Source organism: Hippopotamus amphibius, chromosome 13, assembly GCF_030028045.1.
Source record: "Hippopotamus amphibius kiboko isolate mHipAmp2 chromosome 13, mHipAmp2.hap2, whole genome shotgun sequence".
NCBI lineage: Eukaryota > Metazoa > Chordata > Mammalia > Artiodactyla > Hippopotamidae > Hippopotamus > Hippopotamus amphibius.
The window spans coordinates 50,958,573-51,073,932 of NC_080198.1; the positions used below are offsets into that span (position 1 = coordinate 50,958,573).

The 115,360-nt window shown below is 47.0% G+C and overlaps 2 protein-coding genes, 1 long non-coding RNA gene and 1 pseudogene across 3 annotated transcripts; 1 reads left to right on the top strand and 3 right to left on the bottom strand.

Annotated features, from left to right (window-relative positions):
- Positions 1 to 368: 368 nt before the first annotated feature.
- CCR4 (C-C motif chemokine receptor 4) lies at positions 369 to 4,403 on the bottom strand. The gene is made up of 2 exons (XM_057706555.1): positions 4,361 to 4,403; positions 369 to 1,526 (listed from the first exon to the last, which is right to left on the bottom strand). Exon 2 carries the CDS (start codon positions 1,446 to 1,448, stop codon positions 369 to 371), a length of 1,080 nt encoding a protein of 359 aa, XP_057562538.1. The 5' UTR covers positions 1,449 to 1,526; positions 4,361 to 4,403.
- Positions 4,404 to 14,392: 9,989 nt separating this feature from the next.
- LOC130834623 (uncharacterized) lies at positions 14,393 to 24,192 on the bottom strand. Its single transcript, XR_009048714.1, has 3 exons — positions 24,162 to 24,192; positions 14,897 to 14,967; positions 14,393 to 14,479 (listed from the first exon to the last, which is right to left on the bottom strand). It is a non-coding gene; the product is annotated as an uncharacterized LOC130834623 (long non-coding RNA).
- A 17,129-nt stretch (positions 24,193 to 41,321) lies between these two features.
- TRIM71 (tripartite motif containing 71) lies at positions 41,322 to 100,759 on the bottom strand. Its single transcript, XM_057706571.1, has 4 exons — positions 99,908 to 100,759; positions 51,380 to 51,547; positions 46,518 to 46,652; positions 41,322 to 42,773 (listed from the first exon to the last, which is right to left on the bottom strand). Exons 1-4 carry the CDS (start codon positions 100,757 to 100,759, stop codon positions 41,322 to 41,324), a joined length of 2,607 nt encoding a protein of 868 aa, XP_057562554.1.
- Positions 100,760 to 101,350: 591 nt separating this feature from the next.
- Positions 101,351 to 102,274, top strand: LOC130834455 (N-acetyl-beta-glucosaminyl-glycoprotein 4-beta-N-acetylgalactosaminyltransferase 1-like; annotated as a pseudogene).
- Positions 102,275 to 115,360: the final 13,086 nt, after the last annotated feature.

Here is a 115,360-nt window from a genome sequence, read left to right on the forward strand (position 1 = left end):
ACTCCCCCCGTCAGTTCTGTACAATCCCCTCTGGAGAACCCCATGAGTTCAGGTTAGAAGGGAATGGTCTTCCCTTTCCGAAACCATCTATCTCCTCATTGCAACACTGCTCAGAATCCTCCTCAGGTTTATGTATCCCTGCAGGGAAGCCTGGGGCGAGGAAGGACACCTCGGTCCAGGTAAACTCTGGTCACGCTGAACTTGTACTTGTCAGGAAGAAAAACTGACTGCAGGGTGAGAAGCCCTACTTTTTGCAGTGGATGTACTTCTTCCCAGTACTTGTTCAGGAAACTCTTACTACAATACAATTTTAAATAAGCTCTTAATTTGGGAAGCTTATCAACTCTGCTTTTTTGCTTTTTCATTTCTTACAGAGCATCATGGAGATCGTGGTCCACCGTGGACTGTGTGTAAGATGAGCTGGGGGTGTCCGAGTAAATTGGGAGGAGTCTGCAGTACTGGCAGAGCACCAAAGTGCCCCGGCAGGTTTTGAAGAGCTGTACAATGTACTTGCGAAATTTCTGCCCCAGGAAGAAGTAGATGACCGGATTAAGGCAGCAGTGAACAAAAGCCAGGGTCTCCGTGGCCTGAATAGCATAGTCCAGGTGTCTCTCGAAGGTGCAGTCCTGAAGGACCTCTAGCTCCACCAGGGTCTCCAGGAAGAGCACCACGTTGTAAGGGGTCCAGAAGCCCAGGAAGAGGACCACCACAGCAAAGATCATCTTCACCGCCTTGTTCTTCTTCTCGTTTTTGCAGTGCTGCAAGGTCCTGATGATCATGGAGTAGCAGAACAGCATGATCCCCAAGGGGACCACCAGCCCTAGAATGTTGATCTCCAGGGAGCTCAGAACCTTCCACCTCATGGAGTTGAAAGTGTGCTTGGTTTTGCAGTAGGTGTGGTTGCGCTCAGTATAACACGTGCTGAACACAAGGCCTGGGAGGGAGGCGAGCACAGCCACTGACCACGTGGCCAGGCTGGTGATGACCCCGTACGTCAAGGTCCTTGCTCTCAGGGAGAAGACCGCGTGCACGATGGCCAGGTACCTATCGATGCTCATGAGTGTGATGAAGAATATGCCGCTGTAGAAGCCCACCAGGTACATCCAGGAAACTAGCTTACAGAGGCCGAGCCCGAACACCCACTGGTCTGCAGCATAATAGCCCCAGAAAGGCAGCGAGAGCACAAAGAGCAGGTCCGAGATGGCGAGGTTGAGCAGGTACACGTCGGTCATGGACTTGAGCCGCTTGTACTTGAACAGGACCAGAACCACCACAGAATTTCCAAGCAGACCAAACAGAAAGACCAAGGAGTAGAGGGGGGGCAGGAAGAGCTCCCCAAATGCTTTGATGCCTTCCTTGGTGCAAGGTTTGGGGAGGTTTTCATAGAGGTAGTAATTGTTATAGATGCTTTCGTCCAGAGTGGTGTCTGCTGTATCCGTGGGGTTCATTTTCAGATTTACAGGCTCTTCACGGCAGGTCTGAGCCCAACCAGAAGAACCTAACGAGGGGAAGAGCCAACAAGGTTTCTATCAGAACAAAAGCAAAATGGTGCTGCGTGCAGAGCATGGCTCCTTTGTGTTTTGCCCAGATCATCGTACACTCTTCCCAACCTTCTTAGAGGGAAGGGCCCAACCCAGGTCCTTGAACGGAAGGGCAGTGCAGCCAAACTGAAATAATCCTGCCCCTTGGAGGAAGACAGATTCCAGATTCCAGCTCTGCCACTTTTCCTACCCCTCTGCTGGGAGCTCTGCTTCTCCCATTTGTAAGCAGGGGTAGTAAAACCTTTTCAACAAGGTGTTTTTCAAGGATGTATTTCTGAAAACCAGTCTGGCGTTACTGAAATCTCTCACAGGAATGACAAGACTAGCCGACGTGCCCAACAGAACTGCACCCAGGGCCTTTCTGACATGAAAGCCAAAAACCAAAAAAAATTTTTTTAAATCTACACATGTTTCCCTTTCAGACAGTAACATCAAAAATTCAGTGATGACACACTCTCAAATCAGGGCAAATATTTAGAACACCCAGGAAAAGGAATCTTTCGGGATACACATTTTATGAAAAGAGAACGGAAATCCTGACACAGAAATTACCAAATTTCTCATACATAATTCTCGTAATGTTTTGCTTTTTTAAAGCTTTCAATAATTTTTTAAAAGAACACCCTCACCTAAACTGGCTTAATTTGGCACATAGAGGTATTTGTTGCTAAAGATCCGCATTATAGTAAATTATTATATTTATTACGTTAAAATGCTTATAAAGGTGTCACTTTCTAGAACTTGGTGAAAGACTCTTGAATTGTCCACCTTTTATCTTTAACTTCTTCAAACTTGCAGAATCCACACCGATCCTAACACTTATGTCTGTTTTCATAGTTTTACTTCTAAAACACTCCTTTGCTTCTCTCTCTTTAACCTTAAGTGTTCTCTGAAGTAACAGTAGCTCTAACTGTCCTTGTTTTATGGGTAGAAAGTCCGCAGCAGCCAGAGGTAAAATAATTGGGGTGAGTCACTCTGCCTGCCAGCGAAGGTGAACAGAGACCCAGGGCAGAACCCTGTAGACAGACCAGGCAAGTGGCAAAAAGGGAAAAGTCATGAAAAAAAAAAAAAAATTCAGTGATGACAGGTAAGTCATCAGGCTAGAAGGGAACCAGGTTGGCCTCTTGCCTTTGTATAAAAATTCTAATCCCTCCTGCATGCTTTACGCGTTATAGATTTCAGAGCACGTCCACGCATATCTTTCATTCAATCCCAGTCCTGGGCTCCTGTTCCCACATCCCATCCAACAAAAACCTGGTACTCTTAAGCCAAATAAGTATAGTGAGCCATGGTGTAGATGACTCATGAAAGACCCAGAGAAGTTAGATGCCTTCCGAAGACCATACAGCCATGTAAAGAACTTGTTTCTCGAGCCCCAAGTCCCAGTGATGTGCTGATGAACCAGGTCTGGGAGGGTGGGGCTCTGATTTATGGCTCTTGCTGGTTTCCATGGTGTCAAGCCACCAGCTGTGTCACAAAATTCCTGAAGATCTAACAGTCAGCTCCCGAGAGCTGGTGCAGGTTGGGCCCCGGCACGCCACACCCAAGCTCCACGTTCGCTCCAAAGCGCGAAACACCATCTTAGCTGGAACACACCTGGCCTCCCAGGCGGGGTGGCTGGCGGCTCCTGGGCCCATTTGACACTAAGGGGCCAGTGTTTCAGGCCCTTTAGTTTTCCAGGGGCCTGGAAAATGCATTTTTCAGGCCCGATAGAAGGTTGCGGTATTCAGTTGGGTAAGTTGAGGGCAATTTTTGGTCTTTTCATCAAAACTGCATATGAAAATCAATCTGATGCACTGAATCCTATCAGAGTGGGAATTAGCAGGACACAGCTACAAAAGGCACATCATAGCCAGAAATAAAATCTCTACCTCCGCAGCCACCCTCACTACTTATCTAAATTGGCAGATGAGGTTAAAACCTTCTTAACCTTACACACACGCTCACAACCACTCTCATTTCCTATCTAAACTGACAGATGAAGAAGTTAAAACCTTCTTAAAGTTACACACATGTCCACATGTGAATCAGAGCAATGCAGGAGGCTTTCTGACTCAAGGCCACCTCCTCTTGCATCCTTCTTAGTGGCTCCCGGATATTCCTTATGAAAACACTCACATTGTTAGCTAATTCACATCTAGTCCCCATCCCCCACCCTGACCACCATACACCCAAAAACACCCAAACTATGTGTTTCTCAAGAGACAGGTTTTGATTTATTCCTGCAAACAGATGCTGAAGACCTGGGGCATCGCAGGGTCTCAAAAAACAACAACGAAAAAAACTATGTTAAGTGATTACCAATCCTAATTAAATGAATAACAATTGTAGCCTTCCTCCATCATCTTACCAGTGAAAATGAAAGGAATAAGAGAGCCTGTGGTGTTAGGAAATCATCAGGAGAAGAAACGAAAGTCAACACAGCTAGTAAGTGTCTGGAATTATTCTGCAGGCCTTATTTGGCTGGTGTTTCTTGACCTGGGAGTCTTGATAGAAGCCAGAAGTGGAAAAGTGTGTATGTTGAATGAAAGTTCGGCGTGTGTTCTGAGCATGTGGCTTAGGCTAGATGTGTGCAGGAGCAGAGCCCTGCACGTATGTGAGAGCCAGTCGGGTGAGGGCTGGGAGGGTAGGCTGTGTGTGAATTCCGGGACAGGTGCCAACAGAATGGCCAGCAGGATGACCAGGATGCCCGAGTGATGGGTTGGCTGCGTGGCTGGGCAGCTTTCAGCACTTCCAAAGTCCACACAGCTGTGGACAAAGTGGCGCAGGGCCTGAGGCCCTGGGAACATTCCCCACCCCCCAGCCCCCGGATCCCTTACCTCACTTTACTGAAAGTGGCTCCAAGGCAGGTCTGCAAGGCAGTGGCCAGCTTGCTCAAGAAGCGCGGCGCTAAGAAAGACAGGTGCCTTTGAAGGGCGCGTGGCTTCCTGTGAGCACCAGCTCTGCTCCTCACCCTGAGTTCAAGTGGGGTTTTTTGATAGAAGTAAGAAGCAGAAAATGAGTGACTCTTAGCTTGGTTTCAGATTATAACTCTTAGTCACTCATTTCCCCAAACTAAAAGTTGGGAAGGTTTGCACTCTGCTAGATGAGGGAAGTAAGTTTTTCAGCAGAGAAATGTTTAAATGTTTTAAAATGTATTTGTTGGATTTGTAATTTAAACTTTTTTCATTTTAGCTGGCTATGGGCAGTGGAAGTGGTCTTTACAGTGGCTTCCCCGTCATGGCTGTACAGAGGCCAGCAATCAAGATATTCAGTGTTCTCTCCACAGTGGGATCTGAGGAGGTCAGAGTGAGAGGCCAGATTTATTCAAGAATAAGATAGGAGAAGAGAAAAATGTGTGTGTCTGCAGAGTGATGTGGAGGCCCTAGTCAACCGCATTCAATGTGTCCTCCATCTGGTGTAAAGTGACATGACAGCCTAGCTCTAAGCCCCTTTCACAACAGGAAGACCCCGCCCCCAAGCCCCTTCCACTGAGAAACAGAGGAGCTTCCCCGACAGGGATCCTGGCTGAGAGTTTCTTTGGGTTCCTGTACCCATCATAGCCGAAGAGCTGACAGCAGTCCTGAGTCTTTTCTATATGGTATCCTCAGCTTCTGTCAGCTCCCAGTCGTTTCCTTCTATGTGTCCACAGTTGCTTGGCTCTTTGGTTCAGCCTAAAAGAGCCAGGAATGTCATTTTTCCCAAGGAATTTGCATAAATAACTGAAAAATTGAACTAGAGCGGTGTTTATCAACCCTTTTTTTTTTCATTCTCACTCCTCTCAAGGAGTCTTTTCAGATTTTTTTTCTTAATCACCTCCCCATGATATATTTTAAATATTTTTATTTATTTATTTATTTATATTTTTGGCTGCATCAGGTCTTAGTTGCAGCATGAGGGATCTTTCGTTGTGGCATAAGGTCTTCTCTCTAGTTGTGGCACACAGGTTTTCTTCTCTAGTTGTGGTGCAAGGGCTGCAGGGCATGTGGGCTCTGCAGTTTGCAGCATGCAGGCTCTCTAGTTGAAGTGCTTGGGCTCAGTAGTTGTGGCACACAGGCTTAGTTGCCCAGGAGCATGTGGGATTTTAGTTCCCCGACCAGGGATGGAACCCACGTGCCCTGCATTGAAGGACGGATTCTTTACCACTGGACCACCAGGGAAGTCCCCCCATTATACATTTTAATACCACAGATAAATAGGGGAGTTCCCTGGTGGTCTAGTGGTTAGGATTCAATGCTTTCACTGCTGTGGCCTGGGTTTGATCCCTGGTCAGGGAACTGAAATCCCACAAGCTGCTTAGTGCAGCCAAAATAGTAATAATAATAATAATACCACCACAAATAAATAGTAAATCTGCTTATGTTTTATACATGAAACATAAGTTTTATGCGTATATATATACTTTATATGTATGCATAAGATTTATTTAAGGTGGGGTGAGTTGCTTTTGGCTTCTAATGGAAAGAGGCCAGAAGTGCCACTTAAAATCCTACCACGCACAGGCCAGCCCTCCACAGTAGAGTCATCCAGCCCAGAAGGCCAGCAGTGGTGAGGTTGAGGACACCTAAGCTAGAGCAGTGTTCCCACATGTGAACTGTGGAGCAGATTCGTAGAGATGGTATAAAAAGGAACTGGACAAATAAGCTTGAGGAACGCTGGGTTCAGGTTAAACACAGTTCCTTACTGTAGTGCTTTCCAGTACTAATATTAGCATGAACTCTGGAAGCAGATATGGAGTAAAAATGTCCCAGATACATTTTGTTGCCAGAGCTGACACCAGATCCTTGCTCAAAACCTGCCCACTGCTCCCTTGGACAGGAACTAACGTATATCTTTTAAGTCACAGGGTCTGGAGACAAAAAAGAGAAGCTATAGGAAGAGAAAAACAGAAACCCAGATAGAACCAGCTGGACAAAGATGAATCTGGCCTCCAGCAGCTCCTGAGCCTCATTCTATGCTGATTTTACTACCTCAGCTACCAAATGACACCCCTGCCTGCAGCCATGACCCAAAGTTTTGCCATGTAGGTGAGAAGCTCATCTGTGAACAAAGTTCCCACTTCTCCATGCTCAGGCATTAAATAAAGCTTACGCTGCATCAAGCTCAGCTTCAGTTTTGCTTCTGGCTGTACGAACCTGAACGGAATAAGCAACTTCCCAGCTGAGGCAGGGGGCTTTGGCCAGGCTTGTACCCGAGCAGGGGTCCATGCAACCTGATTCGGTAACAATTTGACCAGTAAATCTATGCCCATTATACGGAGTAACTTATAAAATGGACATATTTTTAGAAATGTAGGGCCTGGGGAAGCTTCCACCATGGAGTCAGAGGCCTTGAGGGACCAATTACCCCAGGCAAGGCCATCTGAGCGTGTTGCCTGAGTCTCCGTGGACCCCTCCATGGAGGGGGAAGTGGTAAGGTTCTTAGCTGATGTCTGGATGTCCAAATCGTCATCAGCGGTAGTTGGTCATGGCGGGTCTGGAGGTGGCCCCTTAAAGCCAGCTGGTTCTCCCTTGACTGGCTAGTCATGTGACAGGCACCTGCCCCAAGAGTGGGGGTCAGCCCCAGCTCCAGGCTGCATGTTGGCTGAGGGCACTTGCTCTGAGGCCTGCTCAGTCTGGGTTTGGATCTCAGGGCCACCACGTACTAGCTATATGAACCTCAGTTTTCTCATCTGTAAAAAAAAAAGTGTGGTAATGCATGAGGATTGTGGGTGGATTAGTGTCTGTAAAACACTTAGCATGGTGCCTAGTACAGAGAGGTGCTCAAAATGGCTCCAGCTGTGAAAATTATTAGGATGAATTAAACATACAAGAACAGCTTCCTCTCTTGAAATGGCTGAGCCTGGCATGTTGCCCTTAGCCATAACTAGGAATCCAGGAAATATTTTGATTTAGACTTAGTGGGCCACAATCAATTTCTGAGTCAGTGTTCAGGTTAAAAGCAGGTTTCAGTTTTCCAAGTTGCAAAGTTTACTACCCTGGAGAAAGTTGGTCTTCGGGTTTGCAAAGTAATAATGATACTGTCTTGGAGAAACACTAAATAGGTTTTCCCTCCAGTAAGGGTTTCAAAACTAAACAATATCCCCACCCACAAAAAAAAAAAAAAGAGGCTTCCTAGGTGGCGCAGCGGTTAAGAATCTGCCTGCCAATGCAGAGGTCATAGGTTCGATCCCAGCTCCAGGAAGATCCCACATGCCGCGGAGCAACTAAGCCCGTGTGCCAAAAAAAAAAAACAAAACAAAACAAAACACAAAGCTCAGATAATATTTGGAGGGGCTTCCTAGGTGGCGCAGTGGTTAAGAATCCGCCTGCCAATGCAGAGGTCATGGGTTCGATCCCAGCTCCAGGAAGATCCCACATGCCACGGAGCAACTAAGCCCGTGTGCCAAAAAATAAAAAATAAAAGAAAAGAAAAGAGAAAAGAAAAAAAAAAGGGTCAAATTTTAAGAACCCAGAGAGGGGAGGTGGTGCACTCAAGGCAACACAGCCAGAGACACAGTCAGGGCTAACACCTACACTCCCAACATTTTCATGGACAACATCTTATTGAGCTAAGTCTCTGAAACCTGAGCAGAGAGATGGTGACCAACAAAGAAATACCCAGAGCAGGGCCTTTCCTGGTGGTCCAGTGGTTAAGACTCTGCACTCCCAATGCAAGGGGCCTGGGGTCAATCCCTGTTCAGGGAACTAGATCCCACATGTGGCAGCGAAGATCCCACATGCCACAACTAAGACCCAGAGCAGCCAAATAAATTTAAAAACAAACAAACAAACAAAAAACCCAGAGCAAACCCTCCCCAAAGCAAGATGGTATGCCACACAGCACAGACCTTCAAGAAGAAGAAAAGTAATAGCATGAGACTACAGCGCCCCCTTGTGGACTAAGCCTTACTTCAAGACCAAAGACATTAAAGTACAATCCCCAGGCCACGGGTACCATAATAGCCACTCAGCATGTCTGATACTGGAAGACAAAAACTCCCAAGGTCTTCAGGAGGAGCTTCATAGACCTCCACTGCAGAGCAGTGGTGATAAAGCATCCAGGATCTGGTGTCAGACCTGTTATTCACAGCTTAAAGACAAAGCTGCCAGGCAGGCCACCCAGGGGATTGGACCCAAGGACAGAGTAACAGCAAGCCAGAGCTGTAGGGGGCAGCTTATGTATGGCAAGCAGAGTGGGGTTAGTTAGTTTCCAGGAGTTCTCAGTTGACTGGCTTCATTGAAAAACTTTGTAGGCTTGGGGTGGAGGGGTTGTCCCTAGTCATCTAGTTCCCAGGCCCCAGCACAATTAGGGCTGTTTCCTTGTGATCCCAGCATACACACAAGAGGATGATAGGGGAAGTGACTGAGGTATGGACCTAACTCCTCAAAAAGGGGAACTGACAGGGCCTCAAAACTGGGTCAAGAGAGCATTTGAACAAACTGTATTACAGGGGAGTTCTGAAGAAACAGACTAAACTTTGGAAAAGAAATAAAAGATTGCAAACAAATTACAGATGGGTTGTTTTGTTTTGCTTTTTGACGATAACTAAAAATTCCTGCACATATGAAAACTAGAAAACACATTTTCATGTAACCTGGATGTCAAAGAAAATATTATAGATAATAGGAAACACGTATAACTGAATGATAATAAAGTATCATTTATCCAAAATTGTAGTCAGGGACTTCCCTGGTGGTCCAGTGGTTAAGACTCTGAGCTTCCACTATAGGAGGCGTGGGTTCAATCCCTGGCAGGAGAGCTAAGATCCCACATGCTGCATGGAACGGCCCAAAAAAACCAAACAACAAAATTGTGGTCGGCAGCTAAAGAGGCCCTGAGAGGATAATTTCGACCTTAAATGTTTATACCAAAAAAGAAGAAAGGCAACAGATTGGTGAGAAGTATTTAACTAGAGAAAAAAACAGTAGAAAAAGGAATAGTAGAAGAAATTCAAAAAGGGTATAAGGAGGGACTTCTTTGGTGGCCAAGTGGTTAGGATTCCAGGCTTTTGCCGAGGTGGCCCAGGTTTAATCCCTGGTTGGGGAAGATCCCACAAGTGTGGCAAAAAAAGAAGAAAAAAAAATTATAAGGAAAAAATAATAAACATAAGAGAGAAATTAAACAGAAATTAAAACTAAAATAGACCCATAAAAGTGTTTGAAAACATTAACAAAATTGACAAATCTCTAGGAAGATAAGTAAAAAAATAGGAAAAAATCTTGGGAATGTAAAAGGAGAAATAAACAGAGAGCAGAGAATTAAAAGAGAATAGAGCTTCCTAGGTGGCGCAGTGGTTAAGAATCCACCTGCCAATGCAGAGGTCATGGGTTTGATCCCAGCTCTAGGAAGATCCCACATGCCGCGGAGCAACTAAGCCCATGTGCCAAAAAAAAATAAAATAAAGATAATAAATATTATGAATGATTTTATTGCAATGATTTTATTACAGTGATTTTATCTTTATTTAAAAGATACTAAATATTATGAAAGATTTTATTATGAAAACTTAAATGGATAAATTCCTAGAAAATATATCTGTCAAAATTGTCTCAAAAAGAAGTATAAAACGTGACATAATCTTTCAAAAATTGAATCAGTAGTTTACATGCTTTGCACAAAAACAAAGGAAAAAAAACTTTAGGACAGATGGTTTTACAGGAAAATTCTACCAAACGTGCAAGGATTCTTTATAATTAGTGTATAGCTGCTTTACAATGTTGTTTTAGTTTCTGCTGTACAGAAAGATGAATCAGTTACATATATACATATATCCCCTCCTTTTTGGATTTCCTTCCCATTTAGGTCACCACAGAGCATTGAGCTGAGTTCCCTGTGCTATACAGTAGGTTCTCACTAGTTATCTATTTTATACATAGTAGTGTATATATGTCAGTCCCAATCTCCCAATTCACCCCATCCCCCTCTTCCCCATTGGTGTTCATACATTTACTCTCCACATCTGTGTTTCTATTTCTGCTTTGCAAGTAGATTCATCTGTACCATTTTTCTAGATTCCACATATATGTGTTAATATACGATATTTGTTTTTCTCTGACCTACTTCACTTAGTATGGTAACCTCTAGGTCCATCCATGTTGCTGAAAATGACATTATTTCATTCTTTTTTATGGCTAATATTCCATTGTATATATGTGCCACATCTTCTTTAACCTTTCCTCTGTTGATGGACATTTAAGTTGCCATGCAAGGATTTTTGTTTCTTTGTTAACTACACATCTCTAGTACCTAAAACAATGTTACACATAGGATATGCTCAAAATTATTTGCTGAATAAATATCTTACACAAATACCTTTATATGAAATAACCAAGAAACTTTAGACTTCAATAATGGGCAAAAGGTATAAAAGTAACAATTCACCAAATAGAAAATATAATTAGTAATAAATGATAATGGAATAATGCACAATCTTCCTAGCAAACAACAACAACAACAACAAAAGAGATTTTTTTCCCTAAGAATTTAAGTTATGACCAATTCTCCTGGGTGAAAATTCATTCACTGTTTCAACAAGATTTCCTGAACATCTCCTACATACTGGACCATGGTGATTTCAAGAGGAAGTGTTCATGTTTCAGGGCACCAGTTCACAGTCCAGTGGAGGAGATGATCATGTAAGAAAATAGCTATGATAGAGTATTATGTAAAATAAGATTTGAACAGAATTGTATAATAAAGAGATAATTTTATAAAGTATAATATTGAATGAGTGAGATTTCAACACGATTCTACAGTAGAACAGAAATCATACCTGCCTCTGCTTGTTGGAATGAAGGATGGCTCCTAAGAATAGTGGCCAACCATACTTGCTAAATGAAGGCATGATGGAAGGACTGACTGGCAAAGCTAAGGAAACAGTGGGGTCAGAGGCAAGGAATGGAGAATGTGCACGAAAACTGTTTCAGGTGGCAAGGCTCAGTGTAGTAGTTGGGGATGGACACTAATGATAACTGAGATCAGACACAGGCTGAAGTCATCACTGGCATCATCATTCTTTGAAATAAGAGAAACCATAACCTCATCAATGCTCTTCTTTCGAAGTGAACATTAGCTCTGCCTCTGAGCGCAGTGATGCAGGTGTGTCTAAGGCTCCATTTAGTAGATACCCCATGGGATAGTTAACGTCCACTTCCTCGTTTTCCTTTGAGCTCCTGGTGGTTTTCTTCTGTCCCAAAGCACACCAGGGCTAGCTTAGCTGGTCTGCAGCTCCCCTTCTTTGGATTTAACCCTGACAATTCTTCCTTCCGTCAGGTGAGGATAGGAGACAACAGCTAATTTCCTTTTTGCATCCAAGGAACTAAATATAACACACAAGTACTGCCAAATTCTGAAGAATAAAAGATGCATTATTCTATTTTTATGAGCAAATGTATCAGTGTGAAGTCCAGAGGAAACCAGTGTTCGTCAAGGAACAAATCTAATCATCTCAAAGAGATCACTGATTGATTAAATACCTTTCCTCCAACGCCAGAAGGAACATGGAGCCCAGAGTCCAACGCCCTCACTCCCACCCAGCCAGCCCCCATGTTACAATTAGCGACTCACTGAGGGGAAAAAACTGCCCAAGGTCGGTGGCCGGATGGTGTTTCCATCCCCTGAGGTGGATGTTTTTTTCTGGATGAGGCTCCGACACCCCACAGCCTGTCCCCCAGTGCAGATCCTGGTGCTCTGAGGCGAGTGGGGCCCAGCCCTCCCACCAACCCCTGAGCTTCTGAACTCTAACTTCCGACACCCCTACCCCTGTACAAAAACCACCAGTGGCCCCGAGAGGAGAAAGTAAGAGAAATATGGCGGGCAGTGGATAAAGTCTGAAAGGCTTCACTCCAGCCTGGCTCGGGCTCACAAGGTTCTTGTCTGAAGGGCACGGGGAAGGGTGGTGCCTCAGAGCCTACCGGCCAAGGGAGCACCAGGGCTTCAGGGGAGTTGGCCGTGGCTACCTGCCCCCTTACTGCTCCATACTGACCAGCAGGAGACGCCAAACACCTACGGCCACTCCCAGTAGCCGCTTGGGCAGCACAGCTCCTCGAGCCATTCTCCTAGGAGAAGCCGTACGCGTGATCTAAGAACACCGCTCATCCCTTTCCTCAAATTCGCACAATAAAGAATGCCAAACACTGGAGCAGGCTGGGGAAACACTCCTGTCTTTTCATCTTTGCTGTACCTAATCAACAGAAACATATATGTAACCCCTGGATTTATGGGTTTATTTGTTGAATCATTCCTCAGTTATGGAGGCCAACTTCAATGACTTTCTTCCATAGATAGACTTTTTACATGATTAGGAAGCTCCCCAAATATTGTCTGCCATCCCCCACCCCATCCCAGCCCCTGGCGCCTATACCCCACTGGTGGTGAAACTGCAGCTATTGGAGCCTGGGAAATAGTATAAAAAAAACAAATGAGGACGTCCCTGGTGGCGCAGTGGTTAAGAATCCGCCTGCCAATGCGGGGGACACAGGTTCGATCCCTGGTCCAGGAAGATTCCACATGCCACGAAGCAACTAAGCCCATGTGCCACAACTACTGAGCCTGTGCTCTAGAGCCCGTGAGCCGCAACTACTGAAGCCCGCGAGCCTAGAGCCTGTGCTTCGAAACAAGAGAAGCCACCACAGTGAGAAGCCCACATACCACAAGGAAGAGTAGCCCCCAATCGCCACAACTAGAGAAAGCCTGTATGCAGCAATGAGGACCCAATGCAGCCAATTAATTGGTTCATTAATTAATTTTAAAAAATAAACAATGAGAGGGACTTCCCTGGTGGCACAATGGATAAGACTCCACACTCCCAATGCAGGGGGCCCATGTTTGATCCCTGTTTACCTGGTCAGGGAACTAGATCCCACATACATGCCACAACTAAGGAGCCCTCAAGCCGCAACTAAGGAGCCCACCTGTTGCAACTAAGACCTGGTGCAACCAAATAAATAAATAATTGTTTTAAAAATGGGAGACTGTTGGGCTTCCTAGGTGGCGCAGTGGTTAAGAATTCGCCTGCCAATGCAGGGGACATGGGTTCGATCCCTGCTCCGGGAAGATCCCACATGCCGTGGAGCAACTAAGTCTGTGTGCCACAACTACTGAGCCTGTGCTTTAGAGCCCATGAGCCACAACTGTTGAGCCCATGTGCTGCAACTACTGAAGCCCATGCACCTGGAGCCCATGCTCCGCAGCAAGAGAAGCCACGGCAATGAGGAGCCCGCACACTACAAAGAAGAGTAGCCCCCACTTACCACAACTAAAACAAGGCCCATGCACAGCAAAAAAGACCCAACACAGCCAATTAAATAAATAAATAAATTTATTTTAAAAAAAAAAGGGAGACTGTTGATGGGCAGCAGAGTCTCCACGGAACAGCACCTAGACTCTAGAGAGGTCCCTTCCATACTGCTAGATACCAACACATTCCATCAATTCTTTAGGGCATATACTCCACACAGAACAATTAGCACCTTTCCTCCTCCAGAGCAACTACCACCACCAAATCCTGTCTCTGCAATAACCAATTGCCTCCAACTGTGACTTTCTACCTGCAAGTCAGCCCTGTGAGGTTCTTCTTCCTTAATCCAAGGTCTGTCCCTTCCTTATTAAACATAATTGGGGATACAAAACATAAAATACAGGTTTGCACATTCAAAGAGTATATTTTTATTTCACCATGTAAATACTTTTGGAAATATGACAGTACATTCAATATAAGCAATTTTAATACTGCCATCTTATATGTGAGTGAGGCAGTAGAGAAGAGTATTACGGGTATTACTACAGATAAATAGTTTACCACAGCCCTCAAGAAGGCACGTGGGGAGTCATCATGAGGAAAGAAACTGGAAAAAAATCTCATTCCTGCAACTCTGAGAATCCTTAGGTGGGACCTGTGGAGGCAAGAGGTGGCTGTGGAGACTGGAAAACAGACTGCAGAGGTGCACCGTGGTCTGTTGCTGCCATCTTTTTTTGGTCTAGGATAAAAAGAGGAGAAAAACCTGTCAGAAAATAATGGTTCCATGATACGCTAAATAATGAAGTCTTGAACTGCAAAACCCAGGGCTTTCCCCAAAGAAAAATAAAACTGTTTAGAAGCAGTTAGGAGAAACCCTGGGCCATATTCCCTTAGGGTTTACTCTCTCCTCAGTGTTCCCAGGTGTCAGACACTGTCTCTCCCATCTCTTAGGAACAGATATCCCTATCCTCCCTCTTCTCTTTCCTCTGGCCTCCTCCAGCCCTGCCATTTCCCTGACACTCCCACGTCAACACTCTGTCCCAGAATCTGCTTACATATTAGCACCACAGGGCTAAGAGCTGAGATGTACCAAGCCTTCCTAAGTGCCAGAAGTCAATGTGAAGAGGGAGATAAATAGGAAAGACTGAGTATTTACCTTATATCCACACTGCCACCGTGATTCTCTCATGCTATATTTGAGAACATTTCCAAGAAAAGAAGTGATACCTAATATAAAATAAAATGTACTTTTAATCAGAAAACATTTTCCATATATTATCTATGGTACTTAAAAATGTCATGTAGCAAAAATTAACTTTTGCTCTTTTTTTTTAACTTTTGCTCTTTTCTGAAAATATTTAAAGTTTATATAATAAAACACAAAATGATACTGTGAATATGTTATCAAACAAGAATGCGTGTGCATGTTAGCTTATATGTGTGTGTCCCTGTATACATACACTTTTAGGTGCAAATATTATGTAAGCAGTACTCACACCTATACAATGACATGATATAATAAAAAGCTCGTGTAATAAAATGTATCCACGGTACAACAGTATATCTGCATCATAAAAGCCCTCCTCCCTCATATTTTTTTTGAAACAGGGCTCATTTTACTTTACAGGGCATACACACGTTGTTAGCAATTCCTAGACATATTTACTTGAATGTCTTGGTTTATTTAAGGAAAAAAGGAGGAGATGTTGTGATCAGTAACTGAGGGCTGGAAAAGGATCACTCCTGCACATAATTGAGGAGTGGGACTGATTTGGTCAAAAGTGTCAGTCAAGCTACATTAAACATATTTTAGCACACAAAACTGATTTTAGAATTATGAGAGTGTAACAAAGAAATGCATTTTCCATGTTGAGAATAACTTACATCATTTATTCATGAGCCAAATCTTCTGATCAACTAAGTTTTGCAAATAAGGGAACAACTATAGTATTTAAACTCACCCATTTAACAAGTTTTTAAATGCTTTAGCTTCTTTCAGCCTCTCTAAGAATTTCTGCTTGATGCTTCTATTACCTCCAGAGTTGAATGCCACTCCAAACTCACTGTCACATCCTCATCTGCATACTAGGGCCTCTCGTGGGTCATGTGCTATGAAGTAATATAATCCGCTTTTCAGTTCAATCTTATTTTATATCTAACATTTAAATTCAGTTCAGAATCAATTTGGAGGATCCAAAGAATATTACCATTCTTAAATATGTGGAAAATTTACATGTTAAAAAATATTCCTTCTCACGAAACTGAGAGTTAAGCTTCAGAATTCGTCCCTATGGAATGTGCTCAAGACAATCATCACCAACATCACTGCCACCCCCTTACGGCTTAGCAATCATAGTTTCTTACTACTGAGCTTGGAGTATTAGGGGAGAAATATCACTGTAGGCTAAAACCTAGAAAAATTCACATAGTTAGTTTAATGATAAAGATACTACCCCAGCTGTTACATCATATGACAGATCTTGACTATTGTTCTCGCACCCAAACTAGAATTCAGTGCTTCATTTTGGCAATTATTTTAAAGGCCACACTCTGATTATATATATATGTGCAGCTTTTTCATCACAGACTTTAGGAGAAAAAGTTAAAAACAGATATAATGTACTAATTTGAAATATACTGAAAGTCATATATGAAAACTAAATTAAATATCAATATTTAGCCTCTCGCCTTCTGAGATGGCCCACATTCTGTGGAGTGTGTTTCTCCCACGGCCGCTCTCACCTTTTGAGATGGACCGCATTCTGTCTATGGAATGAGTACGTCTCTAAAGTCACTTCTTACTTACCACTTTGTCTCTCACTGGATTCTTTCCGTGACAAGGCATAAGGAATCTGAGGTTCAGTAAGTCCTGACACCAGTTCTGAAGGAACTAAGGCCCCCACCCAGGTGGAGGATGGAATGATGATGTTGACCTTCCTGACTTCAACCAACTAAAGCTGGGACTCTGTTAGCCTTTTCCCCAGTTCTATGCTGGATTCTCCTCTGCTCAAGCTCCCTCTTAAATATGCACATACCCTTACTTTAAAACTTTCCCAATTTTGTAGTTCAGGGAGACACTGCTTTGGGAAAAGTTCTCCTTACTTGCTGCAAGTAGTAAATCCTTCCTTCTCCCCACCCCACCAAAAAAATTTAATATTTAATTAGATCAAAGATTCCTCAATATATAAGTGATACTGGTAGAAATTTAAAGGTGCATTTAGAATAAGTCTTCCATCAAAGGATCTATCATGGCAGCACACAGTGGTTCTTGGAATGTGATCCCTGGGCCCCTAAAGGGGCTCCAGGATTGTTTCAGGTGATCCATGAGGTCAAAACTATTTTTGTAATACTACTAATAATAGCAAGTTAAATAATTTTGACTTCTAAATTCTAAAGAAGGGTCAATTACAATTGACCCTTGAACAACTTCGAGGTTAGAGACACCCAACCCTCCATGCAGTCAAAAATCTGACCATAAATTAAGTTGGCCCTCCAAGTATGCAGTTCCATGTCCATAGATTCAACCAACCTTGGATCAGATTGTGTAGTAATGTAGTATTTACTATTGAAAAAAATCCACCTATAAGTGGACCCACACAGTTCAAAACCATGTTGTTCAAGGGTCAATTGTAATGTATATCTGTATCTCTGTTTTTAACTTTTCTTCTATACCCTAAAGAATGTACAATGAAACTTCTCAGAGGCTACAATGTGATGATGCTGCCAGTGGTTTTACCTGCCAATGCTTTTGCACCATTAGTGCAAATATCAACATAGTGAAAGAAGCCAATAACATCTTATCATTATCATGAAAATAGTTTTGGACTTGCAAACATTCTAAAAGAATCTCTGGTTCCCACTAGAGGGCTCCACATTCCACACTTTGAAAACTGCAGTATTAGGGTAATGAATCCTACCAGCAGGTGAGAGAAGGTATAGTGTAGCATCTTCAAATTAATCCTAGCCACAATTTAAGATATTGTGAGTTATCAAATGTAATCCAGGATTAGGCAAAGCTGTCTTAGATATATTACAAAAGCACAAGCAACAACAACAAAAGGTAAACTGGACTTACAAAAACTTTTATGCTTCAAAGGATAACATCAAGTAAAAAGACAACCCACAGAATGGGAATATACGAGGGTGAGTTGGAAATTATCTGTACTCTGGCTGTGGAATTTACTTTAATTAACTTTTAGAAAAGACAAATACATCATTTTTCAACATAATCTTGATTTTCAATACACTTTGTGCATCTGTCAACAAGCTTTCGTATTCCCTCATTAAAAAATGTTTTAGGCTGAGCTGCAAGCCACGAATGCACCGCTGTCTTCACTTCTTCATCAGAAGTGAATCTTCATCCTCGTAGGGCTGCTTTCGGGGGACCAAACAGCTGAAAGTCTGATGGAGCAAGATCAGGACTATAGATCAGGACTATAGGAAGGATGCTTTAACACCTCAAAATGAAGTTTTTGCAGAGTGTCGACAGAAGTGTGGGCAGAACTGTGCGGACGTGCACTGTCATGCAAGATCACAATGCCCTTGGATACCAGTCCTCTGCATTTAATCCAAAGTTTGGGCTTCAGCTCTTCAATAAGCATCTCACTGTAATGAGCACTGTTGACTGTTGAACCCTTTTTCCTGATAATGTTCCGATACTGGCCCTTGAGAATTCCAGAAAACTGTAAGCATCAAATTTCCAACTGATGGTTGACTTTTGAACTTTTTCTTGGTTGGCAATTGAGGATGTTTCCATTCCATACTCTGCCATTTATTCTCAGGCTTGTAGTGATGAATCCATGTCTTGTCACCGGTACACTAATGATTCTCTTGAAGAAACTTTAACCTTCCTTAAGAGTATTTATCGATCCAAATTTTGTTTGCAGATATCCAAATGCTTCTGTTTATGCTCTTCATGAGTTGTTTCAGTACCTATCTCACACAAACTTTTCAAAACCTAAGTCTGTTGTGGATTACTTCGTTTTGAGGTGTTAAAGCATCCTTCGTATAGTATGTACATGTATGTGTGTGTATATATATATATATATATATATATATATATATATATATGATAAGGGGCTTGTATCCAGAATATATAAAAACTCTTACAACTTAATAAGAAGGCAAATAACCAAATTTAAAATGAGAAAGGTGCTGAATAGACATTTCTTCAAAGAGGAGATAAAAATGCTAATAAATAATAAGCACACGAAAAAATGGTGAACATCATTAACCATCAGGGAAGTGTAAATCAAAACCCCAATGATATACAACTTCACATCCACTAGGATGGCTATAACCCAAAAGACAGATAATACAAGTGCTGACAAGGACATGAAGAATCTGGAAACCTCACACATTACTGTGGGAATGTAAAATGGTGCAGCCACTTTGGAAAACAGTGTGGCAATTTCCAAAACAAAAGGAGTTGCCATATGACCCAGCAATTCCACTGCTAGGTATACACCCAAGAGAAATAAAAACATACATCCACACAAAGACTTGTACATGAAGGCTCACAGAAGCATTATTCATAATAGTTAAAAGAAGATAGAAACAGGGACTTCCCTTGTGGTCCAGTGGTGAAGAATCTGCCTTCTAAAGCAGGGGATGCAGGATCAATCCCTGGTTGGAGAACTAAGATCCCACATGCCGGGGGGCAACTAAGCCCAAGCCACAACTACTGAGCCTTTGTGCCACAACTACAGAGCCCATGTGCTCTGGAGACCACATGCCACAACAAAGAGCACACATGCCACAACGAAAGATCCCACGTGCCAAAACTAAAACCTGATGTAGCCAAAAATAAATAAATAAATATATTTTTAAAAAGGTTCTTTTTTTAAAAATGGAAACAATCCAAAAGTCTATTAATTGATGACTGGATAAATAAAATGCAATATAGCCATACAATGGACTATTATTCAGTTTTAAAAAGAAATGAAGTACTAGTACATGCTACATTATGGATAAACCCTCAAAACTTTATGGTAAGTGAAAGAAACCAGTCACAAAAGACTAGATATTACTTCATTTATATGAGATGCTCTGAATAGGCAAATCTATAAAGATAGAAAGTAGATTAATGGTTACATAGGGCTGGTGAGAGAATGGTGAGTGACTACTAATGAGTATGGGGTTTCTTTTTGGAGTGGTGAAAATGTTCTAAAATTGATTATGATAATGGTTGCAAAAACTCTGCGAATGTACAAAAGCCACTGGATTGTGCACTTTAAAAAGGTGAATTTTATGGTATGTGAATTATATCTAAATGAAACTGTTACATGTATACATAAGTCAGTGCCCTTATTATGACTTTAAGACATAATCTACTCAATATTTTAACTCCATTTCCTACTATCTCCTCCTCTCTCTCTCAACACCACCCTTTGCCTGAAAGATGCCACCAGGCATGTTGCCACCTCAGGTCATTTACATTTGGTTTTCCCTCTGTTTCAAATATTCTTCTTTCAGATATGCACAGTGAATTCTCCCATTCAAGTTTTCACCAAAAAATTACCTTCTGAATGAGGTCTTCAACTGTTATCCACAAATGAAAATTTCAACACTCTCTGACATATTCTATCAATCCCCATTCTGCTTTTCTTTTTCTCCCTACCATTTCCTATTATCTAAAATACCAAATATTCTGTTTTCTTATTTCTTTTTTTATATGTTTATTATTTTATCGAAAAAGTTGCTTTACAATATTATATTAGTTTCAGGTGCACAGCACAGTGATTCAGTATTTTTCAAGATTATATTCCACTATAAGTTATTACAAGATAATGGCTATAATTCCCTTGGTATATCTTTGTTGTTTATTTTATACATAGCAGTTTGTGTCTGTTTATCCTATACCCCTAATTTGTCCCGTCTCCCTCTCCTCTCCCCTTTGGTAACTATAAGTTTGTTTTCTCAGACTCTGTTTCTGTTTTGCATATACATTCATTTGTATTACTTTTTAGATTTCACATGTAAGTGATATCACATGGTATTTGTCTTTCTCTTTCTGACTTACTTCACCAAGCATAATATTCTCTAGGTCCAATCACATTGCTGCAAATGGCGGAATTTCATTCTTTTTTATGGCTGAATGATATTCCATTGTATATATATGCCACATTTTACTAATCCAATTATCTGTTAATGGGCACTTGGATGGCTTCCATGTCTTGGCTATTATAAACAGTGCAGCTATGAACATTGGGGTGCATGTATCTTCTTGATTTAGCCTTTTCGTTTTTTCTGGATACATACCCAGGACTGCAATTTTTCATTTTTTGGGAACCTCCATACTGTTTTCCAGTGACTGCACCAATTTACATTCCTACCAGCAGTGTACAAGCATTCTCTTTTCTCCACATCCTCTCCAACATTTCTTATTTGTAGACTTTTTGATGATCAGCATTCTGACAGATGTGAGGTGATATCTCATTGTGGTTTTGATTTGCATTTCTCTGATTATTAGCAAAGTTGAGTATCTTTTCATGTGCTTGTTAGCCATCTGTATGTCTTCTTTGGAAAAATATCTATTTAGGTTTTCTGTTCATTTTTTATTGGGTTGTTTTTTGCTATTGAGTTGTATGAGCTGTTTATATATTCTGAATATTAACCCTTTGTCACATCGTTTGCGAATATTTTCTCCCATTCTGTAGGTTTTTTCTGTCAATGGTTTCCTTTTTTGTGTGCAAAAGCTTTTAAGTTTAATTAGGTCTCATTCATTAACTTTTTAAAATTAATTAATTTATTTTTACTTATTGGCTACATCAAGTCTTCATTGCTGCACACGGGTTTTCTCTAGTTGCAGCGAGCGGGGGCTACTTCATTGTGGTGTGTGGGCTCCTCATTGTGGTGGCTTCTCTTGTTGCAGAGCACAGGCTCTAGGCGTGTGGGCTTCAACAGTTGCAGCACATGAGCTCAATAGTTGTGGCTCACAGGCTCTAGAGCGCTGGCTCAATAGTTGTGGCACATGGGTTTAGCTGCTCCTTAGCATGTGGTATCTTCTTGGGGCAGGGATCAAACCCAAGTCCTCTGCATTGGCAGGAGGATTCTTAACCACTGCACTACCTAGGAAATCCCTATTAACTTTTGCTTTTATTTCTTTTGCCTTAGGAGGCTGATCTAAAAAAATATTGCTATGATTTATGTCAAAGAGTGTTCCATGTTTTCTTCTAGGAGTTTTATGGTTTCTCGTCTTACATGTAGGTCTTTAAAGCACTTTGAGTTTATTTTTGTAAATGGTATGTGCGAATATTCTAATCTCATTGTTTTACATGTAGCTGTCCAGTTTTCCGAGCATGATTTGTTGAAGAGACTGTCTTTTCTCCATTGTATATTCTTTTTTTTTTTCTTTCCTTTTTTTCTCCATTGTATATTCTTGGTTCCTTTGTCACAGATAATTGAACACAGGTGTATGGGTTCATTTCTGAGCTTTCTATTCTGTTCCATTGACCTATGAGTCTGTTTTTGTGCCAGTACCATACTGTTTTGATTACTGTAGCTTAGTGGTATAGTCTGAAGTCTAGGAGGATTAAACCACCGGCTGTTTGAAGATGGTAAAAGGCTTAGTGTGGTAGATCCTAATAATAATCGTAATGGATATTAGACATAGGCTAAAGTAATCACTGGCCTTTTCAAACATGAAAAGCCACAATTTAATCAATCTTATTTTCTCACATGGACTTGAGTAAAATGGATAAAAAGAGAACTCTAAAAGATGAACTACTGAATGTTTACTTTGTAATATACACTCTACTAAGTATATATCTACTACCCATTTAAATCCTTACAATAACTCTATGAAATAGGTTTTTTCATTATCTTCCATATATTGATGGGGAAATTGAGATACAAAGATTAGTAGCCATGCCAACATGATAAAGTTGGTAAGCGATGGAGCCTAGATTAATATCCAGTGCTTGAGCTCTGAGCTTTTTTTTTTTAATTTATTTTTGGCTGTGTTGGGTCTTCATTGCTGTGTGCAGGCTTTCTCTAGCTGTGGTGAGCAGGGGCTACTCTTTGTTACAATGCATGGGCTTCTCAGTGCGGTGGCTTCTCTTGTTGCACAGCACGGGCTCTAAGGTGCACAGGCTTCAGTAGTTGTGGCTTGTGGGCTCTAGAGCATAGGTTTAGTAGTTGTGGTGCCCAGGCTTAGCTGCTCCACGGCATGTGGGATCTTCCTGGACCAGAGATTGAGCCCATGTCCCCTGTGTTGGCAGCCAGATTCTTAACCACTGCACCACCAGGGAAGTCCCCAAGCTATCTTTTTTGACATTAGATCTGACTAAATGGAGTCAGTCCACATCACTTCATGGGTCCACAAAGAACATCAGCCTCTCCTAAAAACAAGTGTCAAGCTACACACAAGAACTTGGATGGGGACTTCCCTGGTGGTGAAGACTCCAAGCTCCCAATGCAGGGGGCCCAGGTTCGATCTCTGGTCAGGGAACTAGATCCACATGCATGCCACAACTAAGAGTCCACATGCCACAACTAAAGGCCCCACAAGGGGCAACGAAGATGCCACATGTGGCAACAAAGGTCCCATGTGCAGCAACTAAGACCTGGAGCAGCCAAATAAATATATAAGTATTGAAGAAGAAAAAAAGAATTTGGATGGATTGCAAAGTAATTATGCTAAATGAAAAATACAATCTCAAAAGGTTACAAACTGTATGATTCCATTTTTATAACACTCCCAACAAAATTATGGAGAGTGAGACCATATTTGTGGTTGCCAGGTACTGGGTGCAAGGCTTTCTCTCACAGGTAAACTTTAGGAATACACCCAGGAGGTGGTCAACTCCCAACTCCTTGCTTTCTTTTGAGCCTCAAAGACCAGCCATCCTTTTCTTCCAAGCTCACTGCTACAACTGCTACAGCTCCTTCCTGAGGCTTCGCCTGATAGTTCTTCCTTCTAATCGAGTGAGGAGTGGAGCCACCAGCTAGTTTTCTCTTTGCTCAATTTTTCGCTAACTCCGAAGACAGAAATGTGCATTACTTCCTAATTATGAACCAATGTATCAGTGTGAAGTCAAGAAGAGGCCAACATGTCCATCAAAGAGCAAATCCAATCATCTTCGCCCTGCTTGCCCCTCCTTGCCCCTTTGACGCCAAGTGAGACCCTGGCCCCAACGGACTGTCCTCACCCCCACCCCACCCCCCGTCCGTCCCCATGTCGCAGGTGGAGACGCACCGAGGGGAGGAAACGCCCAGCCTCGCTGCCCAGAGGGGCCGCTACGTCCTGAGGCAGGTTTGGGGTGAGGTGGGGCCCAGTCCCCCCACAGCCTGGCCCTTACGGGCATCTCCCCTGCCTTCCAGTGCTCCGAGGTGGGTGGAAGGCGCTGCCTGGGTCCCACAGCCTCCCCTTCCCCACTTCCTGGCACCCGGTCCTTCCTCCTGCCCCCCAGTCGAGTTACCTGTCACGGACCAACGAGTCTGTAAAGAAACAACATGGCGTCCCCCGGAGGCTAACGGCCGCCCCAGCTCTGAAGTCGTGGCTCGGGGCGTGTCTGAGCATGCTTTTCTCTCAGCCAATCAGAGGTAAGGGGGAACTGGCGGGCGCCTCTGAGTGGCTAGCCTGGAGGTGCGAGTCTCGCAGCCAATCAGAGCCGGTGGGGCGGGTCCTTGCATTCGAGGCTGGAAGTCTATTGGCGCCCAGGCGGCTTACAGAGCCGCATAGGAGTGACCCGTCTAGGGGCAGCCGCCTGCCGGCCAGTCAAGGCCAACAAAGGGAAGCGTGTCTTGGGGGTTCGTATGGGGCGAGCTCCACAGGAACATGTAGACGTCTCGCCGTTGCGCTGTCAGGGCTCAGCGCTGTGAGTAATAGGAGGCTGAGAACCACTAAATATCCGAGCCTGAACTCACACTGGTTCCTCTGCCATAAGCCCGTCTCGCTTTCCTTCCCGGCTGCCTCCGCTTCTTCCTGCAGAGGCCGATGCAATGCCATCCTCTCCTCTAAGCCGCCTCCAACCTGGGAGAGTCTGATCTCAGGCGGACGGCGCTGGTCATCCTGCCCTGAGACTGCCCTGCTTTTGTGCCAGCCGCCCCCACCCCGTCAGATTAGGAGCTTGTCGCACAGCCAGGAAGTGGAGGCAGATTGCAAAATAACACCTTGCAAGGGCTTTGGAGTCCGAGGCCAAGTCTCTCACAGCCAGGTTTCACAGCCTCCAAGTTTTGCGGCCTCAGGGAAGGCAATTAAAAAATTAACCCCTCTGAGATCAGTTTTCTCATCTGCCAAAGGTAGGAAGATGGAAACGCCTCCATTTGAATTGTTGGACAACTTGAACTGTAAGTAAAGGGACAGATAAACCCAGCGCAGGCTCTTGTCATTTCCATGTCTGAAGAATGGGAAGAGTTCAGGGGCTGAGGAGTGGGAGAGGGAATGGTAGCACCTTCTGGTACCTAAAGTCTTCTTTAGGAACAGGCATGTCGAGATTGGAGGCAGCTCAGGATAACATTGGCAGAACTGGGGCCCAGCAGATGGAAGCCCCAGGAAAATGGCTTGGCTAGGGGATAAGGTCCCCAGGAGGGTTCCAGTAGGAAGAGGCTGTGTCTGGAGCTGGACAAGAAGACCCCTCGGACTTTGTCCCAGACTCGGAACCTGTGACTGAGAAGGGAAGAAGTTCTGCAGCATTTCCCCCTCTGAACCCCAAGCCTGCTTGCCTCTAAAATGAGAGGACTGGGCTGGACATCACTAGGGTTAGGGAGGGCAGCTCAACCTTGGGAAAAAGCCCACCACCCCCAAACTGTACATCCTTGACAGCATGGCTTTTCATCAGAAACGCTTCTCCTACCCCACCCCAATATCCTCTAGCATCTCTCTCAGTGTGTCCTCCACGTTCAACATACTAAGTACTAAGTGCTAAAATCTGGCTGTCCGCTGAGGACACTGATTTTTCTCTAACCTTCTCTAGAGCAGCTGTTCTTTCTCAAACACTCCTGGTTCTAAAAGGATTTCGAGGAGAAAAAGATCAGGAAGGTGCAGTGTCCTAGCACGGAGGAGATGAGAGATGTGAGCCCAAAGGTAAGACAGCTTCGTTTGTGAGGAGGCAGCAGTGTCTGAATTAGGGGCCTCTGAAAGCTGGGATTTCTGGTCTGGCACACACAGAGGTCTTTCCCCAGGGCTGGATGACAAAATCTGGGGGAGGAGAGAGAGGCTCTCCCTTGACTCACCAGAACCAAAACATAGAAAGGTCTTGAGCCCGGGGTTGGAACCACGCCGGGGTTGGCACGACACCCTGGGTTTGGGCTCCTGTCTGACACAGGACAAGCCACTGACCCTCTGAATGAAACACCGGTTCCAGCTGTCGCCAGGCCTGCCAGGTCTCTACTACCATGTTTTCCCTCAGGTTTTCTCAGCTTCCGCTCTTGCCATCTATTCCCAGTCTCCCCTCTGGGCCTGTCTCCTGCTTTTCATCCCTCCCCTGGCCTCCTGCACCTACCACAGAACCAGTCCCCCAAGACTCAGCCACCCTTACACCCTTATCATCCCACCCACCAAAGCCAAACCACTGAGCTGAACGCCAAGGCCCCTCTCCCTTCTGGGCAGCATGGAGATAGGACACAGGAAGAAATGGGCACCGGGACCGTGAGGCCAGGAGAGCAGAGACATCAGGGAGCAAAGAAGCTTGGTTCTACATGTAAAGGGAGAAGCACAGTGAGAAACAAAATAAAGAGGAATGGGATCATTTCCGGAGAAATGACAGGATCTAGTGAGAGACTGGAAGCAGAGCACACAGTGTGTGAGCCGCACGAGGGCAGAATTTGGTCCACGTTGTTCACTGCAGTAGCCCCAGCACCTGGAAGAGTGCCTGGGTCATAGAGGCGTTCAAGAAATACGTGTTTCAGAGCACACAATGCATAGAGTGAAATGATGACTGATGAGACGAAAACCATAATTAGTTGGAATTAATACTGCTTGCAAAATTCTAAATACTCTACAAAGATCTGTCATTCTTTTTTTTTTTTCGGTCGCACTGTGCGGCTTGTGGGATCTTGGTCCCTCGACCACAGATGGAACCCGGGCCTCCAGCAGTGGGAGCACAGAGTCCTAACCACTGGACCGCCTGGGAATTCACTATTCATTTTTCAAATATGTATTGAGTGTTTATTTCACACTGGACACTATCTAGGCACTGGGAATACAGCAGTGAGTGAGCTCAAGAGAGAGGGAGGGGATAAAAATGACAAATCAGTAAACAAAGTAACATAAGCTAGTCATAAGTGCTAGTAGAAAATGAGAAAGAAAACAAAGAGACTTGAAATATTTGAATATCTGACTATGGGATGTACTAGTGATTAAAGGGCATTGCCGAAACTCGAGTCTGAGGGTGTGACAACGGAGGTCCTCCTGGCAGGTGTGAGGCGGTTGCTAAAGGAAGCCTGCTGGCGGGGAAGAGGCAAGATGGGCTCAGTTTCACAGCTTGTTATGGGTGGTGTTGGCAGAGATTTCTGGAGAATTGACAAATATGAAAATGAACTCTTTGGTTCATAGTCATACCTACACACACACACACACACACACACACACACACACACACACACACACCCCTGCATATCTGGCATGATCAAGAATAGAAATATTTAAGAAAAAAATATAGAAAAAAAAGAAAGAATAAAAGAATAAAAATATTTTAAGAAAAAAATATACAAAGAAAAAAGAAAAAAATATAAAGAAAAAACTATTTAAAGCAGAAAGGAACCCACATGAGTAAGGAGTAGCTCTTTAACACCGGAGAGTGCTACCCGGCCTGTGTCACTACTGAGCCAAGGGCCTCACCCACAAAAGGCCACTCCTCCCTCTCCAACAGTTTCCTACTCCTCCGAGGTGGGCTTCCGCCTGTATCTCGGTCCCCCTTGCTTTGGGAAAAGTGTCCTGGAGGGAGATGTTGTTGGGAGAGAGTATGTTGCTATGTGGAAGGTGCAGCAGTGCTAGTGGTGCTGGAGTCACGACAGAGCCTGTTTCTCAGGGATTCTGCTGGAATTGCCCGGGAACCTCGACGTGCTGGCACCTGCCCAGCCCTCCCTGCACGGGGGCCCTGGGACCATGTGCTCTGGGTGGATCCCTCCCCCTTTCCCATCCCAGACCTTCCTGTTACAGGCACATTCCTAAACTGAGTTCCCAAACCTGATGAGATCTCTGAACCCAGATTAGAGCCACCCCACCCATTCTTACTAAGCTTGTGTCCTGGTGCCAGCCCCACGCTGATAACCTTGCCTCATCTGGGAGAAGGTGGTCCAGGCTGCTGCTGGACTCTTCTCAGGCAGTACGGTCTCTCCCTGCCCAGAACACAGTGTGAAAAGTTAAAAGTTTTGGGAACTCCCGGGCGGTCCAATGTTTAGGACTCCGCTCTTCCACTGTAAGGGGCACGGGTTCGATCCCTGGTCGGGGAACTAAGATCCCACGTGCCACCTGGCGCAGCCAAAAAAAAAAAAGTTAAAAGTTTCTGATTCAATGATAGTTAGCTCGGTCCAGTCTGTCTTTAGCCTTTTGTAGCAAGAATAGCACATATTACTAGAAATAAGGTTTCGAGTGTCATATATGATAGCCATTTTAAAACATGTTATCAACTACAACTCAATAAAATTTTTTTAAAATGTTGAGAATGCTTGACTGTAAAAGTTGCCAAGATAAACCTCCAATCACCGAAATCAAAGTTGACATCTTTTGAGCAAAACACTAGGAAATTACCCCACCCAAGAAAACAAAGCTGTTGTCAGGCCACCTGTCCCAACAGGCCCTGGAAGGGCTTGGTTGAGCAGAAAGTATATTCACATCACAGAACCCACCAGGCAAAAGTGAGGTAAAAGTAGGTGAATACCCAGCCAAAACCATGCATCTATATGACTGGACTAACAAGGTCATGTTCACGTTTGTCAATGTTGCAGGAATATTAGCCTCCAAACCCAGCTCCAAAACTCACACATCTTCTTCCCCACCAAAGGGCTACCTTCCTCACCTCCTCATTTCTTCTAGGAATGCTTTCATTCTGGCACTAGGCTAGGCTTGGGGGTTCAAGAGTAAGTGTAAGTCATAACCCAACCTTTAAAAAAAAACCAATCAGTCTTGTTGGGGAAAAAAAAAAAGGTTAACACTGGAAATGGTGAGCTAACTGAGAAGACTGTAATTTTTTTTTAAGACAACACATTTAAAAAATTTACTTATTATCCCACACAGCTTGCAGGATCTTAGTTCCCCGACCTGGGATCAAACCTGTGTCCCCTGCAGTAGAAGTGAAGTCCTAACCACTGGACCGCCAGGAGATTCCCTGTAATTGGTTTTAATCATCCTAGACAATGCCCAAACTAAATGACCACTCCTCGGATATGGAGAATTAGAAGAAATGAGGCCACACACTCCCAAATCCTTTTGCAGATGGGAACATGGTCCTCATTTGTAAGGCTAAAGATAAAAAGAACTGTACACAAATATGGTATTTTAGGTAGCAAATTGGTTTTACATAAGAGTATGGGTGAAGCACTTCTGAAACTGCTGTGTATGTACTCTAGGACTGGGCAAATAAGTAAGTATATTTTGGGAAATGAGTCCCAGGTTTCTCTCTGAGAAGAAACTGTTACAAATAATGAAAGGAAGGAGACTGGAACAAAGCCTGTGGTGTTGAGTTGAAATCAGAAGTATCAGTATGAACTCAAGGTTTTTAGTATATTACAGATAGACACTCGCGTAGGTGCATCTATATACATACATATATTTCCCAGTGCTGTCTGCCAAGAGGGCCTAAGAGCAATGACATTCCAGGAGAGACGCGTCTACTCTGCACCCAGATTTTTGTTTCTAAACCCCAGTTTTCAATACAAGGAATGGGGCTTCTTAGAGAAATGGCTGCCTCCACCATAATGAGTCATATTCTGGGACTTCCCTGGTGGTCCATTGGGTAAGACCACACTCCCAATGCAGGGGTTCCGGGTTCCATCCTTTGTCAGGGAACTGGATCCCTCATGCTGCAATGAAAAGATCCTGCACGCTGCAATGAAGATCTTGCACGCGGCAATGAAGACCCAGCACAGCCAAATAAATAAATGAATAAATAAATAAATAAATCTTTAAAAAAAATGAGCCGTATTCTTATGGCTGCTTCAGCCCACATCCTAGCTCCCTTCCCCCAGTCCTGCAAACAGCCATGCCTTGGCCAGGTCTGGTTCCCTCTGCCCTAGGAAGGCAGTTCCAGGAAGGGGTGTGTGCAGGCCTTAGAAGCAGCATTAAGGTACTTCGAGCTGAGGCCCCAGGTGTTGCAGGATGGTCTAGAAGGGACAGCCCTCGGCCACTGGGACTCCTTGCCCAGCAGTGTGGGACATGAGGAGAGCCAGAGTGGAGACCGCTAACGTGTGGGACCCAGGACAGAGGCACCTTTTAAGAGAAGAAGTGAATTTAGTATTTCAAAGGATTTGAATTGTATTTTCGTTCATTTTTAGGCCCGAAGGGTCATGTGACTTAAATTTGACTTACCATTATTTACTATCGAGTAGGCCCAAGCTCTGGCTCTCAAGTTAGACGTTAACTTGGGGAAGAGTGCGAACGATTTCTGTCCAATAGGAAAGAGAACTCCCAAGATCGCACCGCCCGGAGGACATTAAGTGGATTTGTAGCTCGCTTTGCAGTCCTGTGCCAGCATTCCTCTTCCTGCTAACAGCCCTCTCCCCACCCTCTTCTGAACCAGCTTTAACACCGCCATTGCCTCACTGATGAGCTGAACAAAGCTTTGACGCGTGCGCGCTCTCTACTGTGTGCTTCACTTCACTCTTTGAAATTCACGCCCGTCAGGTTCATCCTCAGAGAATATGAAAACAGTGTATGTCATTATCGCCTAAACTATTATTTCTCTTGTGGGCCTACCATTACTTCAGAAGTGCTAGTCCTGAATCAAGTGACTCTATTTAGGTGACATTTTGGAAGAGGCAAAAAAATAAAAAAATAAAAAAAACCTACTCAGGAAGAAAACAGAGCAGTGACTGGCTGGGCTAAGGGTGGTGTAGGCGTTGACTGCAGAGACACTGGAAGAGTTTGGGGACTGGTGCTGGCCTCAAGATAGTGATTGTGATGTTGGGTACATGACTACGTATGTTTGTCAAAATTCACAGAAATGTAAACCGAAAAGAGTGAAATTTATTATATGTAAATTACATATACCTCAATTTTTGAAATTAAAAAAAACTAGTCTCTAAAAGTTGATTTCTGTCTAAATATCCCACCAGATGATATGCTTACCATGATTCACTCTGATACTCATTATTAAATTTTAATAACTAGCACGTTGCCTAGGAGACACAAAACTCATGTTTATTTTTATTTTATTTTTAAATAAATTTATTTATTTATTTATTTTTTATTTACTTATTTTTATTGGCTGCATTGGGTCTTCACTGCTGTGAGTGGTCTTTCTCTGCTTGTGGCAAGCGGGGGCTAGTCTTCGTTTCCATGCGCGGGCTTCTCAGTGCGGTGGCTTCTCTTGTTGTGGAGCACGGACTCTAGGCACATGGGCTTCAGTAGTTGTGGCACACAGGCTCAGTAGTTGTGGCTCACCAGCTCTAGCGCACAGGCTCACTAGTTGTGGCGCACAGGCTTAGTTGCTCCGAGGCATGTGGGGTCTTCCCAGAACAGGGATCGAACCCGTGTCCCCTGTATTGGCAGGTGGATTCTTAACCACTGAGCCACCGGGGGAGTCCCTAAAACTCATTTTTAAGCAAGAGTAAGTCTAGCACTATACACTTAGGCAGAAAGAATAGATGTCAAAGGTAGAGAAAAAACTTCCAACATGTCTGAGAACGGAGGGGTGGTAGGGAGTCACATATCACTCATGGAAAGGAAGTTTCTTAATGGCGATGTACCCCATTTACTATCCCATTCTGTTCTTTCTAGAAATGCAGAGTTCTGCCATCATTTACCTCATATTTCTGCCTCCTAGTGTCATGTGTTATGAGCACGTCAGGACCTTTACTGGAGGAAAGGAAAAACAGAAGTTCTGAGGTTTGCTTCCTCTGCTTGGTCGCCCCCCATTTTTAGTAACCATAAGGGGATTTAGTTGCTTTCAGTTTTACAGCTCCCTCATCCAGCAAGAAATTCATCTTTAATCCACCAAACCACAATGCTCCCTGAACAAAAACCAGATCTGTAACAATATGTAGTTTTGTTTTGAGCTTTTTTCAAACATGTAAAAGGTGTACTGTAAAGTCACCCTGGAACTAGCTCCTTTGACTTTTAAACGTACCCGGTTAGCTCCTGGTCATTCATTTTAGCATCAGTTGAATAAAGAGTCACATGTACTCTTCTCCGTCTTGTGCTAAAACCTCTCCACAGCACACTCTTGGAGGTGAAAGTACTGGGTCTCAGGGCACACCCACATCTCCTGTTTTACTAGATATTGACAAATTCCCCTACTGAGGGTTGTAGGCTCCCACCAGCTTTGCAGTTCTTATTTCTCACCAACACTTGCTATGACTTTTACATTTTTATCAAACTTATCTGTTTTTTTTTTTTAATTCGGCTGTATTTTCCTTATTGCAGTTCTTTAAATATTCTGGATATTATTTGTTGTTACTTATGCCTTTATAGATATCTTCTCCCAGACCAAGACGTACACTTTCAATTTTTCATGTTGTTCATTGGACTTTTTTTTTTTTTTTTTTTTGGCCACACCACGCAGCATGCAGGATCTTTAGTTCCACGACCAGGGATCAATCTGGAGAGATTTTTTTTTCAAGAATTTTTTTTATTTGGTTGCGCCAGGTGTTAGGTGCGGCACATGTGCTCCTTAGTTGTGACATGCATGTGGGATCTGGTTGCCTGGCCAGGGATCAAAACCGGGGCCCCTGCATTGGGAGCACAGAGTCTTAACCACTGTGCAACCAGGGGAGTCCCTGGACAGATTTTGTAAAACAGATTTAAAAAATAACAGCTGTACGTATTTCAATCACATGTGCACCCATGGCTGACTGGGTGTGTCTGCCTCACTCCCAGATCTGGCCTAGTGATGCTGCCATCCTTAGAATCTTGCCTGTGGCCCTGGGAGAGGGGCCGGCGCTCAGCAAGGGCTCACCCTGCCGATGAAACACTCCTGCTAGGAAGTGGCACCGAATCACTGCCACACACAGCCTTTGGGACAGGCTAGTCACATGGCCCTCCCAATCAAGTACAGAAAAGGCAATCAGACATTTTCATTTAATCAAAAGGGCTTTTTGGTTTTGTCTTTTTGGGTGTTTTTGGTTTTTGGTGTTTTTTTTGGCCTTGCTGCACCGCTTGTGGGATCTTAGTTCCCAGAGCAGGGGTCGAACCCGGGCCCCGGGCAGTGAAAGCGTTGAGTCCTAACCACTGGACCACCAGGAAATTCCCTAAACAGGTTTTTAGTATAGTCAGATGTATTGATTCGTTTGTTTCCTGTGCCTTTTCATATTGAGATTATTCATATACCATAAAATTCACCCACTTAGTTGTAAAACCACTACCACTGCCTAATTCTAGAACATTTCCATCATCCCAAACAGAAATCCCAGGAGGATGTGGATCACCTGGTAAGGTTATGCGTGTGTGTGGGGGCAGGAGGGCTATGGGAAATCTCTGTACCTTCCTCTCAATTTTGCTATGAACCTAAAACAGCTCTTAAAAAAAAAAAGTCTTGCTGATTCCCTGGAGGTCCAGTGGTTAGGACACAGTGCTCTCATTGCTGCAGCCCAGTTTCGATACCTGGCCGAGGAACTAAGATCCTGCAAGCCACAAAGTGTGGCCAAAAAAACCAAAAAAATAAAAACAAGGCCTTACCCAAAAAAATAAACTTAATATCAGTCATTTCCAATTTCCTCCAACCTCCCAGACCCTGGCAACCACTTTCTGTCTCTATGTATTTGTCTGCTCTGTGTATTTCATGTCTATGAAATCATGTATGTACCTGGCTTCTTTCACTTACATTTTCAAGGTTCACATTTATCAGTATTCCTTTCCTTTCTGTGGCTGAATAATATTCCATCGTAAGGACAGACATCTAGTCATCAGTAGGGACGTTTGGGTTGTTTCCACTTTTTGGCTATTATTGTTACTGTGAACCTTTCACGTACTAGTTTTTGTGAGAACACGTCTGCAGTTTTTGTGGATGTATACCTTGAAGTGGTACTGCTGGGTCCTTTGGGACCATGAAGAACTGCCAGATTGGGTTTCAAAGTGTGTGTAGCACCCAGCAATGTACGAGGGCTCCCATTACTCCATATATTCCGATTACCGGCAGCCCTACGGCCGGCTGCAGAGGGCTGTAGTCACCCTTAGAAGGTTTGGGTCCTTCGAAGCTCTCACCTCAATCTCCTGGAAGAGGCTGAAGGAACCAGGGAGGGCTGGAGATCAGACATTGGTTCTTTCTATAAAGTTTTCCTTCTCTGCACTTTCCCCCAGAAGTAGGTCCTGACTCACTTTATCAGCAGCTTCTCCTGGGGCTTTCGATTAAGGAAGATTCCTTCCTTTAAATAAAATAAAAAGAAAAGTCCATCCATCCAACTTTATACGTTCAAAAGTCTCTCCTTGTGTTCAGCTAGGAGTAAAAGGGAAATAAAAGTGAGAGGCCTGAAAAAGGAAATGGGGAACGGAGTCCAGAGTCCATTATGTCATACACCCTCATCTTGTCTTTGAGGAACCTTTACTCAGGATGGGTCACAATTTGCAAGCTGAAACGACCAGTGGGCAAAAAAGCACTTTAAATGCTCGATGCCAATATGGGCTGAAGTGGAGAGGTTCCCTGTGCCAGCTGCTGAGGCCTGGCACTTTAGGAAGGAGGGTCTTGTACAGTAGAGGTAGCTAGGACCGACCACCACTGGAAATTCTGCACACGTTATCACAGCTGGGCAGGGGCATACAACAGGGGAAAACGTGGTGAGGGGTGTGGAATCCAGCGTGCTGGTTTGCCAGACCCTCCATTCAGAGGTTAAACCTAAGACTGATTACAGAAAGCAGGTGAGCAAAGCTGGGGGAAATTTAGTTCCAGCAAAAAATGAGGTCTCCCAGTAAGTTGGGAACACACAGAGCACAAGAGAAGAGTCTCCTTCATCCCCCTGGCATCTATGGTACCCTGCCAGCAAGGCACTTGGGCATCTTGCTCACGCCCCCTGGCTGGAGCTTACATCCAAGTAGTTCCTCCCACCCCAGGCAGAGGTTATAACATCAGTGCCCACTAAGGTGGTGGCATCTGTGAGAAAATGGGGTGGGGGGCTGTGGTGATGGGGAAACCACATCCTTTCTCTCTACAGGGACATCTGCTACTCAGCTTCTTGGGAGAAGATAGCCCTGAGGCTGCCAGATCTGAAATTTCCCAAGAATCCAAAAGTCCAGATTTTAAAGCATTTAAGCTCTTTAACACTTTGTTTAAAATGCTGGTACCCACCTGTCTTAACACTGCACGGACCCAACCTGACCCACCGACCAGAGTACAACCTCTGGGACATGCTTCAGAGACTCCCTTTCGTGACGGGCAGGGTACACACCATTTATTCTCGATTAAAGGACCACAAAGACACTCTTTCCATGGAAAAACCCTCTTGTTTATTTGATTAAACAAAAATAAAATAAGCTGCATAGGAACAATTTTAAAGTCCAAAGAGACACCAACTTTGTTTTAAGGCTGCAGTAGCTGATACAGCATCTCCTTGCTACCTTCTCCAGCCTTCTCTATGGACCACAGCGATACATTCAGGAGCCTGTTAGCGGACACAGGAGGTTTTGAACACTTTTCCATTGGTTCTTCACCTGCTCATTGCCTGTCATGCCTGAGGCCTGCAGTATATCATTTAAGATTTAAAAGTAAAAATCCAGTGGGTGGGAGAAAAAAAATCCCACCCCAAACAAAAACCCACCTTAAAGGTTTGGGGAAAAACCTTTGCTTCCCCGTTCTCCACTTAACTGATGGGATCTGCACCACCGCCGCAACGCCCATTTTTAAAAGTGTCAAGAGGCAGTCAGCACCCAAGCGGGCTTGCAGCATGGTTTCTGTGGCCCAGGCAGTTTGTCTGGTGGTGCATATCCCTTACATCATGTCTGCCTTGGACAAAAAAAAAAAAAAAAAAAAAAAGGCTTACCTTAGTCATTCTAACATCAGGCAACGTGCCCATGTTAATGTCTCCAATTTTGCATTTATTTTTCTCACAAAAACAAAAAAACCCTCACCCAAAACATGTGTTCTACACTTTAAAATTAAAGCATTTTGCTGACCGGGCATGACAGCTAATGGACAGTATTAAGCAAGATTCATTTAAAAAAATACTAACAACCCTCCCACCCACCCGAATATTCCTAACATGCTAGTTAAAAACAACATCCCTAACCCACCCACCCTCTCACCTGCACTGAATTTAGGGGAAACGAAGGAAAAAAAAAAGAAAATCTTACCGCCCTAAAAAACAAGAACACCCCAGAAACGTGAAAAATCTTCCTCTGAAAAGACAACTACACAGACTGCTAGAAACACAAAGAACTATTCCGGAGCTGGTTATTTAAAGAAAGTAAACACTTTGCTACACACAGTAACATTCAGTCAGTGTGCTCTGAGATAGAGCCTTAAGAAAAATACTACCTGAGCTTGTAAGTTAATACAATCATTAAAAGGAGGTCTACGACCATGTGGATACACAAAACTTTTAGAACCATTACTGGTTAAATGATGATGGAAAACATCCCACCAGGCTGGCTTGTTAACCCGTAAGATCAGTTTTTAAAATAGGCATCATTGAGGTATTTATTCACCATGACATTTTTAAACCAAATTCACAATGACAGTGGTCTTAGGGACGCTCTCTTCCAACCAAACCAAAAATTAAGCGAGGGGAGGAAGAGAGGTAGAGAGGCAATACAGCATATCATGGTAATGTGCTTCTCAACTTTATCAAGTATTTAATAAACAAGCAAAGGAAAAGAACCCGTCAAAGAACATGTTACCTTTGGTAGGAAAGAAAAAAAATAATCAAACACAAAAAAGCAGCACACACACGCTTCACCATCACTGCTCAGTGAGACAGTGACTGTTAACAATGACATGGTGAGGCACGTCCTGCTGGGTCCAGATACAATCATGAGGTCTAAAGGATGCTCATTCCCTTCCAACAGGTGATGTTCTCAACAACTAGACCCTTAGAATTGCTCCTAAAAGGGTGTATTTGTAGACATTCAAAATACAGATAAAATATTTTTTCTCTTGAAGAGGAAAAACAAAAACAAAAACAAAAAACACAAAAGACCTAAAGGTCTTCATTTGCAGTCCTCAAACAGGTCAGATGAACCCATGGTTTCAGAACACTGAACAATGTGGTACCGGTGTGCGTAACTCCTGGTGGGGGGAAAAAATGCCAGATTGGTAAGAAATATGTGGATTTATGACTACGTTTGCCTGAGTATAGGACTGTTTGGTTTCAAGGTTTCTTTTCCAAGGCCAATCAAATGCATCCCCTGGGAGAAGTCAGTCTGGATGTATGAACACATTTTCTTCTCGAGGTAGCTCCTCACTCCCACCCACTCCCCAGGGCAGGAACACTATTCAGGGACCCGTCAGATGCCAACATGAGGTAGATGACTTTCGCCAACAGTGAGGTAGAAACTGAACGAAAGCAGACGGTGTGGAGTGGAGTGGAGGGGTTGGGGGGTGTGTCCTGTGCCCCAGCCCGCAGGCAGCCCCGAGGAAGCCAGAGAGCCTGGGGAGGGCGGGGGGTGTTGGGGGGCGGCGGCAGGCTCTCCGATTCCATCACATGCAAGTATAAGACTCTGACTTTTATACAGCCCCAGACTGTTGGAAACTCAGTAAGAGTGATGTTTTAAATAAATACTTTTTGGCACCATTGGATTTTTTTTTTTTTTAAACAGAAAAACAAGCCCATAACGTTGGCATATCTTTTACTATCTACCAGAACACAGCAACCTTAGAATCTTCCAAAGAGGAAGACAACACACAGACGACAGTATCCTGCTGCTTCAAGACGAGAAGACTTCCCGCCTCCAACCATCAAGCTTTGGCTTAACTAGAATAAAGCGGACTGAGCCAATCTCATGCTATTCTCTTACAACCCTATTACAAAGTGCCTCCTATCTGGCAACTGTTTTTGGCCCAGCATGTAATTTAGATTCTGTTTATGGTACCCTTGTATGTGTTTCCCTGATTCCCCAAATAAGTTAAACTTAAAACGACATCCATCAATCAAAGAGTTAGTGCACTTGGGTGTACTGTCTGGGCTCCTGGGCTCCAGCCAACTTGCGCGCCACCTGCCAGCCACCATACAGCACAGGTTCTCAGACAGCATTGCGTCTTGTGACCAAGTTCAGAGAGGAATTATTTAAAAACCAAAAAACCCAGTAACACTTCCGAAATGCTAAGTCAGTGTCAACCAAAAGTGGTTTGTCTCTGTGGGTTATTTAGATTTCCTTTACCCATAGTGATTTTCAAACCTATACATCCAAATCCAATTGGCACCTCAAACCATATACTGACCTTACACCACACCCCACCCCCGACCAGATCAGACATCCCTGGGGATTAGTGTCTCAATATCACATTTCCTCAAGAGAAACATTTTATCCTCCTCCCTTACAGCACCCAGGACCCTATCTTTTCACCAGGTTACTCCCTCTTTGACCCAATTCCTGCTAACCTAGCATCATCTCTTAATAGGCAGGAGATATGCACTGATAAACATTTACTTCAAACAGCCTCTCTGTTTTCCCATCTCTCCTCTATTTGGAGCATTCCACATTGTACAGGAAGCACAGTCCGAAGAAGTGCTTTGCACGAATCCCTGGGGGTCAGGAGTCTGTCGGGGCAGCCACAGATGGGCAATGTTTTCAAAGCAATAGCTTCCCAAGTGTGACCATGTTTCTCAAATGGCAGTGATGCACAATTCTGGGTGCAGAAAAGGTAAGGAGATCTACCTTTTATGGAGAGTAAAGAAGCAGAATTACCCACCAATATGCTCATTTCAGGGAGGGGACCTGCTTGCTTTAAGCCTGCAAGTTGGACAGTCTATTAATTAAGACCTGATCATTTTAGCCACGTGTGGAACCCCTGGCTTTACAACCAGATCCACAGAAAAATGTTAAATAAGCAGCTTTAGTTACTGCTACTTACCAAGAAAATTTCTCACCCAGGTTCCAATATTTCCCCACATACAGGGAAACTGGGAAGGAAAGGTAAGAGTGAAGGTGCTGAAAATGAAGACAGCATAATCAAAGGCAGTAACTACCTGAAATAACTTAGCCTAGCCATAATCACAACCTGAGTTTCCGAGAATATTTTAAAGAATTTACGATCCTTTTCTTTTTTTTCCCAATTAAAAAAAAATTAAGCATTGAAAACCAGTTGTCTTTGGTGTTTAAAGGCTGATTATTTGGGGGGTGGGGGACTGAGAGGAGGAGGATCAGCACCGAGTCATTCCAAGATTAAAAAGACAATAAAAATGTTTCACTACACGAGCTCTTTACCAGTCAAAACAACTTGGAACTTAGAGGGGGACTCATTATTAGAGAGGGACTCACTATTAAATTCTTCAATAAAAGAAGAGGCGCTTTTACAAAACAAGATCTCCTGCCACCTCCCCATGCTGAAACATAGCAGCTGGGAGGCAGCAGCGGGAAGCCACTTTCCAGTTTTCAGATCCTTGACTGCATGTGGTTCTCCTTTATGGGACGAGGTTTCCCCCATTTTGGTCACTCAGAAACCCAGGACTAAAGCAGTGGGAAGACACAGGCGACTGTGAGGTGGGAAAAGCAATCCGACTGGCTCGCCACACTGTTCCCCATCAACTCCTTTTCTCTGGGGATGTCAAAAAACAACTGTTCCATTTGTTATTTATTCTGTTTGTTGCAAACTCTACCCATATTGCAAGAGGAATTTCTCTTAAATACAGGAATAGAAACTGATCTGTCAGTCTCCCTGTTTAAACAAGAGGAGTCCTAGAAGCCAGGGCCGTCCCAGAGCCCCTCTTTCTCCTGGCTGCTCTGGAATTTGGTTCTCATTCAGTATTTGAAAGACAGCTAATGCCCAGAAGCACAAGGTTCTGCACCCAAGTCCAGCTTACGACAAGCCCACCCTGTAAAGTGACAGATGCCTTCCCATGTTTCTGCAGCAGGAGCCTGGCTTCATAAATTGTCATTCTTTGGTACCGAGATACAGGTTGAACAAGAGGTATCACGTCCTATGCATTTTTTCAGGTTGGGGCAATTTGGTTTACAAATCCTTTACATTCAAAGGCCTTTGGGGGGTAAATTCACGTTTACCATGCTCATGGCGCGGGAGCAGAACACTCTGTACAAGTGACCCGAGCAGAGGGTGTGGGGGTGGGCTGTTCCTATAAACTTGACTTTCACACATTCTATTTCCCTGAACGTCCAAAGCAGGAAAAAATTGTGCTTTTAAAACAAAAGTTCATTCCTTTGCCTACTCGTCTTAGGAAAAGAAACACCTAGCATTAAGAGAACAACATTCAGCCGCAGTCTGGGGGTCCCTTGCCTGTGTCTCACGCTCTTCGCTGACCGACTCAGCACGTGCACATCCACACGCCAGCCCATGCCTGAAAACCCTCTTTCTGAGAAGGAGGTTAATTTTCTTCTTCCTTCTACTTAATTCTTTGTAACCAACGGCAAACTAAAAACACGTAACTTTTGAGAATACTCAAAGATCCTGAACTACATCTATTTTTCAGAAACCAAAGTGTGAAAAGAAGTTCTTTGGGAGGTGGTACAGCATTTTAAGCTTTACTATTTTGGTGTAAGGTGGCTTCACACCCACACATACATACACCCCCACCCCCAACACACACCCTCCCTTAGAAGAAACAAAGATTGCATACCCTAAAACAGTAATGGTCTGCTTTTCTTGGCTAGCAAGCCACAGCCACATCTTCTAGGAATAAGAAAAGATGCTGACATTGAGTGGGATAAGAAAAACACTGAGGAATAAAAAGGGAACACAGGAAAGTTCTCTGTTGCAGCATTGAAAAAAAAAAAGATTTTTCCCAAAAAGGTCAAGATCACACAATACAACCTAACCCCATAAACAAACACAGTATTCGCAGGAACACAAATACTCTACAATTAAGCATCTTAAATCCTATGTTTCCATGTTTTATAGTTTTTTTTGTCTGCTTTTTTATACTTAGTAGTTTCCTCGTGTTTCCTTGGCTCAATCTACAGAATGCCCCCCACCGCACACATCCAGCGCCCTCCCAGCCACAGAGATGCTAGGCTTGTGCATGTCACGCTCCACGGAGGGGAGAGGGAAACGTGAACTCCACTGAGTGAGGGTGGGAGGAGGGCAGAGGGCCTGCTGGAGAAGGAAATGTAAAGGTTTCTGAGGTAGATAGAGATCATCACTTCACAGGCTCAATCCCTGCACAAAAGATATGTACATTCATCTGTAAAAAAATAAAGATGAGGTAGGACGTAAGCAATGTTGTACTTTTCTTGTTGTCTTTAAACAAAGAAAAAGAAGAAAAAAAAAAAAAAAAAAAAAGAAATTTCCCTGAGACGGTTTCTTCTTTGAAATTCAAAAGGAGGAGAGAGAGAGAGACACGTACACACGCACCCCAAACACAGAAGCCCAGGAATGTGATTAGAAGATGAGGATTCGATTGTTGCCAAAGTCCACCACGACAATCATGCCGTCCGGCGTGACGGCGATACCAGAGGGCCGGTCCATCTGCCCAAAGCCACTGCCCTGGGCACCAAACTTGCACAGGAAGCTGCCGTTGGACTCGAACATCTGCACCCGGTGGTTCCTGGAATCAGCCACGACGATGCGCCCCTCCTGGTCCACGGCCACGCCCTGCGGGCGCAGGAACTGCCCGTTGGCGGTGCCCTCGGAGCCCAGGAAGCGGGCCGACTGGCAGTCTGGATGAATGACCAGGAGCCGGTGGTTGTTGAAGTCGGTGACCACCAGGTGGCCCTCGTGGTTGAAGGCCACCCCCCGCGGGGAGTCAAAGTGCTTCCAGAGAGCCCCCTCGAAGCCGTACTTATTCAGGAAGACCCCGTCAGGCCCAAACAGCTGGATCCGGTGGTTCCGCGTGTCGGAGACCAGGATCTTGCCCTCGGAATTCACCGCCACGTCCCAGGGGTAGTTGAACTGCCCGTTTTTGGTGCCTTTCTCGCCGAACTTGAGGAGGAACTGGCCCTCGAAGGTGAAGACCTGGATGCGATGATTGTCCTTGTCGGCCACCACGATCCTGCGGGAGGCGTCGCAGGCCACGCCGGCCGGCCGGTCGAACTGCCCGGGCCGGGAGCCCAGCGTGCCGAACTTGTGGTGGAAGGCGCCGCAGGGCTTGAACACCTGGATGCGGTTGTTGCTGCGGTCGGCGACCACGATGTAGCCCTCCTTGTCCACGCTCACGCCCCAGGGCCGGCACAGCTTGCCGTCGCCGTCGCCCTCGCTGCCGAAGCTCAGGCCCGGGAGCCCGATGCCCACGTAGCTGCGGCCGGACTTGACCACCACCTTGAAAGGGCTGTTCTCGATGTGCTGGTTGCACAGGGTGACCGACACCAGGTGCTCGCCCTCCAGCTGCGGCCGGTAGCTCACCACGTACGTCCCGTTCTGCTGGTCGCTCACCTCCGCGCCAAACAGGTTGCCGTCGGGGCCCAGGACCACGGCCGACATGAGGTCGCCTCCCGAGAGGCGGGGCTCCCCGTCGTGGTCGTAGCCTATGACCGTGAAGGAGGCCACCTTGCCCTGGAGGGCCCTCTTGAGGCCGTCTCCCGTGGCCTTGGTGAGTGGCGCGAAGGCCCCGCTGCTGACGAAGCCGAAGGACTTGAGGGCGAGGTACAGGGCCTGGTCGGGGGGCGTGAACATGAGCCGGTCGTCCTCCTGAGGCTGCAGGAGGCTGCGCACCGTCTTGAGCTCCTGCACCTGCGCCAGCATGCGGTCTCGGGCCAGCAGGACATCCAGCGCGCGCCCCTCCTCCAGGACCTGCTGCACAGCGCTGATGGTGCTCTCCAGCTTGGTGAGGTTTTGCCGCAGCTTCTCCACCTGCAGGTACAGGGACTTGGCTTTCACCTGGCGGATCTTCTCTACCTGGAGGGAGAGGTGAGAGCGGAAGAGAGAACACAGAGGCTTAGAGAACCGCGACAGAAAACAACACTGATGTGCTCAAACCGAGGGAAACTTCACACTGAGGGAGGGTTTGCAGAAACACGTGGTCTGCGTTCCCCCCAAAGTGGCAAAATCCAAAGACAGAGGAAGGGTGGGCAACGGTCCTCGATCACAGGAGACGACTACAGAGACCCGACAACTAGACGCCAACAACGGATCCTGGGAGGATGCTGCTATTAAACACACTATTGGTGGGACTTCCCTGGTGCTCCAGTGATCAGGACTCTGTGCTGCCACTGCAGGGGGGGCATGGGTTCGATCCCTGGTCAGGGAACTAAGATCCTGCATGCTATGCAGAGCGGCCAAAAAAACAAAACAAAACAAACACGCCCACACTATTGGTGAAATGTGACTATAGACTCCGGATTAGATACTGGTCTTGTATCAAGATTCGACTTCTTGGTTATGATTAACTGTGATTAAAAGAATACCCTTGGTCAGAGGAAATAAACTGAAACATTTAGGTGTAAAGGCACAGTGTCTCCAACACTCCAACTTTCTCTCATATCACACACACACATGCAGAGAGTGAATGATGAAAATGGGGCAAGATGTAAATAACTGGTGAATCTGGGTAAAGGATACATGGGGTTCTTTTATTATTCCTGCAACTTTTCTCTCAGTTCGAAATTAAGCAGAAGTTAGAAACAGCCATGTAACCAACGTTTATGAGCACATACTCTTGTGCTAGGTGCTGCTGGAGGTACACGTGGCCGATAGAAAACATGGGCCCCACTCCACCGAACTTATAAAGTGACAGATACTAAGCAAGCACAGAAGTACTGTAAGACAGGACCTCCTTGGTGGTCCAGTGGTTAAGAACCCACCTTCCAATGCAGGGGATGCGAGTTTGATCCCTAGTTGGGGAACTAAGATCCCACATGCCTGTGCGCCACAACTAGCGAAGCCCATGCGCCACAACTAGAGAGAGAAGCCCACGCACTGCAATGAAGATCCCGCATGCTGCAACTAAGACTAGAGGTAGCCAAATAAAGAAAGAAAGAAATAAAAGAAATTAAGAAATACTGAAAGACAATTTCAGGTAGTGCTAGGGATTAGAGGGTAGAAAAAGAGTATGGCAGATAGTGACGAGGGAGGCCTGATTATTTAGACAGAGGGGTGTCAGGGACAGGTGGCCTTGAAGGTGGAGACAAAAGTGGCAGAAAGGGGACCAAAGGCAGGACTGCCCATCGGACGGAAGTACAAGGCTGGTCCTGCACTCCCAACACACTGCATTTTCAATGCTCCTATGTACAGAGGGCCTGAAGTCTCCTAAAGGATATTTTTCTCTCAGTCTCTCTTCTTGGTACGCGTGCATGCACACACACACACAATCAGACACAGAAAGCCTGTATGTGGAGAGAGTAAAATGAAGGGTTTGGTGATGACCTAATCCAAGATTACCACCCCCCTCTTTCCTAGCCGTTTTCTCTCTTCACAGATTTTGGAAATCTTCAACAGGGATCCTGAGAGGCCCCGCACCCCAAATTTGGAGACATCGTCTTTTTAGCAATTGTTGGCCTGTATGATTTCCAAAGGGTCCTCTAAACCTAAAACGCTGTAATTGATCAACATGGATTCTGACCTGCTTCTGACCTGAACCACTCTATGAGGGAATGTGGGGTTTTCGTCTGCCTGAGGAAACAGCCATTTCTCCATTCTTCCACACGAAATAACTCAGAGTCCTCCAAGTTTAAGTGGTTTCCTCCGAAGAGAACAGATCAGTCACCCAGTTAGTTCGTGCTGTTTTGCAGAAAGGATCGTGACTTCCGAGTGCTTGCTTAATCTGAAAGCCACACAATGTCTACTTCAGAATAAGGGTCCACCGTTGGAAGGGCTGGATTTTAATGTGATTTTCTCTTGGGGGGATGGATCACATGACTGTAGACCAGACTCATGCGTACTCATCTGTGCGCTCTGCAAGGACGTGTGTGGTGTGCAGAGAGGCCCATGTGGGGACAGATCAAAGAGAAGCATGTCCTTTGGTTTTGCACTGGGGCCAAACTTCTGGGCCTCCGTTCTGATCGCTCAACTGGGTGGCTGCAGTCATCCCCCAAGAGCCAGCCACGTCCACTGGAAATGCACAAACCACAGAAAGGATGTGCATACAGATATCTAACACTGGGTCACCCAGCACACGAGTATCTCCCACACCCAGGATGCAAGAATGCAAAGCATTGTATGACAAGGAGGTGCCTAGGCAGAGCCAGGCAAGAGGGAGCAGAAAAACCAGTGATTCGTGGGGGAGAAGGGGGGACTCCCACAGGATCTGGGGCACAGGACCCCAGCAAAAAGCAAGGACGAATGGGACTGAAGTGTGTCCAGAATGAGCAAGCTTATTTTGGAGTTGTCCGAGAAAGAGTTTTCCGGCAAGTAAAAATGAAGTTGATCACAGGGAGAAGAGACTCTCCTCCCCAATCTGCTTCTCCTACAGTAAAAGCATGCTCTCTATTCCTCCTGAAAGAGAACTGCCTTGAGAGAGTCAACCCCACCGGAGGGAGGGTAACTAAGGTGAGATCTGCAGAAACCCCTGCACACAAAGGCCTTTTCATCAGCAAATCCAGAAGAGCAAGTCTGTGGCGGAGTTCACCACAGAGCTCTCAGGTTGCAAGAAGGAGGCCCCTTTCAGCTATAATTAACATTCGTGGGTGGCATGGGACTGGCAGACCATGGGGACTTTGGGAGGGTCTGAAAACGGTGTCAGGCCCACAAAGGTGCCTGAATAAATCACATGAATTAAATCCTGGACTGTTTCCACCCAAGGACTCTTCTCTCCTGTCAAACGGCAGTAGGGCCATATTCCTGGAGAGTCAGAAGAGGGAGAAAGCTGCTAGGTACACAGCTAACTCAGAGGAATAGGCAACGCAAAAGCCAACACAGCCTTCCCAAAGCAAAGGCCAGCACAATTTACTCTTTTAGGGCATAGGAAATAGGCGAGGATCACATTCAGAAGTTGACATGCCGTCTCCACCATCATATAGTTTGCAAGGAGCCAAACAAGCACCACACACCCAAGCACACCCGTTTCCATCAGCTCTGCATGGTCTTATTCCTGTGCTCAGAGAAGGTGATCCCAGCTAACTGCGTGAGGTACTGGCCTCTCTCAGCCATGCTGCCCTCTTCTTCCTGAGCGAGGGCGGAAGATCAGAGAAGAAAATGCCACAGGGGACGTGGGTAGGGCGAGTCACCTCTCCAGCTGATTTCATCTAAACAGCACACCAGCTTGCACAGCACTCTTTCCTGCTCCAGCAGGAAGAAAGGGCACACACTCACTGCCCTGTGGGAAACTCGTTCTCCACAGGGCTCAGGAAGTCCAACCAGCCGGACACCAAATCTAAGGCTGTGTCTCAGCAGCCTGCTTTTCTAACAGCAGCCTCCTTTGTACTCCCGTCTTTCTGCTTCCATCTGAGTGTCCGCAACAGAAAACCTGTGACTCAGTGCAGTCTTGGGGACCTGCCTGCTTCTGAAAGGCTCCTTCTCATCTTACTGCTCAGAGGACATCTGCAATGTCCAAGGACCCCTGTGTCTTCCTGCAGACAAACTCTGGGGAAAAAAACAAGTGTTCTAAACTCAGAGCCGGGGTCCAGGGTATGACATCAGAAGGCTAGTCATCCTGCTGTGGTTCACAGAGGAGACCCAGGATGGGGTGCCCTCCCCCCCCTTTACCTTCCACAGCAGCTCACACTCCCGCTCTTCCAGGGCCTTCTTGTGTCTCGCGGTCACAGCTTTGACCTCCGATTGCACCACCTTTGCCTTCATCTCCACCTGCTCTGCCACCGTCTGGGCCTGCTCGATGCTCAGCTGGAAAACCAAAAACAATCTCAGAGCACGAGATCTTCATGCCTCACACGCAGCACTTCCGGCTGCTTTCTTCAGCCCCCTCAAAGCCCCAGGCCCCCACCCAGACCTCGTGGTCCACGTCCTTGGAAAGAAAGCGGGCACTGGGGGAGAGGAGGACATCTGTTTGACATGTAACTGAAGGAGCTGCTTGGCAAGGGCTGGACTTCTTTGTATGAGAAATGGCACCTACACAGTGAATGTCAGGACTATTAAGAGATAGTCTGACACACTGAAACCAGTGTAGCTGGGTCACAGCCCAAAACTGGGACTGGGGATCAGATGTGAAATGCACTGCTCCAGGCACACGAGCGACTTCCCACAGACTTTCCAGCCTGGCTCCCCACCTAGGGGAAACCTCGCAGGCTGGGCACATCCCTCGGCGGAAAGGATGCAACAGGCTGCAGCACAGCTCAGAACCAATGTCAAGTGCAAACTGGGAACAACAGTGTCTGATCCACCTAAGAGGCCCATGCCTGTGGCCAGAGACCACCTACACACCGCCACACCCTGTACCACCAGCCCCCGTAAATCAGCCCGTTTAATCAGACGTATTATTGTTCATAAAAAATTAATCCGGACAGAAGGCCTGGTGTTTTCATGAATATTACATGATGTGCCTTGAAAAGCCACAAGGATTGGAGACACTGAGGTATTAAATCAGGGAGTTCAACCTGACTGCTAACGCTGCAACAGGCTGTGGACCAGGTGTCCCAGATCAGGAAGCACCCAGGGAAGCCTCAAGGGTTTGGAACCTGCCTGAGCTCAGGAATCAGCTACGGTGACCAGTCATCTGTGGGCCCTGCAGAGGAGGGTTTCTGGGATGTGAACACATCTAAAGCTGGCACAGTCCTGGGCAAGCTGGGCTGCATGGTCATCCCAGGAATCAGAAAACCCAGGTTCAAATCCTAGCTCCCCCTTCTACTAGTTCTAAGGCCTCCAACAAGTTCCTGGCCTTCTCTGACTTCCGGGTGAAAGTGAGAAAAATACAGGACAATATATGGGAAGAGTCCAGCCCCTGGCCCAGAGTCAAATACGGCTATTATTAATAGCGCTCAGCTGATAAACCCCCTGCAACAAAGGCTCAACCATCCTCCCCACTTAGCTCCCATCACACAAGTAGGCCTATTCACACTTCTTTTTGTTTTTAAATTGTAGTAAAATACATGCAACATTATATTTTCATGAATATGCTCCCAGCTAATCAGCTATGACTTGTTCGGTCACTTACAACTGGGACCCCTAATTGACCACCTTTCATGCTCTCAGTCTGGATGACACAATAATGGCACGACTGACACAGGGTAACCGCTCACTGCACTCTCTGACCCCAACCCTGTGAGACCTAAGGATGCACTGAGCGGATGGGAGCTGGCACCTGGCTGACCTGGGCGGCTCACAGGCTATCCATGGCCTGGGACACCTTTCTCTTCCAACGTCACCCTAAAATGTCAAAACCCAGATCAGATGCCACTTCCTTCCCTAAACCTGGAAGTGGAAACTTCAGGACATGGTTAAGATGAGGTCATACTGGACGAGGGTGAGTCCTAAATGCAATGACTGATATCCACACAGGGCCAAGTGAGGATGGAGGCAGAAACTGGAAGTGATGCGGGTACAAGCCAAGGCAGGAAGAAGCAAGGGAAGGTTCTTCCCTAGAGCCTTCACGTGGAGCAGAGCGCTGCCGACACCTTGATTTCCGACTTCTATCTTTCCGAACCATGAGAATAAATTCCTGTTTGTCTGACGTCACCTGGTTTATAACAGCCCTAGGAGTAGCCAACGCGTTGCAATAAATGGCCGTATCCAAATCACCCAAAAGAGAAAACGTTAGACTGACGGATCAAATAAGTGTGTGTGTAAGCAGACACCCTAACAGGGTATGGTCTCTCAGGACTGATTCAGAAGAAGAGAAACCTCACTAGACATTTAAGCAGAGACGATTTAACATGGGGAATCTGGTTAAGTGGGCAGTGGAGAACGGCTGGGCTAAAGGGCGCGCTGAGGATGACGACGGCACCACCCCTTGCGCTCAGAGAACAAAGAGCTCAGGGGTTACCGGGACCCAGAGACGCGGGGGAGGGTCGCCCCGGGCCCGGCTCACACTGGGAGGGACAGACGCTGGGCCCTGGAACCCACGTCTGCTGCCAGGGTGAAGACGTGCTGCTGCTAAGAACAGGACGTCACAAGGAAGAAGCAAGTCCCTCCTCCCCGCTTCCAGATCCGCGGCTAGAAAGGAGCGCCGCAGCCCCAGCAGCCCCAGCCTCCCACGGCACGACGGGGAGGGCGGCGCGGTAGGCTGAAAACCAGCAGGCTGCTTTCAGGTGTGCTGGGTACTCATGAACACAGAGCTGGCATCCACATCAGTGTCTGACTGAGGCGGCCAAGCCCGTGTCTCTAACATCTCCCTGACGCTTTCTCCACGGAAAGCCAAGGCGGCAAACTGCCTTCCGTTTACATTTTAATGTGACACTACTTAACCGAAGTGATTTTCAGAAGATGTAGCAATAACAGGCCCACATTCCTACAGTGCAAGGACTGGCCGGGGAGCACTGACCACCCCCTGTGCACGGACCGCGGAGTGTCTGCTCGCCAGCCTCCCTCCCGTCTCCTGGCCGGGCTGCCTCTCCCAGTGTTTCCTCCGAGGTCCTCAGCAGGCCCTTGGGTTGAGAGCGGCCATCCTATGACAGCAACTATATTTCTTCCGTTTTCCAAACAGGTCAAAGGGGAGCAAGGCTCTGGCTGTAATCTGGGTCACCCCCATTCCTAGAGTCATAAAAAGCTCTATGTGAAGAGACCAAATGGATCTTTCCTCTCCAGATCCTACACAACACCCAGGCAAGCACTGCATTCCAAGACGCCCTGTGCAGCCCAGGACCTGCTTAACTAGTTCCCATTATCTAAGCAGGGCGTTTGAAGGACACAAGCGGCGAGTGGGTTGGGGGAAATGGCAGTGGGTAAAAGGGCTGGGGAAACTCTGAAAACAGAAACACACACTTGATGTAAGAAAGAAGGAAGGAAGGAAAGGAGGGAAGGCGGGGCGGGGGGACACCTGACAAGCACGAGGCTTGAGAAAAAATGTTAACCTCAAATGTTAACCGATTCAATCACTCAACGTCAAGGCCAGGCAGTGATGCCAGCGGACTGCCACGTGGTGGCCACTTAGCACTGAGGAGGAGTCTGGGGCCAAATCTGGGTTTCACAGGGAGGAGTGCAGACAGTGATTAGTGATGTCTGCCACACAGAACAGTGGTGGCCTGATGACAGGTATGTAAAGTGTCCTGATAGTCAGAAGATAATCAAGAACACAAGTGTCACCTGTAAACTCAAAGGCCACCACACCGGATGTGGGGATTTCTGCAGTTCACTCTAAAACGTAATTTTTATCACATTTAATATCTTTGAAACTATGATTCATCTTAACGTGGTCAGTGGGTTTCTTACCTTTGTTAGCTATATATAAAATAAGTGTGCATCTTGCAGTTAACAGCATCGTAAATGTGATGAAAGAAAGAAAGGAATCAAGGTTGTCTTACATGGAGAGCCACTAGATTCCTGACCCAAACTCTGGGTGTCCCTGAGGAATCCGTGCACCTTTATGAAATCATCTAATTATGTAAGTGATCAAAATGTTTTACTTTCATAAAGAGTCAAAGTGACTTGGATATCCTATTACCTGACGCATCAGAAAGATTACTTCAGTATCACACGTAGGAATCTGATAGCTGCTGAGAAACTTATTAAAATATCCTAGACCATCCTCCCCCACCCTAGAACACATGATTGATTCTTCACCACTTCCAAAAAGGTCTTATGTTAAAAATACTTCACGCAGTCAAATACTCATTCTAAACAGTTTCCTATTCAATTTCTGCTTGAGGCTTAGCAATGTTTCTTAACTTTCAAGCTTATCCTACCAGATGAGGAAAACAACCCATGATTTTTTGTTTTCCTAAAACCTTGCCCCCTGGATCGGGCAAGAAGATGCAAAACTCAAAGCACACTATTACCTGCTTATGTACGGGAACTTGGCTACGTCCCAAAGCTACGTGTCCCTTCCTAACCCCAAAGGATGGGACTTGAAAAGAAACAAGGGTCTAAATTACCAGGGGGTCTAATGCTTCGAACAGAATAGAACAGAACAGAATAGCAATAGCTAATGCTTCCAATAAAATAAAATTTAAAATAAATAAATAAATTCCAGGGCGTGACCTTTACTTATCACCCAGGAAAGAGTCTGAGACTCTGAACCTTACATAAAATTTCCCATGCTCACTTACTTCTTACCTAGAAACAAATCTGAGTAGCAAGGTGAGCGCCCAGTCTCTCTATAGTCCTGACTGAGCACGCTAATGTCTGCTCGGATCTGGGGAGAGGGTTGGGTGGGAAACAGGCCCCTGATGGGAAGGGGTCCAGCCCAGGTGTCTGGAAGAAGCCCTGACCAGCCAGTAACTCCGGCCACATCACTGCCATCCTCACAAGACTCTGAGGTCTCCGTGCACTTCCCCACCCCCACCCCCTCGTGACAGCTGCTGCACGGTGTCACGTGGGCTCCTCTGGGTCCTTGTCCCATGGCCTCCAGACACTGGAGTCTGCCCGATAATCTGCACTTGCCATCTCAAAGGGAGTGGGCAAGGTTTTACGTGCAACAAAGAACCAGGGAAGCAGGTGAAGGGTGGGGAGGGACTGACCTGGATGGCCTGGCGGCCCTGCTGGGCATCAGCCAGCAGCTGGATGGTGAGTGCGCGAGAGTCCTGCAGCGCCTCCTGGAGGTAGATGAAGTTGTGGCCGCCGTGCCGGCCCACCGTACACTCGCGGCAAATGGGCACCGAACACGTGTCACAGTATAGGTGCAGCACCTGGGACCAGGGAGAAGCAGGCATTAATGACATGGGACATTTGGGGGGTGGGGTGGGGGCCTCTGGATCCCAGAATCCCACAGTAAACAAGCACACCCCGCTGGGAGGCGTAGCCCTGCAGTCAACTAACTGTGAGGACAACTTGCCCCACCTCCCAAAGAAAAAACCACCAACACCCTCATTCTACTTCAGTTTCATTCACAATCATAACCAAGATGCTTCAAAGGCAAAGAGGAAACAAAACGATCCTCCTGGGACTTCCCTGGTGGTCCAGTGGTTAAGACTCTGTGCTTCCACTGCAGGGGGCAAGGGTTCGATCCCTGCTTGGGGAACTAAGATTCCACAAGCCAAAGGGTGCGGCCAAAAAAAAAAAAAAACGTGGTCCTCATCCATCGACCTTAGTAATTTACAATAATTATACAGTCATATGAATAAAACAAAAACAAAACACTCGTCATCCGTAATAGATTTCTCTGTATCTTACCCAGGAAAGTTCCAAGATTATGTCTCCCTGGTCTGAGATGGGTGGCCGGAATGAAAGGTTAAATCGACAAGTTTCTCTTGCCACCCCAGGCTCTGGAAGTCAGGCTAGGGCCAGGACCAATCCCCCCTTCACACCACAGCTGGCTGCCACCCACCCCATCGAGGACACAGGCACACCCAAGGCACTCGAGCAAGGTGCACACTTAAGCTTCTGGAACGGAGGCCAAAGGCTAATCGTAAAGTCAGCCAGCTTCTTGTCTTTCTTCTTCCTGCCAAGCTGTTCCAAGCAGCTGACCCTGGGAGGCAGCCGGTGCTGATGGGGCTGCTTTATGCGATGTTCTGTGCCTCCCTGGGGCCCCCACGTGCTGGGAGGGGGAGAAGGCTTGCCACCACCTCCACCTGCTGATAAACCTGCGGAGACCCGAGCTCTCTGGAGAGAAAGCTCCTTGGCACAGAAACGGGGCCAGTCCCGTCACATCCCTCCCCAGAGCCGGCACTAGAGTGCCCCTGTCTGCAGATGTTTGCTGGCTTGCTTTCAAGAGCAAAGCTTCAATTTGCATCTGGTACACCTGGGGTGAGGGAAAGCCAGAGGACACAGGACAGGCAGGGAAGTGGGGTGTGTGCATGTGTGTGTGTCTGTGTTGGGGGGCTCTTTCACATACACAAGCACTCAATCCCCAGGAGGCCACAAAGGGAGCAAGGGTTGGTCCCAACGCAGAGAGACTGGCTCCCCAGTCCAGGGAACAAAGCACCTGGCAAGGTGTCACAGAGGAGGTGAGGCTCAGGACCAGATGATTCTGGGAGCACAGTGTTGTGAGAGGGAGGAAGAGATGGAGGTGGCCCTGAGACCCAGCAAGTTCCTATTAGGCTGAAAGTCCCACACCAGGGCAGAGTGAGGACGTGGATTCTCTCATTCTCCAGCTAATTTATATTTTCTTCCAACCAAAGTCTCAGTATGGAGCATGTCCATGAGGAAATGATGTCCCAAGTGACTGTCAGCCAAACAGGCTGCTCCACACAGCGGGTGTGTGGTCCAGCAGGGGTTAGGCTGCTTCTCCGGGATTCTGGGATCCAGGAATGGACGAAGGAGAGACTTAGGATATCATATTCCTACTCTGAAGAAACGGCTGTGATACAGCATCTGCCTTTGTGAAGGCCAATCACTTTTTGAAGAAGGTCCACCATTTGGAGACGATGTAATCTTTCTCATTTGATAAACCTAAAATTCTCAAGCCAACCTTCGAGAAAAATGCCAACTGAAACACTAACAGAAAAATGCTAAACTGGATAAATGTGGGGAAATTCCCAGACGCTCTCTTTTGAGACCGTGGTGCTAAAGCAGTTCTTCAACCAGTCTCCACGGCTGGAACACATCCCTCCCCTCTGCTCCCTCCACGTGTCATGGGAATAAAGGCATCACGCCTGCTAACAGGAAGTGTGAAAATCTCCTGGCAGAAGACTCCCCACTCTTACCAAACAGCTAGGCAATCTTCTCTTACTTCTGCTCAGAATTTACCTTTTCTTGGGACAACTGCGTGGACTGACTAGTGTTCCCCTGCTTTCTTCAATCTGTGGGCTCCTGAGGGTGGGAAAGAACCTTAGGTTGTTATAGCCCAAGCCTGGCACTGCCACCCGCCAGGAGGACCAGTGACCCGGTCACCTATCTGGGCTTCAGTCCCCTGTGTGGAGCACATGGGGTCTGACCAGGTACCCCAGGAAACCCCTTCCACTCCAGAAATCCCAGGAACCCTATCTCTGCGGACTCAGCGTCACAAACCAAAGAATTCTGGACTGAGCCAGAAGCCAAGCTCCAGATGCCAACTGTGCGACTGCAAGGATTTTTTTCTGGGCGTTAAGTTTGCAGACTCGAGAGCATGCATGAATAATGCCGTGCATAGGAGAGACCCCAAAAACGGTGGGTTTTAAAGGACCCTGCAGATGAAGGGGCCAGAAGAGAAATCCTGGTCAGGACGGGCGGTAGCAGGATTCCCAAGGCCCATGGCACCAGGCCGCCCTGTATCCAGCCTTGAGAGCCCAGGTACCTCTAAAATGGGCAAATGGGGGTCCTGGGATGTGACCCCACTTGACAGTGTTTCACATGGGATCGACGCAGCTCTAAGCACCTAGAACACCCTGTGGTTTGGACGTGCCAGTGCTCCTGCAGTTCCAGGCTGACTACAGGACCATGGGGTCGAGGCTGGGGGTGATATTAAAAGTGGGTAAAAGCAGAGCCTCAGTGGCGCTTTTATTTAACTGCTGATTTTTTTTCTTTTTAAGAACACAGTGTCTAAAACCTGAAAATGCATCCATATAAATAGGCCGCACCACTCAACAAGCAGGATCTTAGTTCCCTGACCAGGGATCGAACCCGGGCCCCTCGCAGTGGAAGTGTGGCATCTAAACCACTGGACCACCAGGGAAGTCCCCCATTTTGTAAACTTCCTAGTGAAATACTGGAGTAAAACTTTGGGACGATGTCACACTCCATTTAGAAGCTCCATGTCTCACCTGCCCGGCAATTTCTAAGGTCGAAAACCTACGATTTTAAAGCTTGTGAAACTTGGTGAACGGGCGAGAGTACCCAAAGCTGCGCGTGGATGGGTGCCACCCTCTCTGAGCCAGCTTATTCAAGCTTCTTTTTAAAGAATAAGTGAGATGGCTGTTCAGAGGGTCCATAGACAGAAAGAAATGTGGCAGAGGCCATGAAATGTGGCAGAGGCCATGAACTGTGGCTCCGGGAAGGGGGGGAAGGAGCAGTCCTCTGGCGGCAGGAATTCCAAGGCCTGAGCTGCCTGTTGGGGCTTCCCGGGCAGATGCGCGGCCACGCCCCCTCCGCCCCACATGGCGACAATCTGGCTGCCCCAGCTGAATGGGGCAGGCCTGACCTCTGACCTCACAAGTGACCACCCTCTTCCCTGCCCCCAGCTTCCAGAACACGCCCCACCCACTGCCTTCCTCTCCCAAAATTTCTAAAATACCAGGCGGAGACAAAGACCTAGGAATGTGAGCCCAGAAAGAGAGGAAAGGGGGAAGGTTAGAGGAAAAAATAAATAAACAAAAATACCAAGCAGGCAGGGTTACCTTAGCCCGGGCTTGAATACAGTGCTCAGTTAACAGGCAAGACTGTATTCTCTTTTATACTACTGATGTGTGTGATCCAACAAGAAACTCTCTCTCTCTCTCTCTCTCTCCCCCCTGTTGGAGCACCAGGTTAAAATACAACTACCCACACATCAGTGAGAAATGTAAATGGAAAGTACAGAGGGGGCTTCTCATTGTCAAGATGCCCCAATTGAAATAATAAATATTAACTGCTAGAAACTTATTTTTTGAGATTTCTTTGGCTTCTCTTAAAATAAGTAGGGGCATGTGGCCTCCCACCAACTCAGGCCTAGACAGAAGGAGGTCTCCACCCACCACTACAGACACGAAGCGGAGGAGGGCTGGTGACAAGTAGAAGCCTTATCTGTATGTGACACTCAGCAGGCTCTCCTACTAAAAAATGGTAAACCAAGTTCAAGGAGTAAAGTCTGGCCACGAAACAAAATCTATTCAACAATACCAAAACCAAGCTTTACTTGATTTAGGGAAAATACACTGAATGCCGGTGCATCTCTGGCCACGTGCTGCCACAGAGTTGTGGCCTGGGGGCACCTGAGAAGTGGGGAAAGAAAGGAATCTGCACCCTCCTTACGTGGTTACCACCAGCTCAAGACAGCAGCGTCCATCTGAGGACAACTTACCTCTTTCTGGGGGAGAGGAATCTTTTAAAAACAAGTTAGACAGGGAACACACGTGCATTTTTAATTCAAAAAGATACACAGGACTTCCTAGGTGGCGCAGTGGTTGAGAATCCGCCTGCCAGTGCAGGGGACATGGATTCGAGCCCTGCTCTGGGAAGATTCCACATGCCACGGTGCAACTAAGCCTATGCGCCACAACTATTGAGCCTGTGCTCTAGAGCCCGTGAGCCACAACTACTGAGCCCATGTGCCGCAACTACTGAAGCCCACGCACCTGGGGCCCATGCTGCACAACAAGAGAAGCCACTACAATGAGGAGCCTGCACACCATAATGAAGAGTAGCCCCCACTCACAGCAACTAGAGAAAACCCATGTGCAGCAACGAAGACCCAATGCAGGCAATAAATAAAATTAATTAATTAATTTAAAAAATACACAGGTGCAAATCGTTCTTTAAAAATCTGCCCCAGGGACTTCCCTGGTGAAGCAGTGATTAAGAATCCGCCTGCCAATGCAGGGGACATGGGTTCGACCCCCTGGTCCTCGATCGAGCAACTAAGCCCGTGCGCCTCAACTACTAAGCTTGTGCTCTAGAGCCCGTGAGTCAAAGCTAGTGACTTCAGTGCTGCAAGTACTGAAGCCCGTGCACCACAACAACAGAAGCCACCGCACCGCAAGGAAGATAGCCCCTGCTCACGACTAAAGAAAGCTTTCACGCAGCAACAAAGACCCAACGCAGCCGATAAATAAATAAAATGTACACACTTAAAAAAAAAAATCTGCCAATTTCTCAGTTGTTTCTACTTCTTTACATACTCATCCAAAAACATGCTATCATCTATGCATAGGTGAACTTTTTAAAGACACAAACAGGAGAGCATTGTACTAGACTTTTTCACCTAATTCTATTAACTTGGAGAATGTTTTGGGTCTGGCTGCCTGTTTTTATGAATGGCTGCATGGTATGTCGCCTGGGGATGATAGGATTTTAATGCTGTTTCCTGAGTTTTGAAAAATTGCAAGCAATGCCGCAGTGAATATCCTTTATGTTGTTCTTTACAAAGCCCAGAATTTTCAATTTGATAATATATTCAATTGCTACATCACTTAACAAATCAGAAGAAAAAGATCTACTTGCAAGTGTGGACTACTAGGCTTCTTGAATTTAATAACTTGACATCAGGTCAACCTCCATCCGTGCGAAGAACAAAGGTTGTCAAGTGCCAATTTCTGTTCCCAACGAGATCAGCCCTATACGAAAGGCCAGCGTGGGGACACTAGGGAACCGGGTGATGTGGGTCTGGGAAGCCAGGTCCACTCTGCTTGGCTGGAAGGTGGAAGCTGAGACGGAAAAGAAGCCCCAGAGCAGCAGCAAGAAAGCAAGGCTTGTGTCTTGCGTGCTCAGGAGTGGCTGCTAGATTTTCCAAAACACAAGGGTGGAGGGGAGTGGGGCCGCTTGTTGGGACTCCGGGGCGGGGGTCGGCCGCGGGCGCGGCTCAGGGAGTGTAAAGGAAGAGGGGAGTTCCCAGAGGGTACCATTCAAACACGCGGTGAAACGAACATGGGGAGCCCCATTCAAGCCCTGAACCCCCTTCTGCAATCCTCAAATCCAACAGATCTGGAGATCAAAAGTTTTTAGGTAAGTTATTTGGCAGCACAACCTGAACTGGTGTGACAATGATTTCAAATTTTTATCTATACCATTTAGTGCGAGTCTTCATATATTTCACTGAAGAACTGCTGATATTGTGTGGTGCTGTTTCACAGTATAAACATTCCCAATTCAGAATCGCTGAATGCCAAGGCACAGCAAATCCCAAGGGCGAGGGTAAAAGAGCTGCCAGGCCAGCTACACGGGCTAGAGGAGGAGTTAAGACCACCTGATGGTGGAGTGGGGGTGGGGTGTGCAAGTGGGGTGAGAACAGCTCTAGGCCAAATTTTTTGGCTCCCGTGGACAAGGCGAATTTGGGAAGGAAGGGTTGGAAACAGGAATGCCATCAGCTCTAAAAATTTTTTTAAATTGTTACTTTAAAAATTTTTTAAATTATTATTGATATTGTTATTATTGTTGTCATTATTATTATTGGGGGGGGGGGGTGCCCACACCGTGTGGCTCGCGGGATTTCAGTTCCCAGGATGAAACCCAGGCCACAGCAGCACCAGGGCTGAATCCCAACCACTGGACCACCAGGGGACTCCCAGCTTTAAACTCAATGTGGTTGCTGGTGCCCCGAGAAAGCATAGTTCAGTGACAGCTAAGCATCCCACGCTGTTCCCCTGAGGTTTCGGTGCCACTCCAAAAGCCACACCATGATCCCTTTCCTATGTCTCAGAAGAACGTTTTCACACTCCCAATGACCACGGCTTCCCAACACGGACCAACCAGCACCTACCACCCAGCCAGATCCAGCTCCCCCAGTGCCCCAACCCACCAGGCTCCTGCAGGTTCCTTTTCTTCCCTACCACCTGCTGCCGGGCTGGTGGGACCAGGTCCCAACACCGCAGAGCCAGGCACAAGGGATCCCCCACTTCATACTCCAGCAGTGTTTATAGTCTATACATTATACTCCCTGTCTCACAGCCCTCCTCCAGGAAGAACCCTCCCTGGGCACACAGCTTCTAATATGAACACATGCAAAAGCAGAAGCATCGCCTTTTTATAGAAAGCCACAGATACGTAAGTTCTGTTTCTACAGTTAAATGACTGAATTTGGCTGAGCTTACGTGCAGATTTGGCAAAACAGACAGAAAAAAACTCAATTTTTGGCTCATAAAACCGTCAGGATTATTAAAAAGCATGAAAATGAGTTCATCCTGCAAAGGAAACCACTTCCTCTCTAGCACTGGAAGCCCCAGAGAACAATGACACACACCACCTTCCTCCAGTGTTGCCACAGTTATAGACAAGACAGCTTTACAAATATTTCTTACCACAGCCTGCTCCTAAAACTAAGGTTGCAGCAGTAAGCCTGACTCAAATAGGACCTTTAGGAGGCAAGGAGGGACATATAACCAAGGTGTGTGTTTTTCTGGGATCCTGACAATACTTGGGGACTCTAGCTAGGTTTTCAGGGCAGGAGAACCCTCCAGGTGAGCTCTCAGGGCAGAGGTAGAGGTGACCAGGAGGGTAGGAAAAAAAGAAAAAAAGCATGCAGAAGACTACAGTCAGCGTTTCTCAGAGCCTTCGTGAAGTCCCCAAAAGAAACATTTTATAAAGGGATAAACAGGATGTCACAAAATACTCAGTGTGGGACAAAACACATGGGAACTCCAGAGACAAATTATGCCTTTGGATGTTCACTTCGGGTACCCGGAGTACCCTCCCTATGCCAGCTCAGCCGGCAGCAGTGCTGGCATCACTGAGGACCTCCTCGTGGGCCTGTATCCATCCTGCTTCCTCCCCACATGCTGATAAACAAGTTCTCCATCCAAACCTCTGGGGGGCCCAACCTGCAACAGCCCCTTCAGTCTTTGGACTATTCATTTGCCTCCTTGTCGGATTCTGGTTTTCAGACTGGCGTTTTGTTATCTTTGCCCAATCCACACAGCTTGAGGCACAGTCATGTCTGGCCACCACCACCAAGGCCAGCAGGGTTGACTGCCTGCAGTCTCTCTCACTCCCGGAAGGCTTTAACACTGGCCCATGCAGAAGAGCAGGTGACACCCCTGTGCTGGGGGTTTCCTCCAACAGATCCAAGTTACAAGACATTCAGATTTTAGCAAATAAACTACCAAAGATTTTAGCAAATAAACTCGTTTACTTAAATAAAACATGAGTGTTTAAAAATTCTTCCAGGGACTTCCCCAGTGGCGCCGGGGTTAAGAATCCTCCTGCCAATGCAAGGGACACGGGTTCAAGCCCTGCTCTGGGAAGATCCCACATGCTGTGGAGCAACTAAGTCCATGTGCCACAACTACTGAGCCTGTGCTCTAGAGCCTACAAGCCACAGCTACTGAGCCCATGTGCCACAACTACTGAAGCCCATGCGCCTGGAGCCGGTGCTCCCCAACAAGAAAAGCCACCACAATGAGAAGCCCACGCACCACAACGAAGAGTAGTCCCCCACTCACCTTAACTAGAGAAAGCCTGAGTGCAGCAATGAAGACCCAATGCAGCCAAATAATTAATTAATTTAAAAAAATTCTTCCAGTTCAAAAAAACACACAAAACTTCCCATCAACAGAGAAAGACAGGTATATGTCCACACAGTAGCACACTTTTAGCAATGAGAACAAATTACTGATTTGTGCTATCACACAGATGCTTGGTGGAAAAATGAGAATCAAAAAAGCATATACTGCAGGACTTTCGAGGTGGCGCAGTGGTTAAGAATCTGCCTGCCAATGCAGGGGACACAGGTTCGAGCCTGACCTGGGAAGATACCACACAACGGGGAGCAGCTAAGCGCGTGCGCCACAACTGTTGAGCCTATGTGCTGCAACAACTATTGAAGCCCAAGCGCCTAGAGCCCGTGCTCCACAAGAGAAGCCGCCACAATGAAGAGTAGCCACTGCTCGCTACAACTAGAGAAGGCCCGTGTGCAGCAGCAAGGACCCAGCGCAGCCAATAATAAATAAATAAAGGAATAGAAATTTCTTTAAAAAAAAAAAAGCATATACTGCATAATTCTATCTCTATGAAGCTAAAACCAAGGTTAAAAAAAAAAAAAAAACTCAAAGAAGTTGCAGGTGAACAGGTGTGAGTGGAGAGAACTCAAGAGAGATGCTGTGGAACCCTGGATGTGTGCTCTTATCTTGGTGGAAGGAGTGGGTACACAGGTGTATAAACTTGTCAACATGGGGACTTCCCTGGCGGTCCAGTGGTTAACACTCCGGGCTCCCACTGCAGGGGGCGCGGGTTCCACCCCCCGGTCGGGGAACGAAGATCCCACACGCTGCGCAGCACGACCAAAAAATTAAAAGTAACTGTCAAAACGTATACTTTTTATTTATGTAAATTATACCCTGAAAAATAATAGGTGAGGGGGAAACCCTCCCACCAACCACCTCACAGTGGTGGGGTGAAGCTTCGAGCCCTGCCTCAGCATGGGCTTCTCGTAGCTCAAGACCTAATAAATACTGAGTCCATAAAGGAGTTAGTTACTCCCATGGCCCCACATAACTTAATTCTAATAGGTCGCTACCGTTCTTCCCACGATGTTCCCCTTCGGTATTACTTTTCCTTTGCCCTCCACTATACATATGAGCTTAAGTTCAATCTCACGGGAGGCAAGTCGGACTACCTCCCTGGAGGTTTTGATAAAATTAGCACCCAGAGTGCTATTTACGGCCCCGCAGGCGCCGGCAGTCACACAAAGCCCTCCGAAATCATGAGCGTCCCTGCGGCCTGCCCCAGCTTGCACCTGACCTCGGACATACTAATGAGTGGTCCAGGCAGCTTCCAGCAGCAAATAAATGATTTTTGTTGCAACACGGAGATCACCGCCCACGTCAATTACAGATTTTCAAACGGGGCACGCAAAGATAGATTTTGACACAGATACACGGTATTCCTGTTTCCTGTCTCAGAAGCAACGCCGAGTGTTACTCTGTTGTGTTCTGGACCAGAATCGATGGTGCTGAGAGGCTGACTGTAAAAAACGGGCAGACTCTGTAGGTGGCCACGTAACTCAGTCCTCACCCCTTAAACAGTGGGCAACGGGACTCCCCTGGTGGCACAGTGGATAAGACTCCGTGCTTGCCATGCAGGGGGCCGGGGTTCAATCCCTGGTCAGGGAACTAGATCCCACATGCATGCCGCAACTAAGTTTACACGCCACAACTAAGGAGCCCACGTGCCACAACTAAGGCCCAGTACAACCATATGAATAAATACTTTTAAAAAACAAACAAAAGCAAAAACAGTGGACGATGCCACACGCCTGAAACTTTCCACCCCCATGAAGTAGCAAAAAGGGGGTCTCAGTGGCCTGTGTGGCTGAGATCACATGGATAGGTGGGTGTAAAGCAAGGGATGGCAGTCATCTTGAGAAGGGAAGCAGAAAGGCTCAGGGAAGAAAAAAGAAATCATAACAAAAAAGGTTTTAAAATATTATTAGCCATGGGACTTCCCTGGTGGTGCAATGGGTAAGAATTCGCCTGTCAATGCAGGGGACACAGGTTTGAGCCCTGGATCCCACATGCCACGGAGCAACTAAGCCCATGCACCACAACTACTGAGCCTGTGCTCTAGAGCCTGCGAGCCACAACGACTGAGCCCATGTGCTGCAACTCCTGAAGCCCACACACCCAGAGCCTGTGCTCTGCAACGAGAAGCCTGCACGCCGCAGTGAAGAGTAGCCCCCACTCGCCGTGACTAGAGAAGGTCCACGCTCAGCTACAAAGAGCCAATGCAGCCAATAAATTAATTAATTAAAAAAAATATTACTAGCCATATCTTATCCCTCCAACACAACCCAATAAAAATGTTCCTTTCTCTCTCTCCCCAACTGGGCAAGTTCTACTATCTTGAGTAGCTGGACACCTTTGTTACTCAAGTTGTCCACTGCCTTGGGCAAGCCAGGTGCAATGCTGGCCTTCCCGATGGCCTCGTGTGACACCGTCACACTCGGTGACAATTTTAAGAGCCAGCTAAGCTCACCAAGCACTGCCTCCACATCAGGAGGTGAACCGAGTATTTAATGCTACAGGGATCCTGTTCACAGACAGGAATGATTTCAAATGGGGAGGGGTCCAGCAAGGAAGCAGTAGCTGGCCTCTGTGCATTCTCTCCATGCCAGTGCCGCCGCCCCTCGGCAGGGGGCTGGGAGCCCCAAGCCTAGGCTCTTCAGTGGCGCTCCTCAAAATTGCGCCCATCGAGGAAAGCATCAAATAGAGAGTGGACACACATACTCCTCTGTCCCCCGTGACACCTCCGGAATCACCAGAGCCTTTCTCAACAGTTTCCTCTGTGACCAAGAGCAGGGGGGCCTCAAACCACAGCTCCAGTGCAGCAGCTGGGGGTGAAAGGAAAGGCCTGTCTTATCAACAAATGGATTTCTTTTCAAAACCCTTTTCAAGTTGGCACCTTGTTAGGCAATTCATTTAAATCACACCCTCCTTCAAATCCAACAGCAGCAAACTTAATCCCACGGACACCCCCACAAATGCAACAGAGCCAGGCCAGGCTAGGAGACCAATTTTATTTAAAGAGTCATCTGTCACCCATGCTGGGCTGGGAGACACGGAGGAATAGGAGCCCCGGGGCTGGTTCTGCGGTCCAGGCAGTTTACAGCGTGGGTCTTACCCTGTCCCAAGGGAAAAAATCCAAACTGCGGTGAGCAGTGGAGACCCCAGGCCAGCAATGGAGCCCTGAACCCTTGGAGCTCACCCATCTCTTCCCACCAGTGTGCACAGATCCTGACAGCTGCGGTCCTAAAGAAGCCCTAATCACAGCAGGATTTGGCAAGGTGTCGGGGAACCCGGACACCAGGCCTGCAGGCTCTCGGGCAGGGAAATGCCAACTAACTAGTAACAAGACAGAATCTGAAAAAAGATCAATGTTTGGGGACACTGCAGGTAAAACCACTAGAATCAAATTCCTGTTTAGAAGCTGAATTCCCAGAACCCCTCATCATGCATGAATCAAGGCGTCATGAGAAAATAATGGTAATGAGAGAAAATTCAGGTCTCAGATATAGATGGAGCTTCCTCAAAAACCCCACTTCATTCCAACAAAGGAAGCCTGTGCTCTACCTCTTGGCACTGCACCTGCGTGCTGTTCGACAGAACTTAATGGGACCCTGCCCCAGCGGGTGAGGCAACCAGGAGACACAGGAGGGCAGGGGTAGAACCTCCCCAGCAGCAACCCCCCACCCCGCCCTGAGCAGATACTAAAGGACAAACTCCACTTCAAAGGCCAGACCTGACAGGGTGGGGAAAGAAGAAAATGCACAAGCTCTGAGCTGGGAAACAATCAGGTGGAGCGTTATAGAATCTAAAGTTCAAGGCAGACAGTAAAGAGCCCTTACACTGGTCTGTACGTGGGTTTTTTACCTCCTGACTTGCTTGTGTGGCTCTGTGCTGAGGGAGCAGGGAGTCGTGCTTGCTTTGGCGGGCACCTGACCAGGAAGGGTGATACGCAACGCCAGGGAACCGTGGCCGTTTGTCTGTGATGGGTCCTCAAACTGGTCTGTTTGGAAGTTCTGGCCCCAGGTGGCTTTTCCTCAGTCCTTCTACACTGCGAACCCACTGCACCTCAAACTCCAAGAGCCTTTCCCAAGCAAGAGGCCCCGTGGGAGTCTCGGCTGGCCTGTCCACTTCTGGGTCAGCCATGGGGAGCCTCCTGGCTCTCCCAAACCTTTGCCTCCTGGACGTTAACGCCATGGGTGTAGAGACAGCTCTAATATAGCCTGTAGTCTCTGTGGCCATGACGTCCTTATCAAGTACACTGTGTTTGCTGATTTTTTTTTAAACTGTTTACACTGGACTCAAGGCTCTGGGCTAAGAGTCTTGGTAAGTTTAAAAAACAACTCAAGAAGCTTCCAGGGACTTCCATGGTGGCGTAGTGGGTTAAGAATCCACCTGCCAAAGCAGGGGACATGGGTTCGAGCCCTGGGCCAGGAGGATCCCACATGCCATGGAGTAACTGGGCCTGTGCGCCACAACTACTGAGCCTGAGTGCCGTAACTACTGAAGCCCGCATGCCCAGATGCCCATGCTCCACAAGAGAAGCCACTGCAATGAGAAGCCTGCACACAGCAATGAAGAATAGCCCCCGCTCAATGCAACTAGAGAAAGTCCACGTGCAGCAAAAAAGACCCAATGCAGCCAATGAACAAATTTATTTAAAATTTTAAAAAAGGCGGCAGCAGCAGCTTCCAGTCTCCTAGAAGTCTTGGGTGGTCAGTGTGGGGAAGTCCAGTCTTCCAGTCTGTTCACGTTGTCTAAGCGTAATTATTAACAACACCCTCTTTCACTCGGCAAAATGACCCAGTTTGGAAACCCACTGGACAGGATCAGTAACACAAATGGGGAACTAAGTGAAATACATGAGTGCAGATAGGAAAAACTGCCATCCAGAGAGGTACCAAGTCCCTTCACAGGATTTACCGTGGTCACATGGCCTCGGGTGAGGCAGATAAATCAGAATGGCTTCTTAGAAAGGATGGGATAATGGGATTTTTTTTTTTTTTTTAAAGTGACTGAGATGGAAGATTTACAAGTCTAATTAAAAGGAACACCTAAGACACCTCAAGCAGAAGTACACTGTTCCTGGCCCAAGCACAGGGAAGAATCTGGGGTAGACTAGAAGGGAAAGTTAGCTAGGAGCTCAAGGGAGGGGAGAGGGAGAGGGAGTTGGGGGGAGGTGGCCTTGAGGGGATAAGGTGGAGGGAGATCAGGGCACAGCCTGGGGCAGGCCACCTTTTTGTTGAGAAGACAAAAACCATGGGTTCACCAGTAACAGGGCAAGAATAAAGATGCAGATGTAGAGAATGGACTTGAGGACACAGGGGTGGGGGTGGGGTGAAGGGGAAGCTGGGACGAAGTGAGAGAGTAGCATAGACACAGATACACTACCAAATATAAAATAGATAGTGGGAACTTGCTGTATAACAAAAGGAGATCAACTCAATGAGGGGTGATGCTTCAGAGGGCCAGGACGGGGAGGGTGGGAGGGAGTCGCAGGATGGAGGGGATATGAGGATATATGTATAAATACAGCTGATTCACTTTGGTGTACCTCAAAAACTGGTACAAGAGTGTAAAGCAATTATATTCCAATAAAGAGCTTTAAAACAATAATGAACAAACAAAAACCTGGGCTGAGATATTGATGTGGTCCTTCCTTTCTGGTTCTTCTGGTTAAGTAGGCTCCCTGAGCTGTTTCCACCCATAAAATGGGGAGAATACAATTCCTCTTGTAGGTGCTGGTGAAGAATTCATAAGAGAAGTGCTTGACATCCAAATGCTGGCCGGCAGTTCTGGCAGCAAGGAGAGGGATGGCGGCCTGCCTGTGAGGGCTGCAGCTTGGTACGTTGCCAGACAAGTTAAATGGACTCCAGGAACCTGTCTGCAGGGCTGGATGTGTTTGCAAGGCAGGGCTGATACAGGCTGTAAAGCCACTCCAATGGCCTTTGGGGCTGGCATTCTCCAGGGCTGTGACTTTCTCTGCCCACTGAATGGAATGTTGAGAGATTTCATAAACACGCTTGGAAAAGGTGTCCTGGAAGACCACCTCTGACTTGTGTATGTCTCCAACTTCCTATGCAGCCACCCCGCCTGCCCCTCCTCTCTCAGACAGATCAGCCTTGCACGCCCCACCAACAGATACCATGTGTTCAACATGAATCCCCAAAGCAGGCACATTTCCTTACTGCACCCCCTCACGGCACCACGCCCTTCCCCTCAAAGAGGGTGACAGTCCACCAGGAGGGATGATGTGTAAGGCCAGCAAGTTCAGGACTTGGGGGGGGGGGGGGGGGGAGAAAGCTAACACTGGGGCTTCGATGTCAATCTCAGCAGACATCCTGGAGGAAGGGGCAGCCTGAGTTGAGTCTAGAAGTGCAAACAGGAACGGGTGAGATCAAAGGTCCAGAGGAGGAAGACTGGCAGGGAATCGCAGGACACCTCCTCACGCTGCCTGCACTTCCACTGTTGCTGCCCTACGGTCTCTTCTCCATGGGGACAGCACCTTTTTAAAGTCAGAGACAGCACCCCCTCCTTGAAGTCCTCCAGTGGCTCCCATCACGCCCGCAGTGTTTGGCTGGGCCATCCTGGGGAATTCTGACTTGTTTGACACTTCCTTCCCTGTCCCTAACTATCTGACACGTGGGTGTTCAATAAACATTTGAGTAACTCTACGTAGGCGCAGGGTTGGCGCTGTCCCCACCAGAACACACAGAAAAGGTGCGACAACCGGCACTTCTACAGCAGGCCCCAGATGAACTGAGACGTTCTGGCCACCTGTTCCACCTTGTTTGGCCACCTTGCTAACACCCCACTTCCGAACAAAAACAAAACAGAAAACAAGGAAAGTGGAAGGGGAAGGAGACGGTGGATCTGCTCCAACGTGTGCAGGTCTAAAATGTGAATAGAAATCTAGGTTATGACAGGGAAATCCAGCTCCCGTCACTAGCAGGTGGTATCTGGGTGAATTTATGAATTTTCCAGGAGAAGCCACTTGTGCACAGTTGAAGATGGCTGCACATGTTTTGCTATATCTCTCATCAAAACTTAAAATCTGTTTCCCCTCTGCTTGAATCGGGGCTGGTCTTGCAACTTCCCTTGCCCAGTCAAAGGCATGCTCAGTCACCCTATAAGCCTGGATGTACTTGGTTGGAGCACTCACTCTCAGAGCCCAGCAGCCGCGCCCTGAGAAACCCAGGCAACAGGGAGCACCCAGGCACCCCGGCCACCAGCCCTAGCTGACCACCAGCCAGGGGAGCCAGCCCCCTTGGACCTTCCAAACCTGCTGACCTCCAAAAACAAGGACAAAAGGCTCACTCTGCTGAGTCATGAGAAACAATCCATAATCAAAACACCAGTTCAATCTGATCCATGAGAAAAGATTAAACCGTTTTTCACTGAGAGATAACACCTTCTTCAGGCCTAGGGATCGAATAAGTCAAGGTTCCTTCCCAGCTCTGCCCATAGCTAATTCCATCACAGTTCCATTCATGGGGACTTCCCCGGTGGCGCAGTGGTTAAGAACCTGCCTGCCAATGCAGGGGACACGGGTTAGAGCCCTGGGCCGGGAAGATTTCCACATACTGTGGAGCAACTAAGCCCGTGCGCCACAACTACTGAAGCCTGTGTGCCTAGAGCCCATGCTCAGCAACAAGAGAAGCCTGCGCACCACAACAGAGTCGCCCCTGCTCTCAGCAACTAGAGAAGGCCCACGCAGGAAAGACCCAACCCAGCCAACTAATGAATTAATGAGTTAAAATTTCGCTTCGTGGATTCCATTGCTAGGCAGCAGCCAGAGGGAGAGCTTGAGGAACGTGCAGGTTCCCACAACCCCCGAGATCTGGCTGGTCACCACCTCTCAGCCTGAACAGCCCACAAAGCCCATCCAGAAGCGTCTTTCCATGTCTGAGACCAGGTCTATGAACAGGTGGCTCTCCAGAAGTAACTACCCAGAATGTGGCAGGAAACCATTAAAATGGGGGAAAGCAGGGACTTCCCTGGTGACGCAGTGGTTAAGAATCCGCCTGCCAATGCAGGGGACACAGGTTCAATCCCTGGTCTAGGAAGATCCCACATGCCACGGAGCAACTAAGCTGTGCGCCACAACTACTGAAGCCCGCTCACGTAGAGCCCATGTTCCACAACAGAGTAGACCCCGCTCACCACAACTAAAGAAAGCACCCCCCCACCACAGCAACGAAGACCCAACACAGCCAAAAATATAAATACATACATACATACATAAATAATTAAAATAAAAAATAAAATAAATAAATACATTTAAAAGAATAAGTAAATAAATAAATGGGGGAAAGGAGAGTGTAAATCACCAGTAAGCTTCCAAAATGATATCTTTCCAGGGGTCATCCCTAAGCCACTCTCTCCCATGCACTTTTGACAAAACCAAACTCCAGATCAGACACACCTGTGGTCCAGCGCTATCACCTTATTTCTCACCCCCAAGCCCACTGTGATCTCAGGAAAAGCCTTCATCTCCATGTCTTCTCAAGGAAAAAAAGAGGGCATACCACTCCTCCAGTTAAGAAGAACCTTCACAAGCTATCTGTTCCAGCCATGCAGCTAGGAATTCAGCACTTCCTTGAAAATAAGATGATTTATGGTGCCATGTTTGAGGCTGGAAGCAGACCAAACGTCCACCAATAGGAGGACTGGTTAGACAACTGTTACAGAGACTGGTTACTGGGCAACCAGGGAAAAGAATATGATCATGGAATGAACTCCAAAATCCACTACTGAGGGAAAAGGAAGGAAGGAGCACTGTGCTACTACTCACGCAAAGGAAGAAAACAGGTACAAGAGTTCCTTGCCAACCAATTCTACAAGGAGGTGCAACTGTATGTGCTTAAATGCCACAGGATACTACTGCGTAGTATTTCACCCTGCGCCCAGCAGTGGTGTGGTTCTGCAGTTATTCAGAACCTAATGAAATTGTAAGTACTTTTTTTGCTATTCCCTTTGCATTCCTAAAATATTTGCTGAGATAAGCGGCACGTTTAATTACTGTTTATACTAAATAAATAATACCAGGTATTACCATGATATACTGTGAAGTGGAAAACAGAATATAAACAGTATTCACGATATGACCTTAATAGGGGAATGGAGGGGTGCCCACTTTCTTTTAAGCCATAAAATCAAGAATGATATACACCAGGGAATTCCCTGGCGGTCCAGTGGTTAAGAAGACGTGGTGCTTTCACTGCCGTGGGCCCGGGTTCAATCCCTGGTCAGGGAGCTGAGATTCCACAAGCTGCACAGTGTGGCAAAAAAAAAAAAAAAAAGAAAAAGATATAAACCAATTTGCTAACTCTGGGTTAGGATGACCAGTAACTTAATTTTCTATATTTTTTTTGTGTCCACCCAGGGCATCGTCTATAGAAGGCTTGAATGACGCGTAGGGCTCTCCCAGGAGGTTCACTTACCAAACCACCATCAGACCCAGAAAGAATTTAACAATGGCAAACATTTCTGGAAGTGTTTACTGGGGTCAGGCCCTAGATACTTTACATATATTAACTTGTTTAATCCTCATCACAGTCCTATGAGTTACCTACTATTATCAGCATCCATTTTACAGATGAAGAACCTGAGGCATAGAAAGTAACCTGCCCAAGGACACAAAAAGAAAGTGGCAGAGCCAATGTAGAAACCAAGGGGCTCTGCACTGCCTCTATTAATAGCAACAACACTCCTCCCCGCCATGTCTGAAAACTCACCTCTGTAATCTCCCATCGACCCATCTAGGGTTTAGTGATCCTGTGGCACAGGCAACAACCACTGAGTGCCAACAACCACTGCTAACATCAATCCTCCCACTGATTTTGTTTTCATGACTCCCAAACTCAACAACCCTCAATGGCTCCCCACTGCCCATGGGTCAAGAATAAACTCAAGTGGAACACGTCTTACGTTAACAGCACATTCCCCGGGCACCCTAAAATGAACTTGGTGTGACGTAACCTCTCTGGCCGAAGATTTTGTCTTGCTTGGGCCTCTGGTCCTAACTGCTCACCTCCCCCTACCTCTTATGGAGAGGGGTTTATCCCAACCACTCATCACACGTCTATACAACCCCCTCAGGCGTAACCTAGTAGTGGACACAGGGGTAAAGCTGGAAAAACCTATTCATCTGTCTCCCAACCCCCATGCCCCTCCGGGTCAGAGGGGAGGAACACGGCTCTCAATGTCCTTCTCCAGGATGTGCCCCAGGGCTCCAGTTTAAGGCCACAACACTGTCCCTAATTTCACTCAGGCCCCACAATCCAAAAGGCCACCCCCTCCCCAGGGGATCTGTGATCAATTTGGTCCAAGGCTTAGGGCCAATCATAAAAGAGCTGGGTCCAAGATGGCGGCTGGTCCAATACAGAGCCTTTGTTCCCACCCGCTCCCAGGGTTACCCTCTCCCGCCCTGCAAGAGGGAAGTCACTCCTTCCCCACCCCCCAAGAGATAGCTGTTCATGCCTGAATGGTGACACGAGGTTTCCTTTCTTTCTTTTCTCTTTCACAACGTCAATACTTGCCACCCTGAAATCGTTAAGCTGCAAAAAGTAAACTTCTATGATTGTCACACAGGAGGTAATTACTTTAAACCTGAATTGCCCCATCCCTCTCAAAGCTGCCAGCTCTGACATCACTACCAATCGGAAGAAAAGGTGTAGATAACACTAAGAGATCTCCAACAACTTCATATTAGCTGGGTGAATCCAGCGGAGGAGGAGACAGGCCTACAGTCAAGTCAACTCTGCACAGGCTTGTGACAGACTCAGCTCTTTTGCTAATTGTTCGTGCTGGAATATTACCAAGTGTGTCCATCTATCAATCGAATTCAGTTTCTCTGCTCAGTGTAGGTTGAAATTTAAATTTCAGGATTTGGGGATTTTTTTTTAAAGTAGGAGTGGGGGTGGAGTTGGAATGAAAACCAACGCTTATCAAAAAGAACAAACTTTTCCCGTTCCCCCGAAGAAACACTGTCTAACAGGTTTTAAAATGCAGGAGTTGAACGCGTGACACCTCCAGCCACATTTCGAGAAAGGGCACTTGGCCTGTTCATGAAAGTCCTAAAAACAACAGGAAGGTGGAGAAGGTTGTTTTTCAAAACTAATAACGTTTCTCATTCTGCGTATTTTGACAAAATCACTTTTTCTGTTCAACCCCCTCCCCCTCAGGTTTTCTAACGTGAATGGGGTGGCTGGTGGGGGTGGAGACAGGACTTGAGATTTCGGGATTTGATCAATGCAACATGTTAGGGCCAGAGCACAAGGTCAAAAGGAAATGATTAATCCCACAAGAGAAACAGGCGGATGGGGCAGGGAATGGCTCCCCTACAAAAGCCTCACTAATAAATAGGTCAAAAGATTAAAAAAAAAAAAAAAAAAAAAACTCTGGTGAGCAAAGCAAGGTTTTCTCCCCAACCCAGATTCAGCAGTTCGTCCTAAAATAGTTTTTTAGAATCCAAAGAACATTAGTCGACACAAGCCAATTTTCCTTCAGGTTATTTTTATTGGCCGATTACATTCCAGCTGTTGCCAGAGGGGGTCCAGGATCGGGGGAGAATGACCGCAGTCATCTGGATGACTGGACACTCTATGACAATTTCCATTACTGGAGGGGACCATGCTGTCATTAATGGAGATGGGGATATTTCAGGCCTACTTAAAAGAAGTCAGCAGTCCAGACATACAATATCCCTTTGAAATGCTATGACATCAACACTCTGAAAGTACATAAATAGGTCAAATGCAAGGAGCGGGGAGGGAAATGCCTTACAAAAATCCTCTGGGAGACAATTTTCCTCTTAGCTTTTTTCACCCTACCTAATGCTTGCTTGCTTTTGGAGCATCACATGCAAAAATTCATATTTCTAATTAATGATCGACACTTTCCCACTCTAATCACCACATTCTCCTGTTCAAACAAACTCCAGCTTGGCCACAGGGCTGGCACTGTAAACAAGCTCAATCCGGCCTCAACACCGTCCTGCCCTTTACCCACCTCATCCCTCAAAGAAGCAGGATCCAGAGACGGGAAGGGGGCCTCAGGGGCTCAATCCTGACACTGCCCAGGTTGGGTGAGGTTCTGTTCCACTTTTAAAAACTCATGCTAACAGAGGACTATCTCAAAAACTCATGCTAACAGAGGACTATCTCGACTGAAAGGCACTCAAGACATCCCCCAAGAATGCTTTGAGCACAAAATCTTTTCTTCTTTTTTTTTGGTTTGTGTAGTTTCTGGCCTCGCAGCATGTGAGATCCTAGCTCCCCGATCAGGGATCGAACCCATGCCTCCTGCATTGGGAGCATGGAGTCTTAACCACTGGACCACCAGGGAAGTCCCCAAGCCACGCTACAGGGGAGCAGCCCTCAATTTACCTGCACAATTGTGAGGCTGCACGTCTTTCTGGGGTGCAACGGGTGTCAGATTCTCAGAAATCCTTAACTTCCGAGAAAGAAAAGGTAAAGAATACAGTCAGTGTGCTCAACTCTACCCCTTCCATCAGACAAAAAAGTGGAGCGGAAGGAGGCCTGTTTGTCCAGGTAAACAAGCACGGGTAAGGTAGGAGTAAGAATCAGACCTCGGTCCTCCAGGGCAGCCCTCCGCCCCCCCTGCTGCCCAGGCTCCTCCCTCTAGCCAGGCTGTTTACAAATCTGTCCTAGGAGGGGACCCCAATGCCAGGTTTACAGTCTAAGGCCGACGAGAGGACTCAGCTCTGCCTTCCCTTAGCCCCACAAGAAAAGATCTGCTTCCTTCTGACCCTGTCCGTCCAAATCGAAGCCCCTTTGCCAAAGCGTAGCTTTCAACTTTAAATTGCAGTTATCGTGCCCATCCCCCCAGCCCTCTGACCTCCCAGGGCCAGGATCCCCGGGATCCCATTTCCTAAAACAAGAGAGTCCTTGAAATTTTTTAAAATAGTGTCTTAACCCTCCCCCAACCCCAGACTCTGAGGCTGCAGGAAGCTGCCCACTGAGGTGGGGATGGGGGGGGGGGGGTGTTGGCGGGGATGGGGTGCGGGTCCCCTGTGGCAGGGCCCTGGGCTTCCCTGCCGCCTCGAGTCCCCGCTGCTCCTCCACTGGCCCCACCGCAGCCTGGCTACTGGCCCAAGCTCCAGGCAGCTGCCACGACTGGCGGCCAAAGGGTAAAAATGAAGAACACACAGCATTTAAAAAATGCCGGCCAAGGGAAAGTAACCCCATACTCCTGTTCATGGATGCCGTATAATGTATTTTTGAGCCTCATTTCCCAAAAGGACTATGAAAAGAAGGAATCTTCAGAAATATGAAATGATGAAGCGGGGGGCAAAGAATCAGCAAAAACCATCTGCTTGTATCTTCAGAGACATTTCCAACCATCTGATGCCCCCACGCCCTGGGAGCAAGAGGGGTGTTACTGGGATGGCAGGAAGGAAACCAGCTGACCTCTGCGGATGGCCCGACCTGTGGAACTCCCTCAGCAGGATTCCTCGTGTGACCAAGAGGGCAGAGCGGAACGCACCCTAGCCCGAGGGGTGCAACTGTCAAAACCCAAAACATTTCAGTGCGTACAGGAATGCGCCCACTCGGATCCCTACTCAACAAATAAGGAAACCAGAGCAAAGGGAGAGAGGAACGACCCTGCGCAAGGTCACACAGTTGTAGAGGGCGCTCTGCCACGTTCGCATAAAGGACAACCCAAATGCATTCCTTCCACAGTGTGTCCTCTGTCACAACTGAAAAGAAAAGAGCAGAGCCCCGTACAGAGAGCCGCCTGAGCTGAGACGCAGAGGCTGTGGGGAGGGGGTAGACCCCAGGCAGATGGGTCTGGTTCGCAGCACATTCCTCTGCCACACGAGGAAGGGGCTGCGTTTAACTGAGCACAGACGCTCGATGGACACGGTACGTCGGTCACTGGGCGGGACGCTGCCCTCCTGCATCATGTTTAAAAAGCACAACTCCTGTGCCACTGCCCCATCTCCATCTTACAGACGGCCCAGCTCACACGGCTGGTACACAATCTGGCCCAGACACCTCATGAAAGACACCAAGGTGTTTTATTCCCTCGCAGGGCTGGGCACGTCCACCGTATTAGTCCACCCTGTGCACAACAGGTCTGTGATGGCGGGTAAAGCCCAGGTACCCAGTGCCCACTGCTTTAAGGTCTGTACACGTAACCCTGAACAACTTCCAGACACAAATTTCAGTTTATGAAAGAGCTAACTGCTCTGTAGGCAAGACTTAGAAAGAAAGAAAGGAATGATGGAATGAAGTACAGAGGGAGGGAGGGAGGCAGGCACCCCTGGAGGAGAGAGAGGCAGGAGCTGCTTGCTCAGCCAGATGAAGGACATGGGGAACCAAAAACTAGCTGTGAGCAGAGCAGCCAGCAGCCGCGTTCCGAGGATGGAAGAAAGAAAGGAATGATGGAATGAAGTACAGAGGGAGGGAGGGAGGCAGGCACCCCTGGAGGAGAGAGAGGCAGGAGCTGCTTGCTCAGCCAGATGAAGGACATGGGGAACCAAAAACTAGCTGTGAGCAGAGCAGCCAGCAGCCGCGTTCCGAGGATGGAAGAAAGAAAGGAATGATGGAATGAAGTACAGAGGGAGGGAGGGAGGCAGGCACCCCTGGAGGAGAGAGAGGCAGGAGCTGCTTGCTCAGCCAGATGAAGGACATGGGGAACCAAAAACTAGCTGTGAGCAGAGCAGCCAGCAGCCGCGTTCCTCCATCCTCTGTGCCCCTAGGGAATCCTAGGGTTTTTGCAAGGTCTTTGTAGGTTCCGTTCTGTATCAGGAGCAGGGTCGGGGCCACTATCTCCCAGTCTCCACCCAAGCAGTGGAATTCACCGTGGGCAATAAATGGCAGCCCTGGGGGTGGGTCTGGGGAACACATCCACAAGCTCGCCGTTTCAGCCTGGTCTCAAAACCGCTGTACCCGCTCCCACGGCACAGCAGCGGCTGCTTTCATACATTCTTCAAATGAAAGGGACACTTGGGGAAGATGTGTCCTGTTTAGAACATTCCTCCCTGTACTTGCCAAAAGGCTCCTCTCCTGGGGGTGGGGGGCAGCGGGTGACTTCACAGTGGCCTTTGCCACTGAAACAACTAGAGAGAGGAGTTAACGGGGGGTGGGGGGGGGGGGAGAAAAGCTTTACTTACTTAGTTTTTCAAGGAAACATGGAATTTAAAAAAACTGGGATACAGTACAATATGAACACATCAATTTCTCAAAGAAGGGCAGTGCAGCTCGTAAAGAATTATTATTTCTTAATCCAAGATGAAAGCTGAGTGTGCAGGCCCCCCCGGAGGGTGGGGAGGCCTGGGCTTCCTTGGGTCTGCTACATGGTCTCCCTGACTGGGCAGGGGTGGCAGCCCTGCCTCTCCCCCACAAGCCGCTCCTGCAGCCTCCTGGCAGCCTACGTGCCTGCCAGGCCTCTTGGGCCTTGTGCCCAGCAGACAGGTACCTGGAAGGCCTCCAGATGGCTCCTGTGTGGCTCTATTTAGACAGAGGAGGTGCCAACTGGCAGCAGGAGCAGCAGCTGAAGACCTGGCAACAGACGTGGCCTTGCCCTGCACAGCTGCACGGACACCGGGACTCTGTCCATGGCGCCGCATCCCAGAGGCGCTAACCTAGTTCCAGCTGCTTTTGTCCAAAGCGACAGCAGAGTCTGCAACTGTGGGGCATTTCGCTCCAACACAGGCCACAACACTTACTGTCTTCCTTAACCTGCCTAAACTGGATTTTCACCCCTACGTCAGCAAGACCAGAGAACGTTGGGGATATGAAGTAATGGCCCCCCTTGACCCTCTTTTCCAAAGTGGCTCAGAGGAAGGGACAATAATGTTATAGCTTGAAGCTGAAACCCCAAATAGTGTGTTAAAGAATCATTTTTACCAAGGGCCACTGAAATCAGGGCAGCCTTTGATAAACAGGTGTACAAGCCAGATGCAATCACTTAGATGGGGTAAGTGCTATGATTTGATTGACAACCGGGAGTTTCGATGCTAATGCAAGAAACAAAAGTGTGCTTGGAGCTCTGCTGTGACCTTACGTCTCCTCTCCTGGGGCACCACTTAAAACCTACTTCTCAAATGGGCCACCTGCATGAGACCCCCAAGATGCTTGCTAAAAATATAAACTGGAACCCCAGCCCAGTTTTAAAAAATCCGAATCTCTGTGGGGTAGGGAGCCCTGGGGTTAATCAAGTCCCATCACTGTTAAACTGGAAAAGGCTGATTTAAACAAGAAATGAGGAATGAAATGAGAAAATGTAAGCGAGCTCACAGTGGGCAGTCACTAAAAATGCTCTTTGCATAAAATGCTTTAATTCTTCTGCTCTCACAGTTTAGGACATCTCCCCCCCCCCCCCCCTTTATTTCACACCTGCAGGCACCTTAACAGAAGAGGTGCATTATCTGATGTTATTTGCATAATATTAAATCCAGGAGCTGGTGGTGTGTTACGTGGGCAGGGCCCACACCAGGGCTGCTTTCTGGTTTGGCTCTGCACCTTCCCAGGAGGCAGCAAGACAGGTTTCAGGGAGGTTCCAACTGCCCTTGGGCGAAAAGACTCCTTTCCCAGAATGTTACTCGTCCTTGGCTAGGCTGGACCAGAAAACCCAGTGGGGAATGGGAGACGCATGTAGGCGGGGGTGGGGGGCCGCGGCTTCCCAGGGAAGATTAAACGCAGTTAATTAAAACCCTGCAGAACAGGAGGGAGGCAGGGGATTAGTTCGCAGGGGGAAAGGAAGGACCTGCTAGCAGGAGAGGCGATGCCTCCCTAATGAAGATCCAGTGTGCGGTGTGCACACACCACACCACACCCCCCCCCCCCCGCCTCCGCCCCCACACACAGCCATCGCTCCATCTGATGGGTCCCAGCATCCCTTACTTAAAGGCCACTCTGTAAAGCCTGTCCCAAGAGCTGGGCAACCTCAAATGCTTTCTTCATCAAACATGAAGCTTCCTGAGGAGGTACTGCTGTCTCTTAAAATGCTGATGAATGAAAAAAAGGGTGTGTGTGGGGGGGAGATCCTCCTAAGTGCCATAATCTCTCAGCCCTTCCCAGCTCGCCCCACCCCACCCTCTCTCACCCACCAGGATCAGGATCCCCCTGCCGTCTCCACCCAGTCCCACCTAGCTCTATCACAATCTCTCCAGCCCAGGTCCCGCTGAGGAAGGGCTCAAGCCACCACCCCAGTCATCTACAAGGTTTCCTACTCCACCTCCCAATTACATAAAACCAAGGGCATCGCTATCAAAAAGCACTTACTAAGCACCTAACTGCCTAAAGCCTGGGCAGAGATTCAGAGGGGCCTGGCCCCTGCCCTGGAAGAGGATCATTTATGACCATTAAGGCCAGAGTAAGGCAGGCTCCCAGAGGCCCATAAAACTCCCAGGGAAGGAAGTGGGGATTAACCACTTCCTCCCATCCCTCAAGAAGGGGTTTCAAGCTCCACCAAATTGCAGAATAGAAGGGTTCCCAGGGCGGGGGAAACGGGAGACACGGGTCAGAAGATCCTGCACCCGGCCATAGCCTCTACTAGGGGACAAGACTATCCCTGGGGTTAGTCAAGTTGCTTTGGTTTTTACAGATGAGGGCTTTGAGGTCCTGCTGCCCCTGCAGTTCCGTGGGGCACTTCTAGCAAGTCTCCTCACCGCCCCTCGGCACGGGTCTGGACTCTGTCCAGGGAGGGCCAGGGTGTACACGAGGGTTACGTGTTTATTTGACAAGTACTATGCTGGTACAATGGCTTAATTCTTATACATACACATCAGCCAGATTTACTGGGTTGAAGACTGTCCCTACCCTGGGCAGTTTACAACCCCTCATCTTTCACTCAATTTTTATTGAAACTTTATTTCAGCAACCCTTACCCAAATCTAAGAAGAGCAGCTTACAAAGAAAGCCCATAACACGCAGAACCAAGCTTGAGTCAGCAAAGGAGACACATGTCAATGAGCCGTCCTGGATTGAAACCAGCAGTTTGGCTCTGAGCCTCCTGGCAGTCAGAGGGAAAGGGGCAGCGCTCCACAACGATGTCACTGTCACACCGTCCGCTTAAGAGGGCCAACAGTTCTCCTGGCAGCAGAGCCTGACACTGCAGTGAGCCTGGAAGTCCCCCTCCTCTGAGGTTCCAAGTACACAACTGGAAATATGCTTGTGTAACCTGTTCTCTGGGCTTCCCTTCCCCTGAGCTACGGAAATCCCTGCTGAAATCCTCCAGGGACAATCTTTCTTTCTCTTGCTAGAGAAAAAAGCAGATAGAGGAGAGCTTCCCAAAAAGTTCTCTTCTAGAAATCCCCCAAACCACTGCCCAAACCCTCCAAACAGGAGTGCACCCCACCCCCCATGATGGCCTGAGACAGGGGGTGGTCACTAAGACCCCACAGTGTTTGGCAGCAGGGGAACAGGAGCGGGGGGGCCGCGGGCCAAGCTTTCTCCAGCCTCTGAGCTGACATGTGGTTTCCAGGCTAAGCGTCCATCTCCCACCCCATTTTTTAGCCAGCACCCCCTTCCTTTGCCAGGACCTGCAAGGACCGGGGTGGGGGTGAGGAGGTCACGGGCTCCTGTTCCAGGTATTCTGTCCTGTGACAAACTACTGTCACCTGTGAGGAACTCTGCAGCAAAGGGGTCTGTAGGGCCCAAATGCAGAGTGGGGGAGGGGTGGATCCTGCGGGGTGGGGGGGAGGAGGGCAGTGAAGCCTTCCAGGGTGGGGGTCGCAGCCCCTCCAATGGCTTTACGGAGGGTCGGGGGAACTGCCACAGAAACTACAGCCCCGTCCAGTTTCATTTTCATTTCTGACAATCTTCTGTATAAGTGTGTCCCAAATATTGCATGAGACATACTCGTACTAAAAAACTATTTACTGTTATGAACTGGGCGTTCCTGGGGGGTCGGGGGGGGGATGGGGTCAGAGCTGGCAATCCTGGTCAGGAGGCTTCCAGGTGAGTTGGCGGGAGGTGTCCCCCCCGTTGAGTGAGGCAAATCTCTTGCCGGAACTTTGAGATTACTCCTCATTGGCTTAGTAACAACTTTGGGCTTTTTTGTTGTTGTTGTTCTTTTCTTTTCTTTTTTAATGAGGGGAGGGGTCTTTGGTTTGACTGTGGTTAGGACGAAAGCTGGGGGCACTTAATCCAGTCCAGGGGTGACTGAGCTGGGAGATGCATCCCCCCATCCCCACCCCCACCTGAGCCCTAAGAACCCCCCCAGGAGCAGAAACAGAGGCTTCCATGGCGCTGGCCACTCAAGCCAAGGCATCAACATTCCAGGAGGCGGCCATTCCCGCCCTTCAGGAGGAACAAAGGGCCTGGGGAGGAATTCCTGCTGCCCCAAGCATGGGGGTGGGGTGGTATCCAAACAAAACTGGGCAGAAAAAAGTGCCCCTAGCAAAGAGGCCCTAGGAAGAAGCCCACTCCCTCCAAGAGGAACGAGAAGGCCCAAGGAAAGACTCCAGCACAGATATTAACATTCAGCCTTATAAACATGGAATGCAGTTTGGGGGCTGAGTCTCTATCCTCGACGGAGTAAAGTTCAAGAGAGAAAAATCTCTAAAGGAAACAGGGCAAAAGCTCTGAATTTAATCATTAACTTTATCTTGAGGGTCTTCTTTGTATTCTGGCTACCGGCTGGCTTTTAATGTAACCAATGCAAACATTTGTTTACTGTCCTTCAAAACAAGAGGGTGGGATTCGCCAGCCTGTTTTTTAAACTAGAGCTCCTGCACCACCAGAGATGATCCCAGGCAGGTTCCAATCTGGGATCCCCAGCACCAAGGACTTTAGAAAGAGGGGAGCGGGGGGAGTGAGAACTGGGGGCATCAGCCCTGTCTCTGGCCCACGTGCTGGGGCACCCACCTCTGGGGACCACAGTGGACAGGATCCTCAGACAGCCTGAAGGGACATGAGAGGCTTGGGCGCTCCAGGGCCTCGGTAAAGAAGTCTGGGGACAGGCTGACAACCGCAAGGCTCTCTTTTACTTCGAGGGCAGAGGTGGTTCCAAGGGTGACACCGTTCCCATGAAAGTCCCCTTTCACCATCCCCAACCACAGGTTTTAAAGGGGGCCCAACAGCTCCCTGGAGCCTGATTGAATTAACTCGGTAAAACACTGGTTGCACATTTGCTAATCGCCAAAGGGCCCTCAGCAAAGCGCTTCCCTGTTTTTCAGATGCCCTCAAAGGCCCCCAAGGCCTTCCTTCCTGGAGACCACGACTGGTCCTTGCCCCCTATCTGGATCCTCCTCCTCTACCTGGGTCCTCCTCACCCTCAGGCCCCTTCCCCTGAAAAAAAAGAAAAAGAAAAAGAAAAAAAAAAAAAAAGAAAACCACTTTAATGCCTTGTAGCCAGTTCTCACAGCATCCAACCCTTATTCCGTTCCAGCTCCCGCTCAGCAGCCCACCACTTCCTTCAGCGACCCAGTTCTCACTGGGGGCCCAGACAGCAAACACCAGGAAAGAGGGGGAAGAGGGCAGGAACCAACTCAGGATCCCGACAGTGTCGGGCGGTTAAGGACCCCTCCCCCATGACAACACTCAGATGACCAACTTGCTAAACGGAAGACTCAACAGTTCTGCACAAGGGAAACAGACCAAACCATTGGAAGGCGGTTCTGAATGACACTTGGCACAGCTGGTACGGGGCAGGGAACTGCCCCCACCCCAAAGTGAAGTGTCCTCTGTAACAACTCGAAGGTTCGAAGAAGCTCAAAACCAAAATTTTCTGAAAAGGAAGGGCCTTTGGGAATGGAAGCCCCCAACCTGCCCCCTCCAACTGACGTGGCAGGCCTGGAAAGCTATGAATTTTCTCAGAAACGTTCAGGACCGCAGGCCTAGACTCAAGGATACCCAGGATGCTGGCGCTCTGCTGGTGCGACTTCATGACTCTACCGAGTTACTCCTTCCTGAGCCCTGGATTTTTTTTTTTTTACACATAAGCATGTAACACCTAATCAAAAACAATTTAGTACTTTTACATGTGCATCATTCACCAGAATATCTCCAAATCCTCAGTCATTCTATTTCCCTGTATAGTGATGTAAGGGTCCCCAGAAGGCAACCTCTGCTCTGGTCCTTTGTGTCCTCAAACACCCGGAGAGAGCAGGCACATGGCCGGTGTTCAATGAGAAGCATGTTGATTGAGCGGAATTCACTTCCACATTTTCCGAGCAATCCTTGAGGAATTTGCCTCCCAGCAGGCAACTGCTTGCTGGAAAACAATGTTCCCTGACCATTTGCATTGCTGCCCTGAAACAGCAAATGTTTAAAACAGGAAAAGAGAGAGAGAGAGAATCTGGGCCTTTGCAGAGGCCAAAATGCCTCAAAGGTAAAGATTTTAGGGCATTTTACAGCTACCCCCACCTCAGCAATAAACCAGGACATCAGACATGGCAACTTTTCATCATCAGAGACTCATTCACAACCAAAGGCCTATGTCTCTCTCACTCTAGTTTCCATAAATCCTCCCCAACATCCATGATCAGGGCAGCAGCACAAATCCTCCAGAGATTAGCCCTGAAAGGTACTGCAGCAAGGGAACTTTCTAGGGAGTCTTGGTTATGGTGGTGGTAGAACAGATGTACAAACCTGTCAGAACTCACCATCAAAATGTGTGCTTCAAACAAGTGCACTCAATTGTGCCCACACTACACCTCAATAAAGATGAGAATGAAGGAAGGAAGTATATATTGTCATGCAAGGATGCGCTAGACTAACTATTAGATTTAAAAACAAAGCAAGTTGTAGAACTACAGATGCAGTATACAAATATTTCCAACCAACTTCATTAATATCTGTGTGTGCCCAATTAAAGATTAAATGATATGGACTTGGCTGGTGGTCCAGTGGGTAAGACTCTGCTCCCAATGCAGGTGGCCCGGGTTCGATCCCAGGTCAGGGAACTAGATCCTGCATACCTCAACTAAAGATCCTGCACACGGCATCGAAGGTCCCACGTGCTGCAACTAAGACCCAGTGCAGCCAAATAAATAAATAAATAAATAAATAAATATTTTTTAAACAAACAAACAAAAAGATTAAATGATAGATACAGTCATAAAGATAATGTTGCAAAAGCACAGGAAATGGGACTGATGATACAATCCCACCTGTTACCAGCAGTTACATCTAGGGAGTGGAATTAGCAAGTTATATAGTTTTAGCCACTTAGCACTTGCCTGTGTTAAAATGACTACTTACTTCTCTTCCAATTAAAAAGCCCAATGAAGATAAAAACTAAGGGGAGAAATGGCAGGTCTGTAGGCCCTGCCCAATAACTGGTACACAGTAGACAACCGAGCAACACGTACTTAAACAGTGACTGATGTCTAACAGGCCTACACCAAATCAAGCACTGCCACTTCTCTGTTATCTATTTCCTTAATAGCCACCAAACAGCAAAGAAATTTTTAAGAGATCACCGGTATAGGACCACAAAGCATGAACATTCAATATACACACATGAAACTGCAACCCGGCTGGCATTCACTGAGTAAAGGCCTTAATACCCCCTTTTCTTCACCCCCAGCTAACAGCTATATTCAGAACTGTTTCCCAGAAATGGAAGGGTTCAGAGAAAAAGGGGAAATGAGACCATTCACTAACAGGACACCAGGCTCATCATTTGTCCTAGATAAAATCAGCCCCCATCTCCTATGAGACACTAAGAATGTTATTCCAAGGTAGGACTAAAGACGCAATATGTAGAGACGTTAAAAGACAATCACCCGTCACGCTAAAACTTTAAGATGTATACCACGTTAACCTAAACTGAGGCAAGCCAAGGGCTCTTGAGAAATCCACTGCAAGAAAGAGCTAGTACTCAGTAGTATTTATCCAAAATGCCTACAAATTGATTTTTTAACAACCCAGAGAGAGAGGCCCAGGAACCAAGGCAACTTTGGGGAGGAAACTCAAATGGTTGATAAACAAAAAGACGCTCACCCCAGAGTCATCACAGAAATGCAAAGTAAGCCAACAGGACGAGAGCCATTTTTCTCCCATTAGATTGATGGCAGCAAGGCCGGGGAGGGGGAGAGGAAATGTGGCTGGCGAGGAGGCAAAGTAACATTTCAAATGTGCCTCTCCAGCATCTTAGCAAGTCCCCGGTGGGGAGCAGGGGGAGCTTCCCTCCGGAAGTCACAAGGGCACAAACTGACAGCAGTGGCCAACGTAGAGAAAATTCCACATAAGGGAACAGCTAAATAAATGTCACACCATGAACACCAAGTCTGGAGCAGTAATGACTAGCAAGGTAAGTACAGGAAAATGTCTGTTTTTTAAGACTATATTTCTATACGTGTGTGTGTGTGTGTGTGTGTGTGTGGAATGCCTTTAAAGTTTAGAAGAAAACACACCCAGATCACACACTTTGGGAAGTAGGACTGGGGGTACACTTAAAAAAATTTTTTTTTTTTTTTTTTTTGCAGATAACGTGAACCAAGATATTTACGTACTGCCTGCATAATTAAATAAGGATTAGAGTTAAGTGGTCCAAGTTATTTCCTGGGAGGGAATACGAGGTAACCCTGAGAAAAATCTCAGTTTTCCATTCATCCAGCAACTACAAGCTGAGGATGGTGAAGGAAGGAAGGAAAGGTCAAATAAATTAAGTCACAGAGACATACATATTCAGAAAAATTACCACCCAAAATGACAAGTGCTGTGAAGTCTAAACAAAAGTCAGTTAAGGAAAAGAAAAGCAGAGAAAAAAAAAAAAGAATCTTTTCAATGCTGTTAAAAGAACACAAATTTAAAACAAAATTGTTACCTCCTCCCCCTTTAGAGCCCCTGTCAAGTTTTTGCAAATGTTCTATGGTTTGTATTAAGCACTCATTCATTAGGGTTCCTCTTTTGTGTTCACTGTGGCAAACTTATCTGCCTTTAGAACAGAGAAGGGGTAAGACCATCCCACAGCAAGTGACAACACTTACAAGTGCCAACTGAAAGTCGAAGAACCAAAACGAGAAGGGCCTGGCAGACAGGACAGGACCCCAGTTAGTTTTTTATTTTTTTGTTTTTTTTTTTTTTTTTTATGTTTTATTTATTGCCCCAGTTAGTTTTTTAGATTTTTGTTTTCTTAATCTGCTGAAACCACAGAATGTTATACCTTGGATACTCTGGGCTCCCCCATGCAACACCCCCTCCATTATGTTATACAAGCCAACAACGGGGACCCTAACAGAGCCCGAAACGCAATCCTTTCTCCCAAACCAAGGCCAAATATCCCCTCCTTATTTTCATCATTTGATCTTACATGCGTCTTAGATTTTATTCCCATTTATTTATGTTACTTTTCATGCCCACCCTCCCCCTCCCATTTTTTGGTGGATACGAAGAGAATGGGTTTTGTATCCCAACAAGCAAACAAATGAAAAAAACCTTGAAAATAAATTCTATGGGGCTAGAATAGGCACTGGTGAACATTAAATTCAGCCAAATTCTGTGCCTGGTTCTGCAGTAGACCTGACACAACCAATACAGGGGGGGAAAGTAATACTAATATGAATGCTGATAATTCAGAGCAAATGTGAACACCATCCCTCCTTTTCTGAGTGAGGGTACATGTTTGCTTTCCAACTTCAAAACTAGCTGCATTAGAAGCATTTTCACAGTCTGAGATGCCCAAGTATATTCAGTGCCTTTCTTTGATTGTTTCTGTATGTTACTAACATTTCAGTATAATTAACAACTACACTTCAGTTCATAGATCTCAAGGTTAGAAGACTTTGCTACCCCTTCATAACTTGGTTTCCATTCATCACCATAAATATAAACCCAAATACAAAACCCCCTTTCCCCCTACGAACCTTCAATTTAAAGTGAATACACTTAAACCTAACTTCATCTACACTCCATGGTGGCGATTTTTTCCAAGATTTCCTCAGAGCTCCAGATTATCTAGGCTGGTCCATTGCTGACGAGAGCTATGCTTCTTATCTTTGGTCTGCACCCATGTGGCTTTTTAAAAATCTGGTTAAATCGGTAAAATAAATTTTCCTCTTTGCATATTCCTCTAAATCTCTGAAAGCTCTGAGAAAGCTGACAACAACGGGAATTTGAACACTCAGAAAAAAAGAAAACATACCAAACTAAACCAAACCAAAACAAAAAATCCTTCACTTAAGTCTCACACCTTGTATACAGATGCACTCACAGACTTAAAGGTAATGTAAAACTAACAAACTTAAAAAAAAAAAGAGAGAGAAAATCTTTATATTCTAGGGATAGACAAAGAGTCCACTGATAAAATCCATTGAAAAACTGATAAGTTGGACTTCACCAAAATTAAAAACTTTCCTCTGTGAAGACTGTTACAAGAATGAAAGACAAGCTACAGACTGGGAGGCAAATATTTGCACACCATGCATCTGATGAAGGACTAATATCTAAAATAAAGAACTCTCAAAACTGAGCAGTAAAAAACCCAAGTGATCCAGTTAAAAAATGGGCAAAAGACATTCCACTAAAAAGGATATACAGATAGCATTTAAGCACATAAAAAAATATTCAATATCATTAGCCATTAAGGCAGTGCAAATTAAAGCCACAGTGAGACAGCATTAGACACCTATTGGAATGACTGAAATAAAGAATAGTGACAACACCAGATAGATGCTGGTGAGGATGTGGAGAAACTGGATCATTCATACACTGTGGTTTGATTTTGTGTGAACTTCTTTGTATTATCTTGCTAGGCATTTGTTGCACCTCTAGAAACTGTGACTTGATATCTTTTGTCTGTTTTGGGAAATTCTTATCCTATGTTTTAACAGTTTCCAGTAATTAAAAAAAAAAAACATTTTTTAAATGAATGAAGACTATGAGCATTGAAAAAAAAAATCTGGTTAAATTGGTAAAATAAATTTTCCTCTTTGCATATTCCTCTAAATCTCTGAAAGCTCTGAGAAAGCTGACAACTGCAACAAGAATTTTTCTGAAAAGTTATTAACAATAAAGGGTAGGCCTGGTGGGTGGCTGGCAAGTGCTTTCACTGCCCTCCTGCAACCCTGTCCCCATAGCAGTTCCTTCACTTTGAATTTCTGTCTTCACTTATATTTATTATTTTAAAAATTCTTTTACTGAAGTAGAGTTGATTTACAATATCATGTTAGTTTCAGGTGCACAGCACAAGGATTCAGTTATATATGTATATATATTCCTTTTCAGATTCTTTTCCCTTATAGGTCATTACAAAATGTTGAGTATAGTTCCCTGTGCTATGTAGGTCTTTGTCGTTCACTTATATAGAGTGCACACTGCAATTTTTCATCAGAAAATACTTTCGTTTGATTCTCAAACAAAAGACAGCCCCAGGCTGACAAATGCAAATGTGACCATCCTATAGATGAGGAAACACAGGAGGCATAAAGCCACACAAGTCTGCTGACAAATGTTCTGTACCAAAATGGGGGCTCCAGCGGGAGACAGTGACCACCAACACTCAACACAGCGCTGCTCATATTCCAGGCATTAACATAAGTAGTCACCAGCGCTAAAAACAGGAAACACAAGTGCCCTTCACCTGGCGAAATGTATAAACTGCGGTACATTCATACAATGGAAAACTACTCTGCAACAAATAGGGAGGAACCACTGATACCAGCGAAGGCAGCCTGGCAAGTGGAAAAAGCCCAACTCAAGGATTCAACACGGTCGGTTTCATGACCTTCTGGAGGAGACAAAATCATAGGACTAGACAATAGGTCGGGGGCTGCCTAAGGCCGGGGGACAGGGCATTTGGGGTGATGGAATGCTATGTACTGAGCGTGGTGGTGACCAAACTCTACGCTCTTGTCAAAAGGTGCAGAAATGTACACTAAAAAAAGGTGACTCTTAAAATGTGCACATGTATCTCAAGAAACATAAACAAATACCAAAAAATCAAAATAAGAAATCACCAGACTTAGGAAGACGTGAGGTCTTCCCTCTCAGCTTAAGGTTCTGCAAGCACAAACTGCCCCGTGAACTGCAGGACAAAGGGGGGGTGGGGGTGGGTGGAGGCGGGGGCAGGTCTTCCCAAACGCCGAGGAGAGGAAGGGGAAGCAGGGAACGGAGCTCCTTCCTGCAGGGCCGAAGCTCCTCCCCTCACTTGAGATCATAACCCTAATGGGCTGGAAGGATCTAGCTCACACCAGGGAGGTACCCACAGACCCGGGTGCACCAGCAGCAGCCCCCCGAGGGGTCAGACCAAACCAAGGCCTTTGGGGAAGGCAAGCAGCATCCCCCAATGCCAAGCTGGTCGTATAAGCTCCACAAAGAAAGGGATTCGGGGCTATTTTGCTTTCTCTGCTCTTTCCCCAGGGCCTCCTGCTTTACCCAAATCTGACTTCATAGAAATTCAGGTCTGCCTATATAGAAATTCTCCGCACTTATTCCATTTTCAGTTCAACTGTGTAATCACACACAGGACACACATAGGTCTGGGAACAAAAGCAGCAGCCTCTCTTGGGAAGAAGCACATGACTCAGAGGGCCGGAGGCAGGGCGTGGGCTGCCCGTGGCCAGTGCAGCCTGCTGGCAAGTCAGCGGCAAGCTGGGTTAGTCAAGAGTGTACACGCACCGACAGGAACGGCACGGCTAACTGTGGACACGCTCTGGTCCTCCTTAGCCTGTGGTCTCCCCTATATTTTCATGACATTTTTCAAACGGAATCAAGCACCAAGCGGAGCTGCCGGGAGGAGTGGCCCAAGCTGTGCTACTTACTGTATTCTTACAGTCTCTCAGCTCAAACCCATCCTCCCAGACCACATCCCTGTTTTGCCAGCTGAATCCCTGTGCCGGGGGCGGGGGGAAGCTTCACTCTATGCTGTCGGCTTCCTGAGCGGTACCTCAACAGACTTCCTACTCTAGCATCCTGGGTCATCCCAGTGGCAGCACCCGATGGCAGTTTTCTAACACTGGCCAGATCCATAGGTAACCTTCCTCAGCATTAACAACTCCAACCTTTTCTCTTCCAATCTCCCAGTCCGAGGGTGGGAGCTGCTTCCCGCAGCTGCTACTACCCAGGCACCTGGGTGCTCTCTCCTTGTACTGCAGCTTCCCAGTTAACTCAACACGAACAATTCTTTACATTAAATGACCTGTTAAAATAACTGTACTGGCTCTGCCTCCAGACTGATATTTTTTTCTTCTACATATCAATAACCACCACCCCCCTCCCCAAGCAGTATAAAAAAGGAGAGGATCCCGAAAAATTAGAACTACCAAATGACGCAGCAACTCTGTTCCTCGGTAGATATCTGGAAATCATGAAAACATGAAAACACTAATTTGAAAAGATACATGCATCTCTATGTTCACAGCAGCACTATTTACAACAGCCAAGATACGCAAGCAACCCAAGTGTCCATCAACAGATGAATGGATAAAGATGTGGAATAAATACACAAAGGAATACTACTCAGCCACAAAAAAGAATGAAATTTTGCCACTTGAAGCAATGTAAATGGACCCAGAGAATACTAAGCTTAGTGAAATGTCACACAGAGAAAGACATCAGCTATTTGTGGAATCTAAAAAATAAAACAAATAAGTAGCAAAACAGAAATAGACTCACAGACACAGAACACAAATTAGGGACTTCCCTGGCCGGTCCAGTGGTTAAGACTCCGAGCTTCCACTGCAGGGGGCACAGGTTCCATCCCTCGTCAGCAACCACACACCACAGCGCAGGGAAAAAAAAAAACATAACACCCACAAACTAGTGGTTACCAGTGGGAAAAGGGAAGGGGGGGAGGGGGAAGACAGGGGTGTGGGATTAAGGGGTGCAAACCACTATGTATAAAATGGTTAAGCAGGGGCCTTCCCTGGTGGCGCAGTGGTTAAGATTCTGCCTGCCAATGCAGGGGACACAGTTCAATCCCTGGGCCAGGAAGATCCCACATGCTGCGCAGCAATTAAGCCCACAAACCACAACTACTGAGCCCATGAGCCACAACTACTGAGCCCATGAGCCACAACTACTGAAGCCCATGAGCCTAGAGCCTGTGCTCCGCAACGAGAAACCACTGCAGTGAGAAACCCACACACCACAATGAAGAGTAGCCCTCATTCGCCACAACTGGAGAAAGCCCGTTTGCAGCAACGAAGACCCAACACAGCCAAAAATAAATAAATAAATGAATAAATAATCTTAAAAAAATAAAATTAAAAACTGGATAAGCAATTAGGATATACTGCACAGCAGAGGGAATTATAGCCATTATTTTGTAATAATTTTCAATGGAGTGTAACCTATAAAAATACTGAATCACTATGCTATACACCTGAAACTAATATAATATTATAAATCAACTATACTTCAATTTAATAGGGGAGGAGGGGACCCTAACAACTTCCTTAGGGATGTTGAAAGGAAAAATTAGATAAAAGATTATTAAGACTACACACCCTCCTCTAGAGTCAATCCAATGCAGGCTCCTAGAAACCACTCCCTCCTTTCATCTTTTACCTAAATCCCACTGTTTTCCAAGATTCATCTTAAACTCCTCTCTTTCAACCCAAACTCACCTCCCAATCAGAATCTCTGCTTCAATGCCATGAGCGCTAACCTTCGGTTTCCTCGGGTAACGTAAATAAGACTACATATAAAGTAGCTACGTAGGAAGGTAAGAATCCCCCCTCCACATGCAACTGCTTTCTTCCTATTGTCTTCCCAACAGACTGACCACAAGGTTCAGGTAAGGAACAGGAGGCACACTGCTCTTCAGCATCTTCAGCAAGGAGCACAATTCTCAGCAGCAAACAGACATGCAAATATCTTGATGACAAATCTTAACACGTGAAGTCCTGTCAGCAATGAAAAACTGCCCAAATTATTTCATGGTATCAAATATTGCTTGGCCATCAACCAGGATTTTTTTTAATAAATTTATGTGTTTATGTATTTAGTTATTTATTTATTTTACTGGCTGTGTTGGGTCTTCGTTGCTGCACACGGGCTTTCTCTAGTTGTGTCGAGCGGGGGCTACTCTTCCTTGTGGTGCGCGGGCTCTTCATTGCAGTGGCCTCTCCCGTTGCCAAGCATGGGCTCCAGCCACGTGGACTTCAGTAGTTGTGGCACATGGGCTCAACAGTTGTGGCACAGGCTTAGTTGCTCCACGGCAATGTGGTATCCTCCTGGGGCAGGGATTGCACCTGTGTCCCCTGCATTGGCAGGCAGATTCTTACCCACTCTGCCACCTAGGAAGTCCCGAACCAGGATTTTTTAAGAAGGATAAGCAACATATTTAATTTCATGAAGAAGCAATTTTACCCGTTTTGCTGCAACTTGCAGGAAAAGTTAAAGCCAATTTTTTTTTTCAGGATATTTACAGTTATGTACATGCATATTGAAACAAATTTTTCTAACTCCTCTTCAAAGCACTTTCGTATAAATTATAACTCCCCTCCAAAAATAGGTCTCTAAAACTACTCCTACCATTTCCTCCTGAAAGGTCAGAAATCAAGGTTAAGTGACTAGTCCAAGGTCACACGGCTACTTCAGGGTAACAACCGGCTGTGAACCCAGGTCTTCATACTGTAAAGTTCATGCTCTTGTCTTTAAACCAAGAAGCTACAAGCATTTTCCCATTTACCATTCCCCTTTTAATGCCCAAAACTCCCCATTCCCCATCTCTGTATGTGAGAGAGAAGACTTTCAGGGCATTCTGTGTCTTGAAAAGAAAGAAGTCTCCTTTGTTTCTGGCAAAGGGATCGAGGCAGCATCACGAGCATATTCTGAGTAAACCCAACTTGCATAACCACTGAGAACCGGCAACCCGGCAACATCTTTCTTGAATTGGTCCTTAAGTCCACTAACATCAACCACCGCCAGATCTGGCGTTAAGAGCTCCACCAGTGCCAGAGTAAGTGCTCTGAAGCACTGGGGCCAGGGGGCGAGGATACTGGGGCAGAGGTGGGTGGTGGTCTCCACTGCCTGAGACCACAGATAGAAGAGGCCTCTGTTAGAGCCTGGTTGGCAGAGGAAGCACCCCTCTTGCTTTGATATTGTAGAGATCTCCTATAAGACTTAGACATTATTTCAAGAGATTAATTAAAACTCAAGGCCTCTTCCTTGCTAGATGATTGTTCTGATAATACCTTGCGTTAAGTAAATTCTGGAAGGAGAGGCAGTCACAGTAACGACGGTCACACTCACTTTTGCCAAGAGACCATACCGTGGTAATTACCTACATGCTTCTCCTTAATAACTTAGAAAAGACCAAAAACAAGATAGCACAAGAAGCTAAAGAGTCAAGCAATAAACAATATTAAGCATCAGACTTTTAAGGACTAGCTTCAAAAAACTAATAAATTTGCCAAATACTGTATATAAACAGCAGTGTGGGGAGGTCCCTGGTGGCCTAGTGATTAGGAGTCCAGGCTTTCACTGCCATGCCCTGGGTCCCATCCCTGGTCGGGGAACTGAAATCCCACACGCTGCACACTACAGTCCAAAAAAAAGTTTTTTAATTTTTTTAATTAAAAATACATAAAAATTTAAAAAATAAAAAATAACTAGCAGTGTAAAAAGACTGCTGGACTAGGCAAGTTCCTGTTTAACTCATTTCACCACCCCAGCCTGTCTCCCCATTTGTAAAGTAGCAGTTTTTCTATAATGATTTAAGGCCTGTCTTGTGATAACTGAAGTTTCCTCTTCAGGAACACCTAAACACGCACCTGACAACACCGTGAAATTAAAGCTTATAAAATATTCCAGTCCCTGAAATCAGACTGTTCCCTTGAGCAAATTGATCTGTTTCCTTGAAGTGTCATGGTGCCAAAAAAGATCAAATCTTTCAAGATTAATGGTTTTCAAATACATCATACAAAATGTGAACAGAAACACTGGCCTTCCACCCTTTAAAAAAAAAAAAAAAGCTGAGGGCACTGATGTAGCCTCTAAACACACTTGCGCCCATTGTTTCCCATAGACTCCGGAAGCCCTACAACCCTAAGATCGTCTAGACCACAAATTAGAGTTGAGGTCCAGTTTTTCTAAAGTGAAACGCAGTTTATGCATGTTTCTCCAGTTCACTTTGTATCACCTGAAAGAATCACTACATCTTTCCATTTAGATCACAGTAAACTGACAAAAGCCACAATTTCCAACACTGACAGCTAGTTTTCTTCTACAGCATCCACTTTGGGGGAAAGGGGTGGGGTTTGGAGTCTGCTGCAATACTCAACAGTTTATTAATAAAAGCTATTACAGTGACTTCCCTGGTGGTACAGTGGTTAAGTATCCTCCCGTCAATGCAGGGGACACGGGGTTTGATCCCTGGCCCGGGAAGATCCCACAAGCCATGGAGGAACTAAGCCCACGAGCCACAACTGCTGAAGCCCACGCACCTAGAGGTGGTGCTCCACAAGAGAAGTCACCGCACTGAGAAGCCCGCACACCGCAATGAAGAGTAGCCCCCACTTGCTGCAACTAGCGAAAGCCCGTGTGCAGCAACGAAGACCCAATGCAGCCAAAATAAATAAATAAACAATTTTTAAAAAAAGCTGTTACAAACAACAAGGTCCTACTGTATAGCACGGAGAACTATATTCAGTATCCTATGATAAACCATAATGGAAAACAAAAAAAGAATGTGTGTGAGAGTGTGTGTGTGTATAAATATAACTGAATCACTTTGCTGTACAGCAAAAATTAACAGATTGTAAATCAACTATACTTCAATACAAAAATTCTTAATTAAAAAAAAGCTATTACAAGTGCTTACAACTGCCTTCTACTGTGCTACTGGCTCTTTAAATACATTAACTGGAATCCTTACAACACTGCAAAGTGTTACAGACAAGAAAACTAAGGCAGAGCAAGAATCTCAACCTAAAAACCACATTGCCTAAGAGTGCTTAAGTAAAAATACAGCTAAATAAACAAGACAGCTTTAACAAGAAACACCACAAAACATTATCCCAACTCCTACTAAAGCTTCCTTGACCATATCCACTTTTCTGCTCACTTATCCAGTACAAGCCTACAGATGATCCTGAGAGAAAGATCTCCCTCTGACACCGATCCCAAAGGCAGGCACAGGGCACAGACACCTGCAGATGCGGTCATCTCAACACACCATAATCACGACAGCTGACACCACCTATGCGCAATTCTCATTTTTTAAACACCTGTGCTGAAGATGTTCTATCAGATACATATTTAGCAGCAAAATCTCCATGGGCAGATTTTTTCGAAGAACATCTTTATAATTAGCCAAAGATAAATTAAAGAACTTTGCAAAAGTCTCAAGAAAAAACATTTCAAGAAAAAACGCATCTTTGACTGCAAACAGTTAAGGCTGGGCAGAAGGAAATGGCTGTCCGAACTTTCCAGAAGTAACAATAACAACTAAAGGATACAGCTGCTGACAGATGTCTGACAGAGGCTCAGGGCTCCAAAGCCCACTCAGGGACCCTCAAAATTCACAGCGTGTGGGAGCCATGAGGGGAGCCTCAGTCTACACAACTGACCTGACCCACTTCCTTGTCTTGTGCACACCGCTCTGCTTCATTCAAATCCCATGTTTAAAAAAAAAAATCCCATTAATGTTGACAGAATGTGCAATTTTGCACAAGCCTATCGAATAAATAATCACAATCAAGAAAAGTATAATCATAATCAAGAATTACGCCCTTATTCATGACCAGGTCTCCCCTTCCGATATGTACAACTTCCATTTGCTCATCTGCAGATTACTGACAGCAACATCACTCAGGAGTACCACTTCCTTAGGGCATCTTGTGTGGAAAACTGTTTTTGAACAAATTGCTTGTATCTATTGATCATTAAACTGGGATCATTATACAGATTAAAAATAGGACTCACTTGGTGAGAACTGACACTCAGGTAAGAAAATCAACATTAAGGAGGAAAAACAAAACACGGGCCTGATGTCTTCAGATTAAACACGAATCTCCCAAAATTTCAATAGGGCATGAGTGGAAGATGAAACCCAGGCATTAGGGGTCTTCCCCTGTTTCATTCTACCCTACCTTCAAAAGCCAACTGGAAGCCAACTATCTAAAACGTGAAGGAAGCTGGAGATGCAATCTGAGGCGGCAAAGAACTATGCTGGACAAAGTTTCAGATGGAAATTGCCCAGTGTCATCCCCTCACCCCTCCCAATTTTTTTGTTAACAAGCCAGAGTCTTGTCAATCAAAACAGTCAATCCGGTTTCAGTCAACTAGGTTTGCGGGTACAGACAAAACCTCAAAGGGAGAAGAATAATTTAGTATTGAAGAAGCAGGAGGTCCCATCAACCAAAGAGGAAAGATGGTTCAAGCTTCCTCCTGCAAGTCACAAAGCTTGAAAGGTCAAGAGAAGGGGGAACAGAGTGGGCTGCGGTGGTGACATCTCGCTCCCTTCAGGCAACTGGAATTCTTTCTCAATACCTTCCCACTCTACCAAAATAACAGAGACAACACAAATAGCCTTAGTGAGTCAAACCCCCAACCCTTTCTTAGTGTTATGGGGAAAGCGCGGAGGAAACACTACTTTGAAACCTCCTGCATGAATTCTTCTCAACCTTTTGCTTAACTGTCATGAAGAATGACATCAAAATGGTCCTTTATTCGCTGAGAATGAGTAATATGAAATAAACCATGCCCTGTGTGACTTCAGTTAGCACCAAAGGAAATAAAATTTGAGAGCTATATAGAATTATGAAGTAAGTTAGAATTCCTCATAATCAGAAAAACTTATGAAAACTTTTCTTCTGGCAAACTACTTCAACAACAAAAGCATTTTAACCATTTCACCTCCTCATTTATAGCTTCCTCCAAAGCTAACTCCCTTTCTATACATGCACAAAGAGTTTTTTAAATGAAAACATAAAAAGCCAAACAGTTGTGCTCAAAATTTTACATGTTAGGAGAAACTAGGAAACTATACATTTTAATGTTGATTTTAGCACTTTGAAACCTGAAAAGGACTCTAAAATTAGTATTTATAAGTAGCTGAAATGGGAAGGAAAGCTGGGGTAGAAAAAGGGAATTTTACCCAATCTTCAAACACTTTCAGGCTCCTTTATTCCTACAACTATTTAACTTGTAAACACTTGCATCGTAAAGAATGTAGAGTGGGACTTCCCTGGTGGCACAGTGGTTAAGAATCCGCCTGCCGGTACAGGGGACACAGGTTCCATGCCTGGCCAGGGAAGATTCTCACATGCCACAGAGCAGCTAAGCCGGTGCACCACTGAGCCTGTGCTCTAGAGCCTAAGAGCCACAACTACTGAACCCGCGTGCTACAATTACTGAAGCCTGAGTGCCTAGAGCCTGTGCTTGGCAACAAGAGAAGCCACTCCAATGAGAAGCCCATGCACCACAACGAAAAGAGTAGCCTCCGCTCTTTGAAACTAGAGAAAGCCCACGTGCAGCAAGAAAGACCCAACATAGCCAATCAATCAACCAATTAAAAAAAAGGAGAGTACTATCAAATGAAGGACTGAAAGTGCCTGTTTTCTTCCTAAAATATCTTGTTTCCAAAATATATATATATTCCTAGCATTGGAAATAAAAATCTTGTCGACCAAAAGCAAGTCTGTGCAACCCCAAAGCCAGTGTTTACTCCTTAGAAAGGAAAACCAGTCATAAGTCTCCCCAGACAGTGCTTACATCACAACAGCCTCAATATTACCAGCATCCTTAAACACTCTCGGCTATGTCTGCAAAGCAACCTCTCTGCACAAGCTTGCCAAACTAGCCAGGGCCCACTTTCTTGGGAGCCACGTTGATGAAACCCATCTCTGTGCACTTAGGTGGAAAACCAGGCACATCCCATATATTTTCATCAAGCATTTTTTTATTCTTTTTTTGCTAAATTGCCAGGACAGCAACTTGTGGGATCTTAGTTCCCCAACCAGGGATTGAACCTGGGGCTCAGCAGTGAGAGAGCATGGAGGAGTCCTAACCACTGGAAGGCCAGGGAATTCCCCATTCATCAAGCATTTTCTTAATTCAACAGATTTCACTCTACAAACATCCACCTGCTGAACTGGATTCAGCAGAGGAAGCTCCAATTACTTCCAAGGTATAGAAAGTTTGGTTTTCTGGTGAACAGGTGAGATGTGTGTGCTGAACAGTCACATACCCACCTAGTCCTATAGAATGGGTTGAAGATGGGGCACAGAAAACAACTAGAATGCACATTTCTACTCATTTGCTCTCGTCCTTAAAAAAAAAAGCCTCTTTGCTATAAATTTTACAATTTACAAAGCACACACCCATACATTTTAAAAACATACACTGAGTATGCATGCCTGAAGAAGCTTGGACTCTGGGAATGCAGAATAAAATATAGGTGCCAATACCATTCACAGGAACGTATTCAAAATAAGATACAAGAATTCATCCTACAACCAATTATTTTAGGCAGCAAACCGTCTTCCTCAAAGTGGTTTGAAGCTGACTTTTGGAGAGTGGTTTCCTGGGGAAAGATACTGCCCCCCAACCTAGGATGTCTCAATATGTAGGGTCCTACTGGGTTGGAATTCTAGAACCTATCTTTCCAGGGAGTTTTATTTAGCTTTGTTTTCTTTTTTAAAGCCCAATGCAAGGACTGAAATTGTATCAGTACCTACACCCCACTTTCCATCTGGGAGACTCAGGAACCACCCCCCCACCTCCACATCCCGCCCCCCGCCTTCCTAACTGGGAACAAAATTGCCATCCTCGAGCTACGTACGAAGTATCCCTCCGCTCCAGATGGCAACCGGGTCGCCCCCGCCCCGCCCCCAGCCCCCAGTGACATGGACTTTCCCGGGGACCAGAACAGACTCAGACCCCACTCGGGTTTCTCACCGTTTACAGAATCCGGCCACCCAGCCCTGAACATACGCACGCCTTTCTGCTGCCAGTGTCGCCTCTGAGGCGGCTAAGGGCTCACATCCCACATGCAATTAACACACCATTAAAGGGCACCTCGTGACGGCGGCAGCCGCGCGCTCCAGCGCCGGCTCCACGCCCTCCCTTCTCCCTCCCTCTCCCGCAAAGGCGCGCAGAGTCCTGGCCCCGCCACCTCCGCCCCGCCCGCCTCTCCCAGGCCCCGCGGGAGGCGCGCGGCCACCGGCCTGCGGCGCTGGCCCCCCATTCCCGGCCTGGCTGCCCGCCGGCCGCGGCGCCTGCAGGCCTTTCCGACTGACCACCGAGAGGAAACACCCAACTCTGTCCTTTAAATGGGCCAAATACGGAGTGAGGGCAGACGACCCTCATCCTTCCACTGGAAGGCCCAGCTCCCTCCCCTTGCAGGTTTTAAAGTTCAGTTTTAAACCAGTGCTCAGAACACCACCTTGTGCGTCCGGAGTGGGGGGCGATGCTTAAGGAAAGCGGCCTGGGAAGAGAGCCTGCCGACTGCTGCCCGCACCCCTCACGGGCCAACTGTCTGAGGCACCCTCCCTAAAATTAAAGGGGAACAGCCAGGCGTCGGGGCCCTCTTCCCAAGGTCAGGTGGCATCAGTCACCATAAGGCAAGGGCGCCCTGAATTATTTAATAGAGGCTGTTGACACGGGAGGCAACTCCGTAAAGCAGCACATCTCAAAAATGGAAGTACACTGTACCTACTGTAAAACACACGGATTTAGGCATTCAGTCCACAATCAGATGACAGGACAGCCAGCCTCCGCAGTGCCCTCAGGCTCCTCTGAGCAACCAGAAGACTGTTTTTTTAAAGGAACAATATTCCTAAACTGTGAAGGGTCACTCCCCGTGGAAGAAAAGGAAGAATTTAAGCCGTGGGTGGGACCCCCTCCGTGAACCTGGTGCTTTCCCTTGCAACACTTGACTTCTCAGTTCACAGCACTGGTTTGTCCCTTTAAACTTAAATTTTCCAACATTCCAAATCCAGGAACGATTAAAAGAGGTAAAAATTATTTTCCAAGTTTTCTTCTTGTAATGAAAAACCGAGGAGGGGAAGTAGAGTTTTGCTCAACACTGAGCAAATGTTATGTTTTAAAAGAAGAGTTGGTCTAACAGTGTAACATCTTAATGCCTTTGCCAAACATCTTCAACTTACTACTGCCCACGTTAAAAAAAATCGCAACGTTCAGGGCATCCAGGTACCTCCCAGGGTGAGGGGAGCGCCACTCACTTCACACGCTCCCACACCGTTTGAATGGTTTTATAATTTAAAAAGTGTATAAACCTTTTACAAGTCTGGCAACACTGAGCATCTACTGTTTTAACCCAAATAAAACGTATGTGGATCTTTAACTGGGAATATAAATAAAACCTGACATTTAAACTCAACTGCTGGGAGGGAGGGTTCAATCAACGCCCCTGCCACGAGGGAAATTGCGGCGGATTCAAGGCGCCCTCCCCCTCCCCCTCGGCGCTAATCTTCCCAGAGAATTGCCTCCCTCTTTTCCATTCCCGGGATTCGGATTCGGGTCGGTATTTAACTCAACCCCTTTTTGAAAGAACCTACTAGAAACATTCAGCCATGAATGTGGGAAAACTTTAAAGATGAGTCCATTTAAAGTTTTAGAAAGGAAGCAAAAAGTAATAACTGCCCCCTAGGCTTCATACCTAGAAACTTTTAAAATGAGGCGTCCACAACAAGCAGATTAGAATTTCAACTTTTTTCCAATAGGAGACGCCGGCTTCAGGCCAGCAGGCAGTAGCTCCGCCCTCCTCCCCAAATAACAGGTTAGGAGTGGAAAAGGCTGCGCAGGGCAAGCCTCAGCCGCGCGCAGAGCTAGCACGCCCACCCCACCTCGCAGGCAGCAACGCCCGCCGGCAGCCGGCTCCTGCACCCGTCTAAGGCGAGACTCGCACCCAGTCTCTACAAGGGGCTACAGGTAGAGCGTATTAAGCCACTGACCCTCTCAGCAGAGGCTGAGCCTCAAAACTTCTGGCCCCTTCCTCTAACGGGCTCTGGTGAGTGGACGGTGGCACAAGATGTGAAAAGCAAGCAAGAAAGGTTTCTTCAACACACAGCCAAAGGAGCCAAATAAGCCCCAAGGCTGCCGAGCAGCCCTCGGACTCTGCGCACCCGGTTCGAGCCGCGTGCAGCTGGGTCGGCTTGTTTTCCACGGGAAGTCGAGCCCCAGGTTGAACGGGGTGGGGACACCTCCCAACCAGGGAAACCGGTTCCCGGAGAGATCTTAGCCTGGGCAGGCGGGGGCAGCCCAAGAACTTCCAGCTGGGTGAGCCCACGAGGCCGACGGGCGACTCCACGCAAGGGAGGTTCAGGGGTCTGAAGACGCTTTTTCCACGGTGAGGGCACAGAACCGCGGAAGGCTCTTTTTACCCCACACGGGGAGGCAACGACTGCTACGGTGTCCCAACAAAAAAGCAATCCTCCCTTACAGGCGCGCACGTGGAAACCAGGTCCACCCGGGCACACGCACCCCACACTCACCGGCACGACCATCTCCTCCTGGCTCATGCCCTACTTAAAAGCAGCAGTCTATGAGTTTTACAAACAAAAATAAGGTGAGGAAAAATAGCTAAAGGAGAGCCCCCAGCATGCTGGGAAGCCTCTGGTGTGCCCGCACAAGGAGACCACGTCTACACACACACATACTTCCATCTCGTGTCTTACTTAAAACAAAAGCCTGCACGCTTTGTCAAACAGAAATGAGGAAATCAAAGTCCCTAAAGAAGAAAGCGTGTCTCCAACCTCGGGAACCGTCGGGGGGCAGAGGGAGGGACCCTCGCACAAGCAGGCCAGGTCTACACAGTCACACACATCTACCTCTTCCCGTCTCATGCCTAGCTGGAGACAGCGGTTGCCACGTTTCGCCGCACAGAAAATTAGATACGGAAATGGGGGAGTCTGCGTTTGGGGAACCCTCGCAGCCCGCACACAGAGGCCAGGTCTTCTCAACACACAGTTCCCAGGTCAGAATCTGCTTGGTGGCAGCGACTGCCACGTAGCCGAAAGAAAAACGAGAAATCCGGAAGGGAGAGGACCCCTCCCCTCGCTAGGGGACCTGGCCCGGAGGCCCCCGCGAGCACCCACGCGGCTCCCCGGGAGCCAGACACCCCCCCCCCTCGCCGCCCGGCCGCAGCCACCGCGGGAGCGGCCCCCGCACTCACCTCGTCGTCGTGGTGCTGGCAGAAGCCGAGGCGTTCGGGGAAGACCGAGAGGATAGAGAAGGGCGCGCCGGGAAACGGCGGCCCGAGCCCGAGCTGCTGCGCCGCGGCCGCGGGGCCCGGCGGGCCGCGCTCGATGTAATGGTCCTTGGTGAGGCGCACGCGCTGGTGCGCGCGGACGCAGTTGTCGCACAGGTGCTCCTGGCAATCGAGGCAGCGCGACGAGGCCGCGTTGCCCTCGTCGCAGGAGCTGCAGCCGTGGGGCCGGCGCAGCAGCAGCGCCGACGGGGAGGCCGCTGGGCCGCCGGGAGCCGAGCGGGGCGGCGCGGGCGGCGGCGGCGCGGGCGGCAGCGGCGGCGGCGCCGAGGCTGCCGCGCGCGGGTGCGCGTGGTGCGCGTGGTGCCGGTGGTTGCTGTGGCCGCCCGCGCCCGCCGCGGCGCCGGCCCGCCCGTTCTTGGGCGGCGGCTCTTCGGCCGTGGCCACCACGGCGTCGAGCAGGTTGCTGAGCAGGAAGGCGGACGAGGGCAGCGCGTCCATGCCCGCCGCCTCGGCCAGCACGACCTTCTGGTCGCACACGGGGCAGCGCAGCTTGAGCGGCTCTCCCGGCGCGCCACCGCCCGCCGCCGGCAGCCGGTGCGCCTCGAGGCACGGGCGGCAGAAGGCGTGCAGGCAGGGCAGGACGTGCAGGCGGCGCGCCGCGGCCCCGGGGCCCCCGCCGCCACCCCCCGACGACGTGGACGTCTGCGAGGACGAGGACGACGACGACGACGAGTTGGAGGAGAGCGGCGCCGGCGAGCCGCACATTTCCTTGCACAGCAGGCAGATCTGGAAGTCGGTCTCGGGGAACGAAGCCATTTGCAACCAGGCCCGGAGGAGGGTGGAGACCAGAGAGGAAGAGGAGGAGAGGAGAGCGCGGACGAGGTGGGTGGGGGAGCCGCCGACTCACTCAGAAAAAGGCATCGATTAGGCCTGCGATCCGGGAGCCGGCATCAGAGCCGCGCGGCCCACTCGGCCTCGCCGCGTCCGGCCCGCGCGCTGCCACCCCCGACGCTGCGGGCATTAAATGCCCCTCTCCAGAGGCGACACAGATTCCTCCCGGAGGACGACGCGGGGGCCGCGTGCTTTCCGAAGCCGGAGCGCCGGAACAAGTCCCAACACGCGAGGGGCAAGCGGGGGCAGGGAGGTCAGAGGGCTCCCTGGAGCAGCTGCAGCCTAGCTTCTCTCCAGCCGAGGGGAGACCCCCCCCCAAGTCGAGTCCGCTGTGCAATCCCAGTCCCGGCGGGAGAAGCAGAATTTTTGGTTCGACGAGTATTTGGTGCGTGGCTTTTCTTCAAACGGATTTAGTTAGTCTCTTCTGGGGGAAGGAAGGCTCCCCAAACTGGTAAAGGCGGGAGCGGCGCGAAGCCGAGCCTGTGTCCCCCCGCGCGACGCCGGCCGCCCCGCCGCATGACGCGGCGGCCAGGGGCTCCTGGGTGGCCCGGCGTGTGGCGCTCCGGGCTTGCGCACGGCCCGGCGCGGCCTCCCTGCAGGGCGCTCGGCCCCGGCGCAGCTGCAGCTAGTGGGGGCCCGCCGCGGCCGCACGCGGGTAGTACGCACGCGCGCCCCACGCGCCTCGAGTCTCCCGCGCGCCCGCCGAGCCCGGCCGCGCTGCCGGCGCTTAACACGCACGCGCGCCCCACGCGGCCCGGGGCCCTCTGGCCCCCGCCTCGCCCGGCCTGGGCGCCTCCCGCGCGCTCCTTCCCCTCCGCTTCAGCCGCGCCGCAGCGCAGGGCCGCAGGTCCCCGCGGGCCGTCGTGAATTATTCATCGGCAGGAAGATATTAGATGTACCCGCTGCCCGCTCCGCGCGAGCCGTCGTGCAATGCTATCCGAGCTCCGCGCGCGCCCCGCGCCCCTCCTCCTCCTCGCGTCCGTCCTCTCTGAAACCTTGGCAGCGAAGGGGGATCACATTTCCTTTGTCATCGGGCCATTTCGCCCTCGCCTTGGTCCCCCCCCCGCTCCGATCCCGAGCCGCGGGGACGGAGCCTCCACCGGGGCGCGCCGGAATCAGTGGAACCGGCAACGGCCCAGCGCGGTGAGCTCGAGAGCCGCGTGGTCAACGCCGCCGGCCCGCGCCCGCGTCATCTTCTTTCTGAAACGAGTCGCCGAGCGAGACTCGGGTGGCCCCGGCAGCGCTGAGCCTACCGGGCTTTGCTCGCGCCGTGCGCCCTGGCCTCCTGGGGCTTTGAACAACTCCCCAATTCGGGCTTCCTGCGTGCACGCGCGCGCGCGCCCCCTCTTTCTCTGCTTTGCCGCCTCTTCCTCCTCCTCCTCCTCCTCCTCCTCCTCCTCCTCCTCCTCCTCCTCTCAGTACGCTGGTTATTGGGACTGATCGGAATTCGGAATCCTTTTAATCTCCAAAGGAGCAAACTCACTTCCGCCCGAGTGCTGGGAGGGGGCTGGGGGAGGGGACACAGGGGAGGGGGTTCCAGGCAAACAGGAAACATTAGCCCTCTCGGCACGGCTTGCTTTTGTGTGCGCCCTCCCTCCTCCCTCCAACCTCCTCCCTTCTCCGGGCCGCAGGGGAGATGAACGCCCCTGGGCTTCAGTGTGACGACCTTTGAAACCTCTGAGCGCGGAGTGGAGAGCGACTCTTCCGTTTATTTTAAAAAGAAAAGATTTCATTCTGAATCCCGGTTCTGAAGAGGCTGATATCCACTGCCCGTGAGATCTGGGTCCCCCGCCACCACCTTTTTTTTTTTTTTTTTTTTCTTTTTACGTTTTCTTAAGGACTCTGCATATCTGTGATCAACACCAAAACATCACTCAGTTGGAATTAAACGAATATGAATTTTGATCTGCGGAGGGGCCTGTTTCTTTTTGAGTTTTACTGGGGGGAGGTGGGGGGCAGAGGGCAGCTGTTCCAGGGAGGTTCCCGCTGACGGCCCCGCGGCCATCTGGGTGGTGCCCCGAGGCTGCCCGGGCGGTTCTGGGAGAGGAACTCGCTGGGCCCTGGAGAGACTGGGTAGAGTGGAGTGGGCCACATACCAGGATTTAGAGGGTATCCGGGGTGGAGGCCAGCGGGTGGAACAATTGTCCCAGTCTTAACACCCTCAAGCTGTGAGTGACATCTTGGGCCCCATTCCTACGAGCAACAACCCGGATGAATCTCAAGAACATCACGTTAGAAGGAAGGAGCCAGACACTAAAAAGTTTAGTGTGTGATTCCATATACAGGAAATTCTAGAACAGGCAAAACTAAGCTTTGAGGATAGGAAAAGAACCCTCTGGGCTGAGGGAGTAGTGACTGGGAAGAGGGATAGGAGAGAACCTTCTGGGGTAATGAAGTAGAAATATATTTGTGTGTACATTTGTCAAAACTTATAGACCTGCCATTTAAGATGTGTGCAGAATTTCACTGTGTGTAAATGATACTTCAATTAAAAGAAAAATAAATAACTTGGTGTCCAAACTAAATAGCCATGCCTGTATCATAAAAGTGAAAGAAAAAAGAAAAAAACAATATACACAATACGAGCTCCTCCTCTGAATTTGCTCAGCAGAATTCAGGGAGGTTTCTGGGGAAAGATCAACCTGGAAAGAACCGTTAAATCAACCTGCCTGACATACATGCTGAAGGCCCCAGGCTGCAGAAACACCACCCTAAAGGGACAAAGCCATCGTGGGACCCAGTGCTGTCCTGAGACGGGAAGAATTCTAGGACAAGTCAGCAGCCGAAGTCCTCAGCAGCTGGCAGGAACGCTCTCCTCAGCACCTGGAGCAAATCTAAGCTCAGGGAACGTTCACTGAAATGTGTGAGGAGTGCAAAAATTATTATCAAAGAAACCCAGAACATGTCAATTATATCTCAATAAAACTGCGCGGGGGGGGGGGGGGGGCGGGAGAACAGATTTCCTTCTTTGACCAATGAAAGAGAAGTAAACATATTTTACTTTAAATATTAGAACTAACACAACATTGTACATCAACTACTCCAATATAAAATAAAAATATAAATAAATATTAGGAGCTTTTCATGCAACTATCTATTGCCAATATGTGTTTGTGTTTCCTCCGTAGTTTGAGACCTGCGTGTAAACTCGTACATGCTCACACATGAATTTTCCTACAGAATTTTGTACCACGCTGGTCTTGCTTCAGCAGAGGTGTTGTATGTATTCTTTGGTTTTGTTTCTTTTGTTGATTGTTTTTAATTTCTTTCCCTTTCTTTCTTTCTTTCTTTCTTTCTTTCTTTCTTCCTTTTTTTTTTAAAAAAAAAAACAAAAACAAGAGGAAAACAGATGGGGGAAGAGAATTGCCAGAAGGAAGATGGCCCCAGAGGGTCAGAAAAGGGATGGGCCAGACCTGCTGTCTCCCTCTTGGTTGGCCCCACCCACCAGCATCTAAAAAGGCTTAAAAAAAAAAAAAAAAGACCAGAGAGGGGGAGGGGAGAATTAGCAGTCCTCCTGGTACTATGACTCTAAACATCTTGCAAGTGGATGGCAGAGATGGAAAGTCAGCTGAGACATTGTGGAGGAGCAGGAAGGCCTTGACTCCAGAAAGAGGAATCAAACTCGGCAGCAGTTGGTGGGTTAGTTTCCTGGGGACAGTTGCTCAGAATAAGCCAAAAAGAAAGAGAAGGAGAAAAAAAGGTCTTAGATTCTCTTCATGAAGTAGCTCCCCATTCTTTCTTTTCTTGATTTGACAGGACATTGCCAGGAAACAGGGCTGCAGTGTAAATTGTGAAATGATCACTTTTCTAATTTCCATTGATTTAATTCACCATAGGTAGGAAAGAGGGAAATTTTTTAAGCAACTGATTTAATCCCAATTGTATACAAATACAGTTACGATTTTCAAAAATATGGTATAGTGATACAGAGCAAATTAGGATGAGATTTTAATGAGGCTGTAGCTTATCCATGATAGGAACAGGAACTGTGTATCCAGATGAAAGGCCAAAGACAGTCCCCTGCTATAAACGAGTATTAAATTTTTCATTGCCATCCTAGCTAATAAACACCCTTTCTTAGCAAGGGAGGAGCAAACAGCTGTCCACTTTTCCCTGACATTAGAAAGAGAGTATGTATATATCTTTCTGAATCCTGAAAATAAATCATTTATATTTTAATAAGGAGCTACTTCTTAAAAGAAACCAGCCCTAAAATTATATAGGCAGTAAATTTTCATTCTTTGTCGAATTCATCCGTAATCACATTTTGTGTGCAAAGGTGACAGGCTGCTGTCTCAGGCCTGGGGTTGTCTCAGGCCTGGGGTTGGGGTTCCCCCACATTTCCATCGGAGTGAGTCTGCATCTGCTATTTGCATCTGATCCTTTAATTAAATATTTGGTGCACCCGCTTGTTTTGATGTCAGAGTTGCACCTTTCACCATCATCCTCAGGGTTCATTCACATAATTTTTAAATACATAAATCACCAGAGTATTCTTTTTAAACATTAAATAAACATTATATCACAATAACTCTTTTACACCAGCGGGGGTTGCAGGGGGAGGGGTGGGGGGAGAGGTACCGGCCAAACAGACTACCCTTGAGTCATTGTCTACATCCTGCCAGCTGAAAGGGAATGGTCTTCCACACACCGGGCCAGCTCTTAACTCTGCCCTGACTGTGGCCTTGGAGTCATGAGAAGTGTGTCAGCTGCTTTCAACAACCCAGAGTTCAGAATAGCAACAAGTAAGAGGATATCATATAAGCTCTAGTCGCCTAGAACTTTACAGACTATAGTAAAGAAGCTTGAATTGTACATATGAGAGGTAAAAGTCAACATGCAGCTTGGGTGGTTAAAGGTGGTTCAGAGCTCAGCCAGGCTTATATGCCAGCTCAACACTCTTAACTGTGTGACCTTGGGCAAGTTACTTAACCTCTCTGTGCCTCCGATTTCTCTTGTGTAGAGCAGGGGACTGGTGCCAGTACCTAGCTCATCAGGGTTAAATGAGCTTCTCAATGTACAGGGCTTAGTATAATACCAATCACGTGTAAGTGCTCAAGCACACAGTTAAATATTAGCTCTTTGTTTTCATTATGGTTATTCAGCAGAGTGGTTTACACACTGCCTGCCTACCCCTTAAATTTGTCCTTGCCTTATCACTCCCCCTTGCCGGACTTCAGCATTTCAGACAACCAATCATGTCCTTCTTCCTCTCCATAGTAGAGAGTTGTGGTCTTGTCTCCTGTCACTCACTCACAGCTCAAGACCTCATAGGGGCTGCCTACGGCCTGCCATGTTTAAGCTAAGTTCTCAACCTCCATTTTCTTTTTTTTTTTTTTTAGCCTCACCACCTGGCATGTGGGATCTTAGTTCCCTGACCAGGGATTGAACCTGAGCCCCCTACATTGGAAGCGTGGAGCCTTAACCACTGGACCACCAGGGAAGTCCCTCAGCCTACACTTTCTAAGATGAAAGAAACTGTGTGTCTTTCATAATAAGGGAGCAAAAACCTATAAAAGTTGTTTTTTGAATAAATACAGCAGAAAATCAAAAGATACGTAAATCGGTACATACTATTAAGCCCGACCAGCTTCTCATTCCAAATAGTGTCTGTTTTTGTAGCTGAAAGACTCTCTGCCATTGAAGTTATATATCCCGCTTTCAGCCTAACCTGACCCTTCTTCATTCCACCTGCTCCCGACTTCAAGGGCTCCCTCTTACCTAAAGAAGTCAACTCAAACTGCTTAACCTGATGGCCAAGGACCTCTCTGCTCTGTCCCAAATCTTCTTTTCCATTACTCTTCCACACAAGGCCTTCCCACTATCCACATACACCCAACTCAACTGCTTAGGACCTATTGGGTCTTTAGCCTGGCCCTGGCTATTCCAACTCAGGGCTTTCCCTGAGAGGTGGAGTCTGTCACCCCTCCCTTAGCATCTGGGCTGGCCCCTGTCTACTTTAGCCAAAACAGAGTAAATAAATAAAAAATAGAGTATGAAAGAAATATTAAATTATACAATTCTGTCAAACTGTAAATGGTATATTGAAATGAGGTCCGTAAGAGTAAAGAGGGTTCCTATTTTGTTGCATGACCCTTGAACTTCTAGAAATCTGAAAGATGCCATTTTTCATATCTTCAAAGGCTATGGGGTTTTATGTATGGATGTAAGCTATAAAATATTAAAGCAGGAGAATCTATTTTGTTACAGATAGTTCTGCAAAAAACAAAGGGAGTTTTAAAGAATAAAGATCTCTAGCAGACAAGTCTTAATATTAAAGATGCCAAGGGTTAAAACACTAGAATTAGAACACCTCAGAAGAAACTTGTCACTGAGGCTGCAAAATATACTGACAAAATTGTCTGTTGATATGTAGACCAAGACTTCGCTAATTTTTTGACATTTCCATACTCAAGTTACGACACCAACTTTGGCCAAATCACTACTAATAAACTCAGAGCATTCCTGGCTCAATGGTTCCATCACAGTGACTAATGCACAGAATTTTCTAAAGACATTGCATAAACTAGAACAATGAGGTCAGACACCCAAGGGCTTAAATTTAGTAGTAGAATGGTGAAGAAGCAAGAGCCATGCCTGTTTATTCTTTTAGGGATTGTGCTTTTGTTATTGTATCTAAAAAGTCTTTCTCTAGGCCTTGTTTTCTGTTTCTATTAAATTGGGATAAAAATAGATGCTATAAAGACGATATGGTACATATATACAGTGGAATATTACTCAGCTATAAAAAGGAACGAGGGAATTCACTGGTGGTGCAGTGGTTAAGAGTCCACCTGCCCATGCAGGGGACACAGGTTCAAGCCCTAGTCCGGGAAGAACCCACATGCCATGGAGCAACTAAGCCCATGCACCACAACTACTGAGCCTGTGCTCTAGAGCCTGTGAGCCACAACTACTGAGCCCATGTGCTATAACTACTGAAGCCTATGTAATATGTATAAAATAGGTGACATAAAAAAATCAAATTGTACACTAAATATATGCAGTTTATTGTATGTCAATTATATCTCAATAAAACTTTTTAAAAGAAAAAAATAGATGCTAGTAAATTGGGAACTCTGGATTAACAGTACACACAACTTTATATAAAATAAACAACAAGGTCCTACTGTATAGCACAGGGAACTATATACAATATCTTGTAATAACCTATAATGGAAAAGAATCTGAAGAAGAATATATATATGTATGTGGCTGAATCACTTTGCTGTACACCTGAAATTAACACAATATTTTAACAAGGCCTTGCTCAGTGGGATACCCACCCCGGAAACCCTGAGGTGCCACAATAGAGGGGCCATGTGGAAAGGTCCTGAACATTTGTAATGATGGATGGAAAGAGAGAAAGACAGGTAGACAGATGGTAGATGATAGATAGATGGATGGATAGATAGTTGGTAGATGGATAGATAGTTCGATAGATGGTAGATGATGAATAGATGGATGGATGGATGGATGGATGAATGGATGGATGCATAGATAGATAGATAGATAGATAGATAGATAGATAGATAGATAGATAGATAGATAGATAGATATCCAGAGAGCTCCAACTATTCATGTCATCCCAGCCAAGGAACCAGACATGTACATGAAGTCATCTCTAGATGATTCTAGCCTCAAACCCTTAGAGTCACCCCAGCCATTCAGGTCTTCCCAGCTGAGATTTCAGGCATCATAAAGCTGACACAAACCACCTCTGCTGTGCTTTGTCTGAATTCCAGACCCAGGTAATCTGTGAGCATTAGTAAAATGGTGGTTGTTTATGCAACTATGTTTTGAAATGGTCTGTGAAGCAGCAGTGGATAACTGGAGCATATACCATTTTACCATATGCAAAAATGTGCCTATTCAGATTAATGAAATACACTATATTTCGAAAGTAGACCCACTAAGATGTGCTGATGGCTTGGATGAGAGAAAGATAAAAATCAAGAGGTGTGAGTAGTGATGACTCCAAAGTTTTCAGCCTGGGCAGTTGGATACGTGGTGATACCATTTCTTTCTTTCTGTTGTTGTTTGTTTTTCCTTTTTCTTTCTTTCTTTTTTTTAAAGTGTTAACTCAAGTAAATTCTTTTTTTTTTTTGGACATACAGTAAACTGCATATGTTTAACGTGTACAATTTGATATTTTTGGTGATACCATTTCTTGAGCTACAGAATGATGGGTGAGTTTACGCCGATCATGGTACTAAAAGGACGGTGCAACTTACGAGTAAGATAGAAAACAGTTCCCAGAGAAGTTCTGACCAGGCTGCTTTGGGACCTGTGTGCCCTCAGACCTGTTCCCGGCCCTTCCCAGCTCCATTCTGAGTTGCAGAGGGCCTGATACTTGTGGCTCTACTCCCCAGGTTCCTGAGTCAGCTGGCTTCTGGCTGGGTTTGGCCAAAAGGAGGCTGGTAGTTGATTAGAGAGCCGGAAGAAGGGAAAGGCCAGGGCTTTCTCCCCTGCTCTCTCTCTGCCTTGGGTAGCAAGTCCAGTCTCCAGCCATGGTTGCATCTCTTCCTGGCTCCATCTCCAGGCTTGCTGTGATTTCAGCTTCCAGCAGGGGACCCCTGGGTTCTGATGACTGCATCCCCTCCTTTGATCCTCCAGCTAGCAAGAAGTGGCGGCAACTTCCTGCTCTGGCTGATCTCTGGGTTCTGTCACCTGTCCAACCAAACGTTAGATTCAATCCCCTCTGTTATAAATATGTAAAGTCATTTCTGTTTTGCAGGGTTGCCCCTGACTGTGGCACTCTAGGCTGAGGACTCAAGTGTAAGGGTGCAGGCTCCAGTGAGCGGCAAACACCTTGCCCAGCCCCACCTGGGGCAGACTCCCAGGCTCCAAGGTGTTTACCAGACCTTCACCTTGGGATTTGTTCATTCCTGACCTCTGCACTTTTGTACCAGACATTCCCTCCGTTTGTGTGTAAAATGTGGTTTCTGTGTATCCGAGGCAATCCCTGCTCCAACCCCAGCTCAGAACCTGTGGCCTCCTCTAAGCCTGTGACCAATGACTCACCTGTCCAGCCTCCTGCCTGTGGCCTTGGCTCAATGGAAAATCACTTGCTGACACATCACTCAGTATTGCATCCTGTCTCCCACCTCTGTGCTCAGCAGACTGTCCCCTCTACCATTGCTCACAACCTCCCTTTACTGGAAAACTCCTACTCAGCCTTCAAAACCTACTTTAAGTATCCCACTTGGGGAGTAAGTCATTTCTGGCTGGTTTCCTCCCCAGACCAAGAAGCAAACTCCCACATTCCTGCTGCTGTCCTGGTTCCTGGCAAACCATACTGCAGTCCTTTTACCTGTGTGTCTCCCATATACAACTGCCAGCTCCCTGGAGGCAGGGCTAAGTCACCAGCATGACTGAATGCTGGCTCAGGACACATGGATGACCTGGGTTTTCAGTGATGGCAGGCAAGTGCCGTCAGTCTTCTCAGCCTGGTTACAAGGCTCTCTTAGGGGAATTCCTAATTCTTGTGCAGCCTGTTGATACCTATTTTAGGGCATTTTTCAGGCAGGAGGAAACCAATAAATGTTGTCATCAGACATGAACATTTTTTCTATTTCCTTTAGTACACACCTTTCCTTCCTCCCTCCCTCCTCCCTTCCTTCCTTCTTTCCTTCCTTCCTTTTCTTTTCTTTCTTTCTTTCTCTTTCTTTCTTTCTCTTTTTCTTTCTCTCTTTCTTTTCTTTCGTAGTTTTTATCTCTTCTTAATTTATTTAGTTTTACTGATTTTTATTTTTGCTCACTTTGTATTTTGAAAGAATTTTAAATGTAGAGAAAAATTACAATAATAATACAAAGGACTTCCATCTATTCTTCACCCAGCATCCCTAGAGGTTAACCTTTTCCCCATTTTCATTATCACTCCCTCTCTTCCTCCCCATATATATGTATGTATTATTATATACATATAATATGTGTATCGTACATAATATATCTGTATTGTACATGTATATATGTTATATGTGTAGCTGTGTATAAAATACAGATAGATATAAAATAAAATACGCATAGATATAGATTAAAAATTATTTTCCTGAACCGTTTGGGAGGGGGTACGATGCCTTTCTCTATTCCTAATCGCTTCCTGTGCCTTTCCTAAGAATACAAACATTATCTTATGTAACCAAAGTACAGTATCTAAATCAGGAAATTTAGCATTGCTACAAGACTACTATCTAATCCACAGACTGTAGTCACATTTCACCAGTTGTCTCAATCATGTCCTTTCCAGGCGCATTTGTTTTTCCCCTCCCAGGACCCAGTCTGGGATCACAGGCTGCCGTTCATGGTCCTGTCTCTCCAATCTTCTTTAATCAGGGCAGACCCCCAGCCCTCCTTTAGTCTTCAGGGACCTGACTTTTTTCTTTTCCTTTGGACTCACCCCGCAGCATGGGGGAGTCTTAGTTCCCTGACCAGGGATCGAACCCACGCCCCCTGCAGTGGGGCATGGAGTCCTAACCACTGGAGGACCAGGGAAGCCCCCAGGACCTGATAGTTTTGAAGTGTCCAGACCAGTTGTTTGGTTTCCTCACAGGTTTCAAAATGCCCCCTAAGATTTCACCTCTCACCACGTTGTTACCAAACTCTCTTCTTGTCCAGACTCAGGGGAGGACTCTTTGCAAGGCCTTGTAAAACCTTAAATAAACGACACGAACAAATTCCACTTTGACTGCTATCTTGTTAAAATTCCTCAAAAAAGTTAACTCATTGGGCCCAAAGTCTCTTAACAAAAGCCAGGCTGTACGTCTTGTATTCCCCCTTCCTTAAAGGGTTTTATGTGCTGTTTAATGATTTTTCACAAATCGTCTTTCTTGCCCTTAAATTCGGATTAATTGAATTTTAATTCAGTAACATCACCCTCTAAAAAGAGAGACACTGAAAAAATAAATAAATAATTTTAATAATAGAAATAAGTAAATAAATAATAAATAAATTTAAAAAATAAAAATAAAAAGAGAGACATGGGCTCTGCAGGTCGAATTCGGGCCACTTGACCTAATTAAGGCCTTTCTCCAGCAGAGTGGAATTCTGAAGGTTAGAAAGTGCAGCCAAGCAGCACCCTAAACTCATCTCTATTTTGGATCATAATGAAGAAATCCCTTAACAATTCCCTGGCAGGGGCTTCCCTGGTGGCGCAGTGGTTAAGAACCTGCCTGCCAATGCAGGGGACACAGGTTCGAGCCCTGCTCCAGGAAGATCCCACATGCCGCGGAGCAAACTAAGCCCATGCGCTGCAACTACTGAACCTGTGCTCTAGAGCCCACGAGCCACAACTACTGAGACCACGTGCCACAGCTATTGAAGTCTGAGAGCCTAGAGCCTGTGCTCCACAACAAGAAAAACTACCATAATGAGAAAACCGCGCGCCACTAGGAAGAGTAGCCCCTGCTCGCTGCAACTAGAGAGCCCGTGTGCAGCAACAGACTCAACGCAGCCAATAAAATAAATAATAAATAAATTTATTTATTCATTAAAAAAAAAGAAAAGAATTCCCTGGTGGTCCAGTGGTTAGGACTCCTTGCTTCCACTGCAGGGGGCATGGGCTTGATCCCTGGCCGGGCAACTAAGATCCTGTATGCCATGTAGCGTGGCCAAAAATCAAACAAACAAAAAGAAATCCCCTTTTTCTTCTCAGTAAAGGAACCTGGATGGCCTATGAAGGGAAGCCAACCACAAGGGCTTTCTGGGCTCCATCTGCTCAACTCTCATATTTACGTCTCCTGCCTTCAATGGGTGGGGCGCCTGAGACCACTCTCCGGGGGTTCCTCCTATTAGCCCTCCTTTCTTCCTTTAAAAAATTTTTTGAACAGCTAAACAGTTAAAATTCCCAAAATACAAGACTATACCAAGAAAAGTCTAGGCCTTCTCTCTCGAATTCCGCTCTCAATCCTGCCGTCTGTAGCTATTTCTGGCTCAAGCAGGTTTCCAGAGGACTTGAACCCATTTGCTGTATGAATTTTACTGGACAAATCCATGGATGAGGGACAAAACCTTGTTATTTCCTCCCAGAATCCTGCCACTATTTTCCTGATTAGCCTGGCCTGGACTTGAGTTAAAGATGATAGATGATAGATAGATAGATGATGGATAGATAGATAGATAGATAGATAGATGATGGATAGATAGATAGATAGATAGATAGATAGATAGATGATAGATAAGGGCAACCCATCCTCAGAGTTCTATAAAACATTCTGACATCAATTGGAGAGGACAGTTATCACAGAAGTACCGGGCTAGCCAATAGCCACTCTGCTTCTATGGCCTCTGAGGGACTGAGGGAGGCCAAATGAGGGGCTGCTAGTGACCTCAGATGCCTGATCCACAAAGACACTATGTTCGTTTTGGTTTTGTTTTTTGCCATGCAGTGCAGCTTGTGGGATCTTAGGTCCCCGACCAGGGATCCAACCTGGGCCCCCTGCAGTAAAAGCACGGAGTCGTAACCACTGGACCACCAGGGAGTTCCCAGCCACTGTTGGGTTTTTCAGGGGTTTTCACACTGTTCTTAGGAAAGGCCAAGAAAGGAAGAGACTATCTCTTTCCTTCTCTGAGAGAGAAGGCCTGGAAAAGTCAGAGGCTCCAGGCAAGGGGCAACTGGGGAGACCCTGTCCCTGAAAGGAATGTTCTGAAAAGGAGCAGGACCCTATAGTCCTTGCCCCCCATGTCCTCAGCCTGCCTTTTTTTTTTTTTTGGCCGCACCACGCAGCATGTGGGATCTTAGTTCCCCGACCAGGGATTGAATCTGTGCTCCCTGCATTGGAAGCTTGGAATCCTAACTACTAGACCGCCAGGGGAGTCTCCAGCCTGCATTTTGTCTATGGAAAAACTTTAGCCAAGCAATAAGTTTAGGGACTTCCTTGGTGGCACCGTATTTAGGAATCCTCCTGCCAATGCAGGGGACACGGATTCGAGCCCTGGTCCAGGAAGACCCCACATGCCACAGAGCAACTAAGCCCGTGTGCCACAACTACCGAGCCTGTGCTCTAGGGCCCACGAGCCACAGCTGTTGAGCCCATGTGCCACAACTACTGAAGCCCGTGTGGCTAGAGCCCATGCTCTGCAACAAAAGAAGCCACTGCAATAAGAAGCCCGCGCACCACAACGAAGAGCAGCCCCTGCTCGCCGCAACCAGAGAAAGCCTGTGTGCAGCAACAAAGACCCAAGTCAGCCAAAAAAATAAATTAATTAATTAATTTTAAAAAATAAAGAATAAGTTTAATCTGAGAAGTGAGAAATGCAGAAACTAGGGAAAACAGTCCAACAAGACTAAATAATAAAAGACTAGTCATTAAGCAGAGTCAAGGACCTTTTAATTCTTCCCCAAGGGCTATAGATAATATTCTGAGCCATGTCCTGTGAGCTGTCTTATAGATACTGAAACCCCACCAGGTGGAAGAAGTGAACTACATGATGACTGGACTGTAGCCAGAACATAAGCTGCCACAATTCCGAGAACTGGCCTCAAAGAAATGGGAACAAACTGACCCTAGAAATGAAGATTAACTGTACTTAAAACAATCAAGATGATGGTGGTCAGACCACCACATGACCAATTTCAAGATGACCGTCAGAGCTGACTACACTGTTTCTGCATGTAGCCCCCTCCCTTCACCTATAAAAGCTCTTGCCCACTGATTGTCAGTGGGGGGAGTCGGCCTTCGGACAGGAGTCCGCCTAGGCCCCAGGTTTCTGGTCTCCAAAATAAAACAAATTTTCCTTTCCACCAACCTTGCCTCTTTACTGACTTTTGAACAGCGAGCACCTGGACCCACTGTCACGAACAGATTTCAGCGCCAATGTGAGGCTGCGCTCTCGCGATATCTGGCTCCTGGGTTTTCCTGAGCAGAGCTGCTGCCATGACAACACTTGGGGAAGGCTGTGAGGAGCCCACTGCTTGTGGCTCGCTGTCCCCAGGAGGGGTATTTGGGGGGATGTTCCTAGAAGAAGCTGCCGAAACCGTTTGTTTCGGGGCTCCTCCTCCCTGTTTCTCCCCTGCATGGCACTGGCTGCCAACGTACACTTTTCCTTGGTGGAACGGAAAGATGCCTCTGGACGAGCTGACGAGCTCTTAGACTGAGTCCACCGGTGTGCACCTGGCAAACTTCTCTTTTGAGCACCAAGTGCTAGTTGGGCATTTTGCCAAGCGGTTCCTACGTGTGTATGACGTTGAGGACCGTTTGCGTTGGTAAGTGCACTTAGAGAAAGCTAGCTTGATAAAATACTGTTTTCAGAATTCTGACCCTGAGAGAACAAAAATATGCCTAAGAGAAAGATTGAAGTTAACTCTTATCGTGTCCTTAAAATACAAACAAAGCCCACTTTGCCTGAGACTTCCGTCTTGGGTTAATTAGTAGAACTTCAAAAGATGTTTGGGTTTATTAAACACGCATTTTTTAAAAGCAATTTTGGGCTTTTAAAATGCTCTTTATTGAATGTTTTCTGTTGTAATAATTTTTTTTTTTGGTTGCATTTGGTCTTGGTTGCTGGGCATGGGCTTCTCATTGCAGT

Excerpts from the sequence above, each read along its gene's own strand:
- CCR4 (XM_057706555.1), bottom strand. The coding sequence starts at position 1,448 with ATGAACCCCACGGATACAGCAGACACCACTCTGGACGAAAGCATCTAT.
- TRIM71 (XM_057706571.1), bottom strand. The coding sequence starts at position 100,759 with ATGGCTTCGTTCCCCGAGACCGACTTCCAGATCTGCCTGCTGTGCAAG. Across the intron at positions 51,548-99,907 it reads GCCAGCACCACGACGACGAG|GTGCTGCACCTATACTGTGA; the intron begins GTGAGTGCGGGG and ends CCCTGGTCCCAG. Across the intron at positions 46,653-51,379 it reads AGGGCCGCCAGGCCATCCAG|CTGAGCATCGAGCAGGCCCA; the intron begins GTCAGTCCCTCC and ends TTGGTTTTCCAG.